Source organism: Oreochromis niloticus, linkage group LG11 (assembly GCF_001858045.2).
Source record: "Oreochromis niloticus isolate F11D_XX linkage group LG11, O_niloticus_UMD_NMBU, whole genome shotgun sequence".
Taxonomy (NCBI): Eukaryota; Metazoa; Chordata; class Actinopteri; order Cichliformes; family Cichlidae; genus Oreochromis; species Oreochromis niloticus.
In genome coordinates this window covers 28,832,712-28,976,890 of record NC_031976.2, presented here as the reverse complement: position 1 = coordinate 28,976,890, position 144,179 = coordinate 28,832,712, and the positions used below count along the sequence as shown (strand labels likewise).

General features: G+C 37.3%; 6 protein-coding genes, 1 long non-coding RNA gene and 1 other non-coding gene across 15 annotated transcripts; 6 read left to right on the top strand and 2 right to left on the bottom strand.

Annotated features, from left to right (window-relative positions):
• Window positions 1–18,201: 18,201 nt before the first annotated feature.
• Window positions 18,202–21,213, top strand: LOC102076220 (sialic acid-binding Ig-like lectin 5). Its single transcript, XR_003222076.1, has 6 exons — window positions 18,202–18,335; window positions 18,444–18,753; window positions 18,845–19,119; window positions 19,212–19,496; window positions 20,612–20,720; window positions 20,817–21,213. It is a non-coding gene; the product is annotated as a sialic acid-binding Ig-like lectin 5 (long non-coding RNA).
• Window positions 21,214–42,388: 21,175 nt separating this feature from the next.
• On the top strand, window positions 42,389–88,507 carry LOC102075939 (hemicentin-1). Its single transcript, XM_025911184.1, has 23 exons — window positions 42,389–42,558; window positions 48,366–48,613; window positions 50,201–50,303; window positions 50,615–50,704; window positions 62,355–62,768; window positions 72,824–73,144; window positions 73,249–73,530; window positions 73,854–74,129; window positions 74,670–74,951; window positions 75,524–75,805; window positions 78,550–78,825; window positions 79,366–79,647; window positions 80,220–80,501; window positions 81,305–81,580; window positions 82,122–82,403; window positions 83,207–83,482; window positions 84,023–84,304; window positions 85,111–85,392; window positions 85,955–86,236; window positions 86,330–86,611; window positions 86,745–86,850; window positions 86,931–87,000; window positions 87,875–88,507. Exons 4-23 carry the CDS (start codon window positions 50,644–50,646, stop codon window positions 87,968–87,970), a joined length of 4,992 nt encoding a protein of 1,663 aa, XP_025766969.1. The 5' UTR covers window positions 42,389–42,558; window positions 48,366–48,613; window positions 50,201–50,303; window positions 50,615–50,643; the 3' UTR covers window positions 87,971–88,507.
• Window positions 88,508–89,927: 1,420 nt separating this feature from the next.
• Window positions 89,928–94,691, top strand: LOC112848128 (sialic acid-binding Ig-like lectin 14). The gene is made up of 8 exons (XM_025911201.1): window positions 89,928–90,031; window positions 90,438–90,549; window positions 90,863–91,255; window positions 91,484–91,804; window positions 91,938–92,195; window positions 93,049–93,157; window positions 93,256–93,425; window positions 93,456–94,691. The coding sequence occupies exons 2-7, from the start codon at window positions 90,489–90,491 to the stop codon at window positions 93,362–93,364; spliced, it is 1,251 nt and encodes a 416-aa protein (XP_025766986.1). The 5' UTR covers window positions 89,928–90,031; window positions 90,438–90,488; the 3' UTR covers window positions 93,365–93,425; window positions 93,456–94,691.
• A 2,390-nt stretch (window positions 94,692–97,081) lies between these two features.
• Window positions 97,082–112,454, top strand: LOC102075787 (sialic acid-binding Ig-like lectin 10). 6 transcript variants are annotated; one of them, XM_025911194.1, is made up of 13 exons: window positions 97,082–97,486; window positions 97,603–97,728; window positions 98,099–98,196; window positions 98,501–98,890; window positions 99,150–99,470; window positions 99,604–99,861; window positions 108,451–108,708; window positions 109,313–109,597; window positions 109,691–109,972; window positions 110,082–110,187; window positions 110,275–110,344; window positions 110,455–110,498; window positions 111,173–111,302. In XM_025911194.1, exons 3-12 carry the CDS (start codon window positions 98,145–98,147, stop codon window positions 110,458–110,460), a joined length of 2,028 nt encoding a protein of 675 aa, XP_025766979.1. In that variant the 5' UTR covers window positions 97,082–97,486; window positions 97,603–97,728; window positions 98,099–98,144; the 3' UTR covers window positions 110,461–110,498; window positions 111,173–111,302. The 6 variants fall into 6 exon arrangements, with proteins under 6 accessions (XP_025766979.1, XP_019219898.1, XP_025766978.1 ...); XM_019364353.2 differs by lacking the exon at window positions 110,455–110,498 and having other exon boundaries at window positions 97,085–97,486; window positions 111,173–112,454; XM_025911193.1 differs by lacking the exon at window positions 110,455–110,498 and having other exon boundaries at window positions 97,086–97,486; window positions 99,604–99,682; window positions 108,530–108,708; window positions 111,173–112,454.
• A 955-nt stretch (window positions 112,455–113,409) lies between these two features.
• Window positions 113,410–114,648, bottom strand: LOC112848130 (uncharacterized). The gene is made up of 2 exons (XM_025911211.1): window positions 114,070–114,648; window positions 113,410–113,984 (listed from the first exon to the last, which is right to left on the bottom strand). The coding sequence occupies exons 1-2, from the start codon at window positions 114,438–114,440 to the stop codon at window positions 113,714–113,716; spliced, it is 642 nt and encodes a 213-aa protein (XP_025766996.1). The 5' UTR covers window positions 114,441–114,648; the 3' UTR covers window positions 113,410–113,713.
• Window positions 114,649–114,741: 93 nt separating this feature from the next.
• Window positions 114,742–121,273, top strand: LOC106098674 (uncharacterized). The gene is made up of 8 exons (XM_025911202.1): window positions 114,742–117,616; window positions 117,777–118,022; window positions 118,253–118,624; window positions 119,086–119,361; window positions 119,499–119,759; window positions 119,879–119,993; window positions 120,463–120,529; window positions 120,700–121,273. Exons 2-8 carry the CDS (start codon window positions 117,980–117,982, stop codon window positions 120,778–120,780), a joined length of 1,215 nt encoding a protein of 404 aa, XP_025766987.1. The 5' UTR covers window positions 114,742–117,616; window positions 117,777–117,979; the 3' UTR covers window positions 120,781–121,273.
• Window positions 121,274–124,133: 2,860 nt separating this feature from the next.
• Window positions 124,134–129,026, bottom strand: LOC102079343 (uncharacterized). Of its 2 annotated transcripts, none has more exons than XR_002063681.2 (8): window positions 128,966–129,026; window positions 128,551–128,645; window positions 127,857–128,229; window positions 127,044–127,343; window positions 126,560–126,871; window positions 126,199–126,313; window positions 124,891–124,948; window positions 124,134–124,792 (listed from the first exon to the last, which is right to left on the bottom strand). It is a non-coding gene; the product is annotated as an uncharacterized LOC102079343 (transcript). The 2 variants fall into 2 exon arrangements; XR_003222077.1 differs by having other exon boundaries at window positions 128,551–128,641; window positions 128,966–129,018.
• Window positions 129,027–132,334: 3,308 nt separating this feature from the next.
• LOC102075534 (sialic acid-binding Ig-like lectin 9) lies at window positions 132,335–138,152 on the top strand. 2 transcript variants are annotated; one of them, XM_005455890.4, is made up of 8 exons: window positions 132,335–132,418; window positions 132,739–132,833; window positions 133,154–133,525; window positions 134,039–134,344; window positions 134,666–134,977; window positions 135,084–135,207; window positions 135,708–135,777; window positions 135,972–138,152. In XM_005455890.4, the coding sequence occupies exons 2-8, from the start codon at window positions 132,791–132,793 to the stop codon at window positions 136,326–136,328; spliced, it is 1,584 nt and encodes a 527-aa protein (XP_005455947.2). In that variant the 5' UTR covers window positions 132,335–132,418; window positions 132,739–132,790; the 3' UTR covers window positions 136,329–138,152. The 2 variants fall into 2 exon arrangements, with proteins under 2 accessions (XP_005455947.2, XP_019219911.1); XM_019364366.2 differs by having other exon boundaries at window positions 132,361–132,418; window positions 132,743–132,833.
• The last annotated feature ends 6,027 nt before the right edge of the window (window positions 138,153–144,179 follow it).

Genomic DNA, 144,179 nt, shown 5'->3' with positions numbered 1-144,179 from the left:
CAGATAGCTGTGTGGTTGTAATGGCAGCCTGTTGTCAATACTGTGGTGATGTAATTAATTTAGTTTCATTGTCTTTATTAAAGCAGATACTCTGGTATTAGAAATTTTAATTTAAATTGTCTATTAAATTAAAGCTTAATATTTGTTAATTATTTTTTACATTGCATTGTAAATAAATGAGATTGTTTTTTTATGTAATAATTTACACTTTCTATTTCAATTTATACATAGAGTTTAATAAAATTGTTCACCTGTCTACAGCTGCAAATTGAGCTTCTTTTGTTCTTTTCTTTTATCTTTGTAAGTTCAGGAGGTTGTAGCTAACAAGGCTACAATTATTCTACCTTTTTATCGATCAGATCAATTCACTAGCTCTCTGGGGTCAGTCAGTTACAGCACAGTTTTTCTACTGTTCATCTTTGCCATTGTTGTAAAACGTGGCATGGTGGAATAATTGACAGAATCTCCCATGAAACACTGGGTTAGGAATATTTTCCTGTTCAATTATTGGATGCATTTGTTTTTGTTTTTGTTTGTGAAAGATATAAGCCACACACATGTGGGAGTGGAGATTTCAGTCTAGTCCAGCTGCCAGGTATTTGGAGTTGAGTACTGGGAATAGCTGACTGGTGTAGATTTTGGCCCATCTCTGTAAAAGGTAGAGAAAGGAGGAAGGAGAGAGGTTGTACGACACAGTTGCAGCTGGTTGCAGCAGCAGACTCCAGTGAGAGAAACTGATATTTTAAAGGAACATAGATTTAACATGGCCTGAATTATTTTGCTTTCATAATAATTACATTTTACCAGAAGGAGGATTTATTTTAATTAGGAGTTATGTGGATTTGTTTTCACAGGACTGAATAGGAACCTATTAGTTTGCTGCACCTGTGTATTATGGACAGCGATCGGAACAATGGCGTTACAAGTAACAGCGTTACTAACGGCGTTACTTTATCAAGATGATAAAGGATTAGCGTAAGAGAATGGATTGATGTGTGTAAGCTCTGCGTTTATGAACATACTGAAAAATAATACATAGCTGATTTAAATAAATCCATTAACTTGTTAAAATTTGATATCTAGGAAGTATTATTTATTTCTAATAAATATGATTCAGTCAAAACAGTCTGTCTCATCTTAAATCTTAGACTGCTGTTTCATCTTGTCAATATTTAGTGTTTCACAGACTGATATAATTAAATATTCAGATTACTGCTATGTATATTTTACTCTTTACGAATGACAAAGCAGGAATCAAATTCAGAAGAAAGTCAGTAAGCCAATCTTAATGTGAAAAAGACTGAAGAGATTTTTTTAATGACATATATAATGTTGGTGATCACAATCCTCTGGGTCCAGCTTTGTAGAGGCACACAAACAACAAACTGCTGCACTGATCTTTTTTTAAATGGTTAAAAATAATTTTCACAAATACAAGTGCAGAGCAGTGCATCGTTATAACAATGTTAAAATAAGATTGCTTAGCAATACTAAGAGCAGCAGAGATGGTGCAGAATATAAATAGATACATAAGAAGCTTAAATATGCAGAAGTGTTTGCAGAGAGGCAGCAAACACTTCTGCTTATTTGGGCATGAAATATGACTAAATATGCAGAAATGGGGAAAATGAGAAAGTAGGAGTTTATTTTAAATTCTTAAGCTATCAAAATCTATTTACATCAAAATCTCAAGATAACAGTAGGTTTTAAAAAAGGTACATTATTAAATAAACAATGGAGATTTTGTAATTATATATAGCATACAGATGAACTTGAATGTCAGTCTGTAAAGTTGAGTGGTTTACTGAGAAACTTCCTGAAATCTTGTTGCAAGAAAGAGGAGGAAAAAAAATAGAGAAGAGAGGTGAGGATGAAAAACCCCAGTTTAGAGTCAGCAGTCATCAGTGCCTCAGCCTGGGGTCAGCAACACTGTTACGACAAAGGATACTGTGTTACTCCGAGTTAGCGAGAACTGGTGTTACCAAAAGACATAAATTAAAGGTAGACATTCATACATATTCATCATTTACCATTTATATTAAGGATGCAAAGAATTAGCTATCTCTGCAAGTAGTAGCTCTGAAGATGTGTTAGCCTACTTTCCAACATTCGTTCCAGTTTGGTATGATTTAATATATATCTCATGTGTGAGCCATACAGAGTAGTTAGCATTGCCAGAGTCATTGTTTCAATGTAGCTGCTTCTCATTGTTCAATACATGTCTATATATCTAGTTAATCAGAATGTTCTTCAATTCAAATGCAACCAACAAGAATGAATAAATTCATAAACATAAAAACAATGCATTTATATTAAGCAAGCATTTTTATAGTTAGCAAATCCAATATGACTTAGCTAAAAGTCTTGATACACTGAGCAACTTTATACAACAAATCATAAACCAGTCTTTTTCTTCACATAGGAGCTCAAATCAAATCAAAGACAGAACATACATGTCACTGCAGAGAACAGCTGATTGAATAAATATCACTCTTTAACACGTTGACTCCCATCTCATCCAACACCTTCACACTTGAGTGATTACTAATCACAAGTAGCTCAAACTCATTTTCATGCCAGTTTAATTAGAATGGGAGAAAGAAATAAGTAAAGTAAACATTTCTAAAAGGACGCTTTTCATTTACAAATGAGAAAAATAAGTGTTAAGGTCAATGTATGACCCACTCCCACTGTAAATACATGTGTAAATGTGCGTAAATACATTTACATAAATGTTATGGAAATATTCTGTATGCAAGTTAGGTGTTGTTGCTCAAAGGTTAAAAGAGCCAGACAGTGGGGATATGAAATTATGTGTAGGCTGGTGGAAACAGGGAGAGCATGAGACAGATTGTTAAAATTAATATACCTTATATACCTCTATACTGTAGATATGTAATCATAATTACTCACATAAATGCTGTGTAATCATATGTGCTCATCTATACTGTGCACACTTACAATGATGTGTCTTATATAGTGGAGTTGCTGTGTTAAGCTTTTAACCTGCATGTTCAAATAACATGACCCATATATTTAGATCAAATTTATCTACCATTATAGTAATGAAAACGTTTGTGCCACTTGTATGACCACATGCTGATCAATAGTGTTTAAAAATGTAATAATAAGGAACAATAAGTGACCATTGATTGCATTATGGCCAAGAGTGACTAGTCCAACATAGGGTTAATTCAGCTTGGCACTGCTGAAGTATGCACATAGGACCCTTTCTCGGTGTTGATCTGTGTTTATTTGTGCTGTCCCACATTGTGTCCAGTCCCTTCAATGCCTATACTGTAAACAAACCTGGCCTCGCTGGGCTGCACCTGAGATTCTGGTTCTTTCCTCAGTCGCCTGAAGGCGAGAAAAACCCTTTCTTAGCATAGATAGCAGTTTACATCTGGCATGCGCACCCGACAAAACTGTCAAACTGATTAACTGTTAATTGCGTCTTGCAGACTTTTGGACTCAGTTTGGCCATAAAACTGACAAATGGACCCAATTCAATGATGGATGAAAGAGGGTTTTTAGAGAAGTTATGTGGTAGGGTCAGAAAGGATGTATCATAAGTGGAAGATGAAAAGAAAGAACAAAAGGATCATACTTTGAATCATACTCTCTGCGGCTGAGAGTTTGATGAGTGTGATCTCCAAATGCATATGCTTTGCTGAATAAAGAAAACCCTTGACCTTCTCTCAGTGGCTAAAGAAAATTATTTTACCTGGATATGATTGTCTCTGATGACCCTAAGATACAAAACATGCCGGTGAAGACGATAAAGTTTTTCTAGCTCCCTGAGAATAAAAAACGCACACAAAAACAGAGCGACATTTCTAGGTCCATTTTAAAGTTGTCGCGCTGTAGGGCTAGCGACCGGAAAAACGCGGAACTAAGTGTGGACTTGAGCAAAGGTTAGAAGACTGTCCAACTTCACAGCCACTCACTTCTGGCATACCTGACCTTTGAAGGACCTGCCCTACGTACACCGGGTAGGTCAGGTCCTTCAAAGCATGCTACCCCTGAATTTGGACACAGCCAGTGTTAGAGTTTTTGATTGTTTTACTCAAATGGATGAAAGATTGCCCCCCTCTATGTGGTGATTAATGGTATTGCGCTGCTATAGAGGCTGTCAGTTAAGTTTGCTGAAAGAAGTAGATGCATTTAATATCCATGTCCAATATTATAGACTTAGTATTCTGTACTAATTACTGGAAAATGTAGAGAAGGAAACCACTGGAATTGAAAAATAAATAAATAATGCAAGACAAAGTGTTAGTTGGTTAACTAAGATAAATAGTATGATTAAAGGAACTACAGTATTAAACAAATTTGAACGTAGTAACAGTCTTTAATAATGGCAGTAAGTAATCATGCTAATATTCATGCTGTCAAGGACAGTTCATCTTCATAAGAAGATGAACTGTCCTTGACAGTCCTTGAACTGTTCTGGTAGGTCAAACAAAAAGTAACAGACAGGAAACTCTCTATGACAAAATGATTTTTTCAGTGTTTTCACACTTGGTCTCTTTCAGCACTCACAACAAGCTTAGTCAGCAGTCTTCGGTCATTGATTAGTCTGCATTTTTTGTGCATATCTCAATGCTGCAAACAAACTTTGAGTTAAAGTGTTTAATAACATCAGATAGATAAGATTGCTGTATAAAAATAATTTGACAACATTTACTGATTTGCTGAATCTTGCAGGTTGTAATTAATTGAATATTATGATTCTTGACCAGAATAAAATAGTGCATTTCTGTAGTGCAGAAAATGTAAAATATGGGAAAAAAAACTTGAAGTAAGAGTCTGTCAAACATGAGCACAGTAAATGCTGCTTTTTTTAAGTTCAGTTGTTATGTTCATTATATCAGATCATTTATACCCAACCATCTGATTTTTACTACTGTATGTATCAGGGTCTCTGCATCTTTCTGTCTCTCTATTTGTTACTCTCTTTCTCTCTTCTATGTGTGTGTGTGTGTGTGTGTGTGCGTGTGTGTGTGTGCGCACTTGTAATTTTACTATCAGATGTTTTTCAGAGATGAGAGCTGGTTCACCCTGAACACATCTTGACAGACATAAAAGGGTCTAGAAAAGCCGTAAAGAATGTTATATTGTACCTGTAACATTTTTCAGCATCTCCGGTTTGGCAGTGAGTCAGTGATGGTTTGGGGACAAATACCCATGATCTGCATGGGTCCTTGGACCCATTGTCAGTCCTGGGTTCCTCCTGGTACGTGACAATGCCAGGTTTCATGCAGTGAGAGTATGCAGGAGGATGAAGGAACTGATTCTACTTACGCGCCCACAAGCTCTTCTAACCTAAATCCAACAGAACACAGTTGGGACATTATGTTTTGGTCCATCCAGTGCCACCAAGTTGCACCTGAGACTGTCCAGGAAATCAGAGATGCCCTGCTCCAGATTTAGCAGGACACCCCCCTGCGTCATCTCATTAGGAGCATGCCTTGACATGGTCAGGCAAGCATACAAACATGTGAAGTCCATTCAAACTACTAAGTACCATTTGAAGTTGCTTTAATGAAATTTTGTCAGAATGGATTAGCCTGTTGCATAATTTTTTCACTTTGATTTTCAGGTGTTTGTGAAATTAACTCTCCATAAATTGAAAATTTTCATTTCCATCAAATGATGTGACATCTTTTCATTCCTCACTTTCTAGAGGGCATCATTCTATCCCCCCTTATCAAAGACATCAGATCATTTGTTACTCTGACAGACTGCCTAGTCTTAAGGAATCTGTCTCAACTTACTGAACTGGCCATAACCAGGAATCAGTAAATCCAGGTCTGAGGTTATTTGAATCATGCTTATAACACAGATATGCTGAAGAATGTTTCGGTGCCAGAATGTTTTAGGTGTTAATGTCACCTTCAGACATGAGCATCTCTGTCTGATCTGTGGTAAATCAGTCAACCTTGTATAAATTTGTTTTTTGATAGTTCCATTCAGTTATTATTGTATCTGGTTTACGTCCCTGTTACCTTCCTGCAATTCTTCCCACACTGCCTTAGAAAACCGTGATCCCTTCTGGAATCTAAGGCCCAGAGTTGTACTAGCACATCAACAACATTCAGGTTTTGGGATTCTCTTTGGGGAAAAAAAAAAAAAAACTTATTGGAAACTCACCTGCCTGCCCATGTTTTTTTTATTCAGTTTTACCATGGTAATGCGGGACTGGATGTTAATATTATGCTAGATGTCTCATACACTACAGGGCCTCCTGTAGCCAAGAAAAAAAATCAGTTTTCTTAATCTATAACATTATTCTACATTATTTTCTTATATCGTTCTACTTATTGGACTCTATGTAGACCATTACAAATCTAAAAGTAGCTGAGTATTTAGTCAATTGAGATCAGACATGAGCATCGTATGGCCTGCAGGCCATCCTTTGGTTGTCCCTGACTGGCTGCATGAGGTTAATGGGAAATCACTGTCTTTTGCAATTTTTATGGAAAGTCAGAATACAGCATTGTTTTACAAACCTACATGTGTACGTGCATGTAGCTTACACACTGGCAGTGTTGGGAAGGTTACTTTTAAAATGTATTCCACTACAGATTACAGAATACATGCCCCAAAATGTATTTTGTAACGTATTCCATTACGTTACTCAATGAGAGTAACATATTCTGAAAACTGATTACTGAATACTGATTACTTAATATAGTGTCTGGGTCAGTAGCCTTACATTAGTTTATGTTAACTAACTAATAACAAAACAAATAACACTGTGGATAACATTGTGGAAAGTAAAGATTCTAAAACTAAAAGTTTAAGGAGGTCATCTTTATACTGTCCCTGGATCCAACAATGAGTTTTATCTTAAGAAACCAAGGATATAATGTCCACTTTCACTGTCTCTCTTTAGCAGTAATTGTAACTGAAGTGTAAATCTATGCAATATTAATTTCATGCATAAAGGGACACCATGAGTGTTAGCTGAGAATATGTAGTGTTTCAAATCCTTGGCATGTCTTCTTCAACAGTTAATTTTTTTGAAAGTACATTTTAAGCAATTGCAATAAATTAAGCTTCAGTTCTTTCATTCTTTCTTCTGGACTCATTACCCCCCTCATCTATTAGCCATTTTCAGGCACATAACGTAAAAATGCACAAAGGAAATGAAGACCAAATAAACACATAGAAACATCTTTCTTACATCACTATTAAAACTGAGAACCTGACAGACACTCATTGCCAAATGTTGCAACCATAATTATTAACTCTGCAAGTCTCCAGACAACAATCTGGCTGTTTAGTATTTGCTGGGACTGCTGAGTCAGAGACTAGAATTCAAAACTAAAAATTAGGTGTAGATACATAAAAATCTGAGCTTTCCAATGACTGAACAATGGATTTAGCCAGCCCACTAATAAAGCAGTAAAGTTTTTGGTAGGGCTTCCTCACCCACCCTGTTGAGCCATGGCTTATACAGCAGCAGCAAGGGCACATCCAGTTAACCTTATTCATTTCCATTTTCATGTGCAACCTAGCATAGCTAATATGGAGGCACATTTAGCAGCACTTAGCTGGGAACTGGCAGGATCGGCCCAAGGCTAGCCGGGGTTCTTGCTTCTCCAGCACTTCTGCGTAGCTGTCAACCATGACCCGCATCCATCGGTCCCTAGAGCACAGTCTTCTGGTGACCTCACATTGTTGGATGATGATTTGTAGTCCTGTGTCCTAAAACCATTCCATATCTGCAGACCCCTGGCCCAAACGTCAACACAAGTGACCACTTAAACCAGTGTGTCAGCAACAATGGCATGCTTTCTTTCCCAACATGTGATACCTTGAAATTGAACGTTCATCTCTTCCAGTCAGACGACACAAGCACTCACACAGCTCTTAAAATCTGTTTGTTCTACCTGAATATTGCTGTCCTTTCTCTTTGAATAGAATAGAGAATACAATAGAAAAATACAAGTGGCTGTATTAAGTTAGAAAATATGTAGAGAACAGATATAACAAAATCTGTAACATTTTTGTGGTTACTAATAATTGAGGTTATTGCACATTTCGTCGATGCTGAAGGATGTTTCAGAGCAACATGTGTCCAGCAGAGGGCAGTGTTTGACTAATGACATAAATGTTAACCTATTTATTTTCAGGTTAGATGGTATTATCGGCTGGTGTCCACAGATTTTGTCCTATAATTCCAATTGTAGTATTTTTGTGATTTCCTAAAGTGTGTGTAGTAACAGAGAGAAATGTCTCTTACTTCTAACTGGACAGTACTTTGTTTAGGCAGCACAACATCACTTTTAAGAGATGCTGGGGAACAGCATAATTCACTAACACTGGTCTTTGGGATTTTCCTCACTTATAATACAACATGCACTTCAGTCAGATGTGCATGTTGTGTGGCTTTTTACAGTTGTGAAGTGATTTCTCAACCATTCTGCTGTGCTGAAACTGATTCACAGCTTAACAAATTCATTTAATCTACTTAGTTTAAGTTTATTTCAGTTTCAAAGGTGTTGGATTTCCAGTGGCTCTTTCTGTGTCCTTTAAAACACATCCTGCATGTCTGAAATGAATGTATAAGCATAATAGAGTATAGCACTTTCATATTGAGTGTAGAAATTTCCCTTCACCTGGCTAATATTGCAAATAGTGAAAGCCAAAGCAAACATTAACCTGATGTTTGGAGTGAATAGTTTCTTTCAGTTTGAATCCAAATATTGCCTCTAAATCATAAATTAAGATGAACAGTGCACTGTGTACATTACAGTGTACAACAGTAGGGATCGTTGACATGCAAATACTTAACTCAGTGACTGGTTACAACATGTTTTGCTCTGTTGCATCATCAGTGAACATACAGGCTGCCAGTGATAGTCTGACCTCTACGTTAGAAGAGGAAGTACTTAACCGTTGGTAGAACCTCAAATTCCCATCCTTTCGTTGTCCTCGTGGCAAAAAACGGCCACGCCCCAAAAAGTGCGCTAAAAATGTTATATATCAATATTTTTTTCTACTTTAAATTAGTCAGTCTTTTAAAACTACTTCTGCTTAAAATATCCATATCAAGTTTTAATTATATTTTCATTGTTTTAACCCTTTAAATTCCAGTTTAAGTGCATGAGCGCCGTGTTTTTTAACAGAAAAAAAATTAAAAACTTAAATATTTTCCATAAAATACATTTGAAGTAATATTTGATTGTTATTATAATTAGGCCTTTAGATGGTCTAAACATCGGCACCAACATTCATTTTGATCCATTATTATTTTTTGTGCAAGAGCACATTTTAAAAAATCCATCCTTTCGTTGCCCTCGTGGCAAAAAACGGCCACGCCCCAAAAAGTGCTCTAAAAATGTTATATATCAATATTTTTTTGTACTTTAAATTAGTCAGTCTTTTAAAACTACTTATGCTTAAAATATCCATATCAAGTTTTAATTACATTTTCATTGTTTTAACCCTTTAAATCCCAGTTTAAGTGCATGAGCGCGCTGTTTTTTAACAGAAAAAAAATTAAAAACTTAAATATTTTCCATAAAATACATTTGAAGTAATATTTGATTGTTATTATAATTAGGCCTTTAGATGGTCTAAACATTGGCACCAACATTCATTTTGATCCATTATTATTTTTGCGCAAGAGCACATTTTAAAAAATCCATCCTTTCGTTGTCCTCGTGGCAAAAAACGGCCACGCCCCAAAAAGTGCTCTAAAAATGTTATATATCAATATTTTTTCTACTTTAAATTAGTCAGTCTTTTAAAACTACTTCTGCTTAAAATATCCATATCAAGTTTTAATTATATTTTCATTGTTTTAACCCTTTAAATCCCAGTTTAAATGCATGAGCGCGCTGTTTTTTAACAGAAAAAAATTGAAAACTTAAATATTTCCATAAAATACATTTGAAGTAATATTTGATTGTTATTATAATTAGGCCTTTAGATGGTCTAAACATTGGCACCAACATTCATTTTGATCCATTATTATTTTTTGCGCAAGAGCACATTTTAAAAATCCATCCTTTCGTTGTCCTCGTGGCAAAAAACGGCCACGCCCCAAAAAGTGCTCTAAAAATGTTATATATCAATATTTTTTTCTACTTTAAATTAGTCAGTCTTTTAAAACTACTTCTGCTTAAATATCCATATCAAGTTTTAATTATATTTTCATTGTTTTAACCCTTTAAATCCCAGTTTAAATGCATGAGCGCGCTGTTTTTTAACAGAAAAAAAATTAAAAACTTAAATATTTTCCATAAAATACATTTGAAGTAATATTTGATTGTTATTATAATTAGGCCTTTAGATGGTCTAAACATTGGCACCAACATTCATTTTGATCCATTATTATTTTTTGCGCAAGAGCACATTTTAAAAAATCCATCCTTTCGTTGTCCTCGTGGCAAAAAACGGCCACGCCCCAAAAAGTGCTCTAAAAATGTTATATATCAATATTTTTTTCTACTTTAAATTAGTCAGTCTTTTAAAACTACTTCTGCTTAAAATATCCATATCAAGTTTTAATTATATTTTCATTGTTTTAACCCTTTAAATCCCAGTTTAAATGCATGAGCGCGCTGTTTTTTAACAGAAAAAAAATTAAAAACTTAAATATTTTCCATAAAATACATTTGAAGTAATATTTGATTGTTATTATAATTAGGCCTTTAGATGGTCTAAACATTGGCACCAACATTCATTTTGATCCATTATTATTTTTTGTGCAGGAGCACACTAAATGTCATATAGTGCCATATCAGGAGCACCTACACCAAGTGCTTTTTACTGTTTTTGTTCTAAAATAAAATAAAAATTGTCTAAATAACAATACAAGATCACTTTGAACCAGAAAAACATTTTAGAACGATGAACATGAACATTTAGGTTACTGGGAATCGGAGAAAGTTGTGTGTCCGGGGGCCGTTGCGAACACGGCAGCACCCGTCCTTCCCCGGCTATACCACCCGTCCTTCCCCGGCTATAGCAACCGTCCCGCCGCTACAAAAATGACCATTCGCCGGTATGACGGTGGGATTGCGTTTGTGCCCTGGTCCGTTTCCCCACCACGACACTTCCGATACCATGTGAAAACAAACGTATAATGTTTGTCGTAGCCAAAGGAGTTTGCAAAACAAATCTTGCAAAACAAAGCTACTTTGCGCATACTCGCAAACCAGTGCAGTCTAATTTGGCACGACATAGCACATGAGAATAGTAAGATTCAAGATTCTTTTTTTGGCACATGCATAGTTACATTTGACTGCGTGTTTTTCTTGTGTATCAAAAAAAGTTGCTTATGCTTCCTCCCGGGGCGCTTCTCTGTTATGACCCCGTGTCCAGTAGCAGCCTGATCGGCGCTGCGCGCCGAGCCGAGCCGTAGGGACACGGTCCGGCAGCCGATCACGCTGGATCGGGTTTCACAAGTTAACATGCGCGACCTTATCACAAACGTTTAGAAGTGATCTACTGTAGTAGACAAAACTAGACGATTTTGGGACGTATAAAAGAGCAATACAAAAGTAAACGAATACATACGCTCACAGTAAACAAAGAAAAATGCGATTTGGACCAGAAGGGACGTCACGGCCATCGTAACATTTAAAAATATCATTTTCTGTTGTAACCTTCAAACTAAAATGGTAATATAACAACACTTACTTTGCACTTTCACGAAATCATCAGTATTTTTTTGTAAATCCGACTGCGAGCGGGGTCTTCATCCGAGAATTCGCCATTTGGCACAGCTCCGACCTTTGCGCGCTGACTAGGGTGCCCATCCCCGGGAATTGTCCGTCAGTTTTTCGAAATTCTACTGTGACTGTTCCTTTGGATCTCCTCTTCGCACAATTTGCAGATAGTTTTGTCGCTACCCGGCTGGTGAGCGTTGGATATAAAACGACCGCGTCCATCTTCCATGCGTATTGATTCAGGGTTTGTTTACAACGGCACGAAATGGCTTCCGTGGGCGGGTACTTCCGGGGTCATAGGTGAATTAATTTTTTGAAAATTGTATTTGAAGGGAAAAATAACCTAATGTGGTTTTCGTCCTTGCTTTTATTGAATTTGCTTATATTGCTGTGTGGCTGTCTGAGAGAGAAAATACTTTTGAAAGAAAAAGTGTGTTTGTGTGTCTTTTTTTTTCTTTTTTAGACAAAGGCCTTTATATTTTTTTTAAAAAGTACAGTTACTATTATCCAACATCATATTCAACACCGATAGTGAAACACAACACCATTTTATTTCACTTTTGGTTGCAGAACAATGCGGCCAAAATCTGCAATTGTGGATGAAGTTGGTCAATTCCCTGAAATATGGGAAAATGGCGCCACCTGGTGGACACATGAAAAAATTACAATTTTAATTCCTGGGCTACAAAATGAAACCAAGACTTCGAAAATCCCAGTAACCCTTATAAAAATAATCCCGCAATGAAAAATAGCGTTTATAATGGGTTTCAATGGGGCAGAAATCGGCCACGAGGTTCGATAGTGGATGGATTTCTGTAGCTCAGCCATTTAAGCTCATTTAAGAAACTCAGACTGAAATTTTAAAATAAAATGAAAAAAAACTACATTTTTGAAAATTTGGCTATATTCCATTAAACACAGTGAAAATGGCGTGGAATTAAAAAACGAAATGGCCGAAAATCGACCAGAGGTTCTACTTAATGAGCACAGTGATGTGATATGAGGTTATGTATATATGTGTGTATGTTTATATGTGTATGTATATATGTGTATGTATATACCGCCAAATCACAACAACAGTTTCCTCAAGGCAGTTTACATTGCAAGGTAAAACCCTACAGTATTACATAGAAAGCCCCAACAATCACATGACCCCCTGTGAGGAAGCACTTAGTGACAGTGGGAAGGAAAAAAATCCTGTTTAACACCAAGAAATTCTCAGAATCTTTTTATTGTCGTCAACATCATCATCACCTTTATTTCTAAAGCACTTTAAAACAACCAGCCAGGCCAGCACAGAGGTTTTATGCTCTCTTTTACAAGTTCCTGTTAGCAGTCGTGCAGCGGTATTTTGAACCAGCTGAAGATGTGAGAGCAGCAACTGACTGACCCCCACATAAAGTTACAGTAGTCCAGATGGGAACAAATAAAAGCATGGATCTCTGTTTCGAGGTGCTGCCTAGAAAGAAAAGATTTCACTCTTGCCAGTCGCCTTAAATGATAAAAACTGGACTGGAACCTGCTAGTCCTGGTTTGGATGGACCTGTAGCGTCTACCTGAGGCCACCAGGTCAAACAGGTGTGCTGCAGGATGGGTGGAGTCTCTTGTGATCACCTCAGCTCTGAGGCAGTAGGATGTATAGATGTGAAAGAGGGGAGGGGGCAGTCGATCTTCTACACTGTGTTGACCACTGTGGAGTCTCTTCTGCTGAGTCTGGGTACAGCGTGTGTGTGAACCATCCCTAAGTAAATTAATTAATGGTATTTATATACTTTATCAGCTCCCTTTTATCTCAGGGCACACTAAAGCAGATTGATCAACATATTTGGTGCAGCCTCCTCCATTTATATGAGCTCAGAACAAGGCTGTGCATGTGATCTGGGAAACTTTTGGATACAAAGAAGTATTAGTAAGTGTTCCTGAAAAGGGTTGGTATAAAATGTTTACATTTACATTTTTGAAGTATAAGCTTCTGAGCAAGGGTTGAGCAATGTGAGAAAACTACTTGAAACTGACCACAAAGATAGAGGAAGTACATTAGAGGTACTTAAGAAAGAGGAAGTGTTAGTTGAAAGCAGAGACACTCTATAACAAGACACAAGGATGCCCACACAAACACGCATCAACACGAGCACACTGAGAGGGAAGCAGAGGACAGAGACACAAGCGAACCTAATAAACAAGAAACTAAACAGGGAATAGAAGAAACTCAAAACCGACTAACTTTAAACTAATAAATAACCTAAAACATAAACCATACAAAATATCACTAAAACACATGAAACTCAAAAAGCTGGGTCAAAAGGATCCAGAACCATGACACATATCTCATCACCCATGAACTAACTTCACAGCTGGTCAGAGGTTTCTGTGCTGATATGCTTTTTGAGTCAGAATAAGTTGTTTGGCCTTGGTGGAGAAGATTTGGCAAGTTATTCATAGACGCAATCTATACACTCAACTCTGCTGCTTAGCCTACAAATGTGTGGGGAAATAAACAGGCTTTCTGACTATATAAGATTTACTGCCAAGAAGGATTGTTACAACAAAAAAGTAATTGACCAAACACAAATTTCCTCATTTTTTTGTGCAACGTACCCAAATTTATATGGCTGATAAACACAAATACACAGCTCATTTAACTGTTATCATAATAGCATAACCCAGTACCACCTGTAAAATCAGCTTCACTTGTGAAACAAATAAAGAAAAAATGTATGTGAACTGTGACTGCTTTTACTATTTAATATTTTTTTCTATCTTGATGAAAAAATTGGAAAGTTATGGAAGTTATGTGATTGGTCAGTTTGTCCCTTTTTTCTCTCATAGATATAAAGATCACTGACAGTATAAGTCTGAGGAAGGGTGAGACTCTGAATCTGACCTGCTCTGTTAAAAGTTGTCCTCCACCTCAGATTGTGTGGTCTAAACTTAGTTACAACACAAACCACATTATTTTTAAGAGATAATTCTTAAGGCTGAATCCTAATTTGTCTGCTATGATAAAGGCTTTCTTTTTCCATTAATGATTTTTCCTTTTATTAACAGAGATTTGTAACTCTGACCATAATGAAAAAGAGCATCTTGTTCCATTTATAGATATCAAGATCAGATTTTCATTTTTTTCATAGTTTTACAGGATTTTACAATCCTCTGCCTTAACCCCTCTCTGGGTCGTCAGCTGTGCTGGAAATGGTCCCTGCTTCTTACTGGTCCTCTTGAACCCTTCTCTCCTGGTCTCAGTCTGCACCTTATGGATGATCTCCTTCTGCCACTTCACCTGTAATTTAAAACATTAAAATTTCCCTGGAAAACCCTCTTTTGCCACATGGTCCTTCCCATGTATCAGTTCAACACAATCAGAGATGCACAAGAAAAGATGTTCATTGTCTCTTAAAAATTCCAAGGCTTCTCCCCTGGAGTAGCTCCGCCTCAGGCCTGTAAACCTGTATTTAAAAAAACAAAACAAACAAACATTAGCCAGTGGTGTGTCCTGCTGTAAATCATGTGATTAAATCACATGATTAACCATCTGCTGTGGAAAAAGTGATGTAGATGTTAGCACAGTCCATCTGTATGCACACTTTCTCATAGTGACCTTTGCATTGTAAGCAATACATGGTCACGAATAACACACTGCTGGTAAATACACACAGAAAGTGGCAACTAAAAGGTTAAGTCTGCATGGCCCACAAGCTTATGCAAACCCAGGATTTTGCTGTCATCTTTCTGCTCCTGTAAAAAACATATATACATCCACCCTTTTGTCACGTCTGGGTGCAATCTTGCGTATTGGTGTCAAGTCAGTGAAGCTTTTGTCAGTCTAGTCAGTCCCCCATGTTTATTGCTGATAGTGCAACATGAGAGGTTCTGCTAAGTTTCTACTGCCAGCAATATGACGTCATTTAAAAAAAAGGAAAAGGTCCCAAATAAGTGCCTTTCTCCAGAGCCCATTGTAATGTGGAGAAGCTCACTTTGCGATCGTTTCTGGCAAAAATGTTGTGTAGCGCTTCCAGTTCATCATGCAGGCCTGCTTAAATGAGAGAGACAAACAAAACTCTCAGTGCACTGTGAAAGTAAAAAATAAGAAGGCCTAGTTAAGTCATGTCTAAGCATGCTCTTCATCTTAGGAGGGTAAATCAAACCAAAACTAAATGGCATTTTTAAATGCATTTCTAAATGCATTTTCTTTTGTAACAAAAGAAAATGCATCAGCCAGATAAATCCCCAAAACATCCATCCATCAGCTACACACACCACACAACACTAATGTTCTATTAGATACTGTGTTTCTTTCCATTTAATCAGGTGTGTGCCTTGTTAAAACCTTCCCCACACATCAGAAACAGGAAACTCAATAATCTATTAGTTTCACTCATTCAAAACCTCTCTTCAGCATTCTGTTTACCGCTGCTATAATTCAATCATCTTTCCTAATATAATACTAGTCCACTAGTTTATATATCACTTCTCATCCCACTAAGTGAACCGAACAAGATGATATAACAGCTGGACCATCATATGCAAAACCAATAAACTGTACGCTTAAGATTTCTTCAAACACGTTCATAGCAAGGTGTTCTAACTGCAGAATGCAAGACATGCAAAATTTATGTACTCAGCCGTCACTCCTGCCTGCCACACCGTGACTGATATTGTCACGGTGTGGCAGGCAGGATGTGGACTGTTTTGGAAGTTTCCATTTAATAAAGCCTGCAGAAAAAAGTCACACTTCTGCTCTTGCACTTTAAAGCATTCAGTCTGTCTCAAGGAACTTTTTTTTTTTTTTTTTTTACACTGAGTACATAAAAAACACTTATATAGCAAAATAATGATGTTGTATCAGTTTTATGATGTTGAACTGATGTAAAGATAAGCTAAATGTGATATATAAGTTATGTTTTCACTTTAATATTGTGGGGTCTTTACCTGACAGTGTAAAGGACCTTAAGGCAAATGATGATGATTTGACACTATATGAATATATAAAAGTTATTGGAGCACCATTACTGGAATCTTAAAATCTCAAGATAACATTATTATTACTTAATCAACGATGGACATTTTATAATTATACATAGCATACAGAGGAACTTGAATGTCAGTCTGTAAAGTTGAGTGGTTAACTGAGAAACTTCCTGAAATCTTGTTGCAAGAAGGAGGAGGAAGAAAAAGAAAAGCGAGGCGAAAATGAAAAACCTCAGTTTAGAGAGTCAGCAGACATCAGTGAGAAGAGAAGCTTGAAGAATAAAGTAAAAGAGGTAAAAAACAAAATTTAATGTGTTTCAAAATATCTTTTTAAAATAGGAAATGCAAAGACTTTTTCACATCTGTAGCAGTGATGGTGAATAAGACCATTATTTATTAATAGAATAAGATGAATGACCTAATGCTGTACTCTTATTTAGCAGTTAATATACATTTATTTATTAGTAAAAATGATTATTATTGTATTGAATTAGTGTATTGGTGCTAATGCTGCACTGTGAGGATATTTTTTATTCATTAAATAATATCTAAGAAATAGATGTCACAAAGGTCTTTACCATAACAAATGCTGGAGTATTGGTATATTGGTGTCACAGTTGGTTAAGTACACATAACTATGACTCAAAGCTAAGCATGCGACATCTTTTATTGAGCTGTGTGATGTGAGCTGTTGACTTTTTCTTTGTTTTAATTTGTGTTTTGATTTCTGCATGTTTGCTTCATCTGCTTGATAAGTTATTCTGTGGAGGGAGAGACTGAACGTCTCGAGCATCGAACATGTTTGTTCTCATCTGGTCGGCTCTGTTTGTCTCTGTAAAAGGCGGCATTGCTGACACAGGTGTGTATCTTCTCCTTTACTGTAATTCTGCTATATTTGTATTTGTATTTTTAAAAATGTTTGTATTTGAAACTTTTTTTCTGAAATTCATTCATATAAGAATTTAATATCACTCAAATTTGTGCATTCACTATCATCTATTGACTTGTGTGCCATTTTAATTTAATCTTTTGTTAAACATGTCCCGAGATATTGTTAACCAATATCCAGGCAGAGTTCATAACCTGGATATAATAGGTTATGAAATGTGAACATTATAGTTGGTGTGTAGACTACAGCACAAACAAGCAGCCTGTGTAAAAAAAAAAAAAAAAAAGTTACTGTAATATCTTTAATTAGGTATAATAGTTATTGCTGCAAACTAAATATTCCTTTCACTAATTTTATCTTTCCCTTTGCATTAACAGGTGCCTCAGCCTGGGGACAACAACACTGTGTTGGAAGATACTGTGTTACTCTGAGTGAGCAAGAACTAACAGCAGAGGCTGGACTCTGTGTTGTATTCCTGTGTTCTTTCACTACTGCTGATGAGTTTACACCCAAACATACAATTTGGTACAAATGTGAAGCATCTCAAACAAAATGTAGTGATGGTGACATAATATTTTACAGCAACAAAAACACAGACAAAAAAGCTCAGTCTGGGTTTGAAGGACGAGTGTCACGTTTGGAGCCTGATGTGAGTCAGAAAAACTGCAGCATCATCATTAATGATCTGAAAGAGTCTGATTCTGGATCATGTCAGCTCAGAGTTACTGGTGTACGGAATGGACAACAAGATGCATTCACATTCATTCCAAGAGTAACTGTCTCTGTTAAAGGTATGAAAAGCTATTCCAAGAACAATCATGTAGAAAAAAAGATATTCAGTCATGTACAATAACATATTTAGTATTTTGATTTTCTTAATGAAGTATTCGTTCTTTTAGGAAATTGTTGACCTGATTCCCACACTGACAGAGGGACAGCAGGCCACACTGACCTGCACTGCTCCTGGTCTCGGCTCTGGATCTGTTCCTGAAATCACCTGGACATGGAGAGGAGCAGGAGGGACTGAATCTTACATTACAGGAAACAGCACTGCTTTCAAGACTGAGAATCTCACGGCTTTCACACAGAGACACATCTCAACTTTGACCTTTAAATCTTCAGCTGAGCAACACAACACCACTGTTACCTGTAAAATCCGCTTCACAGGTGAAACAACTACAGAAGAGGCTTCAACTTTGAAAGTAAACTGTGAGTTCTTTTACAGTCTCAATGTTTGTATTTTTAAATCTACTGATGTTTACAGCAAGAAATTGTGAAATTTATATTTTTTGTCTCACAGATGTGAAGGAAGTTAACATCACTGGGGTGACAAGTGTGAGGGAGGGAAATGTTCTGAATCTGACCTGCAGTGTTGAAAGTTTCCCTCCAGCTCATATTGTATGGAAAAAAAAGTTCCTTCCAACACAAACCTTCAGACCAGAAACACTGACCTGCACAATGATACAGTTACACTCGTCACCCTGAATGTGACAGCAGAAAATTCTGGGCAGTACATCTGTATGGCAAAACATCTGGACAAAACACTGACTTCATATGTCAATGTGACTCTGACATGTAAGTGGATGATATGAATATTGAATCTGAGTTCATATTTGCATTAAAATCCTACCTTACCTTGTTTTATGATTCTGGTTACATGTTTACAGGGCATACAAAGATACAGAATGGCTCTGGATGTGTGCTTCAGTCTGAGGGTTTGACCTGCATGTGCATCAGTGAAGGATTTCCTTTACCTACCATCAAATGGCCGCTCCTAGAAAACCACACTCAGTACACTCTCATTACTACTGTGTCAAACCACACAGTCAACAGCACTGTCAGTCTCACTGTAAAAAACCATGGCAACAGCACTGTTGAATGTGTAAGCAACAATGGAAATGGAGAAGAAAGAGAGATCCTGCTGGTCCAAGAAAACTTGTCTGAAAAACATGGTATGTGCTTTTCATCTAAACACTTTTTTAGTACTATCTTTAATACAACCTCTGTATAATTTAACTACATTTAATCAGAAACCACGGACATTAACTTTTGTCCTTTTCTTAATTTTTCCTTTCTACTTTATTTCTCTTGAGTTCAGAATAACCATCTAGTTTTATTTTAGGGCTCCTGAAAGTCTTCATTGCCTTTTTGACTGGGGAAATTTTTCAGTAATCGTGCGCTGTTTGGTCAAAAATTGCTACAGGTGCAGCATTAACTTTAATAATTATTATCAGGTTTTCTCCGTAGATACGTTTTAATATATATTTGTAAACATATTCTATAAAACTAACTACTTCTCCAGGGAAAAAAAAGAGCTCCAGAAATCCTGATGAGACTTTAGAGATGGATTTTATTTGTTTGTTTGCATTTCTTATTGACTTGGATGAATAATAACCACAATCTTTTTTTTTTTTTCAATAGATCCTGTAGTTTTTAAATATTGATCTCTACCAAATGGTTGAGAAATCTCTTAATGGTTTACTTATATGTTATGTAAATACAAGTACAGTAGATAATACAGTTGCAATAAATGAAATAAAATACCAAATAATAATGAAAGTAATAAAAAAAAAATTATCCAGAGTATTTATTTCTGGGTAGGATGTCACAGAATATTGTTGATTTTCATTCCAGCAAAGGAAAATATTATATCAAACAACAAAAAAGTGCATTTTGAAATTTTTTTTATCTTACATGCATCTGCATTGAACTGCAGCAACACAGATGCAACTAAGTATCAGTTGACGTGACAGAAAAATGCGCAGTATGTTGACAACTGTATACATGTAGAGCAGAGGTTGGCAGGCAGCAGCTCACTGGACACATGTGACTGTTTAGCCTCTCAGCCGTGGCTCCTGGAAACGTTAAAATAAAAAAAAATAAAAAAAAATAAAAAAGAAACTATTTGACAGTACATGGGGGAAAAATACAAAGCTAAGCTTATATCTGTCATCTGTCCCACAGCATTTTAGCCCCCCCCACCACCACCACCACCACCACCATGCGTGTGTCTGTGTGTATCCATATATAAAATATGCGCGTGCATGTGCTCTCTTCTGTCTTACAGCAGCTCGTGTGAAACATTGTGGTTCTTACAGTACAGTTCTTCCCTGGATTGTTGCTGGTGTATCTCTCACTTTGAATGCCTTCTGCATAACCTACATATGGTTCCTTTGGTATGTTTCTCCACATGTATTTTTATGTTTTTTTGACTCTTTGAATGCAGCCAAGAGTTTTAGACCATAATGGGCTTCTGTTTCTTCTCATCAAAGGAATTCAAGAAAAAAGTCGAACCTACATCAGGAGGACAGAACCTACATGTCACTGCAAAAAGCGGATGTGTCACCAGATTATGATGTTATTGCACAACGTATAAACTGAAAAGTCAGGTTTCAGATAGATGTGTGATTGTAATGGCAGCCTGTTGTCAATACTTTGGTGATGTAATTAATTTGTTTCATTGTCTTGATTAAAGCAGATACTCGTATATTTACCCCCTGCAGATACTCTGGTATTACAAATTTTAATTTAAATTATTCAATTAAAACTTACTATTTGTTAATTATTTTTTACATTGAATTGTAAACAATGAGATTATTTTAAATGTAATATATCACACTTTCTATTTCAATTTATACATAGAGTTTAATAAAATTGTTCACCTGTCTACAGCTGCAAATAGAGCTCTGTCCATACTCTTGTTTGTTCTTTTGTTTTTATAAGTTTAGCAAGTTGTAGCTAAAAAGCCTACGATTATTCTACCTTTTTATCTATCAGATCAAATCATTAGCTCTCTGGGGTCAGTCAGTTACAGCAGTTTATTCACTCTTCCTCTTTGCCATTGTTGTAAAATGTGGCATGGTGGAATAATTGACAGAATCTCCCATAGGCATATTTTCTTGCTCGAGAGTTGAATTCCCAGGATCTAGTGTGGAAACACACTCCCCACCAGAGATGGGCAGTAACGCATTACTTGTAACTTGTGTTACTTGTACTTTTTTCAAGTAACGAGTAAAGTAAGGGATTACTATTGCAAAAACGGTAATTAGATTACTGTTACTTTGCTGTAAGCACGCTGCGTTACTGCGTTACTAAAACCATGATTTTTTTTGCGAGAGTGTCTCATGAAAATGATGTAAGCGGGTGCGACGTTCGTGGCAACAGCTGTCTGCAGATCAACAATGTATAATATATCGAGTGCGGAGAGAGTATGAGCGTGCAGCGTTTAAAGCGTGGAAGTACTGACCTTACTTTGAGTTTGATTCCGTAAAAAGTGACAAAAACATTAGCGTCCGCTGTTCACTGCGTGGGAAGAAAACTTCTTTTTACAGCGAAAAAAACCCTAAAGTTCCGGACAAGCGCCAAGTACGCTACCACGGAATGAGAAATTCACAGACGAATTCGCGGATTCTTCCACTGACCAGGGCAAACATCCACCTGCTATACAGGTGAAAATAGAGCAACAGGGCCACTGAGTCTTTGATTTTATTTATTTTCTGCTGTGTTTCACTTGCATTTATTTGAAAGACTGAGTGTAAACACAAAAAATATTTTATTTTATGTGCTGGAATGTGCAGAAAATAGGTTTAAATGTTAAACAAATTTCTTCCAGTCAGAGAATGTTGCATATAATTTAATTTTTGCTTGATGCATAAAGTTAAAAGATTAAAACTAATAAAACAAGTTTTAAAAAGAGACTTTTCCATTTGATTACATTTTGTATGATGGATTATGCAGAAAAAGTAGAATTGGGCTGAAAGATCTATCGCTTTATCACCTATTCAGGTTGTAAATCGTGTTTATAAAAAGTAACTAAGTAACTAGGTAATTAATTACTTTTGAAAATAATTCATCAGTAAAGTAACGGGATTACTTTTTTGGGGAAGTAATCAGTAATTAGTCACTGATTACTTTTTTCAAGTAACTTGACCAACACTGCTCCCCACTAATGCAAGGCCTATTAAGGTGGGTGAAAATGTCATGTGAAGGCTGTGTGCAGGGAGGAGTGGTGGTAAGGAGGACCCGAAGTGCAGACACTTAGAGGCAAAATGTGAAATCAAAAACAGCTTTAATGCTGAACTAAAAAGTAACAAAACTGAAAATTACAAAATAAACTCACATAGGCAGACCGAACACACAGTACAAGATGAGGGTAAATCACAACACACACAAAAGAAAACACGGGACTAAAATACACAGAGGGAACAATCAGGGAATGGGAGACAGGAGGGAAACACAGCTGGGGCAAATCAGGGCTGACGAGACAAAGGAAGCAAAACCAGACACGCTTACATGAGACACGGACTTTCAAAGTAAAACAGGAAACACAGACTGAACTTACAGACAGACTCACAAGCAGACACTGCAACAGAGGGAAGGGAGACGTGGGACCAGGAAAGACACAGACACTGACTGGACACAGAACAGAGGGTCTATGGAAACCCAAACTTTAGAACTACAAAATCACAAAACAAGAAGAACCGGGAAAAATTGAAATGCAAAACAGAAACCAAAACGTTCACAGTAATACACCAAGATGAGAACACAAATAAAGGTACAAAACTGAAAACACTGGGTGAACGACCTAGGTACCCTAACAGAAAAGTCTTCCTCTGGAAGATGCAAGACTGATAAGTGATTGACTGCTTGTTCTTATGAGTGACCACCTGTTCCTGTTTACAACCAGGCTGATAATTCTGACCCTGGTGGCATTGGGCCTTGGATTGCAGGCCAGAACTACACCTTCATTCACTTGTCTGCTTTGAAAGAAAAATAAACCTTGTGTGCCCTATTAAGTGTGAGCATGGTGGTTTTCTATTGGTCACTGTTAGAACTTCTTCCTTTCTTGTACCGTGGCTGTTTTGTTCTGAGGCCCACTTCTTAACACCATACTTGCACTTTCAGCATGCAAGTTTATAGTACTCATGAGTAAAATGTTAACAAAACTATTGAGTTTTTCAGAAGGATTGTTACAAAGAAGAAATACTCAACTAAACAACTTTCCTCAGTTTTTTGCAACAAGTATCCAAACTTAAGTAGCTGATGGACACAGATACAAAGATCAGTTGGTGCTTCATCGGATCCACACTTCAGACGTCTGCCAGCATTTAGTCTCTGTACTGCAGGTCTGATCCAGACAGCAACAGATTTGAGATTTCTCACAGGTAATCACAGTATTATTGCTTTTTATTACGATTCAATTGCATTTAAGTGCCAATTTGACACCATTCAAGTGAAGCAGACTGCCTCTAACTTTAAATATCAAAATATCTAACACCAAACTAAAACTTACAATAAGTCTGTTACTTACAAAGTGAGAACAGGAAGTTATCTGCTGCCACATGTGGTCATGTTTGAGTTATGTAATTTCATGTGATATGTTTTTGGTATTACTTGATGGAGTATTGATCAATAAAAATGATGCTTTTTTTCCCTATTATTTACTTGGTTTAAATCCTCTTGAGAACTGTTACGTTCCCCTAAAAAGTTCCAGGGGATGAGGGAAAGTAACAAAAGGTGTCCAGGTTGAAAAACGGAGACAGGGAAGCAAAATGGTCAAATTAACAGGTATTAATGTTTCTATTAATAACTAAATACAGAGATGCACAAGCTGCTATCACCTTTTAATGAAAGAAAACTCAGGTGTTGGTCAGTAAACTGAAAAGTAAGTACAAAAGGATTAGTCACCAAACACACACACTCCTCTCCACAGAGCAGGAGTAACCAATCACCACACACGGCTCACTAGCTACAACCCAAAAAGGCTCTCTGTCACTAGAGCTCACCTTTCTCTTGCCTTAAGTACTTCTAATTGCTGATGGGAGTCAGCTGTACAAAACAGATGGGACCTTAGGCAGGAGAGATGTCAGGACACACCCACACAAGGGCAATTTCAGGAAGAGGTCCTGCTAAGGCCGTAACAGGAACAATAGAGGTCAATACAAAATGTTTTATCTTAGACTTAGATCTTAGAATTCTTTGAAGGCAGCCATCAAATTCAGAAGAAAGTCAGTAAGCCAATCTTAATGTGAACAAGACTGAAGAGATTTTTTTATGACATATATAATGTTGGCGATCACAATCCTCTGGATCCAGCTATGTAGACGCACACAAACAACAAACTGCTGCACTGATCTTTTTTTAAGTGGTTAAAAATAATTTTCACAAGTACACGTGCAGAGCAGTGCATTGTTATAACAATGTTAAAATAAGATTGCATAGCAATACTACGAGCAGCAGAGATGGTGCAGAATATAAATGGATACAAAATAAGATTAAATATGCAGAAGTGTTTGCAGAGAGGCAGCAAACACTTCAGCATATTTGGGCATGAAATATAACTAAATATGGAGAAATGGGGGGAATGAGAGAGGAGGAGTTTATTTTAAATTCTTAGGTTCTTTAATGCACTCAATCTGTCTGAAGGAACTTTATTTTTTTTTTAACTGAGTACATAAGAAAGCACTTATATAGCAATATAATGATGTTGTATTGCTTGTATGATGTTGAACTGATGTAAAGATAAGCTAAATGTCCTATACAAGTTATGTTTTCACTCTAATATTGTGGGATCTTTACCTCACAGTGTAAAGGGCCATGAGGTGAATGATGATGATTTGATGCTATATGAATATATAAAACTTGTTGGAGCGCCATTACTGCAATCTTAAAATCTCAAAATAACATTATGTTTTAAAAAGGTAAATTACTTAATCAACAATGAACATATTATAATTATATATAGCATTCAGAGGAACTTGAATGTCGGTCTGTAAAGTCAAGTGGTTTATTGAGAAACTTCCTGAAATCTTGTTGCAAGAAGGAGGAAGACAAAGAGAAGAGAGGTGAGGTGCGAATGAAATACTCTAGTTTAGAGAGTGAGCAGACATCAAGAGAAGAGAAGCTTGAAGAGTATAATAAAACAGGTAAAAATAAAGTTTAATGTGTTTCAAAATATCTTTTTAAAATAAGAAATGTAAAGACTTTTTCACATCTGTAGCAATGATGGTGAATACGACCATTATTTATAAATTAAATAATATGAATGACCTAATGCTGTCCTCTTATTTAGCAGTTAATATAGTTCTAATTAATATTACAAATGATTATTGTTGTAATGTATGATTGTATTCTTGCTATTGCTCCACTGTGAGGATTTTTTTTTATTCATTAACCTCCTAGGACCTGCCGTCCACATATGTGGACATCACATTTTGGGTTATTTAGACCAAAATGCTCAATTTTGCTCTACATGGGCCTGATATCCACTTATGAGGACATTATACTGCTACTGTTCTTTCAAAATTTTAAACGAATATCCTCATATGTGGCTCTTATTTTTCTTAAAAACAAAAATAAGGTAAAAAAAAAAAACTCTGGTAATTCTTTGTTTTTACATTCATCGGGTCCCAATATGCCCAAATATCAAAGTGAAATTAAAAGTGCATGCCGTGGAAGAGTTCGGGTCTTAGGAGGTTAAATAATATTTAAGAAACAGATGTCAGAAAGGTCTTTACCATGACAACTGTTAGATCATTGGTTTATTTGTGTCACAGCTGGTAAAGTACACATCACTATGACTCAAAGCTAAGCATGCAACATATTTTATTAAATTGTGTGATCTGAATTGTTGACTTTTTCTTTGTTTTAATTTCTGTTTTGATTTCTGTATGTTTGCTTCATCTGCTGGATAAGTTATTCTGTGGAGGGAGAGACTGAACGTCTCGAGCATCGAACATGTTTGTTCTCATCTGGTCGGCTCTGTTTGTCTCTGTAAAAGGCAGCATTGCTGACACAGGTTTGTATCTTCTCCTTTACTGTAATTCTGCTATATTTGTATTTTTAAAAATGTTTGTATTTGAAACTTTTTTTCTGAAATTCATCCAGATGATAAGGATTTATTATCAGTCAAATTTGTGCCTTTACTATCATCTGTTGGCTTGTGTGCCATTTTAATTTAATCTTTTGTTAAACATGTCCCGAGATATTGTTAATCAACATCCAGGCAGATTCCATAGCCTGGATATAATAGTGAACATTATAGTAGTTGTGTAGACTACAGCACAAACAAGCAGCCTGTGTAAAAGATAAAACTTACTGTAATATCTTTAATTAGATATCATTTATTATTGTTGTAAACTAAATATTCTTTATCATTATATTTATCTTTCCCTTTGCATTAACAGGTGCCTCAGCCTTGGCACAACAACACTGTGACACAGGATACTGTCTTAATTTCACTGAGCGAGAACTAACAGCAGAGGCTGGACTCTGTGTTGTGATCCCGTGTTCTTTCACTACTGCTGCTGACTTCACACCCAAACATGTAGTTTGGTACAAATGTGAACCATCTCAAAGATGTAGTGATGGTGGTGATTCTTACATAATATTTCACAGCAACAAAAACACTGAGAAAAAAGCTCAGTCTGGGTTTGAAGGACGAGTGTCATGTTTGGAGCCTGATGTGAGTCAGAAAAACTGCAGCATCATCATTAATGATCTGAAAGAGTCTGATTCTGGATCATATCAGCTCAGAGTTAATGGAGAACTGAATGGACAACAAGATGGATTCACATTCATTCCAAGAGTAACTGTCTCTGTTAAAGGTATGAAAAGGTATTCCAAGAACAATCATGTAGAAAAAAAGATATTCAGTGATGTACAATCACATATTTAGTATTTTTATGGCCTTAATGAAGTATTCATTCTTTTGGGGAATTGTTGATCTCTATGGTGATAGGAACTGCAGCAGTTCCTGATAAAACTGGTGCTTCCCATTAACCATTTTCATTAAATATCTTATTATTTGAACCCAGATTAACGATGTGCTAGATGAACTTTGGGTAGTTAATTTGGTTTCATTAGTGCAATTTATTTCCATTAGGTCTTAATCAGAAGCCCACAGTAATGATTCCCACACTGACAGAGGGACAGCAGGCCACACTGACCTGCACTGCTCCTGGTCTCTGCTCTGGATCTGTTCCTGAAATCACCTGGACATGGAGAGGAGCAGGAGGGACTGAATCTTACATTACAGGAAACAGCACTGATTTCAAGACTGAGAATCTGACTACTTTCAGACAGAGACACAGCTCAACTTTAACCTTTAAATCTTCAGCTGAGCAGCACAACACCACTGTTACCTGTAAAATCCGCTTCACAGGTGAAACAACTACAGAAGAGGCTTCAACTTTGAAAGTAAACTGTGAGTTCTTTTACAGTCTCAATGTTTTTATTTTTTAAATCTACTGACGTTTAAAGCTGCAAGTTTTTCAAGAAAGTCAGAAAGTTAAGGAAACTACATGATTGTGTACTTTATATTTTTTGTCTCACAGATGTGAAGGAAGTTAAAATCACCGGGGTGACAAGTGTGAGGGAGGGAAATGTTCTGAATCTGACCTGCAGTGTTGAAAGTTTCCCTCCAGCTCATATTGTGTGGAAAAAAGTTCCTTCCAACACAAACCTTCAGACCAGAAACACTGACCTGCACAATGATACTGGATCTGCTATACTTGTCAGCCTGAATGTGACAGCAGAAAATTCTGGGCAGTACATCTGTATGGCAAAACATCTGGACAAAACACTGACTTCATATGTCAATGTGACTGTGACATGTAAGTGGATGATATGAATCTGAGTTCATATTTGCATTAAAATCATACCTTACCTTGTTTTATGATTCTGGTTACATGTTTACAGGGCATACAAAGATACAGAATGGCTCTGGATGTGTGCTTCAGTCAGATGTTTTGACCTGTGTGTGTATCAGTGAAGGGTTTCCTTTACCTACCATCAAATGGCCGCTCCTAGAAAACCACACTCAGTACACTCTCATTACTACTGTGTCAAACCACACAGTCAACAGCACTGTCAGTCTCACTGTAAAAAACCATGGCAACAGCACTGTTGAATGTTTTAGCAACAATGGAAATGGAGAAGAAAGAGAGAACTTGCTGGTCCATAAAAAACATGGTGTGTGATTTTCATCCAAATACTTTGCACTTTAACATTTCCAGATTTTTACTACTGTATTTTTAACACAACCTATTTTTATAATTGTACTACATTTAATCAGAAACGACGGACATTAACTTTTGTCCTTTTCTTTATTTTTCCTTTCCACTTTATTTCTCTCGAGTGCAGAACAACCATCTAGTTTTGGGCTGGAATTCCTGAAAGTCATCATTGCGTTTTTGACTGGGGTACTTCTTTCAGTAATTGTGTGCTGTTTGGTCAAAAATTGCTACAGGTACATTTACTTTAGTAGTTATGATTAGATTTTCTCTGTACATAAATTTTAATATATATTTGTAAACATGTCCTATAAAATTAACAGTTTCTCCAGAAAAAAAAAGAAGAGCTCCAGAAATTCTGATAAGACTTTGGAGATGGAGACACGTCGAAATGATAAAATGGTATTTATGTTCTTTTGGCCTCTTTGATTGGCTCCTGGCTTTGGCTCCTGTTGAAACATGATTTTCTGCACAAATTTTTAGAATACTGAAGTGTCCACAATTATCTTTTGGAATTTTACTATAAATGAGCATATCCTGATCCAAGGTTCTGCAATGTTAAGGAAATGGGGACAGATTTATGTCACAATTAGTCGGTTCCTTTTATATGCCCATACCTCAGCTTTCCACTGACTTTAATCTAGTTCAGCATAATCCATAATGTTGCTAAAAGACATACAAACTAATTGCAAACTGATGTGTTAGAAGAGGAATAAGTGGTTATGATGTAATTAATTTTAAAAATGAAAGAAAATCTGCAATTCAGAGTTTCTGGTGTAAATGTGTATGACTGAATTAAGACTGGCCAGCAGCACTGCAAGTCACTGAAAGTATTATAGTATCCAAAGTCTTACTTGAATAACTACAACTTTTATATAGCTCAGTCAGTTTTCAATATATGCTATACTCAAGAATATTTTGGATATTGCACTGTTGTAGATATTGTTAGTAGCTCAAAACTCACTGCGATATCAAAAAACGAATATATTTGCTCACACAAAAGTTCTGCTCTCATGAGAGACTTTTCTTTGTCTCTGAGAAGCAATATCAATAACAATAACAAATATTCACAAAACACGCCCAATAATATGAAAAGAAAAACTGTCAGTTTGTTGCCAGAATTTGATGACCAGGTCATTGATGTTGAATATAGCAGCTAAGTTGGGCAAATCATGGAAGTCCAAATTCATGCAACATTAATTTCATGTATACAATGAGTTAAAGCTTAGATCAGGGGTGTCGAACTTCAGGCCTCGAGGGCCGGTGTCCTGCAGGTTTTAGATCTCACCCTGCGTCTACACACCTGAATCAAATCATTAGTTCATTACCAGGCCTTTGGAGAACTTCAAGACACGTTGAGGAGGTCATTTAGCCATTTAAATCAGCTGTGTTGGATCAAGGACACATCTAAAACCTGCAGGACACCGGCCCTCGAAGCCTGGAGTTCGACACCTGTGGCTTAGATCATGTAGCATCTTGTTTCTGTCTCACTCTGCACCATCTTTTCAAGTGCATTGTAAATGATAAAAGTAATTCAGGGTTCATTTTTTTCTTCAAGCTGATGCAAAAATAAGCAGAAACTAAAGAACTTTGTGTATGAAGCAGAATATAAATATACAAGAGGGGCATGAATAAGTCATATTATTTACTTTGTACTCAACAGGTATATGATGGTCCAGCATTTCAAGACAATCAGATGCTAAACTCAAACAGCGGGAGAAAAGAAGTGCAATATGCTACAATTAATTTTTCCCTGTTGAAAAGAAATGGAAGAAAGCAGGCGAGCACGAAGACAGAGTATGCTGAAATTAAGAAAGCAGTCAAAGAACAACGTGAAGATGCTGAAGAGGAAGATGAATTGTTAGAGGCCAAAGAAGATGAGATGGTGGTGGAGTTGGAGATGAAATACCGTGAACCAGAAAATGAGGAAGGTGGGGACGAAGCAGTGTACTCCATTGTGAATGACATAATCAATGAAATTTGAGAAACGTTTTACTGTGGAGTTAACTGGGATAAAAGTTCCTTGATCTCATCAGATGTATGAATAATGATCTTTTGAACAATTTCCACAATGCTGTGAATCTCTACATGCTGCAGCAGGGACCATGAAAATTCATTAAGTCAGCAAAGTGAGCAAATGAAGTTGGACAGAATTGAATTGTTCCACTGTTATTTTGTGCCAATATAGTAGCACAACATGCATGCATGCATGTGTATATATTAGTCTTAGTCTATTTTACTCATGCTGTTCTGTTGCATCCTTTGGCCATTCTTTATACTCATAGCTGGACTGGCCATCCTGCATACCGGGCATTTGCCTGGTGGGCCGATGTTGATTTTTTGTTTTTATGGGCCAATGATTTTTTTTTGTTTGTTTGTTTGTTAGTAACGGTATAAACAAAGAAAGATGGTGATTTGGCCAGATGTGTAAAAATAACTCAGTTGTTTGGTGGTGGCAATGGCGGAGCTTCCACAGAGGCCAGCAGGTGGATGAGGGAAAGGGGAGGCAGGAGGAGGAGAGACCCGAGTCGGCCGCCCGTCCGAGTGTCAGGTGAACTGAACTTCAGGTGAGGAGTTATGACCTGCAGTCTATCTGGGTCAGATATAAACCAAGTTTAGGTGTAGTTTATTTTCGTTATGCTGACTTTTTACAGTCAGTTACAATAACTCGTACTGCGTACTAGCTAGCATGACGGAGTTTCTATACAGCTGGGTGGGTGCTATGTTACTGATAGTGAACTTTATTTTATTCATAAGGTTAGTTAGTAGAGTTGCCAACCGCCCCTTAAAAAATGAAATGGTCCCTCATTCAGAGAAAATATTACGCGTTTCGTGTTGAGCTGAGAAGGAACGCAGTTTGTCCCGGACTTCAGCTACAATGGAAAAAGACACAAAGCTGGAGTTATTCTGTCTTTACGCTGCACAGCTGTTTCTTCTTCTCTCATTCTCTCTCCTCCCTCTCCTGTTGCTACTTCAATCATGAAACTGATCAATGATCAGCTGATCGGCTTTTCTCTCTTGTTTTTCGCCCACTTTGCGCCAGAAACAGGAAACCAGTGGATGTCGCGCTAAACAACAGCAGCACGTTTAAGCTTGATCAGCTGTTGTTAGAATTTATTTAATATTAATTTGTAGTATCAGCTGATGTTGGAGCCACAGCTGTAAAAGCTGCTGGTCATGATATCGGTTTGGATATGTGGTGAGAGGGAAACATGAAGATGAAACCAGGAGATGATCAGAGCTGAACAGGTGATGGAGAAACAGGTTTACCTTTTAGGTGACATGAATGAGTTGAAGGAAAGTTATGAACTGTTTCTGAGAGACAAATAACACCAGGATCCTTTTCTGTGTAGCTGACAGCTGGTAACTGTGCAGGGGCGGGTCTAGCAAAGTGTTGCCAGGGGGCCAGGTAGGGCATTAACAGGGAGAGGGGGGGACAAGGAAATACTTTTCTTTCTTATTCTCATTTAAAATGTCTAGTTTTTAATAATTATCTGAATCTTACAACCAAAGTTTTTATATGATGTAAAATGTATAGAAATCATAAATATACCAACAAGACAGTGTACATCACTGTCACAACAGCGTTCATTTTCATTCAAACGCTTTATGGCTTTCCCTATAATACCTGGTGGGCTGGTCTCTAGTCAAAATGCCCGGGCCGATTTTTTGTCCCAGTCCAGCCCTGTTTATACTCGCCTGTAGGGTGCAGAGTAAGCCATTTGTGTGAGTTTGCTGCTGCCATGCAGATGGATTTTTGCATGTTGTCTGATTATGCATGATGAATAAATAAAAATGAACATTTCATAAATATCTAATTCTGTTAGTCTGAATCGTGTAACACGAGCAGGTTTCCTCAGATATTAAACTGTTCCATATTTTATGGACCTATTTCATGTCAAACAAAGCATTTTCTGTATCTTTTTGTTTGGCTGAATAAATTCCTTCTGCAAACCTGCATCTTTGACATAAATATTTCTCTTTCATCTTTACTGCAGAAAAAAGATGGAGCAATGAGTACATTTCTTAATACAAAGACAAACATCTTTTTAAAGTAGTATTTTTCAAATAAAATATTATAATTGCATTTACAGCTTCAACTCATGGTTTATTTAGCACGTAAATCACGTAGAAGAAATGAGCTAGCAGGTGCAATAAGCTCAAAGAAACCTAATCTACAGCATTACTCAGTATGACCCAGTCAGATAAAGTGTGCAGTGTATTGAAGGAGTAGATTCGCCAGTTCATAAAAAAAACACCACCAGGGGGCATCGGTTAGCATACAGTTCTTTTAATGAAAGTAAGTGCAGATTGCCATTCTGGTCTTGTTTCTACTATTATGATGTAGTTCTATAACAAGGAATAAGTTACACAATAAAACAGATTATTTTGTGCTGTATAAACATGCAGTGTAACAGCAAGCCTTGACTTTACTTTTCATAAAGATATGAAAAGAGAGATTATATGATGGAGAGATTATATTGATTGATTGATTGATTGATTGATTATACTTTATTCATCCCGAGGGAAATTGGGTTAAGGCTGCCAGCCATGCCAGCGCCATCTTACCCTCCGACCATACATACATTACACAAACATCACATGGGGAAGATAGGTCAGAGGGGTATAACATGGAAAAGCACAACATGAGGAAAGATAAGGAGAAAAAAAATAACTCCCCCCAGACTGAGCTCCAACAGGGAGATCAGTTTGAGAACAGAAAAAAAGCCCTTTGGGCTTTCGGAGCATGTAGCAGAGCCTTGACCTGAATTTTAAAAATAATTGGAAAAAAGCACTATGCTCCTAAAAAATAAATAATAAATATTGGCAAAATATCTGCATAAATATTTGTTTTACCTGGTTAATGTGTATGGGGGGGACATGGCTTGCAGTGCCGCTGCAGGAGAGGTGGGCGCACCTGAGCGGCATTCGCAATCACGCCTCGCCACCTTAAAGTCTGTGCTCTCTCTGCTGTTGTGTTATGTGTCGGGCTGTGTGCTGGAAAGTTAGAGCCAGCTGCATGTGTGCACCAACCGTGTGTGAAAACTGGTCAATAAAGAGAAGCTGTAAAGCATGTTCATGCAAACATCGTCGGGTCTGCCGTGATATGTTTACAATGGGACTTCTGCTCCTTAACCTCTGCGCACAGCAACTGCAGACCGGGGCTGTACGAAGTCACTTTCATCTTTACGCAGGACTGTAACCTGTCGTCTGTGAGGTGTGAGCGGTTTTTGTTTTTATCATAGTTCATGGTTGGGAATAGCTGCTCAAATACGTATGCGGATCCGTAGATCGACAATCCACAAATTAGGCAAACTGGTAGGCCGCTCTCGTCAGAAGTAAATGCAAATAAATCTGCCCGAGCATCATTAAATGTTCTATATTCTTCAGATATTTTTTTCTTACATTTCTCCATACTTGGCCTACCTCGGGTTGAAAGTCTCGATAAATGCATGCCGTTTTGGCGGGTATACCGGCTTCCGCGAGTGTGACTCTTATTTTGAGAGACGAAAAATGATAAAATAATAAAATGCTAAATACTTCTACAATTTATTTTCCCAAACGATGGAGCCGCAGTACAAAGACTAAAGAGCCGCAGGTTGCCGACCCCTGGCCTATACGGTAAACAAACCTGGCCCCGCTGGGCTGCACCTGAGATTCTGGTTCTTGCCTCAGTCGCCTGAAGGCGAGAAAAACCCTTTCTTAGCATAGATAGCAGTTCACGTCTGGCATGCGCACCCCACAAAATTGTCAAACTGATTAACTGTTAACTGCCGTCTTGCAGACTTTCGGACTTGGTTTGCCTATAAAACTGACAAAGGGACCCAATTCAATGATGGATGAAAGAGTGGTGCTTGAGAAGTTATGGGGTAGGGTCAAAGTATGTATCATAATTGGAAGATGAAAAGAAAGAACCAAAGGATGAACTAAAAGTAGTTCTATTGAGAGGAAATGTTTCAGATCATACTATGAATCATACTCTGTGCGGCTGAGAGTTTGATGAGTGTGATCTCCATATGCATATGCTTTGCTGAATAAAGAGCTGAAGTTGGAATTCACGTCTCCGAGTGACTTCTTGCTATCAAAGAATCTGGTGAAGCTGGCGTGCTTCGATAATGTGTAACTAAGTATTTTCAAACTGAATTTCCACCTGCAGTACCTGATCTAGCTGATTACACACAATCAATATAGATTATTAATATAATATATATGAAAATGTGGTATTCTTGACAGGGGCAATAATGACTAGCAGTATTTAGAGTAATTTACCAGACAATGTTCACAAAGACAAAGGAAGCAAATAAGGAGGAAATGACATTTCAGTTTAAAGCAGAGACACTGGGATTGATCACTCATAATTATCTGACTCACTGAATAGTGAAAGTTAAATTTATTAAAAGCTACAGAACAGCTTGATTGTTACTTTCTTAATCTAGGCGTGCACTGAACGTAACAAGAAATTGGCCCCACTCACACACCACCCAAGAAAAAAGATTGCTGTATAAAAATAATTTGACAACATTTACTGATTTGCTGAATCTTGCAGGTTGTAATTAACTGAATATTATGATTCTTGCCCGGAATAAAATAGTGCATTTCTGTAGTGCAGAAAATGTAAAACATGGGGAAAAAACTTGAAGTAAGAGTCTGTCAAACATGAGCACAGTAAATGCTGCTTATTTTTGAGTTCATTGGTTAGGTTAGACTTGTAGTCAAGACCACCTAAACCAAGACCAAGACAATACCAAGGTCAAGGTCAAGGTCAAAATTGATTTATATAGCACATTTCAAACAGCCGATGCTGCACAAAGTGCTTAACAATATAAAAATGGCATTAAAAAGTAACAATGTAATACAATAATAACAATAAAAAACAATAATAGGACAATGAAAGAATTAAAACAATAACTAAAACTAATTCAAATAAGACCAAAATGCTTGGATCATAGTGTGTTAAAAGCCAGGGCATAAAAATGTGTCTTTAGTAATGATTTAAATTGCTCAAGTGTTTGTGCAGATCTAATATTTAAGGGGAGACTATTCCAAAGTCTGGGACCTGCCACAGAGAAGGATCTATCACCACGGGATTTGAGATTAGTCCGTGGGATGGACAGCATTAATTTTGAGCTAGACCTCATGGTTTTTCCTGGAGCATAGGCAGAGAGGAGCTCAGACAGGTAAGGAGGGGCTCGGGCATTAAGTGACTTAAAAACAAAAAGTAAAACTTTAAATTGGATCCTGTAGGAGACAGGAAGCCAGTGGAAAGAAGCTAAAACTGGGGTTATATGCTCTCTCCGTTTGGTACCAGTTAGCAGGCGAGCAGCTGCATTTTGAACCATCTGAAGACGATGGATGGTGGCCTGATCTAGACTATAATACAATGAATTGCAGTAGTCTAATCTGCAAGTAAGAAAAAGGTGAATAACACGCTCAAAGACGTTAGCCGGGAGGTATGGCTTTACCTTGGCTAGCTGTCTTAGCTGAAAAAAGCAGGACTGAACTACTGCACTCACCTGCTTATTCAATTTAAAAGAACCATCAATGTAGACACCGAGGTTTTTTACATGAGTTTTACAATACAAGGAAAGGGCGCCCAGAGTGCTGTCGATATGATTAAAGTTGCCAAAAATGACAACCTCAGTTTTATTTTCATTTAGCTTTAAAAAATTTAATGACAACCACTGTTTGACATCGTCAAGACAGCAGAGGGTATCGAGACCAAGACAAGACCAAGACCAAAACAGACCAAGTCAAGACCAAGACAAAGTCGAGACGAGACCAAGTCCGAGACCGAGACAAAAAAAGTCTTTAAACTGCAGCCAGATGCTGCTTCGTTTACGGGTGTCAGGCATTTTTATGTGTTTTTGCGATGCGCTCGCACAGCCCTCCTCACCGCTGTCTATTGTCTCACTCACTTACTGAGTGGACAGACGCACGCTCCACTTGACTGTCGCGTCTCTCACCCTCTCTGTTTTTCACATAATGATATTATCCTATATCCTCGCATGTGATTGGCCACAATATGAAGGGATTGAAGCATAGCTGAGCCACTGTGTGAGAGCTGAGCAGCAAAAGGAAATTAAGTGAGGAGCCGGCTCTCGCTCAATGGGAGTCGACTCTTCCGATTCACCACAAAGCACTCTCTAAGCACGGCTCTTAGAGCTGATGTGTTGGCGCATGACACATTATCGAACGTTATGTGTCATGGATACTGTTGACTCCAAATCTCCCGACCACTATGTTGATCTGAGACAGCAAGACTGAGACCAAGACAAGACCAAGACCAAAGTCCGTTGAGACCAAGACAAGACCGAGGGATCTGAGACCAAGACAAGACCTGATAGGTTTGTAGCTTGAACCTATTCGCTGGAACGTTGAAGGCAATGTAATCACACAACAAGCAAGACCCGAGTAGGCAACATTCTTTATGTTTCACGTGCACGGGAGAGAACTGGACAGGCGCCGTTCCTTCGCTTGACCCCAGTTGCTCTCGTCCGTTCCCCCGTAACACTGCTCTTTTATTGTGGTTACATGAATATGCATAGGTTCATTAACATATGACATCTTATAGGTATACATGTGAACAAAGAATACCTTGTGTGTGGGGGTCAAACTGTGACCCCAGGAAGACTCCCCAGAGCCGTCCATCTAAACAAAAGGCACTTAGACTAAAACAGACATAGATACGTTTATCCTACCATAAAACAATAAGACAAGGTACGACCTCTCCCATGCTCCTAAAATGTGGGTGTGAAAGTCAGAGAGCTCTGGAATGCACACAAAGCTTGCAGACTATTAAGGATCAAACCTCTACCAATCTACACCTAATTATAAAACTCTAAGAATATATAAGTAGATATTTCTAAGCATAAATGACAATCACAATACAAATCTAACAAGACCAAGACCAAAGTCCGTCGAGACCAAGACAAGACCTAGACCACGTAAAAGTGGTCTCGAGACATCCAACTCTAGGTTAGGTTCATTATGTCAGATTCATTTGTATATGAACAAAAGTCAGAAAGTCAAAACATAATTAGGTTCATACTTTTGAAGAAAGAGAAAATGGACGAACATAAGTCAGGGGAAGCGTAGTAGGGAGAAAGTGTTTTTTATCCCTTACAGTTAAGGTGAATCTACTCTTAGAATTCTTAATTTCGGTCATGCTTTCTTTATCTGTTTTGGAGGGCATTTTGGTCACTTGTGGTTGTTGTCTCATTCCTTGTGCCAGAGGTTTGATAGAGAAGGTGATTACAAGGACAGTGGACCCCGGAGCTGTGGCTCCGATGTCCATGATGCTATTGATGGACATGGAAGGAGGCATGTGGGTTGAGGAGTGACACAACAGCCAGTGTGGTGACCTCTGGATGTTATCCAGAAGTCATGAGAGGAATTGTAAGGAAGGAAGTATTATTTTTCTGTTATTTTTATTATTTCCATTTATTATTTCAGTTTTATTAATTCTATTTTTATTATTTTGTTATTACTGTTGCATCATAATCATATAACAAGCATTTGCATTGACGCATTTATTGAAGTATTGATATTGTATTCATAGGTTTAAACATATTGGCACCCAATTAATTAGTCTTTATTACAGGTCCAGTAAGAACCACTTTAAACTGTGGAGTTGAGTCTATAACCCGAAATGCTTTTGAATCTATAATCTTAAATGTTTATATGCAGACTGCATTGTGAAAGAAAGTATACTCTGTGGCAAAATAAGACAGGAAACTACATGTTTGCAGGGCATGCTTTCTGCAGAAGTGAAACCGAAACCGAGTCTGAGTGCAAGTTATTTTGAGCAGGTTATTTTGTATTATCTTTTATTCATTTATATCTTTTGATTAAGCTTTCAGTAGAGGTTCTTGATTAAAACATTTATTCAACATGTTACATTTATAGTTCCAGTTAGGTTATTACATGTAAGGATGAGCCTCTGTTCTGGTGAAAGGTCAGAAGTGCAACGGGTGAGATGAGAGAGCATTTAAGGACGAGACACACATACAGTTAGTGGGTTCATTTATAGGTAAGAGTTTAATCATGTTTTGCTTGCAACTGCAAAGTGTGCCTGCAAAAGTACCGTTTATTGCAGAACGTGGGCCTGATGTTCCAGAGAGATAAGCGAGCGTCCGGTGACAACAGGAAGACACCTGGGATGGACGAGGCGATGTTCTTTTAATTGTGTCACAAGTTGTCAAATAGAACATTTGTGGTTTTGAAACTGATGCATGTGACTGACGTTGAGAGGGCGTCAGTAAAAATATACCTTGACGGGATAAAACTAATGCTGTGTCGTTGTTGAGATGAGATTTTGATGCTGTCTGCGTACAGGGTCAGCTCATTCTCCCACGCTGCGTGTGTTTCATTAAAATCATTGTTTGACTCCACCTGACAGGGTCAGTGTGTTATTCCGATCTCCACCATCTCGCTCTCCTTAAAATGAACCTTAACACCAACCATATCTAGGAATCTGATTTTCACTATTGTTTGTATCAGGGTCTCCAGACCCCTCTATCTTTCTCTCTTCTATGTGTGTGTGTGTGCACACTTGTAATTTTACTGTCAGATGTTTTTCAGAGATGAGAGCTGGTTCACCCTGAACACATCTGACAGACATGAAAGGGTCTAGAAAAGCTGTAAAGAATGTTATATTGTACCTGTAACATTTTTCAGCATGTCCGGTTTGGCAGTGAGTCATTGATGGTTTGGGGACAAATACCCATGATCTGCATGGGTCCTTGGACCCATTGTCACTCCTGGGGTCCTCCTGGTACGTGACAATGCCAGGTTTCATGCAGTGAGAGTATGCAGGAGGATGAAGGAACTGATTCTACTTACATGCCCCCAAGCTCTTCTAACATAAATACAACAGAACACAGTTGGGACATTGTGTTTCCGTCCATCCAGTGCCACCAAGTTGCACCTCACACTGTCCAGGAAATCAGAGATGCCCTGCTCCAGATTTAGGATGACACCCCCCTGCGTCATCTCATTAGGAGCATGCCCTGACATGGTCAGGCAAGCATACAAACATGTAAAGTCCATTCAAACTACTAAGTACCATCTGAAGTTGCTCTAATGAAATTTTGTCAGAATGGATTAGCCTGTTGCATAATTTTTCACTTTGATTTTCAGGTGTCTATGAAATTAACTCTCCATAAATTGAAAATTTTCATTTCCATCAAATGATGTGACATCTTTTCATTCCTAGATTGAGGGAGCCTTGTTGCATTCTTTTAAGACAGTTCTCACTTTCTAGAGGGCGTCATTTTCTATCCCCCCTTATCAAAGACATCAGATCATTTGTTACTCTGACAGACTGCCTAGTCTTAAGGAATCTGTCTCAACTTACTGAACTGGCCATAACCAGGAATCAGTAAATCCAGGTCTGAGGTTATTTGAATCATGCTTATAACACAGATATGCTGAAGAATGTTTTGGTGCCAGAATGTTTTAGGTGTTAATGTCGCCCTCAGACATGAGCATCTCTGTCTGATCTGTGGTAAATCAGTCAACCTTGTATACATTTGTTTTTTGATAGTTCCATTCAGTTATTATTGTATCTGGTTTACTTCCCTGTTACCTTCCTGCAATTCTTCCCACACTGCCTTAGAAACCTGTGATCCCTTCTGGAATCTAAGGCCCAGAGTTGTACTAGCACATCAACAACATTCAGGTTTTGGGATTCTCTTTGGGGAAAAAAAAAATACTTATTGGAAACTCACCTGCCTGCCCATGTTTTTTTTATTCATTTTTACCATGGTAATGCGGGACTGGCTGTTAATATTATGCTAGATGTTTCATACACTACAAGGCCTCCTGTAGCCAAGAAAAAAAATCAGTTTTCTTAATCTATAACATTATTCTACATTATTTTCTTATATCGTTCTACTTATTGGACTCTATGTAGACCATTACAAATCTAAAAGTAGCTGAGTATTTAGTCAATTGAGATCAGACATAAGCATCGTATGGCCTCCAGGCCATCCTTTGGTTGTCCCTGACTGGCTGCATGAGGTTAATGGGAAATCACTGTCTTTTGCAATTTTTATGGAAAGTCAGAATACAGCATTGTTTTACAAACCTACATGTGTACGTGCATGTAGCTTACACACTGGCAGTGTTGGGAAGGTTACTTTTAAAATGTATTCCACTACAGATTACAGAATACATGCCCCAAAATGTATTTTGTAATGTATTCCGTTATGTTACTCAATGAGAGTAACGTATTCTGAATACTTTGGATTACTTAATATATTATCAATTTATCAATTTATTATCAATTTACCACTACATGAATGTACTATTGTTGTGTGATTTATTACTATTACTGAAAGATACTCGCCATACCAATACCAACTAGATTTTAAAATCTTAATATAAAATGAGTAACAGTCCGGTGGACATTAGGTAAGGCTGCACTTCTTGCAGCAATCTCAAAACTATTCCAAACCATAGTAAAGGGACCTCTGGCTAATACGTCGGGTTCGTGTCGGGCTCGTAACCGAAACTAGCTTTACTTTGTTGTCTGGGTCAGCTTTGGTAGCGAGAGACAGAGAGAGGCGTTGAAAGGCTGCTCCAACAGAACTTATTGTTTTGGAGGAAAACACAAACACATTAGGCTATACAGTCGAGTCTTAATAGCTTACTTACAACTAGGCTACACTGCCCATGAGGCTACATTCTTTAGGGCTATGCCTGTAACACTCTGGCTATAGACTTCATATTAAATAATTTTTTGAATAATAATTTAAAAAAGTATTTTGTCACGTCATTATGTGGGCTGCAAGTAGGGGTGACATGGACCGCGAGATTGAGACACAGGCAATAGGCAGAGTGTTACAGGCATAGCCCTAAAGAATGTAGCCTCAGCCTTTCAACGCCTTTCTGTTTCTCCCCAACACTGCACACTGGTTGGAACCAATGTTTATGAGACATTTGAGACATGAGCATTTAAGTATTTATTCACTGAAATAAGAGGTAAAGGACTACACACCCTAGACAATGTTGCAACTCAAGTAGACTGCAAACAAGAAGTTTCCATAGAAACAGAAGGTGTAACAGTGCCTTAGTAAGAATAGTACAGATACCACAGAATATAAATAGATAAAGAAAAAAATCTAAATATGCAGAAGTGTTGCAGAGAGGCTGCATGTGGCTGAAAAACGGCAATGCTATAAAAGTGTATTTTGAATCCTTTAAGTTGTTTAATGTCTTTAATGTGCCTCAAGAATCCTTTATAATGTGACTCTTTAATGGCTGCATGTATTAAAATTAACAAAGCTTGTTTATTGCTGTTCGTGTTGTACTATGTTGAAGTGACGTAAAAATGAGCAAAATGTCTCATGAAAACACTGAATTAAGTACTTCTGCTGGTGTGTTAAATTCTCAAGTTAAGACACGGGTTTTTACCAAAAATAAATAAATAAATAATAATAATGAACATATATAAGATATTTAGTGTAACAGAAGATGCTATATTTATGAAAGCCAGTTTTGAAAATCTTTTGAATCTGTACTGTCTGAGAAGAATTTAGTTGCAAAATGAGGAAGAAATGTAGATGAGGAAGTGAAACCTGAGATTAAAAAGTCAGCAGAGATCATTGTGGAGAGAAGACTGACAAACAGCAAAATCACTGAGATAAAAAAAAAATGTATAAAATATATTCAAAATATCTTAAAATTCTTAATTCTTTTAAAATTCTTAAAGTTTTCATGTCTTTCATTGCAAATAAAAGTAGGAGCCGATTCAGTGCTAGGAAATGAAGAAAAAAAGCCTGAATTTGATTTGATGATTAAAGATCATTGTGCATTCATTATGCACTGTGAAATAAGTGAGCATGGAACATCCTTTAGAGACATTTCTGGACATTTACTTCATATACTGCATGTTTGTCTGTGGAGGGAGAAACTAAATGTGCCAAGGATCAAATCAAAATGTTGGTTCTGATCTGGTCAGCTGCGCTTTTCTCTGTGACGGGCAGTGATGCTGACACAGGTTTGTATCTTCTTTACAATTTTATAATTCTGCAAATATTAAATAATCTTCTAACATTTGTATGTAACACTGTTTTTTGGACATGCATCCAGATTATAAATATTGCTTCTCATCTGCTGACTCGTGGTGTCATTTAAAAAAAAAATTGTAAACGCACAGTAAAGGGTAAAAAAATGTACAAAAAAAAAAGGTCAAATTGTCAATTTGATTACAAACAAAACATAAAAAACAGCAAAGGCAAATGCAGACTCAAGAAACAAACTCATTTTTTCTTGCCTGAAACTGAAGTCTGCTCAGGTGATTCAGAAATGAGAAATCCATACTTTGACAGAGAATACTGCGTCACTCCTAATGTGAGAAAACTGACAGCAGAGGCTGGACTCTGTGTTGTGATCCCGTGTTCTTTCAAGACTCCTGAAGGCTTTGAAACCCAACATATAGTGTGGTATAAATGTGAAGCATCAGAAGCAGGATGTGAGCGTCCTGTCATGATATTTCACACCAACAAAAGAATAAGAATAAGAATAATAACTTTATTTATCCCGAGGGAAATTCTTTTGTCATGCACATTCTCAAAGCAGCAGGAGACAGAGGAACAGATGGATAAGATATAAGATATACAATATATACAATAAGAATAGTAGTGTACAGTAATGCACTAAAAGCACTGATGTTCAACCTGGGTTTGAAGGACAAACCACTTATCACTTATCGAGCATGTTATTCAGAACAACTGCAGCATCATCATCAGTGATCTCAAAGAGTCTGATTCTGGATCATATCACCTCAGAGTTATTGGTGAACTGAATAGGAAGACAGATGCATTTACATTTAATCCTACGCCATTAGTACATGGTACAGTACTGGAATGTTTGCTTTATCAGACTATGTGTGGGGAAAAGAGTGTGATTTAAAGCTCTTAGTAACAAACAACAGAAATGACTGTTTAGATTTTTGTTTATATTATTTTAGTTTATTCTGATTTTGGGCTTTGGGAATGTGAGACAGAGATGTTAAGAAGTTTTTGCAACTTGTTGTGAACACATGAATGTGTTTAAATAAAGATCTGGCAGAAGCGAGAGAGGAAACACACTACCTGTCGTCCATATCATGATTTATCTGTTTTTTTCAGAATCAGACATAATCTGTCGGCCGCCCTCTTGCTTGGGGCGTGGTACATGAAGAAAATTAAAATCACTAAGGATACAAGTGTGAAGGAGGGTGAAGCTCTGAATCTGACCTGCAGTGTAGAAAGTTCAATTCAATTCAATTCAATTTTATTTATATAGCGCCAAATCACAACAAAAGTCGCCTCAAGGCGCTTCATAGGTACAGAGAAAAGCCCAACAATCATATGACCCCCTATGAGCAAGCACTTCCTTTTAACAGGAAGAAACCTCCGGCAGAACCAGGCTCAGGGAGGGGCGGCCATCTGCTGCGACCGGTTGGGGTGAGAGAAGGAAAACAGGATGAAAGACATGCTGTGAAAGAGAGACAGAGATTAATAACAGATATGATTCGATGCAGAGAGGTCTATTAACACATACTGAGTGAGAAAGATGACTGGAGAGGAAAAACTCAGTGCATCATGGGAATCCCCGGCAGCCTACGTCTATTGCAGCATAACTAAGGGAGGATTCAGGGTCACCTGGTCCAGCCCTAACTATATGCTTTAGCAAAAAGGAAAATTTTAAGCCTAATCTTGAAAGTAGAGATACTGTCTGTCTCCCGAATTCAAACTGGAAGCTGGTTCCACAGAAGAGGGGCCTGAAAACTGAAGACTCTCCCTCCCATTCTACTTTTGAATACTCTAGGAACAACAAGTAAGCCTGCAGAGCGAGAGCGAAGTGCTCTAATAGGGTGATATGGTACTACAAGGTCATTAAGATAAGATGGGGCCTGATTATTTAAGACCTTGTATGTGAGGAGCAGGATTTTGAATTCAATTCTGGATTTAACAGGAAGCCAATGAAGGGAAGCCAAAACAGGAGAAATATGCTCTCTCTTTCTAGTCCCTGTCAGTACTCTTGCTGCAGCATTTTGGATCAGCTGAAGGCTTTTCAGCGAGTTTTTAGGACAGCCTGATAATAAAGAATTACAGTAGTCCAGCCTGGAAGTAATGAATGCATGAACTAGTTTTTCAGCGTCACTAACCGACAGGATATTTCTAATTTTAGAGATGTTGCACAAATGGAAGAAAGCAGTCTTACATATTTGTTTAATATGTGCGTTGAAGGACATGTCCTGGTCAAAAATGACTCCAAGGTTCCTCACAGCATTACTGGAGGCCAAGGTAATGCCATCCAGAGTAAGAATCTGGTTAGATACCATATTTCTAAGATTTTCAGGGCCAAGTAAAATAACTTCAGTTTTATCTGAATTAAGAAGCAGAAAGTTAGCGGCCATCCAGGTCTTTATGTCTTTAAGACATTCCTGCAGTTTAACTAATTGGTGTGTGTTACCTGGCTTCATGGATAGACAGAGCTGCGTGTCATCTGCATAGCAGTGAAAATTTATGCTATGTCTTCTAATGATGCTGCCTAAGGGAAGCATGTATAATGTAAATAGAATTGGTCCTAGCACGGAACCCTGTGGAACACCATAATTGACCTTAGTGTGTGAAGAGGACTCTCCATTTACATGTACAAATTGGAGTCTATTAGATAGATATGATACAAACCACTGCAGTGCAGTACCTGTAATACCTACAGCATGTTCTAATCGCTCTAATAGAATATTATGGTCAGCTGTATCGAATGCTGCACTGAGGTCTAGCAGGACAAGCACAGAGATGAGTCCACTGTCAGAGGCCATAAGAAGATCATTTGTAACCTTCACTAAAGCTGTTTCTGTGCTGTGATGAGCTCTGAAACCTGACTGAAACTGTTTGACAACTACTCTTTCAAGGATTTTTGATATGAAAGGAAGGTTGGAGATTGGCCTATAATTAACTAAGACAGCCGGGTCTAGAGATGGCTTTTTGAGTAAAGGTTTAACTACAGCCAGCTTGAAGGCCTGTGGTACATAGCCGATTATTAGAGATAGGTTGATCATATGTAAGATTGAAGAATTAATTAATGGCAGGACTTCTTTGAGCAGTTTTGTAGGAATGGGGTCTAAAAGACACATTGATGGTTTGGAGGAAGTAATTATTGAAGTTAACTCAGAAAGATCAATTGGAGAAAAAGAGTGTAACGTAACATCAATGGTACTAAAAGTAGCTGTAGACGATATTACATCTGTGGGATGATTATTGGTAATTTTTTCTCTAATGATAAGAATTTTATTTGTGAAGAAGTTCATGAAGTCATTGCTAGTTAGCGTTAAAGGGATGGTTGGCTCAAAAGAGCTCTGACATTTTGTCAGCCTGGCTACAGTGCTGAAGAGAAACCTGGGGTTGTTCTTATATTCTTTAATCAGTGACGAATAGTAAGATGTTCTGGCTTTGTGGAGGGCTTTCTTATAAATCAGCAAACTATTTCTCCAGGCTAAATGATGATCCTCTAAATTTGTGACACGCCATTTCCTCTCCAGCTTACGAGTTATCTGCTTTAGGCTACGTGTTTGAGAATTATACCACGGACTCAGGTACTTCTGATTTGAGACCTTAGTTTTCACAGGAGCTACAGTATCCAGAGTCGTACGTAGTGAGGAGGTAAAATTATTAACAAGATAATCGACCTCTGTTGGGGTAGCGTTCAGATAGCTGCTCTGCTCTGTGTTGGTACAGGGCATTGAAGATGACAACAGTGGGTGGATTATATTCTTAAACTTAGTTACAGCACTTTCAGAAAGACATCTACTGTGATAAAGTCTACTCTCCGCTGCTGTGTAATCAATTATTGTAAATGTAAATGTTATCAGGAAATAATCAGACAGCAGAGGGTTTTCAGGAAATACTTTTAAATGTTCAGTTTCTATGCCATATGTTAAAACAAGATCTAGAGTGTGATTAAAGTGGTGGGTGGGTTCTTTTACATTTTGAGAGAAGCCAATTGAGTCTAATAACAGATTAAATGCAATGTTGCGGCTGTCATTGTTAGCATCTACATGGATGTTAAAATCACCCACAATAATTATTTTATCTGAGCTGAGCACTAAATCAGATAAAAAGTCTGAGAAATCAGAGAGAAACTCTGTGTAAGGCCCAGGTGGACGATAGATGATAACAAGTAAGACTGATTTCTGAGTTTTACAGCTGGGGTGGACAAGGTTAAGCATCAGGCTTTCAAATGAATTAAAAGTCTGTCTTGGTCTTTCGTTGATTAATAGACTGGTGTGAAAAATTGCTGCCACACCGCCCCCTCGGCCTGTGCTTCGAGGTTTCTGGTAGTTAGAATGACTCGGGGGTGTTGATTCATTTAAACTAACATACTCATCCGACTGCAACCAGGTTTCTGTAAGGCAGAGTAAATCGATTTGTTGATCAATTATTAAGTCATGTACTAACAGAGACTTGGATGAGAGAGACCTAATATTTAATAATCCACATTTCACTGTTTTACTCTTTGGTTCAGATGTGGATACTGTATTGTTCTTTCTTTGTGATTTTTTATATTTAAGTTGTTTATTGCTGGTTTTTAGTTTGTTTTTTGTCTGTTTGGGAGCTGACACAGTTTCAATGGAGATGGGTTTTTGGGGGGGTAGCAGGAGGAGAGAAGCTGCAGAGAGGCGTGTAAGACTGCAACTCTGCTTCCTGGTCCCAACTCTGGATAGTCATATTTTGGGGGGGTTTAATAAATTGGTCCATATTTCTAGAAATGAGAGCTGCTCCATCCAAAGTGGGATGGATGCCGTCTCTCCTAACAAGACCAGGTTTCCTCCAGAAGGTTTGCCAATTATCTATGAAGCCCACATCGTTTCTGGGACACGACTCAGACAGCCAGCAATTTAAGGAGAACATGCGGCTAAACATGTCACTCCTGGTCTGATTGGGGAGGGGACCAGAGAAAACTACAGAGTCCGACATTGTTTTGACAAAGTTACACACCGATTCATTATTGATTTTAGTGACCTCCGATTGGCGTAACCGGGTGTCATTACTGCCGACGTGAATTATGATTTTACTGAATTTACAGCTACCCTTAGCCAGCAGTTTTAAATTTCCTTCAATGTCGCCTGCTCTGGCCCCTGGAAGACAATTGACTATGGTTGCTGGTGTCTCTAGCTTCACATGTCTGAGAACAGAATCACCAATTACCAGAGTTTGACCCCCGGCGGGTGCGTCGCCGAGTGGGGAAAAACGGTTAGACACATGAACAGGTTGGTGGTGTACCTGGGGCTTCTGTTTAGGACTATGCTTCCTCCTCACCATCACCCAGCCGCCCTCTTTCTCCAGCTGCTTGGGGTCTGCCGGGGAACAGCTAACGGGGCCTATGCTATCTTCGGCTGCACCAGTTACAGGGGCCTGGCTAGCTACGGGTGAATGAAGGGTGCGAAGCTGAGTCTCCAATTCAGTAATCCTGGCCTCCAGAGCTGCAAATATGCTACATTTGTTACAGGTATCATTACTGCTAAAGGAGGCCGAGGAGTAACTAAACATCTGACACAATGAGCAGGAAAGTGCAGGAGGGACAGGTGAAGTAGCCATGGTGCTAACGAGTCGGCTATGAGCTAAGCTAAGCTAGCGAAACAGTACAGAGACAGTGAGTGAATACTTTGGCTATAAATTAGGTAGTGAGTAGACAGAAAGTGTGCTTCGGATGAAGCACGTGAAGATTATACTATGAAAAAAGAATGTATTTAAAAGTTTTTAATTAAATTGCTAAGCAGATAAGCTACTCAGAAACACCACTGTGTTTGAGCAGGAACAGGAAGTGATACTCTACCGCAGAGCGAGCGAACACCAAGTGGCAGCCAAGTGAAAGTTTTCCTCCATCTCTGATTATCTAGTCTAAACATAGTTCCAACACCAGCCTACACAGTGACACTGGATCAGCAACTCTCTCCATGCTGAATATGACAACGAAAGATTCTGGACAGTACATCTGTACAGCTAAATATATGAACAATATAGTCAACAATACAGACAACAAAGTCAATGTAACAGTCATATGTAAGTACAAACCTTTTTTTTAAAATTGATGTATTTACTGTAATTATTATTATTATTATTATTATTATTATTATTATTAATTCTATTATTATTAATGACAACTGAAAGATGAGTTTAGCATTAAAGCCCCAAGGATTCTAAACTACTTAGAACCACCAAGAAGTGTCATTTTGCTCCCTCCTGCAACAACAGCATTTGAAAAAGTTAAGTTTGTTCTTTTTCAATTTGACAAAATAAGAATTAAAAATAAGATCTGGCAAGCTCTGTTTCATGTTACAGCAGTTCTCATCAAAATGTGTGTAAACAGTCGTGTTGCTTGGCAAACCAAACTGGCATAGTTCGGCCCATAGTCCCACTTAGTAAATCATTTGAGTCCCACGCACCCAATCCTCAGTCTAATCAAAATATGAGTGAAAGTGAAGTATTTCCTTAAAATTTTTATTCAAAAAAACTTAAACAAAACATGCTATTGGCTATGAATTGCTAATGCTATCCAGCAAAGTGTTAAGTGTCACCCACCTGCCACTGAACTGTTTAGTATTCACTGGGACTGCTGAGTCAGAGACTAGAATTCAAAACTAAAAATTAGGTGTAAATACATAGGGCATAGGGCTTCCTCACCCACCCTGTTGGGCCATGACTTATACAGCAGCAGCAAGGGCACATCCAGGTAACCTCAAGGCTCGCAAAATTTCAAAATCTCTGGTAGCCCTTCTGGCAGGCACTCTTCAGTGTTTGGTAGCCCAAAATAAATTTAAGTAGCCCGAATAAAAAAGAGAGCAATTTTTTAATGTTTTGTTTCCTTTACAATATTATACATTAAAGTATAATAAGACAAGGAAGACACGGAGACAAAAACCTAAAGGCTAGAAAACCACCAAGGTCCAAATTAATAACTAAGACACATGAAACATGAAAGCTAAAACCATAACAAAGAATAAAAAAAAAACCTGATACACAAACAACAAACTGTTACACTGATCTTAATTTAAATGGTTAAAAATAATTTTCACAGATACAAAGTACCCAGCAATGCATTAATATAGCAATGCTAAAATAAGATTGCATTACCAAGAAAAGCAGAAATGCACAATATAAATGGAAACAAAAGAAGCTTAAACATGCAGAAGTGTTTGCAGAGAGGCTGCAAACACTTCTGCTCTTGCTCTTTAAAGCTGTCAATCTATCTCAAGGAACTTTATTTTTTTTTCACACTGAGTACATAAGAAAGCACTCATGTAGCAAAATAATTATCTTGTATCAGTTGTATGATGTTGAACTGATGTAAAGATAAGCTAAATGTTATATACAAGTTATGTTTTCACTCTAATATTGTGGGATCTTTACCTTACAGTGTAAAGGACCTTGAAGCAAATGATGATGATTTGATGCTATATGAATATATAAACTTATTGGGGCACCATTGCTGGAAAATCAAAATCTCAAGATAACATTTTGTTTTAAAAACATAAATTATTTAATAAACAATGAACATTTTATAATTATACATAGCGTACAGTGGAAGTTAAATGTCAGTCTGTAAATTTAAGTGGTTAACTGAGAAACTTCCTGAAATCTTGTTGCAAGAAGGAGGAGGAAGAAAAAGAACAGAGGCGAGGATGAAAAACTTCAGTTTAGAGAGTCAGCAGACATCAGTGAGAAGACAGTGTTGAAGAATAAAGTAAAACAGGTAAAAATAAAGTTTAATGTGTTTCAAAATATATTTTTAAAATAAGAAATGTAAAGACGTTTTCACATCTGTAGCAGTGATGGGGAATAAGACCAGTAATTATTAATTAAATATTATGAATGACCAAATGCTGTACTCTTATTTGGCAGCTAATATACTGGTAAAGAACACATCGCTATGAGCATCGCTCAAAGCTAAGCGTGCAACATTTTTCATTGAGCTGTGTGATGTGAGCTGTTGACTTTTTGTTTTCATTTTTGTTTTGATTTCTGCATGTTTGCTTCATCTGCTGGATAATTTATTCTGTGAAGGGAGAGACTGAACATCTCGAGCATCGAACATGTTTGTTCTCACCTGGTCGGCTCTGTTTGTCTCTGTAAAAGGCAGCATTGCTGACACAGGTTTGTATCTTCTCCTTTATTGTAACTCTGCTATATTTGTAGTTTTTTAAAAAAAATATTTGCATGTGAAAAAGATGATAAGAATGTATTATTATCGACAGTTCATCATAAATGTGTGCCTTTACTATTTACATCTTTACTATCATGTTGTGTGCCATTTTAAAATATTTTTTGTTAAAAATGTCCTGAGATATTGTTAATCAATATCCAGGCAGATTTCATAGTCTGGATTTAATAGGCTGTAAAATGTGAAAATTATAGTTTTTGTGTATAGCACAAACAAGCAACTTGTGTAAAACATAAAAGTTACTGTAATATCTTTAATTAGATATAATTGTTATTGCTACAAACTAAATATTCCTTTCACTATGTTTATCTTTCCCTTTGCATTAACAGGTGTCTCAGCCTGGGGACAACAACACTGTGTTGGAAGATACTGTGTTACTCTGAGTGAGCGAGAACTAACAGCAGAGGCTGGACTCTGTGTTGTGATCCCGTGTTCTTTCACTAATGCTGATGAGTTTAAACCCCAACATGTAGTTTGGTACAAATGTGAAGCAGCTAAACACAGTTGCAGCGAAACTGACATAATATTTCACAGCAACAAAAACACAGACAAAAAAGCTCAGGCTGCGTTTGAAGGACGAGTGTCACGTTTGGAGACTGATGTGAGTCAGAAAAACTGCAGCATCATCATTAATGATCTCAAAGAGTCTGATTCTGGATCTTATCAGCTCAGAGTTACTGGAGAACGGAATGAACAACAAGATGGATTCACATTCAGTCAGAGAGTAACTGTCTCTGTTAAAGGTATGAAAAGCTATTCCAAAAACAATCATGTAGAAAAAAATATTCATAACAATAACATATTTAGTATTTTTAAGGTCTTAATGAAGTATTCATTCTTTTGGGGAATTGTTGGCCTCTGTGGTAGCTGGTAGGAACTGCAGCAGTTCCTGGTAAAACTATGATTTTCACTAAATATGGTATTATTTGAAAGTCAGATTGATGTAGTAGATGAACTTCGGGTAGTTAATCTGGCTTCATAAATGCAATTTATTTCCATTAGGTATTAAACAGAAGCCCACAGTAATGATTCCCACACTGACAGAGGGACAGCAGGCCACACTGACCTGCACTGCTCCTGGTCTCTGCTCTGGATCTGTTCCTGAAATCACCTGGACATGGAGAGGAGCAGGAGGGACTGAATCTTACATTACAGGAAACAGCACAGATTTCAAGACTGAGAATCTGATGGGTTTCACACAGAGACACATCTCAACTTTGACCTTTAAATCTTCAGCTGAACAGCACAACACCACTGTTACCTGTAAAATCCGCTTCACAGGTGAAACAACTACAGAAGAGACTTCAACTTTGAAAGTAAACTGTGAGTTTTTTTACAGTCTCATTGTTTTTGTTTTTTTAATCTACTGAAGTTTACAGCGCCATTAAAGCTTTTCATGAAAGTCCAAAAGTTAAGGAAACTACATGATTGTTTAATTTATATTTTTTGTCTCACAGATGTGAAGGAAGTTAAAATCACTGGGGTGACAAGTGTGAGGGAGGGAAATGTTTTGAATCTGACCTGCAGTGTTGAAAGTTTCCCTCCAGCTCATATTGTGTGGAAAAAAGTTCCTTCCAACACAAACCTTCAGACCAGAAACACTGACCTGCACAATAATACTGGATCTGCTACACTTGTCACCCTGAATGTGACAGCAGAAAATTCTGGGCAGTACATCTGTATGGCAAAACATCTGGACAAAACACTGACTTCATATGTCAATGTGACTCTGACATGTAAGTGGATGATATGAATATTGAATCTGAGTTCATATTTGTATTAAAATCATACCTGACCTTGTTTTATGATTCTGGTTACGTGTTTACAGGGCATACAAAGATACAGAATGGCTCTGGATGTGTGCTTCAGTCAGATGCTTTGACCTGTGTGTGTATCAGTGAAGGTTTTCCCTTACCTACCATCAAATGGCCGCTCCTAGAAGACCACACTCAGTATACTCTCATTACTACTGTGTCAAACCACACAGTCAACAGCACTGTCAGTCTAACTGTAAAAAAACATGGCAACAGCACTGTTGAATGTGTCAGCAACAATGGAAATGGAGAAGAAAGAGAAAACCTGCTGGTCCAAAAAAAACATGGTGTGTGATTTTCATCTAAACACTTTGCACTTTAACATTTTCAGATTTTTAGTACTGTATTTTCAACACAACAACTGGTGTATAATTGTACTACATATAATTCAGAAACCACGAACATTAACTTTTGTCCTTTTCTTGCAGAAGAACCATCTAGTTTCAGGTTGGGATTCCTGAAAGTCATCATTGTCTTTTTGACTGGGGTACTTTTTTCAGTAATCATGCACTGTTTGGTCAAAAATTGCTACAGGTACAACATTTACTTTAGTAGTTATGATAAGGTTTTCTCTGTACATAAATTTTAATATATATTTGTAAACATGTCCTATAAAATTAACCTTTTTTCCAGAAAAAAAAAGAAGAGCTCCAGAAATTCTGATGAGACTTTGGAGATGGAGACACGTCGAAATGATAAAATGGTATTTATGTTCTTTTGGCTTCTTTGACATGCTCCTGGCTTTGGCTCCTATTGAAACATGATTTTCTGCACAAATGTTTAGAATACTGAAGTGTCCACATTTATCTTTTGGATGCATCTCTTACTTGAATAACTACAACATTTTATATAGCTCAGTCAGTTTTCAATATATGCTATACTCAAGAATATTTTGGATGTTGCACTGTTGTAGGTATGATAATGATGTTTTGTTTGTTTACCAATTCAGTTAGTAGCTGGAAACTCACTTCAATATCAAAAAATATATTATTTATATTATTATATATTTGCTCACACAAAAGTTCTGCTCTCATGAGAGACTTTTCCTTGATTCTGAGAAGCAATAACAATAATAACAACAAATATTCACAAAACACGCCCAATAATATGAAAAGAAGAACTGTCAGTTTGTTGCCAGAATTTGATGACCAGGTCACTGATATTGCATGTAGCAGCTAAGTTGGTCAAATCATCATGCAACATTAATTTCATATATACAAAGACTTAAAGCTTAGATCATGTAGCATCTTGTTTCTGTCACACTCTGCAGCATCTTTTCAAGTGCATTGTAAAGGATAAAAGTAATTCAGGGTTCATTTTTTTCTTCAAGCTGATGCAAAAATAAGCAGAAGCTAAAGAATTTTGTGTATGAAGCAGAATATAAATATACAAGAGGGGCATGAATAAGTCATATTATTTACTTTGTACTCAACAGATATATGACGGTCCAGTATTTCAAGGCAGTCAGATGCTAAACTCAAACAGCGGAAGAAAAGAAGTGCAATATGCTACAATTAATTTTTCCCTGTTGAAAAGAAATGGAAGAAAGCAGGCGAGCACGAAGACAGAGTATGGTGAAATTAATAAAGCAGTCAAAGAACAACGTGAAGATGCTGAAGAGGAAGATGAATTGTTAGATGCCAAAGAAGATGAGATGGTGGTGGAGTTGGAGATGAAATACCGTGAACCAGAAAATGAGGAAGGGGGGGACGAAGCAGTGTACTCCATTGTGAATGACATAATCAGTGAAATTTGAGGAACGTTTTACTGTGGAGTTAACTGGGATAAAAGTTCCTTGATCTCATCAGATGTATGAATAATGATCTTTTGAACTATTTCCACAATGCTGTGAATCTCTACATGCTGCAGCAGGGACCATGAAAATTCATTAAGTCAGCAAAGTGAGCAAATGAAGTTGGACAGAATTGAATTGTTCCACTGTTATTTTGTGCCAATATAGTAGCCCAACATGCAACCACCGCTGTTATTTTTGCTATGCTTCAATTCAAGTTTTATGTTAGATATTTTGTTCATAGTGGTCAGCGAGACAGAAAAAATGCTTTTTAAAGACCAATATGGTTCCTATGGGCGAACATTAATCAGCAGAATAATTCAGGTGTCTTAATGTCAATTTTTCTGACTGCATGGCATAATCCTAATATTTATTTCATTTAGAACATTTACTTGTCTATTTTACATTCAAAAATAATGTCAGTACAGTCACAAGACAAAGACAGTAGTCTTTGCTTATTTAACCTATGCTATTTGGTTGCATCCTTTGGCCATTCATTACACTCGCCTGTAGGGGGCAGAGTAAGCCATTTGTGCCACAAGTCAAATGGTTAAAATGGTCTGTTATGGAACTGTGAGTCTGCTGCTGCCTTGGAGATGGCTTTTTGCATGTTGTTTGATTATGCATGATGAATGAATAAAAATGAACATTTTTTAAACATCTAATTCTGTTAGCCTGAATCATGTAACACAAGCAGGTTTCCTCAGATATTAATAATAATAATAATAATAAATTTTATTTATGAGCGCCTTTCAAGTCACCCACGGACACTTTACAATAGGATAAAACACTTAGTAAAACAATGGCAGAATAAGAACAATAAAACAAAAGCACAAGCTAAAATTAACAAACAGTGGATTCACAGTGAATATGCAGATTTGAAGAGATGAGTTTTGAGTTGGGATTTAAACTGGGGGAGAGAACCAATGTTTCTTATTTCTGGGAGTAGAGAGTTCCACAGCCTGGGAGCAGAGCAGCTGAATGCTCTGCTTCCCATGGTGGTGGTATTAAACTGTTCCACACCTATTAAACTAGGAGCAGGTTTCTCCCTCTGGGGGCAAGAGTACCTGGACCTGGGGGATAGAGTAAGTTTGGGGAGTGTGATTGTGTGTACAGTGTCCATTTGTGTTTGTCTCCACGTTGGGTGAATTCTGAGTATTTGTATATGTGTGCATGAGGGTGGAAATGCACCTTTGTGTCTGTGTGTACCTGTTCATCTGTGTCTATATATGTCAGGTCGCGTCTTAGACTCCACCCCTCTGGGAACATCTCAGGCCCTCAAAGGTATGGAGGCCTGTCTCCTCACCACACTCCCTGCCGGTGGCTGATGCCCTCAGATGTCAGTGCGTTGGTGGTCCGTGGTGTCTGGGGTTGGGTGCTCAGGTATGTACCGACACACTCCCGGTGGCTGCTTGGTGGGACCTGGCGCCTGTGGCTCGGTGGGCCCCTTCTGGGGGTGGGGGACCCTCAGGCCTCTGGCCTCCGGCCTCCGGGCCTGTGGCTAGGTCCACTGTGGCGCAGCTGGCTGCTGACAGTGAAACTGTTGCCCCTCCGATGGTCATCCTTGGGCTCACACACTCTGGGAGCCTCTGGATGTCTGGAGCCTGGATCTCCTCCATGCATGCTTCATGTCCTGGGGTATGGGCTATGGCTCCCCACACCCCCTAGCAGATCATTACGAGGAGAACCCTTTTGAATAGAAGCGCGCTCATCCACACAGGTGTGCACACAGGTGTACACATGGGTGTACACAGACACAAACTACACCTTTCTTGGCTGCTGCCTCAAAGCACATTGTGTGCTGTCGGTCTTGTGTGCTGCACAATAACATTCAATATTTAGTATTTACTATTATTTACAATTAGCTAGATTATTGCGATGGTGATCTGTTTATTATGTTGCTCTCTTTTTTTGCTTGTTTTCTCTTCTTTTTTTCTCTAAAAAGTGATCCAGGTGATTTTTTAAGTGCCCTTTCTCTCTGTCCCTCTTCCCCTCTGTTTTTCTTTACTTCTGTCTCTTTATTTCTTACTTTCTCCCTTCCCTATTCCCCAGTCATGTCTGTCCCAGCTGTAACAACGGAAAATAAAATAAAATAAATAAATAAATAATAATAATAACAAATGTCAATCAAATGCACCAATACAGCAAGGCCGTGATGATGCACTTGGTAAAGTAAGTCCACTGGGCATCTTTCTTGGCCTTCAGACAATAATTTTGATGGCTAAAGAACCAAACAAAAAAAAAGAAACAAACAAAAACTGTTCCATATTTTATGGACCTATTTCAGGTCAAACAAAGCATTTTCTGTATCTTTTTGTTTGGCTGAAGAGATCCTTCTCCAAACCTGCATCTTAAACATAAATGTTTCTCTTTCATCTTTGCAGCAGTAAAAAGATGGAGGAACGAGTACATTTCTTAATACAAAGACAAACATCTTTTAGTTGTAGTATTTTTCAAATAAAATATTTTAATCGTATTTAGAACTGTGATTGTTCAGCTAATGGTTCATTTAGCAAACTCTTATATCAAGCGGAAGAAATGAGCTAGCAGGCGTAATACAGTGGCTTGCAAAAGTATTCGGCCCCTTTGAACTTTTCCACATTTTGTCACATTACAGCCACAAACATGAATCAATTTTATTGGAATTCCACGTGAAAGACCAATACAAAGTGGTGTACATGTGAGAAGTGGAACGAAAATCATACATGATTCCAAACATTTTTTACAAATAAATAACTGAAAAGTGGGGTGTGCGTAATTATTCAGCCCCCTGAGTCAATACTTTGTAGAACCACCTTTTGCTGCAATTACAGCTGCCAGTCTTTTAGGGTATGTCTCTACCAGCTTTGCACATCTAGAGACTGAAATCCTTGCCCATTCTTCTTTGCAAAACAGCTCCAGCTCAGTCAGATTAGATGGACAGCGTTTGTGAACAGCAGTTTTCAGATCTTGCCACAATCAGCACAATAATAATGCCTTCTTAATGGAGTTATGACCATTAGTTGTGTTGTGCAGAAGTCAGGTTGGTACACAACTGTTAGAATTCAAATTATGGCAAGAACCAATCAACGAAGTAAGGAGAAACAACAGTCCATCATTAATTTATGAACTGAAGGTCAGTCAGTCTGGAAAATTGCTAAAACTTTGACTGTGTCCCCAAGTGCAGTCGCAAAAACCATCAAGCGCTATTCAATTCAATTCAATTCAATTCAATTCAATTTTATTTATATAGCGCCAAATCACAACAAAAGTCGCCTCAAGGCGCTTTATATTGTACAGTAGATAGCACAATAATAAATACAGAGAAAAACCCAACAATCATATGTCCCCCTATGAGCAAGCACTTTGGCAACAGTGGGAAGGAAAAACTCCCTTTTAACAGGAAGAAACCTCCGGCAGAACCAGGCTCAGGGAGGGGCGGCCATCTGCTGCGACCGGTTGGGGTGAAAGAAGGAAAACAGGATGAAAGACATGCTGTGGAAGAGAGACAGAGATTAATAACAGATATGATTCGATGCAGAGAAGTCTATTAGCACATAGTGAGTGAGAAAGGTGACTAGAAGGGAAAAACTCAATGCATCATGGGAATCCCCGGCAGCCTACGTCTATTGCAGCATAACTAAGGGAGGATTCAGGGTCACCTGGTCCAGCCCTAACTATATGCTTTAGCAAAAAGGAAAGTTTTAAGCCTAATCTTGAAAGTAGAGATAGTGTCTGTCTCCCGAATCCAAACTGGAAGTTGGTTCCACAGAAGAGGGGCCTGAAAACTGAAGGCTCTGCCTCCCATTCTACTTTTAAATACTCTAGGAACAACAAGTAGGCCTGCAGTGCAAGAGCGAAGTGCTCTAATAGGGTGATATGGTACTACAAGGTCATTAAGATAAGATGGGGCCTGATTATTTAAGACCTTGTATGTGAGGAGCAGGATTTTGAATTCAATTCTGGATTTAACAGGAAGCCAATGAAGGGAAGCCAAAACAGGAGAAATATGCTCTCTCTTTCTAGTCCCTGTCAGTACTCTTGCTGCAGCATTTTGGATCAGCTGAAGGCTTTTCAGCGAGTTTTTAGGACATCCTGATAATAATGAATTACAGTAGTCCAGCCTGGAAGTAATGAATGCATGAACTAGTTTTTCAGCATCACTCTGAGACAGGATATTTCTAATTTTAGAGATGTTGCGCAAATGGAAGAAAGCAGTCTTACATATTTGTTTAATATGTGCGTTGAAGGACATGTCCTGGTCAAAAATGACTCCAAGGTTTCTCACAGTGTTACTGGAGGCCAAGGTAATGCCATCCAGAGTAAGAATCTGCTTAGATACCATATTTCTAAGATTTTCAGGGCCGAGTACAATAACCTCAGTTTTATCTGAATTAAGAAGCAGAAAGTTAGCGGCCATCCAGGTCTTTATGTCTTTAAGACATTCCTGCAGTTTAACTAATTGGTCTGTGTTACCTGGCTTCATGGATAGACAGAGCTGCGTGTCATCTGCATAGCAGTGAAAATTTATGCTATGTCTTCTAATGATGCTGCCTAAGGGAAGCATGTATAATGTAAATAGAATTGGTCCTAGCACTGAACCCTGTGGAACACCATAATTGACCTTAGTGTCTGAAGAGGACTCTCCATTTACATGTACAAATTGGAGTCTATTAGATAGATATGATACAAACCACTGCAGCACAGTACCTGTAATACCTACAGCATGTTCTAATCGCTCTAATAGGATATTATGGTCAACAGTATCGAATGCAGCACTGAGGTCTAGCAGGACAAGCACAGAGATGAGTCCACTGTCAGAGGCCATAAGAAGATCATTTGTAACCTTCACTAAAGCTGTTTCTGTGCTGTGCTGAGCTCTGAAACCTGACTGAAACGCTTCAAATAAGCCATTCCTCTGCAGATGATCAGTTAGCTGTTTGACAACTACTCTTTCAAGGATTTTTGATATGAAAGGAAGGTTGGAGATTGGCCTATAATTAGCTAAGACAGCTGGGTCTAGAGATGGCTTTTTAAGTAAAGGTTTAACTACAGCCACCTTGAAGGCCTGTGGTACATAGCCGATTATTAGAGATAGGTTGATCATATTTAAGATTGAAGCATTAATTAATGGCAGGACTTCTTTGAGCAGTTTTGTAGGCGCTACAATGAAACTGGCTCACATGAGGACCACTGCAGGAAGGAAGACCAAAAATCACCTTTGCTGGTGAGGATAAATTCATCCGAGTCACCAGCCGCAGCAATTGCAAGTTTATAGCACCTCAGATTAGAGTGCAGATAAATGCCACACAGAGTTCCAGTAGCATCATTGTGGAGCAAAGATATTTACAGATTACATGTTATGGATTCTGTCAGTTGTAGATATTGTTGAAGCTTTTCCAAGACCATTGCATTGACATGATAATAAGAATAAGCAGTTCATCTACGTATATTAATTTTATTCATCCATATAGTATCATTTGGAGATTATTCCACACTTTAATCTCATTATCCCAACTCATAACTTCACATCAAGAATGAAATACAAATCCCTGAGTAGGTTTTTTAAGTAACAATGTTACTTAAATTTTATAGGAAGGGAAACTTGCATGTGTGTCTTGCCAAAGCATTGAAGCACAGTTGGACAAAATATGTGACTTACACTCATTTTGCCAACATGAAAGCCAGTGGCAAGCTGTTTCTCTGAGCTACTTTGGTGGTTCAAAGAAACAGCTAAACACACACAACTGCCTGTTAGGCTATTCAACACTTTTTCTCGTTCAGCTTAAAAGAGGATGTGAAAACACCCTTTGTCTTGACCATTAAATTTACTGTACATGTTACTACTTTTAGTTATTTTTGGCTTACTGAATATTGATATTAAAATAAAACAATAACAGACATTCTGAGATTTCCCTTTAAATACTACTTATTTTGATTCACGTAAAAATATTACTTAATATGAACTCTGCAATATGAAAGCGTGTATGAAACTTTGAAATCTGCTAAATCCCCAAAAATGTCAAAGTATGCAATGTGCCAGGCAGGATGAAGAACCCAAAAGCAGGACTCATACACAAAGGTATAAACTCAAAACGGCAGCTTTATTGCTGTAGAAAAACTTGAAAATAAAATACAAGAAAACTAAACTAGAAACTCAAAATGAGTAGCTCAAACTAGAGAACCAGGAAACAGAGAACCAGAACATTACCAGGAGCATGGAAGAAAAACACAGCGCTGTGAGGGGACGACACAACAAAGAGCAAAGGAAGACACAGGGCTTAAATACACAAGGGATTAATGAGGGAAAGAGAAACAGGAGGGAAACATGTTTCTTGAATTTACACACCACTGTTGCTTGTGAAGCTTTCACTCACATGTGCTGTACCAGTGTGCCAGTAATGTGATTTCAGATCATTTGTGGCCTACAGTCGGGTAGTTGCCTTTGGATTTGTTGCTACTTATGTTTTTAATGTATACATACAGTGAGACATTAAATGCAAGTGACAGCAAAAGATCAGCAAAGTATATGAAAAAGAAACTTTATGCCACAGCCAAAACTTGCGGCCACGACTGTGCATGTATCACACACTGTCAGTTACATGAGGTTTCTTCACCAGTTCCAATTCCTTAATCTTTACCAGCTTCAAGTTATCGAGAGAGAGAAAAAATACTCTTCCTGCAGAGATTCAGCAGTAGAGTCTTTTTAAGCAAATAAAACAGCTGTATTTCTCAGTGCTTATGTAGTGAGAAATACATTTACACAGTTTGATATAAGATGGTGCTTTTACAGAAGCCAGTCTTGCTCAGTAAAATTTAAATGTGTGCTGAGAAACTTCCTGAAATCTTGGTGCAAAAACAAGGAAGAAACAGAAAATAGAGACGACGAGGGCAGTCAACTGAGATCACTGTGGAGAGAAGAGTGAACGAGAAAGACAGGAAAAAGGTAAAAAATAAATACAATTCTACCTTTTCTTCTATATGGTACTGTTGATAAAAGTTAATTGTGCTGGACAAAACAACTGGTCTGACTGGTGGACTGTTGTTTTGTTTCTGTTGTTACATTAGTGAAATGATACAGCTATGTTTTAAGACAGAGTTTATACATACAACTGCAAACAAATTATGTGACATCCTTTAAGATATATGATGTAAAATGTGGACAATCCCTTGTTCTAATTCTGCATGTTTACATTATCTGCATTAAAGTTTATCTGTGGAGGGAGAGACTGACCAATGTCAAGCATCAAACATCGAACATGTTTGTTCTCATCTGGGCAATTCTGCTTTTCTCTGTGAGCAGCAATGCTAAAAAAAACTTTTGACTCTTCTCTTCTGTAATCTTGTAATTAGGTTAGAAAATCTGGTGGAAGAAAGCAGTCTCAAGAATACTGTGTTATTCTTAGTGAAATAAAACTAACAGCAGAGGCTGCTCATCTGCTGGATAAGTTATTCTGTGGAGGGAGAGACTGAACGTCTCGGGCATCGAACATGTTTGTTCTCATCTGGTCGGCTCTGTTTGTCTCTGTAAAAGGCAACATTGCTGACACAGGTTTGTATCTTCTCCTTTATTGTAATTCTGCTATATTTGTAGTTTAAAAAAAAATATTTACATGTTTAAAAAAAAAAAGATGATAAGAATTTATTATTATCTACAGTTGATCATAAATATGTGCCTTTAGTATTTACATCTCTACTATTATCATGTGTACCATTTTAATTTATTTTTTTCTTAAACATGTCCAGAGATATTGTTAATCAATATCCAGGCAAATTTCATAGCCTGTATATATAATAGGCTATTTAATGTGAAAATTATAGTTGTTGTGTAATACATAAAAGTTATTGTAATATCTTTAATTGTGTGGATGCTGTAGGCAATTGAGTTCCTGTTTCTCTTTATTATTTATCCTTTATTATTCTTCTAGTTACATATAATTGTTATTGCTGCAAACTAAATATTACATTCACTGTTTATCTTTCCCTTTGCATTAACAGGCGCCTCAGCCTTGGCGCAACAACACTGTGACAGAGGATACTGTCTTAACCTCACTGAGCGAGAACTAACAGCACAGGCTGGACTCTGTGTTGTGATCCCGTGTTCTTTCACTACTGCTGATGAGTTTACACCCAAACATGTAGTTTGGTACAAATGTGAAGCATCTAAAAAATTTTGCACTGATGCTGACATAATATTTCACAGCAACAAAAACACAGACACAAAAGCTCAGCCTGCGTTTGAAGGACGAGTGTCACGTTTGGAGCCTGATGTGAGTCAGAAAAACTGCAGCATCATCATTAATGATCTGAAAAAGTCTGATTCTGGATCATATCAGCTCAGAGTTACTGGTGAACTGAATGGACAACAAAATGGATTCACATTCATTCAGAGAGTAACTGTCTCTGTTAAAGGTATGAAAAGCTATTCCAAGAACAATCATGTGGAAAAAAAATATTCAGTCATGTACAATAACATATTTAGTATTTTTATGGCCTTAATGAAGTATTCATTCTTTGGGAGAATTATTGACCTCTATGGTAGCTGGTAGGAACTGCAGCAGTTCCTGTTAAAACTGTTTGCCTTGACAATATCTTACTATTTGAAAAACAGAATGATGTTCTAGACGAACTTCAGGTAGTTAATCTGTTTTTACAAATGCAATGTATTTACATTAGGTCTTAATCAGAAAACCAGAGTTAAGATTCCCACACTGACAGAGGGACAGCAGGCCACACTGACCTGCACTGCTCCTGGTCTCTGCTCTGGATCTGTTCCTGAAATCACCTGGACATGGAGAGGAGCAGGAGGGACTGAATCTTACATTACAGGAAACAGCACTGATTTCAAGACTGAGAATCTGACTGCTTTCACACAGAGACACATCTCAACTTTGACCTTTAAATCTTCAGCTGAACAGCACAACACCACTGTTACCTGTAAAATCCGCTTCACAGGTGGAAAAAGTACACAGAAGACTTTCACTCTAAATGTGAACCGTGAGTTCTTTGCAACCCTTTTTTTTTAATATTAATTTTTTAAATCTATTGAATGATCAGTAGAGTCTTAAAAGGAAATCACACTATTGTAAAATGTATATTTTTATCTCACAGATAAGAAAGAAATTACAATCAGTGGTGTTACAACTGTTGAGGAGGGAGATGTTCTGAATCTGACCTGTAGTGTTGAAAGTCTTCCTCCATCCATGATTGAGTGGTCTAAACTTGATTCTGACACAAACTTGCACAATGACACTGGATCAGCTACACTTGTCATCCCTAATGCAACAGCAGAACATTCTGGACAGTACATTTGTGCAGCTACATATATGAACAATACCCTGAAGAAGGATATCAGTGTCACAGTGATATGTAAGTACACAACTTTGTGCTTTTAAGCTAAACATTTTTAGCAGTGGTCATATTCGTTTCATCTGGTACCTGAAATGGTGAGTTTAGACTAGTGTAATTCTTTTGAATAACTCTTACAGCCACACCTCATTAAATATGTGATATCATCAACATTTGTGTGTATTTGCTTTGAAATGTTTAGATCAGGGGTCCCCAATCCCAGTCCACGAGGGCCGGTGTCCCTGCAGGTTTTAGATGTGTCTGTGATCCATCACAGCTGATTTAAATGGAAAAATTACCTCCTCAACATATCTTGGAGTTTTCCAGAGGCCTGGTAATGAACTAATCATGTGATTCAGGTGTGTTGACCCAGGGTGAGATCTAAAACCTGCAGGGACACCGGCCCTCGTGGACTGGGATTGGGGACCCCTGGTTACCAGTGACTACTTGTATTTTTTTTTTTTTTAAATGTCAAAATTGTCACTTAAAATAATTTTGAAAAGTTGAAGATGATGTACAAATATGTTTTTTTATTTATAGATGTAGAGTAAAACTTTATTCAGAAAGAGGAACACTGTCGACTGCACTATACAGGGGAACTAAGAGGAAATGTATTAGGAGCCTTTTGAAACCTCTGATGTTGTACAGTGACCAATTGTAATTAGCATTTTAATGACATTTGTGGCATTTTACACTTTGCATTAATTAAACTCACGTATTTATTATTCTTATCCTTCAGGGGTTTTTTGTGTTGAATGATTACATGTCAGTGTAACTTGCACTCTCCTTAAATATACCACTGAAATCACTGAAATGTATTTTACAGATAACAGGGCTGCTCAGATCATTGGGAATAAGACTGTTAAGGAGGGAGATGTTCTGAATCTGACCTGCAGTGTTGAAAGCTTTCCTCCATCTGTGATTGAGTGGGCTAAACTTGGTTCTGACACAAACCTTCACAATGACACTGGATCAGCTACACTTGTCGTCCATAATGTGACATCAGAACATTCAGGGCAGTACATCTGTAAAGTTAAATATATGAATAATACCCTAAAGAATAACGTCACCATAACAATAATATGTAAGTACCACACATTGTCACATTACTGGTTAACATAAAAAGTGATGTCATCAACAGCCTTACCATCTTGCAGGTTAATTTTGCAGTTTAAGCTGTGAAGAATGATTACATGCCAGTGTTGTTTCTGAACTCCTTAAATAAACCACTGAAATATCATCCACAGATAACAGGGCTGCTCAGATCATTGGGAATACAACTGTTAAGAAGGGAGATGTTCTGAATCTGACCTGCAGTGTTGAAAGTTTCCCTCCATCTCTGATTGTGTGGTCTAAACTTGGTTCTGACACAAACCTTCACAATGACACTAGGTCAGCTACACTTGTCGTCCATAATGTGACATCAGAACATTCAGGGCAGTACATCTGTACAGTAAAACATCTGGACACAACTCTGGCTTCATATGTTGATGTAACTGTGACTTGTAAGTAGATGGCATTTTAACCTGAAATTCATTAACATTATAGCTTGCAGCGTCCCCTGTTTTATGATTCTGGTTACATGTTTACAGGGCATACAAAGATACAGAATGGCTCAGGATGTGTGCTTCAGTCTGGGGGTTTGACCTGTGTGTGCATCAGTGAAGGGTTTCCTTTACCTACCATCAAATGGCCTCTGTTGAATCACCACACTGAGTACTCTGTCATTACCAGTGTATTAAACCACACAGTCAACAGCACTGTCAGTGTAACTGTGAAAAACCATGGCAACAGCACTGTCGAATGTGTCAGCAACAATGGAAATGGAGAAGAAAGAGAAAACCTGCTGATCAACAACAACTTGTCCAAAACAGATGGTAAGTTTTGTTTGGTTGTTGTTGTTGTTGTTGTTTTAAATTAAAACCCTTTCTTTAACACTTTTAACCACTTGACATTTTTACTACCATTTTTTTTAACCCATGTAATCTATGACCTATGTAATTAAGACAATCATTAGACCAGCAATTAGGTGTACTATATATAATTCAATATGTGAGTTAACAGGTTTTTCATGTTGTTTCCTTCGAATGCAGAGCCATCATCGGGTCTTAGGTGGCAATTTCTGGAAATTATCATTGCATTTTTGATTGGTGCAGTTCTTTCATCAGGTGTTTGCTTTTTGGCCAAAAAGTGCTACAGGTACAGAATTTACTTTTGTAGTTATTATTAAGGTTTCTCTGTAGATGCAATTTAACATTCATTTCAACGTTTTTTCTGTAAATATGCCCTTTTCTACAGGAAAGAAATGAAGAGTTCTGGACATTTGAATGACACTTTTGTGATGCTGACACGTCCAGATGATCCACTGGTATTTATGTTAATTCGTCTTTTTTGATATAGCTTAAAATAGTTCAAATGGGTTTCTGCACAAATATCTCGCATACATTTGGAGGAAGTCTCACTGCTGCTGGTAATCCACACCCAGTCCTATACAGCTAAAGAGAGGGGAGAAACAAAATTAAAAATCATTAAAATAATCATTAGCTGGATTCAGTGGATTAACAGCAGCTGGTAATTGCACATAACCAGATAAAACTCATCTTTTCAAGGCATCAAAATAAAAATCTTTCACATCTCTGTGCTACTTAAAGGCAGATGTATATGCATAGTAGGTAGATAGGAATCTCTCTCTCACACACACACACGCTCACACACACACACACACACACACACACACTGAACCATCTCTTATTATAAAACAAACCACCCCACCAAAAGAACCACTCACTGCACAGCGCTATCACGTGAAACAATAATAAGTCAGCTCAGTCTGCCAGTTCAACACTAAACAACAACACACAAGACAGCTTCAAGCAAGACAGTGTCAGAAAAGATGATTGTTTCCCAGAAATGAAAAGCCAATCCTTTAATGGACACTACACATTATACAACTTTAGACAGGTGCATCATTGAAAACCTGGGCTGACAACTCAGGCATAGCTGTGATGGTAGGCAGAGGCTTCAGGATAAATTGACGCAATTTACAGGTGCACCCCCTACACCAGCACAATGCAGGAAGGGACAGATGGAGAGAGAAACCAAAACAAATAGGATAGCTTGACTTAGAATATGGTGCAGAACTCACACCCCTTGGAAGCATGAAAGAATATACACGAGATACATAGATAGTACTCACAATGTTGGGGTGCCTGTAGCTGATAAATGACTCAAACTATTTACTTTGTAACAGATATATGATGGTCAAGCATTACAAAACAACCAGACCCTGAACCCAAACAGTGGGACAAACGAAGTGGAATATGCCACCATTGATTTTTCCCTGTTAAAAACGAAGGCAGCAAGGAGGCGAGAAAGCACAAAGACGGAGTACGCTGAAATCAAGAGGATAATAAAAAAAGAACAAGTAGATGATGGTGGAGACGACGGTAAAATGTTGGAGGGGGAGATGAAACACTGTGAACCAGAAAAGAAGGAAGAGGAAGATGACGCAGTGTACTCCACTGTGAATGACATAATAGATGATAATTGAGGAATTCGTTTGTATAGTTGCTAAGGATAAATATTGATCTCATCAGATGTAATGGATGGATTGATGGATAGATGGATTTCTATTTTGTGTTTGAATGAAAACCTTTTGAACAATCTTCTCTATGTTGTAAACTTCACAAATATTAACAAATCAAATCTTACAGGGATGAAAATGTTACCTCTGAATATAGTGCTCTGCAATAGTTTAATGACTACAAATATTAGAAAAATGTTTTGGTTAAGCAATTTTTAGATATCTATACTTCTTTACTATAAAATCTTGTCCAATGACATTTAGCTGTAGTAGTAAATATAGTGGCTTATCTTTTTCTTGACTTTATTCTTGATGTATTTTGGAGATTTTTAACAGTTTAAGTTTCCAGGTGGCAGATGGCCAACACTGACCTTGTCTGGTCAAATAAATTTGAAAGTGTGCAGCCAAAGTGTGCCAAATTACCTTTGGAGTTTCCTTTAAGTGCTTTCACAAAATGCCCTTTTAAATCATGTTTTGTGCTTTGTATTCTTGCTGAAAAATGTATGTCTTTTTGCTTAGTAAATGTATTTTTTCCCTGTCTTGCAGTCTTGTCTTTTTCAGTTTTTATCCGACACGTTCATCAAGTCAGAATGTTTATTTTGACCAAATCATTTGTTCTATACCACACAATGCATTTCAAGCTAATGATATAACTAGCTTCAGTGGTTCTAATGCTAATGTCAAAAGTCCCCAAACACTTCTTAAGTACACAATAACAATGCACGGGTAAGGGTTCCTAAAAACAACATAAAAAGTCAGCTTAAAATTACAAGCATGCTCACTTTCAGCAAGCACACTACAGTTCACATATTATTTGGGGCTGTTTTTGAGTTGCTTGCTCAGGCAACAGTTTTCTCATTCCAGCAGTCAAAATCAGGTTATGACAGTAACGATGAAATTTCCTTTTTTCAGTATGATAATGTATTTCCCTACAAAACAAAGCGTGCAAAGATTTTCTTCAGGAAAGGCATATCAGCTCTAAGACATGGCCAACAAGTGCTTAAAGTGCAAAGAATATAAACAATTTTTGATTTTATGGCTACAAAATATCAACACTGTTTATATATTCATATACTATTTATTTTCATTTACTTGCCTCTAAAAAGGTTTTGCATTCATTCTGAGCAGTATGCGCCATCTAGTGGCATCTTTGAGTAACATAAGTCAAGTCCAACTGAACCCAGCATCTGCACTTAAAGACGCAACAAAATTTAAAAAAAGTCATCCCGCTTTTAACTTAATGATCTTGTACAAAATTATCTGTGATTTTTACATGATCATAACCATACCTTTTTTTTTAGCTATGTTTTTAATGTATCCGTCTTGTACACACATTTTTCAACCCTTAACACACTCCGTATGCATGTTTTTAACCCTTAGCATTATATTCCTGGTGTGTCATGCCTCTTTTATACTTTGCAGATAAGGGGACCACCTCTGCATCCTCACCAAGGCTGGCTCTTTTATGCTTGTTTCAGTGTTCAGGTCCTGAAGTTGCTGCTTAATCTTTGCTTATAGCTCCTTCTGCAAAGGTCCTCATTCCCATCTCCTTCAGATGTATTTTAGGAACTGGGAATTCCTTTAAGGTGACACACTGAGACAAATTTCCAAATTACAGGCAGAAGGATGGAGAGCAAAGAAATGGAAGCATAAAATGTGAGAGAAATGAGAAAAGCCCACACTCTCAGTAACATCCATCTCCAGAGTTAAATGTCATGAAAATGTTATTCATGCTTTTGTTTTCTCTAAGCTACTGTAGATTACTTCAGCTCTGTTCAGCAGCACATTTTCTCATTGGTATTAGCAAATAGACCTACATACTGCAATCCTGGCTACTGACTTGGAATTGTCATTCTTTTTAAAGCATGTGGTGTCTTGGCTCCAAGTCAAAAGCAGCACACATGTTAACCCTATAGCAATCTTACATTCTCCCCTCAAGCGTTGTTTTTAGGGCTATTCCAAAATAAAGGCCTAAACAATGTTTTTGCCGTTAGGGCTCCTAACTTTGGAATAACCTGGACATAACATTGTGTCGCTACCCCAGTTTTCCCCTTATTAGTCCTTCTGTTTAGTTTTATTCTTTTTTTATTGTTTTATTTCTGTTTTACTTATCTTATTTTAATTGTACTTGTCAGTCAAAGCACTTTGACTAACAAGTAGCAATAACAATCTTCTGCATCAAACAAATATGACCCAGTTTCTGTAAAGTAGCTAACATTTATGAAAATTTACACTGCACACATCACTTTAAAAACAACAACAACATGTTGATTAATTTCCAAGTAGCAGTAGCACAACGCTGACATTTTTGTGCCCAAGCTAATAATATGCTGTTCCAGTAATTTTGTATTTTCTTCTTGTTCCTTTCTTACTTTCAGTTGTTAACATGATAACTGTGTATCATAAAGAGAATGCCTACTTTGTCAGTTTGAACTGCAGGTTATCATCGGACAAATACTGTCATTGTCTTGACCTACGACAGATGCAGGAAGACAGATACAAAAACTGTGCTATCTGTCCTGAACTGAATATAATCTTCATAATCTCCATTGTGTTTCTTTGGTGAGATATTACATCTTCATTTATTATTTTAAAGGCTCTTTTTCATGCAAGTGATATCATCCACTTTTCTACTTTCTTATACAAGAACTCAAGAAAAAAGTTAAACTCAATCAAGGAAAGGAAGGAAACGCTGGCCTTTCTGTTCCAGAAGGAGAGTTCATTTAAACCCTGAGTCAGTCACTGGGGTACTTTAGATCATCTGAAATTGTCCAATGATTCACATAAATTTCATCTGAGATTTTAGATGCTGCCTTCTGGAAAGAAGTACCAGAGCCCTCACTACGAGACTATGGACAAGTTTCTTCCCCCAAGCCGTCAGACTCCTGAACACTCAGGGACTGGAATGACATACACACACACACACACACACCTTCATACAAGTCACTACCAAGCACTTATTTGCAGAATCTCACACACACACACACACACACTCAAATTGTTACATTATTCTTACAATGTTGCACCTCAGGCTTAACAAGAGGTTTCCATAGATACAGCGAGCACATCAGTGCCTTATATGGTGTTAAAATACACAGTACAGCAGTTACAATACAAATACATTAAAAACAATCCAAAAATTGCTGAAGTATTTGCAGAGATGTTGTACGCAGCTGAAATGGGGAAATGCTGAGTGGTATTCTTTATTTTATTTTGGGCATTTTAGTCCATTTAATCTGACTCGGGGATTTTAATATGACCATTTTAATACATGCAGATGTTCGTTTTTGACAAAGCCCATCAATGACAATATAGTTGTTCTATTTGTGGGTTACTCTGTTGAAGTCATGTAAAAAAAAAAAATTAATTAATTAAAAAAAAAAAAAATCTCAATGATATGGTTTTACTGGTATTTAAATTCCTCAAAGAATATTTTTCCTACTCAACACTAATTATTCAATCAATGAAATGAAACATATGTATATCATACAGAGTGTGATATAATAATAACTTTGTGAAAGCCAGTCTGTAAAGTTCAGAGTTATGCTGATAAACATGTGGAAATCCTGTTGCAAAACGTAGGAAGAAATAGAAAAAAGTGAGGAACAGAAACTTTGAATTAAAACGCCAGCACAGATCAGTTCGGACAGAAGAGAACAAGACAAAAAGAGGTAAAGATGGGTTTCAAGTACATACTTTAAAACTGAAGATGAACCATACTTTGTTATATTATTTAACCTGTTTTTATCTTATTTATTTTATACTAAAATATTATAGATCTCACTGCTGTAATAACTATGAGTTAACTGTGTATAATACATTGATACAGATAACATAAAACTGTCCTGTTAAGTGCTTAACTATATAAAGATTAAGTCTTTGGAGCAGCTGTAGTCCTCCGTAAAGGATGTACACATCATAATTACAACATAAATAAGCATGTGACATGAGATGTGACTTTCATGAGATGTGTGACTGTAGCTGGAGTCTTTCCTTTGATGTAATTTCTGAATGTTTATTTTTAGCATTAATACAAGTTTGTCCAGTGGAGGAAGAGACTCAACGTGTCGAGCATCGAATATCAAGCATGTCTGTTTTCATCTGGGCAGCTCTGCTTTCCTCTGTGACATGTAGCAGTGCTGACATAAGTTTGTATCTTCTTCTAAGTAACCTCCTAATTCAGCTGATATTCAATAATCTTTTAACATTTGCATATAAAACTGTTTCATAACATGTATCCAGATTATAAATTATCTATTATCACCCAGAATTTATCATAATTTATTATTACTACTGTCTCAAGTAGTAATTTATCAAGGATCAGACACGATCTTTTACTGTTTGAAACTAAAAACTGTCTATTTTTTATATTTCCCTTGCATTAATAGGTGCCTCAGCCTGGGGACGACAACACTGTGTCAGTGGATACTGTGTCACTCTCAATGAGGGAGAAGTAACAGTAGAGGCTGGACTCTGTGTTGTGATCCCATGTTCTTTTAGGACTGGTGATGGCTTTACACCTAAACATTTAGCTTGGTATAAATGTGAAGTATCTGAACCAAGATGTGGTAATCCTATCATGATATTTCACACCAACAACCGCATTAAAGTTCAGTCTGGGTTTAAAGGGCGAGTGTCCTTTTTGGAGCCTGATCTGAGCCAAAACAACTGCAGCATCTTCATTAATAAGCTAAAACAGTCTGATTCTGGATCATATCACCTCAGAGTTATTGGTGAACTGAATGGAAAACCTGATGGATTTTCATTCTCTCCCAGAGTGACTGTTTATGTAAAAGGTATGAAAATGTAGACTAAAACACAAACATACTTGAAGTCTTAAACACCCAAAATGTTTAACCAAAAATGTCAAAGGAGTTTGCAAAGAAAAGCGTCTGGACTTCTTTGAGTTGCTTGAAGACGTTTCACCTCTCATCCGAGAAGCTTCTTCAGTTCTAAGGTCAAATGGCCGAGAGTCCCAGATTTAAACCCAGTGGGAGTATCCCCCCAAAGAGGGACAAAGGACCCCCTGGTGATCCTCTAATCACATGAGCCAAGGTGTGAAAGCGGGTGTGGTACCTAATCAGCCAGGGTTTCAGGTGAGCTCATTGTGAAACCTGGCCCCATCTTGTCATGTGAATTCCTGAGGTCAGATGGCCCAGGATGTGAGTGGGCGTTAAGGCGTCTGGGGAGGGAACTCAAAACTGGATTATAGATGGCAGACAGTTGGTGTCGTAAACCACCGCCTCTGTTCAAAGATGGTCGCTCACAGTGGACATAGATGGCCTCTTTCACTCCTCTTTCAAACCATCTGTCCTCTCTGTCCAAAATGTGAACATTGGCATCCTCGAAAGAGTGTCTCGGCCATTTGACCTTAGAACTGAAGAAGCTTCTCGGATGAGAGGTGAAACGTCTTCAAGCAACTCAAAGAAGTCCAGACGCTTTTCTTTGCAAATTCCTTTGACTACGATGACCTGGATGACTGAGAACCTTCACAGACATTTAACCAAAAATCAAAAATGTATTGTTTTCCCATTAGGTCTTAAGCTGAAGCCCACAGTAATGATTCCCACACTGACAGAGGGACAGCAGGCCACACTGACCTGCACTGCTCCTGGTCTCTGCTCTGGATCTGTTCCTCAAATCACCTGGACATGGAGAGGAGCAGGAGGGACTGAATCTTACATTACAGGAAACAGCACTGATTTCAAGACTGAGAATCTGACTGCTTTCACACAGAGACACATCTCAACTTTGACCTTTAACCCATCAGCTAAACACCACAACACGAACGTCACCTGTATGATCAGTTTTACAGGTGAAACAATTACAGAAGAGACTTCAACCTTAAATGTGAACTGTGAGTACTTTGCTATAAACACAAAATATTGTGAACCTTGTTGACTTGTACAACTTTGGGGGGAAATGTAAGGAAGTTATTTTTTGGTTTTTTTTGACTCATAGACTTGAAGGAAGTTAAAATAAGTGGTGTTACAAGGGTGAAGGAGCATGAATCACTGAATCTGACCTGCAGTGTTGAAAGTTTCCCTCCAGCTTTTATTGTTTGGAAATCATTGACTACCAATATAAATCCTGACAATGGAACTAACACTGATCTGTACAATGACACTGGATCAGCTACACTTGTTATCCAGAATGTGGCAGCAGAACATTCTGGACAATATGTCTGTGAAGCAAAACATCTGGATACATTTCTAACTGTAAATGTCAACGTAACTGTGACTTGTAAGTAGACGGTAATAATCTTCTCAAATCTGCAGTTCACTAATGCACATAAGTGTATAAACCTGACAGGTAGTCAGCTTCAGTATTGTTTCTGAGAGATGAAAGACCATTCTTCCAAAACATATTACCTCTTTTTGGTGTTTCAGTGACTATAGTGGAGAGCACTATTACAGAAAAATAAAGCCAAAACATAACAAACAGAAAAATTCCCATAGTGTGAAAAATATTGGATCCCATCACTGTATGGATCAAAGATTTTTTTTTTTATGTTGTTTTAGTAATACATTCATTGTTTCATCCCACTTTACTTGTGTGCCCCACAGATAAAAGGAAACTTCAGATCACTGGCAATACAACTGTAGAAGAAGAACATGTTCTGAATCTAACCTGCAGTGTTGAAAGTTTCCCTCCAGCTCTTATTGTGTGGAAAAAATTGAGTACAAACCCAAACCTTCATAGTGGAACTTACCTGTATAATGACACTGGATCAGCTACACTCACCATTCCAAATGTGACAGCACAGCATTCTGGACAGTACATCTGTACAGCAAAACATCTGAATACCACCGTGACTTCTTATGTCAGTGTAACTGTGACTTGTAAGTAGACAGTACTAATCTTCTAGTAAAGTTTAGAATTGCACACAATTGTATAAATATGATAGGAAGCCACAAACCTTGATCTGTATTGTTACAGTAAACCTTTTTTAAATGTCATGACATAAAGATAAAGGTGGGTAAGAAAATAGAAATACATTTTCAAAAATAAAATAATAGTTATCAGGCCACAGTGCACTGCCAGAGCAGCTACTGTACAATTTGCCATTGTTTCTCTGGAAAACTACTGGACCAATGGAACAGGTTTTTAAAAGACATTCCCTCTTTTTGTGTTTTGATGATGATGGTGGGAAAAAAACTTAAACCATACCAACAAAATGGAGCCCAAAGTATAACAAGGAGACTGGTGTCCCTCACTGCATCAACAAGGCAATAATAAACCCGAAACATCCATCCATCCATATTGTATAAAATCACTGTCTGGGTCAAAGGTTTTGTCATGCGTTAGAATATTAAAATATTTTTGTTTTAGCCATTTCATCCTTCCTTATCTTAAATAAATTACAAAAATCTGTTCCACAGATTTAAGGCAACCTCTGATCATTGGGAATACAACTGTTAAAGAGGGAGATGTTCTGAATTTGACCTGCAGTGTGGACAGTATCCCTCCAGCTCTTATTGTGTGGAAAAAACCTAGCTCCAACACAAACCTTCATATTGGAACTGACACTGATCTGCACAATGACACTGGATCAGCTGCACTTGTCATCCAGAATGTGACAGCAGAACATTCTGGACGGTACATCTGTGCTGCAAAACATCTGGACACAACTCTGACTTCTTACGTCAGTGTGACTGTGACTTGTAAGTAGACAATACTAATCTTCTGCTATAATGATATATATTTAGTTCAGCTGTGTTCTCCCCGGTTTCCATTCATCGTCAGTATCCAGTGTATTTAAGCCCTCAGTTTCCCTCAGTTTCTTGTCTCGTCGTTGCCTTTTCATTATGTGTGTTTTCAGTTCAGTCCACTTAATCAGTTTAGTTCAACCTTTCATGTTCTGTTCATCCCGTCTTTATAATAAACACCATGCTCATAGTCAGTCAGTATGTGCGTCCTGCATTTGGGTACTCTCTTTCCATTCCCAAACACCTGACCGTCAAAAAAGCGTTCCATAGCACAGAGTGTGATTTGCCTTCAATGTTTGAATTGGGAAAAGAGAAATACAAGTGAACTGAAGGAAAATCTAATTATGGATGAGATACCAATATTTCTTCTATTCCCAAGGATATTCCCTCCTTTAGTGTTTGGATGTGAATCACAGAGAGCAGTATGAGGAACGAGGAAACTTAGTCTTTCATGATTCTTTAAAGGTTATCTTGAATAAATCTTTTTTTGCCCTACATATTATAAATTGCTGAATTCTGTTCCACAGATAAAAGGAGACCACTGATAGCTGGGAATACAACTCTTAATGAGGGAAATGTTCTGAATTTGACCTGCAGTGTTGAAAGTATCCCTCCAGCTCTTATTGTGTGGAAAAAACCTAGCTCCAACACAAACCTTCATATTGGAACTGACACTGATCTGCACAATGACACTGGATCAGCTACACTTGTCATCCAGAATGTGACAGCAGAACATTCTGGACGGTACATCTGTGCAGCAAAACATCTGGACACAACTCTGACTTCTTACGTCAATGTGACTGTGACTTGTAAGTAGACAGCACTAATATTTCACTATAATATATTGGAAAAGTAGCCATAATTTTGTTTAAAGGTATAATAAAGTGTTCCAAAATTTAGAGTGTGATTTCCCTTCAACTTTTGAATTGTTAAAAGAGAAATAGAGGTGAATTGGTAAATTGAAAGAGAGATAACATAGATTATCTTATTATGACCCTTCATCAATACAAAATGTCATATTATCAAAAGTCCACATTAATTAAAACACTTCCTAAAATCTTTAGACCAAATTATGACTACCTTACCAGTATATAAGTACTAAACACTACCCCAAGGAAACTTGTTATTGATTGATTTGCCACTGTATTAAAAAATGGATTTCAGTTGCATTAATGTTATTAATGCCAATACTAACTATTATTCCCAAGGATATTCCCTCTTTTAGTGTTTTGATGTGAATGATACTGAGCAGTATGAGGAACAAGGAAACTTAAACCATGCCAACAAAAACGTGCTCCATATTATACTTGAGAATGGTCAGACATCATCTTATCAAAAGATATTCCCACTTTCTGTGTTTAAGTTATCTTGAATAATTATTTTGTTTCCCTCCATACTGTAAATAACGGGGACACTGGTGTCCCTCACTGCATCATCAAGGCAAAAATAAACCCGAAACATGCTAGCCAAAATGCCCCCTACATGGAAAAAGTATTGTACAAAATCACTGTCTGGGTCAAAGGTTTTGTCATGCGTTAGAATATTAAAATATTTTTGTTTTAGCCATTTCATCCTTCCTTATCTTAAATAAATTACTAAAATGTGTTCCACAGATTTAAGGCAACCTCTGATAGCTGGGAATACAACTGTTAAAGAGGGAGATGTTCTGAATTTGACCTGCAGTGTGGACAGTATCCCTCCAGCTCTTATTGTGTGGAAAAAACCTAGCTCCAACACAAACCTTCATATTGGAACTGACACTGATCTGCACAATGACACTGGATCAGCTGCACTTGTCATCCAGAATGTGACAGCAGAACATTCTGGACGGTACATCTGTGCTGCAAAACATCTGGACGCAACTGTGACCTTATATGTTGATGTGACTGTGACTTGTAAGTAGACAATACTAATCTTCTGCTATAATGATATATATTTAGTTCAGCTGTGTTCTCCCCGGTTTCCATTCATCGTCAGTATCCAGTATATTTAAGCCCTCAGTTTCCCTCAGTTTCTTGTCTCGTCATTGCCTTTTCATTATGTGTGTTTTCAGTTCAGTCCACTTAATCAGTTTAGTTCAACCTCTCATGTTCTGTTCATCCCGTCTTTATAATAAACACCATGCTCATAGTCAGTCAGTATGTGCCTCCTGCATTTGGGTACTCTCTTTCCATTCCCAAACACCTGACCGTCAAAAAAGTGTTCCATAGCACAGAGTGTGATTTGCCTTCAATGTTTGAATTGGGAAAAGAGAAATACAAGTGAACTGAAGGAAAATCTAATTATGGATGAGATACCAATATTACTTCTATTCCCAAGGATATTCCCTCCTTTAGTGTTTGGATGTGAATCACGGGAGCAGTATAAGGAACGAGGAAACTTAGTCTTTCATGATTCTTTAAAGGTTATCTTGAATAATTCTTTTTTCGCCCTCCATATTATAAATTGCTGAATTCTGTTCCACAGATAAAAGGAGACCTCTGATCATTGGGAATAAAACTCTTAATGAGGGAAATGTTCTGAATTTGACCTGCAGTGTGGACAGTATCCCTCCAGCTCTTATTGTGTGGAAAAAACCTAGCTCCAACACAAACCTTCATATTGGAACTGACACTGATCTGCACAATGACACTGGATCAGCTACACTTGTCATCCAGAATGTGACAGCAGAACATTCTGGACGGTACATCTGTGCTGCAAAACATCTGGACACAACTCTGACTTCTTACGTCAGTGTGACTGTGACTTGTAAGTAGACAGCACTAATATTCCACTATAATATATTGGAAAAGTAGCCATAATTTTGTTTAAAGGTATAATAAAGTGTTCCAAAATTTAGAGTGTGATTTCCCTTCAACCTTTGAATTGTTAAAAGAGAAATAGAGGTGAATTGGTAAATTGAAAGAGAGATAACATAGATTATCTTATTATGACCCTTCATCAATACAAAATGTCATATTATCAAAAGTCCACATTAATTAAAACACTTCCTAAAATCTTTAGACCAAATTATGACTACCTTACCAGCATATGTAAGTATTAATCACTACCCCAAGGAAACTTGTTATTGATTGATTTGCCACTGTATTAAAAAATGGATTTCAGTTGCATTAATGTTATTAATGCCAATACTAACTATTATTCCCAAGGATATTCCCTCTTTTAGTGTTTTGATGTGAATGATACTGAGCAGTATGAGGAACAAGGAAACTTAAACCATGCCAACAAAAACGTGCTCCATATTATACTTGAGAATGGTCAGACATCATCTTATCAAAAGATATTCCCACTTTCTGTGTTTAAGTTATCTTGAATAATTATTTTGTTTCCCTCCATACTGTAAATAACGGGGACACTGGTGTCCCTCACTGCATCATCAAGGCAAAAATAAACCCGAAACATGCTAGCCAAAATGCCCCCTTCATGCAAAAAGTATTGTACAAAATCACTGTCTGGGTCAAAGGTTTTGTCATCCGTTACAATATCAAAATATTTTTTTTCAGCTATTTCATCCTTCCTTATCTTGAATAAATTACTAAAATCTATTCCATAGATTCAAGGAAACCTCTGATCATTGGGAATACAACAGTTAAAGAGGGAGATGTTCTGAATCTGACCTGCATTGTTGAAAGTTTCCCTCCAGCTCTTATTGTGTGGAAAAAATTGAGTACAAACCCAAACCTTCATAGTGGAACTTACCTGTATAATGACACTGGATCAGCTACACTCACCATTCCAAATGTGACAGCACAGCATTCTGGACAGTACATCTGTACAGCAAAACATCTGAATACCACCGTGACTTCTTATGTCAGTGTAACTGTGACTTGTAAGTAGACAGTACTAATCTTCTAGTAAAGTTTAGAATTGCACACAATTGTATAAATATGATAGGAAGCCACAAACCTTGATCTGTATTGTTACAGTAAACCTTTTTTAAATGTCATGACATAAAGATAAAGGTGGGTAAGAAAATAGAAATACATTTTCAAAAATAAAATAATAGTTATCAGTCCACAGTGCACTGCCAGAGCAGCTACTGTACAATTTGCCATTGTTTCTCTGGAAAACTACTGGATCAATGGAACAGGTTTTTAAAAGACATTCCCTCTTTTTGTGTTTTGATGATGATGGTGGGAAAAAAACTTAAACCATACCAACAAAATGGAGCCCAAAGTATAACAAGGAGACTGGTGTCCCTCACTGCATCATCAAGGCAATAATAAACCCGAAACATCCATCCATCCATATTGTATAAAATCACTGTCTGGGTCAAAGGTTTTGTCATGCGTTAGAATATTAAAATATTTTTGTTTTAGCCATTTCATCCTTCCTTATCTTAAATAAATTACAAAAATCTGTTCCACAGATTTAAGGCAACCTCTGATCATTGGGAATACAACTGTTAAAGAGGGAGATGTTCTGAATTTGACCTGCAGTGTGGACAGTATCCCTCCAGCTCTTATTGTGTGGAAAAAACCTAGCTCCAACACAAACCTTCATATTGGAACTGACACTGATCTGCACAATGACACTGGATCAGCTGCACTTGTCATCCAGAATGTGACAGCAGAACATTCTGGACGGTACATCTGTGCTGCAAAACATCTGGACACAACTCTAACTTCTTACGTCAGTGTGACTGTGACTTGTAAGTAGACAATACTAATCTTCTGCTATAATGATATATATTTAGTTCAGCTGTGTTCTCCCCGGTTTCCATTCATCGTCAGTATCCAGTGTATTTAAGCCCTCAGTTTCCCTCAGTTTCTTGTCTCGTCATTGCCTTTTCATTATGTGTGTTTTCAGTTCAGTCCACTTAATCAGTTTAGTTCAACCTTTCATGTTCTGTTCATCCCGTCTTTATAATAAACACCATGCGCATAGTCAGTCAGTATGTGCCTCCTGCATTTGGGTACTCTCTTTCCATTCCCAAACACCTGACCGTCAAAAAAGCGTTCCATAGCACAGAGTGTGATTTGCCTTCAATGTTTGAATTGGGAAAAGAGAAATACAAGTGAACTGAAGGAAAATCTAATTATGGATGAGATACCAATATTTCTTCTATTCCCAAGGATATTCCCTCCTTTAGTGTTTGGATGTGAATCACAGAGAGCAGTATGAGGAATGAGGAAACTTAGTCTTTCATGATTCTTTAAAGGTTATCTTGAATAAATCTTTTTTTGCCCTCCATATTATAAATTGCTGAATTCTGTTCCACAGATAAAAGGAGACCACTGATAATTGGGAATACAACTCTTAATGAGGGAAATGTTCTGAATTTGACCTGCAGTGTTGAAAGTATCCCTCCAGCTCTTATTGTGTGGAAAAAACCTAGCTCCAACACAAACCTTCATATTGGAACTGACACTGATCTGCACAATGACACTGGATCAGCTACACTTGTCATCCAGAATGTGACAGCAGAACATTCTGGACGGTACATCTGTGCAGCAAAACATCTGGACACAACTCTGACTTCTTACGTCAGTGTGACTGTGACTTGTAAGTAGACAGCACTAATATTTCACTATAATATATTGGAAAAGTAGCCATAATTTTGTTTAAAGGTATAAAAAAGTGTTCCAAAATTTAGAGTGTGATTTCCCTTCAACTTTTGAATTGTTAAAAGAGAAATAGAGGTGAATTGGTAAATTGAAAGAGAGACAACATAGATTATCTTATTATGACCCTTCATCAATACAAAATGTCATATTATCAAAAGTCCACATTAATTAAAACACTTCCTAAAATCTTTAGACCAAATTATGACTACCTTACCAGTATATAAGTACTAAACACTACCCCAAGGAAACTTGTTATTGATTGATTTGCCACTGTATTAAAAAATGGATTTCAGTTGCATTAATGTTATTAATGCCAATACTAACTATTATTCCCAAGGATATTCCCTCTTTTAGTGTTTTGATGTGAATGATACTGAGCAGTATGAGGAACAAGGAAACTTAAACCATGCCAACAAAAACGTGCTCCATATTATACTTGAGAATGGTCAGACATCATCTTATCAAAAGATATTCCCACTTTCTGTGTTTAAGTTATCTTGAATAATTATTTTGTTTCCCTCCATACTGTAAATAACGGGGACACTGGTGTCCCTCACTGCATCATCAAGGCAAAAATAAACCCGAAACATGCTAGCCAAAATGCCCCCTACATGGAAAAAGTATTGTACAAAATCACTGTCTGGGTCAAAGGTTTTGTCATCCGTTACAATATCAAAATATTTTTTTTCAGCTATTTCATCCTTCCTTATCTTGAATAAATTACTAAAATCTGTTCCACAGATTCAAGGAAACCTCTGATCATTGGGAATACAACTGTTAAAGAGGGAGATGTTCTGAATCTAACCTGCAGTGTTGAAAGTTTCCCTCCAGCTCTTATTGTGTGGAAAAAATTGAGTACAAACCCAAACCTTCATAGTGGAACTTACCTGTATAATGACACTGGATCAGCTACACTCACCATTCCAAATGTGACAGCACAGCATTCTGGACAGTACATCTGTACAGCAAAACATCTGAATACCACCGTGACTTCTTATGTCAGTGTAACTGTGACTTGTAAGTAGACAGTACTAATCTTCTAGTAAAGTTTAGAATTGCACACAATTGTATAAATATGATAGGAAGCCACAAACCTTGATCTGTATTGTTACAGTAAACCTTTTTTAAATGTCATGACATAAAGATAATGGTGGGTAAGAAAATAGAAATACATTTTCAAAAATAAAATAATAGTTATCAGGCCACAGTGCACTGCCAGAGCAGCTACTGTACAATTTGGCATTGTTTCTCTGGAAAACTACTGGACCAATGGAACAGATTTTTGAAAGATATTCCCTCTTTTTGTGTTTTGATGATGATGGTGGGAAAAAAAACTTAAACCATACCAACAAAATGGAGCCCAAAGTATAACAAGGACACTAGTGTCCCTCACTGCATCATCAAGGCAATAATAAACCCGAAACATCCATCCATCCATATTGTACAAAATCACTGTCTGGGTCAAAGGTTTTGTCATGCGTTAGAATATTAAAATATTTTTGTTTTAGCCATTTCATCCTTCCTTATCTTGAATAAATTAGTAAAATCTGTTCCACAGATTTAAGGCAACCTCTGATCATTGGGAATACAACTGTTAAAGAGGGAGATGTTCTGAATTTGACCTGCAGTGTGGACAGTATCCCTCCAGCTCTTATTGTGTGGAAAAAACCTAGCTCCAACACAAACCTTCATATTGGAACTGACACTGATCTGCACAATGACACTGGATCAGCTGCACTTGTCATCCAGAATGTGACAGCAGAACATTCTGGACGGTACATCTGTGCTGCAAAACATCTGGACACAACTCTGACTTCTTACGTCAGTGTGACTGTGACTTGTAAGTAGACAGCACTAATATTCCACTATAATATATTGGAAAAGTAGCCATAATTTTGTTTAAAGGTATAATAAAGTGTTCCAAAATTTAGAGTGTGATTTCCCTTCAACTTTTGAATTGTTAAAAGAGAAATAGAGGTGAATTGGTAAATTGAAAGAGAGACAACATAGATTATCTTATTATGACCCTTCATCAATACAAAATGTCATATTATCAAAAGTCCACATTAATTAAAACACTTCCTAAAATCTTTAGACCAAATTATGACTACCTTACCAGTATATAAGTACTAAACACTACCCCAAGGAAACTTGTTATTGATTGATTTGCCACTGTATTAAAAAATGGATTTCAGTTGCATTAATGTTATTAATGCCAATACTAACTATTATTCCCAAGGATATTCCCTCTTTTAGTGTTTTGATGTGAATGATACTGAGCAGTATGAGGAACAAGGAAACTTAAACCATGCCAACAAAAACGTGCTCCCTATTATACTTGAGAATGGTCAGACATCATCTTATCAAAAGATATTCCCACTTTCTGTGTTTAAGTTATCTTGAATAATTATTTTGTTTCCCTCCATACTGTAAATAACGGGGACACTGGTGTCCCTCACTGCATCATCAAGGCAAAAATAAACCCGAAACATGCTAGCCAAAATGCCCCCTACATGGAAAAAGTATTGTACAAAATCACTGTCTGGGTCAAAGGTTTTGTCATCCGTTACAATATCAAAATATTTTTTTTCAGCTATTTCATCCTTCCTTATCTTGAATAAATTACTAAAATCTGTTCCACAGATTCAAGGAAACCTCTGATCATTGGGAATACAACTGTTAAAGAGGGAGATGTTCTGAATCTAACCTGCAGTGTTGAAAGTTTCCCTCCAGCTCTTATTGTGTGGAAAAAATTGAGTACAAACCCAAACCTTCATAGTGGAACTTACCTGTATAATGACACTGGATCAGCTACACTCACCATTCCAAATGTGACAGCACAGCATTCTGGACAGTACATCTGTACAGCAAAACATCTGAATACCACCGTGACTTCTTATGTCAGTGTAACTGTGACTTGTAAGTAGACAGTACTAATCTTCTAGTAAAGTTTAGAATTGCACACAATTGTATAAATATGATAGGTAGCCACAAACCTTTATCTGTATTGTTACAGTAAACCTTTTTTAAATGTCATGACATAAAGATAATGGTGGGTAAGAAAATAGAAATACATTTTCAAAAATAAAATAATAGTTATCAGTCCACAGTGCACTGCCAGAGCAGCTACTGTACAATTTGGCATTGTTTCTCTGGAAAACTACTGGACCAATGGAACAGATTTTTGAAAGATATTCCCTCTTTTTGTGTTTTGATGATGATGGTGGGAAAAAAACTTAAACCATACCAACAAAATGGAGCCCAAAGTATAACAAGGACACTAGTGTCCCTCACTGCATCATCAAGGCAATAATAAACCCGAAACATCCATCCATCCATATTGTACAAAATCACTGTCTGGGTCAAAGGTTTTGTCATGAGTTAGAATATTAAAATATTTTTGTTTTAGCCATTTCATCCTTCCTTATCTTGAATAAATTAGTAAAATCTGTTCCACAGATTTAAGGCAACCTCTGATCATTGGGAATACAACTGTTAAAGAGGGAGATGTTCTGAATTTGACCTGCAGTGTGGACAGTATCCCTCCAGCTCTTATTGTGTGGAAAAAACCTAGCTCCAACACAAACCTTCATATTGGAACTGACACTGATCTGCACAATGACACTGGATCAGCTGCACTTGTCATCCAGAATGTGACACCAGAACATTCTGGACGGTACATCTGTGCTGCAAAACATCTGGACACAACTCTGACTTCTTACGTCAGTGTGACTGTGACTTGTAAGTAGACAGCACTAATATTTCACTATAATATATTGGAAAAGTAGCCATAATTTTGTTTAAAGGTATAATAAAGTGTTCCAAAATTTAGAGTGTGATTTCCCTTCAACTTTTGAATTGTTAAAAGAGAAATAGAGGTGAATTGGTAAATTGAAAGAGAGATAACATAGATTATCTTATTATGACCCTTCATCAATACAAAATGTCATATTATCAAAAGTCCACATTAATTAAAACACTTCCGAAAATCTTTAGACCAAATTATGACTACCTTACCAGCATATGTAAGTACTAAACACTACCCCAAGGAAACTTGTTATTGATTGATTTGCCACTGTATTAAAAAATGGATTTCAGTTGCATTAATGTTATTAATGCCATTACTAACTATTATTCCCAAGGATATTCCCTCTTTTAGTGTTTTGATGTGAATGATACTGAGCAGTATGAGGAACAAGGAAACTTAAACCATGCCAACAAAAACGTGCTCCATATTATACTTGAGAATGGTCAGACATCATCTTATCAAAAGATATTCCCACTTTCTGTGTTTAAGTTATCTTGAATAATTATTTTGTTTCCCTCCATACTGTAAATAACGGGGACACTGGTGTCCCTCACTGCATCATCAAGGCAAAAATAAACCCGAAACATGCTAGCCAAAATGCCCCCTACATGGAAAAAGTATTGTACAAAATCACTGTCTGGGTCAAAGGTTTTGTCATGCGTTAGAATATTAAAATATTTTTGTTTTAGCCATTTCATTCTTCCTTATCTTGAATAAATTACTAAAATGTGTTCCACAGATTTAAGGCAACCTCTGATCATTGGGAATACAACTGTTAAAGAGGGAGATGTTCTGAATTTGACCTGCAGTGTGGACAGTATCCCTCCAGCTCTTATTGTGTGGAAAAAACCTAGCTCCAACACAAACCTTCATATTGGAACTGACACTGATCTGCACAATGACACTGGATCAGCTACACTTGTCATCCAGAATGTGACAGCAGAACATTCTGGACGGTACATCTGTGCTGCAAAACATCTGGACGCAACTCTGACCTTATATGTTGATGTGACTGTGACTTGTAAGTAGACAATACTAATCTTCTGCTATAATGATATATATTTAGTTCAACTGTGTTCTCCCCGGTTTCCATTCATCGTCAGTATCCAGTGTATGTAAGCCCTCAGTTTCTTGTCTCGTCATTGCCTTTTCATTATGTGTGTTTTCAGTTCAGTCCACTTAATCAGTTTAGTTCAACCTTTCATGTTCTGTTCATCCCGTCTCTATAATAAACACCATGCTCATAGTCAGTCAGTATGTGCGTCCTGCATTTGGGTACTCTCTTTCCATTCCCAAACACCTGACTGTCAAAAAAGCGTTCCATAGCACAGAGTGTGATTTGCCTTCAATGTTTGAATTGGGAAAAGAGAATTACAGGTGAATTGAAGAAAAATCTAATTATGGATGAGATACAAATATTTCTTCTATTCCCAAGGATATTCCCCCTTTTAGTGTTTGGATGTGAATCACAGAGAGCAGTATGAGGAACGAGGAAACTTAGTCTTTTATGATTCTTTAAAGGTTATCTTGAATAAATCTTTTTTTGCCCTCCATATTATAAATTCCTGAATTCTGTTCCACAGATAAAAGGAGACCACTGATAGCTGGGAATACAACTCTTAATGAGGGAAATGTTCTGAATTTGACCTGCAGTGTTGAAAGTATCCCTCCAGCTCTTATTGTGTGGAAGAAAGTTAGTGACAACACAAATCTTCAGAGTGAAATTCACACTGATTTGCACAATGACACTGGATCAGCAACACTTTTCCTCTCAAATGTGACAGCAAAAGATTCTGGACAGTACATCTGTGCTGCAAAACATCTGGACACAATTGTGACCATAAATGTCAGTGTGACTGTGACTTGTGAGTAGACAGCACTAATCTTGAATCTGAAATTCATTTTCATACCAAACTCACAGTTTACTTTGTTTTATGATCTGGCATTTCTTTTTACAGGGCTATCAAATATTCAAAATGGTTCAGGATGTGTGCTTCAGTCACAGATCTTGACCTGTGTGTGTATCATTGAAGGGTTTCCTTTACCTACCATCCAGTGGTTGCCCCTCAAGAACAACACTGAGTACTCTGTCATTACTGCTGTGTCAAATGACACAGTCAACAGCACTGTCAGCCTAAATGTAGAAAACCATGGCAACATCACTTTTGAATGTGTCAGCAACAATGGAAATGAAGAAGCTAAAGAAAAATTCACAATCCACAACAACTCTAAAAAATATGGTATATGTTTTCAAATAAACACTTTTTGACCACTACAATTAGTTTTTTAGTAACACATAAGAAAACATTTAACTTGTGCAAAATATAATAAAGTAAAAATATGCTTTTTTCCATGTTGTTCCTTTGAGTGCAGAGCAACCATTAGATTTAAGCAAGGGATACCTAAAAGTCATCATTGCCTTTTTGATTGGGACACTTCTTACAGCAGTTGTTTGCTTTTTGGCCAAAAAGTATTACAGGTACAGCATTTACTTTTCTAATTATTATTAGGTTTTCTCTGTAAATAAGGTTTTTGGTTCTGAAAAAATATAATTCTCAGAAAAAAACAGAAGAGCTCTGGAAACCTTCATGAGACTTTGGAGATGGACAGACGTCAAGATGATCCACAGGTAGTAATGTCCATCTGGCATTTTTTTTTTTATATATATAACTGGTAAAATATGAGTTTTTGCTCACATGTCTAGAATGCTGAAGTGGCCATATTTACACTTTATTAATTAATATTTCGTAATGGTTTTTTGTACTACTAAAAGTCTGCAAAGTTGCAAAGATCCAAAGCTTTTGAAATTAAAAAGATTAAAACCAACTATTTTTAAGCATTGAAAGAAGTTTCATTTAAACTGTAAAACAGGTTCTACAGTTTGAATGAAAATGGGTCATTTTCATTCCACAATTAACTGATTTCTTTTACATACCCACCATTTGTCTGTCCGCCAAGTTTAGTTCAAATTGAGAAAGTTGTGCATAATTTCACTAACAGATAAACTGAAAACATATGTGTTAGAAGAGAACCAGCTGCTCATAATGCCAGTTATTTTGCAAGTGTTAAACCCTGCAAACATTTTTATGAATTGTGTTGGGATTCAGTTTGAAATGTGTATGGTCAAACTATAACGTTTTGTTACCCATACTCATAGAGTCATGACTACAGATACAGTACAATCAAGATTGTGTGCCAACCAAACAAATTCACTAATCATAGCAGACTGGACTTGCAGACTGAGCAGGAAAAGAGATGCTTTATAGCATTGAAACCTGCAGACTTATTCTGGTGAACCAAAATCTAATCATGAACCTATAAATGAGCAAACATGCATCTTTAACAGCCATGATCAAAAACAACAAATACAAAAACTGCAAAGCATGACAGTAATTCAAGGCGATTGTCAGGCCAAAAAAAAGTCACAACAATTTAATAACAAAAGAATGTAAAGATTCCAGATAGAAATGAACAACTAATATTATTTATTTTCTATCTAACAGGTATATGATAGTTCCCTATTAGAAGAAAATCAGACTCTCAACCTAAACCGTGGACCAAAAGAAGTGGAGTATGCTGACGCTAATTTATCCTTTTGAAAAGAAATAGTGCCAGGGAAGCATCAAGGAGGAAAGCAATAAATGATGCTCAAATTAAGAAAGTAGTACAAGAAGAAGGGGGAGATGATGGTGGAGAAGAAGGTGAAAGAGGAGGAGGTGGTGGTACTGGAGATAAAAGACTGTTTTCCAGAAAAGGAGGACGGACATAAGGATAAGTATTTGTTTTAAATGTCCATCTGATCAGAAAAAAGTGCTTGTGGCCAATATGGTTCTCAGTTTCAGAAAATATTAAATAATCAAATGTTCCAGTGTCAGCTTGTCTCTCAAATTATCTGAAAAAGCATGATATTTTAGAAAAATGTCACGGTTGATACAAATTTTAGATATATCTTTATTATATTAAAATCTCCAATTTAATCTTAGTCTTAAGTCTATGTGTTGTGGAATGATTTTTTCCTGTTTTATTGTTGAGATGGCAAATGCCCACCCTGAGACTGTCTTGTCAGAAACATTGAAAAGATGTAATTAAAAGTGTGTAAATTTAGTTACCAATAAAAGTTGGTCTTTTTTACCATACAGCTACTTAATAGTTTGTTCTCAGTATTTTGTTCTCAGTAATGTTTTTTTCCCAGTTACCAAAATTCACATCTATGTTAATGTATTTTCTTTTCTCTGAAAACCTCCAGCTTGTAAGAAATTTCCTTATGTTATGTTGGCATGGGTATCCACCATATTGTTCCAGTGGCATTTAAAATTGAATGGCATAAATTTAATTTAATTTATATAGAGCCAAATCACAGTTGCATCAAGGCACTTAATATTGTAGGGTAAAAAACCTAACATATAAAACTGAAGAAAAAAAAACAACCAACATTCAGATGCCCACTGTCAGATTTTACTGAAATTGACACTTTTGTTTAGGGAGTTTTTTTTCTCCTCTACCCTTTACACATTTCACCAATAGGGGGCAGTGTAAACCAGCAGCGGCACATGACAACTGTGGAGTTGTGATCCTGCTGCTGCTGCACCATGTATGATGATTTAATCAAAGTCAGAACACCTATTAATGCTGTAGCAGTCTGAATTGTGTAACACAAGCAAATACAGAGTGGAGAGGAGGACCCAAATGTAATCTCACAGATAGACTGAGTGAAACAAACAAGCCGTTTATTTAGGCTGATGACCAAAATACAAAAAAGGTGAAACACAAAATAGAAAAAGGGAACTGAAAACCTGTACTTACAGAAATTTGAGAATAAACACTATGGAAAGAGAGCACTAGAGCTGGAGAAAGTGAACTGACAAAGGACAAAGCGAAAGATAGCAGACTTACCAAAATAAAACAGGAAGTGAGATAAGTGAAGGGGGAAAACAGTCACATGAAAAGACTAAGTACACGGGGCTTGAGACAAAGGGAGGAATGAAACTAAGGCAGCTGCTAAGAGGATGACTACATTGATTAAGAGGGACAAATACAAGAGTCAACATAAACACTAGGCAAGCCAGGAATCTATAATACTTAAATAAACTAAACTGGAAAACAGACGCAGGACCATGTCATTGCAGTCAGTTTCTGATTTTATGCTTGTTTGCACTGCACACTGTTTCAACATGCAGGTCTAAAAATCGGGGGGAGAATAAAATAATTTAGCAGAAAGCAGGGACATGCAAACTGACTCTGACTGAAACCTAAAACTATATTTTAAAAAAAAAGACAAATAATTTCCAGAGAAATAATGAAACTCTGAACCGCTTCCTAAGGATTCAAAACCACACACCCATAGAGACATAACCAAACACAGAATATTTAATAATAAACATGAATTCAAAGTTGAAAAACTGTTTCAGTCATGGATGATATTTCTGTTGTTTTTAAAAAGAAAATAAAAGTTGGGGGTTTTTTTGTAATTATGAGTTGATGATGACTATTTTATTATATAATATAGAGCATATAAGATAACTTCATAAAAGTGAATGTGTCATACACTTCCTGAAATCTTGCTGTAAAAATACGGAAGAAAGGAAAAAGAGAAGCTTGAAGATTAAAAGTCAGCAGAGATCACTGTGGATAGAAGAGTGAAGAAGAAATAGGCAAAAGAGGTAAAAAAACAAAAACAAAAACCATTCATTTAATGTTTTTTTCACAATATCTTTAAAACACTAAATGAAAAACAATATTGTATAAAAGTGTTGACTGTGCTGGTCAAAAATGTGTTAGTTTGAGAATCCACTGGTCACAGTTCTCCAATTCATTAAATCATACAGATGATCTAAAGTTAGATAGTGACAGTTTTTTATTGTATTAGTGCTCTTGTTGAGCTGTAAAAAATATTTTTGCTTTAGTCATTTATCTTTTGAGAGCAGATCTTTGTTTACGAGAAAAACTTTAGGGTAATGATGTAGGCATACATAACTACGGAATAACCAAGCATGCGACATCCTGTATTGCCATGTGTGATGTAAAATGTTGAATTCCCTTAATCTCTCTTTACTTCATTTGCTCCAGTAAAGCTTCTCTCTGGAGGGAGAGACTGAACGTGCCGAGAATTAAATCAGGATGTTTGTTCTGATATGGGCAACTTTCCTTTTGTGTGTGAGAGTCAGCAATGCTGAAACAGGTTTGATTCTTCTTCTTTATAATCTTGAAATTCTGCTTTATCATTGCTTTGTTTTATACGGTTATGTGTGTGTGTGTGTGTGTGTGTGTGTGTGTGTGTGTGTGTGTGTGTGTGCGTGTGTGTGCGTGTGTGTGTGTGTGTGTGTGTGTGCGTGTGTGTGCGTGTGTGTGTGCGTGCATACTGAAAGTGTTTTTTGAAATGCATTCAGATTATAAGTATTCATTCTTGAAGTAGAATTCATCATAAATTAATTCAACTATTCAGATGAACCAAATATTCTTTTCCTCTTTTTTTACCTCCTTTGTATTAACAGGCAGATCACAACAATGTAGTGGAGAATACTGCATCACACTTAGTGAGAGACTAACAGCAGAGGCTGGACTCTGTGTTGTGATCCCGTGTTCTTTCACTACTGGTTCTGGATTTACACCCAAACATATAGTTTGGTACAAATGTAGACCATATTCAAGATGTGAATATGATGATGAAATAATATTTCACAGCAAAAACAATATCCACATTCAGAATGGCTTTGAAGGACGTGTGTCACTCTTAGAGCCTGATATAAGACAGAAGAACTGCAGCATCATCATTAATGATCTCAAAGAGTCGGATTCTGGATCGTATCGGATCAGAGTTAATGGTGAACGGAATTGGAGAGAAGATGGATTTGCATCCATTCAAAGGACAACTGTCTCAGTTGAAGGTGTTTTTTTTTTTTTTTTTTGCTACTTCATTTAATTAATTTTTGTCTCAAGTATGAAATGATTTTGCACATTTATTTACCCCTGTGTGCTGTTAGAACAAAATACAAAGCTTTATGTTCCACATCTACCTGTTTAACATAATTTCCTATTATTTAAGCCAAAATATAAGTAGTTGATGAACTTCAGGCAGTTAACCAGATTATGCTAATGTTCTGTGTTTCCACTAGGTCTTAGTCAGAAACCCAGAGTTAAGATTCCCACACTGACAGAGGGACAGCAGGCCACACTGACCTGTGTTGCTCCTGGTCTCTGCTCTGGATCTGTTCCTGAAATAACCTGGACATGGAGAGGAGCAGGAGGGACTGAATCTTACATTACAGGAAACAGCACTGATTTCAGGACTAAAAGTCTAACTGCTTTCACACAAAGACACATTTCAACTCTGACTTTCAACTCCTCTGCTGAACACCACAACACCAATGTCACCTGTAAAATCCGCTTCACTGGGGAAAAAACTACGGAGGGGGATTCGACTTTAAAAGTACACTGTGAGTATTTTTACTATTTAATGTTGCATGATGAAATCCTTTGAAAGCAGTGTGCACTCTTAGTCAGATGGTCTTACAGGAAAGTGAAAAAGAGAAGTTTTATTAATATGTTATTTGTATTTTTGTGTAACAGATGTGAAGGAAGTTAATGTCACTGGGGACACAAATGTGAAGGAGGGTGAAACTCTGAATCTGACCTGCAGTGTTGAAAGTTTTCCTCCATCTCCTATTATGTGGTCTAAACCTGGTTCTGATATAACCCTGCACAATGACACTGGATCAGCCACACTCTCCATAATTAATGCTACAACTGAACATTCTGGACAGTACGTCTGTACAGCAAAACATATGAACAATACCCTGCAGGAAAACATCAATATAACAGTAATATGTAAGTAAACAAATTTGTGCTTTTTTCAGTCAGGTAAGCAGCAACGCTGACATCCGCTAATGGTGGATGGTTTTGTCCATCCTAACACTTAACTGATCTTGCACATTAATAAAGTACAAATAATTAGTAAAACTGGCTAATATTTCTGAAGCCAACTAGCAAGGGCAACATTCATTTATAGAGTTGACAAATAGACATTTGTAACCTAGCTAAGCGTCTGTGTACCTACCTCTCAGATGTTTGGTTAACATGGAGCCAAACATTCTGATCAACTTACTGCATGTGTCAGGCTTTCAGGTTTTATTTTAATTTCACACCAGGCTGTTTTCTTTTTTTTCTTTTCTTTTCTTTGTATATATATATACACTAAGTATTTGAGATATTTTTCCTTCTTAATAAACCGAATGTGTGTCACAGATAAAAGGAAACTTTAGATCACTGGGAATATAAGTGTTAATGAGGGCAAAACAGTATCTCAGCTACACTTGTGATCCAGAATGTGACAGTAGATAGTACCAATGTTGAATGTGAAGTTAATACTTTCACTAAAATTATATCTTACCTTGTTTATGATGTTGTTTATATTTCTGATCATGTGTTTTCAGAGTTTTCAAAGATCCAAACTGTGCAAATCAAAGGAAACATTTGCATTAAACAAAATATCTCAACAACATTCTGCACACTACGCATCAGTCAGCGTGACAGAGATATCTACAGTAGCTACACAACAGTATAAATTTAGAGCATAGGTTGGCAACCTGCAGGGAGATGTTTAGCCTCTCAGCTGTGGCTCCAGGAAACATATTTTTATTATATATATCTGTGTGTGCGTGTGCTCTCTTCTGTCTTACAGCTGCTTGTGTGAAACATTGTGGTTCTTGCAGTACAGTTCTTCCCTGGATTGTTGCTGGTGTATCTCTCACTTTGAATACCTTCTGCATAATCTACATATGGTTCCTTTGGTATGTTTCTCCACATGTATTTTTATGGGGTTTTTTGACTCTTTGAATGCAGTCAAGACTTTTAGACAATAATGAGCTTCTGTTTCTTCTTATCAAAGGAATGCAAGAAAAAAGGTGAACCTACCTCAGGAGGACAGAACCTACATGTCACTGCAAAAAGCGGATGCATCTCCAGATTATGATGTTATTGCACAACATATAAACTGAAAAGTCAGGCATCAGATTTCCAGTCACAAGTTTCAGAAAGCTGTGCTGTTGTAATGGCAGTCTGTTATTATTTTGTTAATTATTTTTTACACTGCATTGTAGGGAATGTTTTATATGTAATAAACTACACTTTTTGTTTCAATTTATACATAAAGTCCATTAAAATTGTTCACAACGGAGTCTGAAAGGCAGAAAAACAGAAGACCACTAAGATTCATAGCACACAAAATGGATGCTGATTGGCTCAGAGAAGGCCGGCATGATAACGCAATGATTTCAGCACTGAGTTTGACAGCATGGCAAAGTAGCAATTATGAAGAGAAAAGACTAGCAGCCAAACATCCAGGATGTCAGGCAGAGGAATAATTACAGAGATGAATATATCACCTAGAAAATGACACAAAAAAGTTTACTACTCTACCTTAAACTTTTCCTAAGAAATCATCCACAGGTACAAATTAGAGGCAACAATCTTTTTAAATCAGGGGTCTCAAACTTGAGCTGTGGGCCACTGCTGGCACTCATTGGATGGCCACTTTAGTGTTCAAGTAATACAAAAAAAACCCCAAACAAACAAGAAAACACCCGCCAAGCTTTTCGAAAATGTGGTGTTTTATTTGCTTTTCTAAATTTTTTTAATAGTTTTATTTAAAAAGCAAAAATAGTTTTTTGCTTTTTAAATAACTTATTTTAACATTGCACTCAACAACCAACAAATCCTTCCCCCAAAAAATGTAACTTCATGGGCCAAATTGCATCATATTTCTTCAGGCCAAGTAAAGGTGATGTGGGCCACAAGTGGCCCCCGCTCCGCACGTTTGAGACCCCTGGTTTACATGGACTAATCACAGAGCATGCCTGTTTTATGATTATGCTATGCTGCATACACAGTTTGTTATTAATATCAAGGGAAAACAGTCATTACACATTAAATAAATCTCTTTGGACTATGTGGCCAGTATGTTAAAGTGGAGCTAAAAGCAGACTCAGAGGAGAGAATAATAAAGATTTTAGTGAAGGTAGCTGGGTGAGCATCTGGCTGAATAGCAGGGTGTGTAAAGGAAAGGTTCCGACCTTATATTTCCAGTGATCCAGAGGAGAGCAGGGGCATAGGCATGTGAGAGCGGTGAGTTTGCGGGCTGACTTGGTGAGTTTTGACAGCAGCGACCAGCATCTTGGTGATTGTACTGCAGGTGAGTTGAATCAGAGTCTTTGGCAAGAGAACTGAGGCACAAAGAGACGAAGGTAAGCACGAGGCAAAAAACATGAACAACAAGTAGCATGAAAGCCTGGTTACCACCGTGAGGTAGCTGACAAACTGGGAGAGTGAAGGCTGAGCTTGTCTTAAATGTCATTCTGCTGATTGCCATTGATGGATCACTGGCTGCAGAAGACCACTGAGAAAGGCTGCAGCAACTGCTGCGACCCCACTCCAGTTCTGCCGGAGGTTTCTTCCTGTTAAAAGGAAGTTTTTCCTTCCCACTGTTGCCAAAGTGCTTGCTCATAGGGGGTCAGATGATTGTTTGTTTTTTTTCTCTGTATGTATTATTGTAGGGGCTACTATACAATATAAAGCGCCTTGAGGCGACTGTTGTTGGGATTTGGCGCTGTATAAATAAAATTGAATTGAACTGAATTGAATTGGTGGGAGAAGCAGGTGAGAAAATAGGGCTACACCCTCATAGGTGGGCACAGGAAAACACAGTGCCCAAGTCAAAAAGACACCAGACACTCAGTTTTCTCTTGTTCCTTCCTTACCATTGCTAACTAACATATTAAATGTATTGCCAAGCAAACACTTGCAAATTAATGTCAGAGTTTCACCTCTGATACTGCTGGATAAACAGAAACTCACTCAGGAACGAGGTCACACAGAGCTCTGGTTTACACTCGCCGCGAGGGAAGCAGTTGTCTCCAGCCCACTTCAACTTGCTTCCCCCTGCAGGTTGCTGTTATTGTTTAAACACAGGAATATTCATAAAGCTTGTTGCTGTGTTAGCTAAGACAAATTACTATATATGTTTACAAAGTGTGCTGTGCAAGCGTGGTTATACGATGTGAGTGGTTATACGATGTGAGTGCAACCCCCCAGGATGTTGTTGTTATCTTGTCCTGCCAGGTGGTCGTGCACATACTCATATGCGTGGGTTACATAGGGAGCAAACAAAAGCATTCTAGCTTTTTAAATGGCAACCTACAACACATTAACCCTAACATTTATAGTCTTCTATTCTTACTACAGCTTATCATTTGTCAGTGCTTCTCTTTACATTTCTGTCCTCATAATTGTGCTTATTTTTATTTATGTTGTGTTTGTCTCGGAAGTTTGTATGTTTATTACATATAACTGATGTGTAATTTCTTTTTAACACCCTTTAAATTGAAAAGCTAGATTAAAAATGAGCACATAGAAAGTATATTGTTACAGCTGTTTTTATGTTTAATGGGGTTTTTGCACATTTGTCGACCTCTGTGGGCAGCTAGAAAAATTGCATTTCTTTACAATGTTGTGAAACCTGTTGAACTTTACAGCTTTTTTGGACAAGTGTCAGGCAGTTATGTGCTATTCCTTAAGATATGTGCAAAAACAGACTCGCAGACTCTCACATTTAGAAGGGGTTTCTTCAGGGGGCGTATGTGATGTTTGATTTGGCAGATTTTTACACCAGATACCCTTTCTGACACAACCCTAAAGGGATTTGTGTTTTCTCTTTCAAAGCAAACACTGCTCCTGAACAACATGCTTGTAGTACGGGCTATTCTTTGTAAAAAAAAAAAAAAAAAAAATCTGTGTTATTCAAACACATCAAAACCATCAGATTCATGTGGTCACAGAGCAAGGTCATGATAAAAAAAAATAATGCTGATGGAAAATCAGAAATGGAAACAGTAAACAGGGACTAGATTACAGTTGCAGTATTTTCATGTTGTCCTACAATAAAGTGTTTTTATATATGTGACAATCACCATGTTATGCATGTAACCTATTGTATAAGATAAGATTGTGCCACTTGCTGTGTAAGATACAATAATTAGGATTAATGTGCGATGTTTGACCGTGTCATGACCTATTGTGATAAGAAAAAGCCAAAGGGTCCTGACTGGCCTCTGGCCAGGACCTTGGCTGCTACCTGACCCTGCAGCTGTGTTTGGCTGGAGGACGGGTGGGAAAGTTACCCAGCAGCAGGGGGCGGGGATACTGGTACCTATATATAAGGACACCCTTTCTTCCTGCTGCTTCTTTCTGTCCATCTCTGTGTTGCTCTGCTGTCTGTGCTTAAGGCTGTACACCCCAGGGTTTTGCTTTGCTTGCTTTCTGCTATGTAATTCTCTTGCTAAATGTCTGTATGTATTTTTCCTGCTGTTCATGTGATTCAATGTATTAAACTCTGTTTCTTGAATTCTACTTTTTTCCAGATCATCTTTTTGAGTGCTTGATTTTAATTGGATCTAAAAAAAAGTTGGATCTCCACATCGTTGGTGGGATAAGGTTATCAGGATAGCTTCAAAATTTGCGACCACAGCTTTTCTGATTAGGTAGAGGATCAATAGGGTGCCCATAAAACAGGGGGACACTCCCATAGGATTTAAAATCTTGGACTCTCCACCATTTGGTCTTAGAGCTGAAAAAGCTTCTCGGATGAGAGGTGAAACGTCTTCAGAAACCTAAAGAAGTCCAGACGCCTTTCTTTCCAAACTCCTTAGAGAATGCCCTGGATGACTGAGAGCCTTCACAGACAAAATAAACAGAAGGCAAATCAAAAGAAAACATAAACCCAAAACCATTAAAATAGTTATTGTTATATAAGTATTGAAGACATAAACAATCGCACTGGCAACCAAACCAACGAAACCAAAATCTAAGGAACATAACCAAACTGAGAGTATTTCATGAATTTAACATTCAAAAATACTTCTGTCATGGTCTCCGAGACTCTCACATATCCTGCCTTTTTCTCTCTCTTGTTTTTTTCAGTTTTTCTCTTGCACCTGTTTTTGTGGGCATTGTGTTTGTATTCATTGTATCTAACAAACCTGAAAATAAACCTACTTAACTTTTCCCAGTGATCAGCAACAACTTATCTTTATAAAGTTTCAGTCATTTTTGTTGTTTTTACAAAGGTTTGTTTTTTTTCAGTACTTGATGAGTATTTTATTTGAGCATATATAGTGTGATATAAAATAATAACTTCATAAAAATGGGTCTGCCCTAATTCAGTTTGAACATGTACTCACAGTTCCTGAAATCCTGTTGTAAAAAGAAGGAAGAAAGAAAAAAGAGAAGTGAGGAAGAGAAACTTTAAGGATAAAGGTCAGCTGAGACCATGGTGGAGAGAAGAGTGGTGAAAGACCACACAAAAGAGGTAAAAAAACAAACATTTAATGCTTTTTGTGGAAAATATATTTTAAAACACTAAATGAACAGCAGGATTATATAAACGTGTGAACTGTGTGAACTGGTCAAAAAACTTGATAGATGGAAGCCACTTTTTGAATTCATTAAATGATACAGATGACCTAAAGTTACATGGAATATGACAGAGAATATGTAGTAGTAACAGTTTGTGTGTGTTTACCATAAAAACTTTAGGGTAATGGTGTTGGCACAGTCGGTAAAATGAGTACATAACTATGGAATAACCAAGCACGCAACATCCTGTATTGCGATGTGTGATGTAAAATGTTGCATTTCCTTTGTTCTAATCTCTCTTTACTTCATTTGCTGCAATAAAGTTTGTCTCTGGAGGGAGAGACTGAACGTGCTGATAATCAAGTCAGGATGTTTGTTCTGATCTGGGCAACTTTCCTTTTGTGTGTGTGTGCTGAAACAGGTTTGATTCTTCTTCTTTATATTCTTCTAATTCTGCTTTATTAATGTTTTGTTTTATGCGGTTATGTGTGCGTGTGTGTTTGTGTGTGTGTGTGTGTGTGTGTGTGTGTGTGTGTGTGTGTGTGTGGATTAAAAGTGTTTTTTTGACATGCAATCAGATTATAAGTATAAATTCATGTAACAGAATTTAGAGAGCACATAAATTAATAAGATCACTGTCACCTGTTGACTTGTGCATTATACAACTATTCAGATGAACCAAATATTCTTTGCCTCTTTTTTTATCTCCTCCTTTGTATTAACAGGCACATCACAACAATGTGTTGGACAATACTGCATCACACTTAGTGAGAGACTAACAGCAGAGGCTGGACTCTGTGTTGTGATCCCGTGTTCTTTCACTACTGGTTTTGGATTTACACCCAAACATATAGTTTGGTACAAATGTATATATTCAAGATGTGACTATGATGATGAAATAATATTTCACAGCAAAAACAATATCCACGTTCGGTATGGCTTTGAAGGACGTGTGTCACTCTTAGAGCCTGATATAAGACAGAACAACTGCAGCATCATCATTAATGATCTCAAAGAGTCGGATTCTGGATCGTATCGGATCAGAGTTAATGGTGAACTGAATTGGAGAGAAAATGGATTTGCATCTATTCAAAGGACAACTGTCTTAGTTGAAGGTACAAAAAACTGCATCAAAAAAGGATGTTGAGAATAAATCTTGGTTTTTGTGTTACTTTATTTATTATTTTTTTGTCTCAAGTATGAAGTTATTTTGCACATTTATTTACCCCTGTGTGCTGTTAGAACGAAATACAAAGCTTTATGTTCCACATGCACATGTTTAACATAATTTCCTATAATTTAAGCCAAAATATAAGTAGTTGATGAACTTCAGGCAGTTAACCAGATTATGCTAATGTTCTGTGTTTCCACTAGGTCTTAGTCAGAAACCCAGAGTTAAGATTCCCACACTGACAGAGGGACAGCAGGCCACACTGACCTGTGTTGCTCCTGGTCTCTGCTCTGGATCTGTTCCTGAAATCACCTGGACATGGAGAGGAGCAGGAGGGACTGAATCTTACATTACAGGAAACAGCACTGATTTCAGGACTAAAAATCTAACTGCTTTCACACAAAGACACATTTCAACTCTGACTTTCAACTCCTCTGCTGAACACCACAACACCAATGTCACCTGTAAAATCCGCTTCACTGGGAAAAAAACTACAGAGGGGGATTCAACTTTAAAAGTAAACTGTGAGTATTTTTACTATTTAATGTTGCATGCTGAAATCTTTTGAAAGCAGTGTGCTCTCTTAGTCAACTGGTCTTGCAGGAAAGAGAAAAAGAGAAGCTTCATTATTGTGTAATTTGTATTTTTGTGTAACAGATGTGAAGGAAGTTAACGTCACTGGGGGCACAAATGTGAAGGAGGGTGAAACTCTGAATCTGACCTGCAGTGTTGAAAGTTTTCCTCCATCTCCTATTATGTGGTCTAAACCTGGTTCTGATATAACCCTGCACAATGACACTGGATCAGCCACACTCTCCATAATTAATGCTACAACTGAACATTCTGGACAGTACGTCTGTACAGCAAAACATATGAACAATACCCTGCAGGAAAACATCAATATAACAGTAATATGTAAGTAAACAAATTTGTGCTTTTTTCAGTCAGGTAAGCAGCAACGCTGACATCCGCTAATGGTGGATGGTTTTGTCCATCCTAACACTTAACTGATCTTGCACATTAATAAAGTACAAATAATTAGTAAAACTGGCTAATATTTCTGAAGCCAACTAGCAAGGGCAACATTCATTTATAGAGTTGACAAATAGACATTTGTAACCTAGCTAAGCGTCTGTGTACCTACCTCTCAGATGTTTGGTTAACATGGAGCCAAACATTCTGATCAACTTACTGCATGTGTCAGGCTTTCAGGTTTTATTTTAATTTCACACCAGGCTGTTTTCTTTTTTTTCTTTTCTTTTCTTTGTATATATATACACTAAGTATTTGAGATATTTTTCCTTCTTAATAAACCGAATGTGTGTCACAGATAAAAGGAAACTTTAGATCACTGGGAATATAAGTGTTAATGAGGGCAAAACAGTATCTCAGCTACACTTGTGATCCAGAATGTGACAGTAGATAGTACCAATGTTGAATGTGAAGTTAATACTTTCACTAAAATTATATCTTACCTTGTTTATGATGTTGTTTATATTTCTGATCATGTGTTTTCAGAGTTTTCAAAGATCCAAACTGTGCAAATCAAAGGAAACATTTGCATTAAACAAAATATCTCAACAACATTCTGCACACTACGCATCAGTCAGCGTGACAGAGATATCTACAGTAGCTACACAACAGTATAAATTTAGAGCATAGGTTGGCAACCTGCAGGGAGATGTTTAGCCTCTCAGCTGTGGCTCCAGGAAACATATTTTTATTATATATATCTGTGTGTGCGTGTGCTCTCTTCTGTCTTACAGCTGCTTGTGTGAAACATTGTGGTTCTTGCAGTACAGTTCTTCCCTGGATTGTTGCTGGTGTATCTCTCACTTTGAATACCTTCTGCATAATCTACATATGGTTCCTTTGGTATGTTTCTCCACATGTATTTTTATGGGGTTTTTTGACTCTTTGAATGCAGTCAAGACTTTTAGACAATAATGAGCTTCTGTTTCTTCTCATCAAAGGAATTCAAGAAAAAAGGTGAACCTACATCAGGAGGAGAGAACCTACATGTCACTGCAAAAAGCGGATGCATCTCCAGATTATGATGTTATTGCACAACATATAAACTGAAAAGTCAGGCATCAGATTTCCAGTCACAAGTTTCAGAAAGCTGTGCTGTTGTAATGGCAGTCTGTTATTATTTTGTTAATTATTTTTTACGTTGCATTGTAGGGAATGTTTTATATGTAATAAACTACACTTTTTATTTCAATTTATACATAGAGTCCATTCAAATTGTTCACAAAGGAGTCTGAAAGGCAGAACAACAGAAGACCACTAAGATTCATAGCACACAAAATGGATGCTGATTGGCTCAGAGAAGTCCGGCATGATAATGCAATGATTTCAGCACTGAGTTTGACAGCATGGCAAGGTAGCAATTATGAAGAGAAAAGACTAGCAGCCAAACATCCAGGATGTCAGGCAGAGGAATAATTACAGAGATGAATATATCACCTAGAAAATGACACAAAAAAGTTTATTACTCTACCTTAAACTTTTCCTAAGAAATCATCCACAGGTACAAATTAGAGGCAACAATCTTTTTAACTCAGGGGTCTCAAACTTGAGCTGTGGGCCACTGCTGGCACTCATTGGATGGCCACTTTAGTGTTCAAGTAATACAAAAAAAAACCCAAACAAACAAACAAACAAGAAAACACCCGCCAAACTTTTCGAAAATGTGGTGTTTTATTTGCTTTTCTAAATTTTTTTAATAGTTTTATTTAAAAAGCAAAAATAGTTTTTTGCTTTTTAAATAACTTATTTTAACATTGCACTCAACAACCAACAAATCCTTCCCCCAAAAAATGTAACTTCATGGGCCAAATTGCATCATATTTCTTCAGGCCAAGTAAAGGTGATGTGGGCCACAAGTGGCCCCCACTCCGCACGTTTGAGACCCCTGGTTTACATGGACTAATCACAGAGCATGCCTGTTTTATGATTATGCTATGCTGCATACACAGTTTGTTATTAATATCAAGGGAAAACAGTCATTACACAATAAATAAATCTCTTTGGACTATGTGGCCAGTATGTTAAAGTGGAGCTAAAAGCAGACTCAGAGGAGAGAATAATAAAGATTTTAGTGAAGGTAGCTGGGTGAGCATCTGGCTGAATAGCAGGGTGTGTAAAGGAAAGGTTCCGACCTTATATTTCCAGTGATCCAGAGGAGAGCAGGGGCATAGGCATGTGAGAGCGGTGAGTTTGCGGGCTGACTTGGTGAGTTTTGACAGCAGCGACCAGCATCTTGGTGATTGTACTGCAGGTGAGTTGAATCAGAGTCTTTGGCAAGAGAACTGAGGCACAAAGAGACGAAGGTAAGCACGAGGCAAAAAACATGAACAACAAGTAGCATGAAAGCCTGGTTACCACCGTGAGGTAGCTGACAAACTGGGAGAGTGAAGGGCTGAGCTTGTCTTAAATGTCATTCTGCTGATTGCCATTGATGGATCACTGGCTGCAGAAGACCACTGAGAAAGGCTGCAGCAACTGCTGCGACCCCACTCCAGTTCTGCCGGAGGTTTCTTCCTGTTAAAAGGAAGTTTTTCCTTCCCACTGTTGCCAAAGTGCTTGCTCATAGGGGGTCAGATGATTGTTTGTTTTTTTTTCTCTGTATGTATTATTGTAGGGGCTACTATACAATATAAAGCGCCTTGAGGCGACTGTTGTTGGGATTTGGCGCTGTATAAATAAAACTGAATTGAACTGAATTGAATTGGTGGGAGAAGCAGGTGAGAAAATAGGGCTACACCCTCATAGGTGGGCACAGGAAAACACAGTGCCCAAGTCAAAAAACACCAGACACTCAGTTTTCTCTTGTTCCTTCCTTACCATTGCTAACTAACATATTAAATGTATTGCCAAGCAAACACTTGCAAATTAATGTCAGAGTTTCACCTCTGATACTGCTGGATAAACAGAAACTCACTCAGGAACGAGGTCACACAGAGCTCTGGTTTACACTCGCCGCGAGGGAAGCAGTTGTCTCCAGCCCACTTCAACTTGCTTCCCCCTGCAGGTTGCTGTTATTGTTTAAACACAGGAATATTCATAAAGCTTGTTGCTGTGTTAGCTAAGACAAATTACTATATATGTTTACAAAGTGTGCTGTGCAAGCGTGGTTATACGATGTGAGTGGTTATACGATGTGAGTGCAACCCCCCCAGGATGTTGTTGTTATCTTGTCCTGCCAGGTGGTCGTGCACATACTCATATGCGTGGGTTACATAGGGAGCAAACAAAAGCATTCTAGCTTTTTAAATGGCAACCTACAACACATTAACCCTAACATTTATAGTCTTCTATTCTTACTACAGCTTATCATTTGTCAGTGCTTCTCTTTACATTTCTGTCCTCATAATTGTGCTTATTTTTATTTATGTTGTGTTTGTCTCGGAAGTTTGTATGTTTATTACATATAACTGATGTGTAATTTCTTTTTAACACCCTTTAAATTGAAAAGCTAGATTAAAAATGAGCACATAGAAAGTATATTGTTACAGCTGTTTTTATGTTTAATGGGGTTTTTGCACATTTGTCGACCTCTGTGGGCAGCTAGAAAAATTGCATTTCTTTACAATGTTGTGAAACCTGTTGAACTTTACAGCTTTTTTGGACAAGTGTCAGGCAGTTATGTGCTATTCCTTAAGATATGTGCAAAAACAGACTCGCAGACTCTCACATTTAGAAGGGGTTTCTTCAGGGGGCGTATGTGATGTTTGATTTGGCAGATTTTTACACCAGATACCCTTTCTGACACAACCCTAAAGGGATTTGTGTTTTCTCTTTCAAAGCAAACACTGCTCCTGAACAACATGCTTGTAGTACGGGCTATTCTTTTGTAAAAAAAAAAAAAAATCTGTGTTATTCAAACACATCAAAACCATCAGATTCATGTGGTCACAGAGCAAGGTCATGATAAAAAAAAATAATGCTGATGGAAAATCAGAAATGGAAACAGTAAACAGGGACTAGATTACAGTTGCAGTATTTTCATGTTGTCCTACAATAAAGTGTTTTTATATATGTGACAATCACCATGTTATGCATGTAACCTATTGTATAAGATAAGATTGTGCCACTTGCTGTGTAAGATACAATAATTAGGATTAATGTGCGATGTTTGACCGTGTCATGACCTATTGTGATAAGAAAAAGCCAAAGGGTCCTGACTGGCCTCTGGCCAGGACCTTGGCTGCTACCTGACCCTGCAGCTGTGTTTGGCTGGAGGACGGGTGGGAAAGTTACCCAGCAGCAGGGGCGGGGATACTGGTACCTATATATAAGGACACCCTTTCTTCCTGCTGCTTCTTTCTGTCCATCTCTGTGTTGCTCTGCTGTCTGTGCTTAAGGCTGTACACCCCAGGGTTTTGCTTTGCTTGCTTTCTGCTATGTAATTCTCTTGCTAAATGTCTGTATGTATTTTTCCTGCTGTTCATGTGATTCAATGTATTAAACTCTGTTTCTTGAATTCTACTTTTTTCCAGATCATCTTTTTGAGTGCTTGATTTTAATTGGATCTAAAAAAAAGTTGGATCTCCACATCGTTGGTGAGATAAGGTTATCAGGATAGCTTCAAAATTTGCGACCACAGCTTTTCTGATTAGGTAGAGGATCAATAGGGTGCCCATAAAACAGGGGGACACTCCCATAGGATTTAAAATCTTGGACTCTCCACCATTTGGTCTTAGAGCTGAAAAAGCTTCTCGGATGAGAGGTGAAACGTCTTCAGAAACCTAAAGAAGTCCAGACGCCTTTCTTTCCAAACTCCTTAGAGAATGCCCTGGATGACTGAGAGCCTTCACAGACAAAATAAACAGAAGGCAAATCAAAAGAAAACATAAACCCAAAACCATTAAAATAGTTATTGTTATATAAGTATTGAAGACATAAACAATCGCACTGGCAACCAAACCAACGAAACCAAAATCTAAGGAACATAACCAAACTGAGAGTATTTCATGAATTTAACATTCAAAAATACTTCTGTCATGGTCTCCGAGACTCTCACATATCCTGCCTTTTTCTCTCTCTTGTTTTTTTCAGTTTTTCTCTTGCACCTGTTTTTGTGGGCATTGTGTTTGTATTCATTGTATCTAACAAACCTGAAAATAAACCTACTTAACTTTTCCCAGTGATCAGCAACAACTTATCTTTATAAAGTTTCAGTCATTTTTGTTGTTTTTACAAAGGTTTGTTTTTTTTCAGTACTTGATGAGTATTTTATTTGAGCATATATAGTGTGATATAAAATAATAACTTCATAAAAATGGGTCTGCCCTAATTCAGTTTGAACATGTACTCACAGTTCCTGAAATCCTGTTGTAAAAAGAAGGAAGAAAGAAAAAAGAGAAGTGAGGAAGAGAAACTTTAAGGATAAAGGTCAGCTGAGACCATGGTGGAGAGAAGAGTGGTGAAAGACCACACAAAAGAGGTAAAAAAACAAACATTTAATGCTTTTTGTGGAAAATATATTTTAAAACACTAAATGAACAGCAGGATTATATAAACGTGTGAACTGTGTGAACTGGTCAAAAAACTTGATAGATGGAAGCCACTTTTTGAATTCATTAAATGATACAGATGACCTAAAGTTACATGGAATATGACAGAGAATATGTAGTAGTAACAGTTTGTGTGTGTTTACCATAAAAACTTTAGGGTAATGGTGTTGGCACAGTCGGTAAAATGAGTACATAACTATGGAATAACCAAGCACGCAACATCCTGTATTGCGATGTGTGATGTAAAATGTTGCATTTCCTTTGTTCTAATCTCTCTTTACTTCATTTGCTGCAATAAAGTTTGTCTCTGGAGGGAGAGACTGAACGTGCTGATAATCAAGTCAGGATGTTTGTTCTGATCTGGGCAACTTTCCTTTTGTGTGTGTGTGCTGAAACAGGTTTGATTCTTCTTCTTTATATTCTTCTAATTCTGCTTTATTAATGTTTTGTTTTATGCGGTTATGTGTGCGTGTGTGTTTGTGTGTGTGTGTGTGTGTGTGTGTGTGTGTGTGTGTGTGTGTGGATTAAAAGTGTTTTTTTGACATGCAATCAGATTATAAGTATAAATTCATGTAACAGAATTTAGAGATCACATAAATTAATAAGATCACTGTCACCTGTTGACTTGTGCATTATACAACTATTCAGATGAACCAAATATTCTTTGCCTCTTTTTTTATCTCCTCCTTTGTATTAACAGGCACATCACAACAATGTGTTGGACAATACTGCATCACACTTAGTGAGAGACTAACAGCAGAGGCTGGACTCTGTGTTGTGATCCCGTGTTCTTTCACTACTGGTTTTGGATTTACACCCAAACATATAGTTTGGTACAAATGTATATATTCAAGATGTGACTATGATGATGAAATAATATTTCACAGCAAAAACAATATCCACGTTCAGAATGGCTTTGAAGGACGTGTGTCACTCTTAGAGCCTGATATAAGACAGAACAACTGCAGCATCATCATTAATGATCTCAAAGAGTCGGATTCTGGATCGTATCGGATCAGAGTTAATGGTGAACGGAATTGGAGAGAAAATGGATTTGCATCTATTCAAAGGACAACTGTCTTAGTTGAAGGTACAAAAAACTGCATCAAAAAAGGATGTTGAGAATAAATCTTGGTTTTTGTGTTACTTTATTTATTATTTTTTTGTCTCAAGTATGAAGTTATTTTGCACATTTATTTACCCCTGTGTGCTGTTAGAACGAAATACAAAGCTTTATGTTCCACATGCACATGTTTAACATAATTTCCTATAATTTAAGCCAAAATATAAGTAGTTGATGAACTTCAGGCAGTTAACCAGATTATGCTAATGTTCTGTGTTTCCACTAGGTCTTAGTCAGAAACCCAGAGTTAAGATTCCCACACTGACAGAGGGACAGCAGGCCACACTGACCTGTGTTGCTCCTGGTCTCTGCTCTGGATCTGTTCCTGAAATCACCTGGACATGGAGAGGAGCAGGAGGGACTGAATCTTACATTACAGGAAACAGCACTGCTTTCAGGACTAAAAATCTAACTGCTTTCACACAAAGACACATTTCAACTCTGACTTTCAACTCCTCTGCTGAACACCACAACACCAATGTCACCTGTAAAATCCGCTTCACTGGGAAAAAAACTACAGAGGGGGATTCAACTTTAAAAGTAAACTGTGAGTATTTTTACTATTTAATGTTGCATGCTGAAATCTTTTGAAAGCAGTGTGCTCTCTTAGTCAACTGGTCTTGCAGGAAAGAGAAAAAGAGAAGCTTCATTATTGTGTAATTTGTATTTTTGTGTAACAGATGTGAAGGAAGTTAACGTCAGTGGGGGCACAAATGTGAAGGAGGGTGAAACTCTGACTCTGACCTGCAGTGTTGAAAGTTTTCCTCCATCTCTGATTATGTGGTCTAAACTTGGTTCTGATATAACCCTGCACAATGACACTGGATCAGCCACACTCTCCATAATTAATGCTACAACTGGACATTCTGGACAGTACATCTGTACAGCAAAACATATGAACAATACCCTGCAGGAAAATATCAATATAACAGTAATATGTAAGTAAACAACTTTGTGCTTTTAAACAGAGCTTTTTTTTCACTCAGGTATCTGAAAATATGAGTTCAGAGAAATTAAACAACTGTATTCAGACACTTTTAAATATGAAGCTGCCTCACATCTATGTATTAAAGAGCCATTGGAAACCATTTCTTATATTTTAAAATAACAGGCACATTGTGCTTTGGATATAATGCTTGGCATTGTTGTCATGAGCTTCCAGCATCTATCTTAATGTCTTTCTTCATTGCTCATAACTTCCTGTCACAGACAGCAACACTGACATCTGCTAATGGTGGATAGTTTTGTCTGTCCTAACACTTAACTGACCGTGCACATTAATAGAGTACAAATAATTAGTAAAACTGGCTAATATTTCTGAAGCCAACTAGCAAGGGCAACAACATTTATTATAGAGTCGACAAACAGAGATTTGTCACCTCGCCAACCGTCTGTGTACCTACATCCCAGATGTTTGGTTGGAGCCAAATGTTCCGATCAACTCATTGTATGTGTCAGGGTTTCAGGTTTTCTTTTCTTTTTTTAAAAAAAAACCTATGATAATTTTTACCTCCTTAATAAACCAAATCTGTGCCACAGAAAAAAGGAAACTCGAGATCACTGAGAATATAACTGTTAATGAGGGAATCACAGACCTTTACAATGAAAATTACACTGACCTGCACAACACTGCATCAGCTACACTTGTCATCCAGAATGTGATAAGAATATTGTGGACTGTACATTTGTACATCTGAATAGCAAAACATTTGAAGACAAATTTGTATTTACCTGTTTGAATGGTTTTATGATGGTGGTTAGGATTACCATGGGGAACAACTAAACTATGTATTACTTTTTCCCTATTTATTTCAATTTGTTTCTTCCTTCTAAAAAAAACTACTGTAATGTGCCCCACAGATATAAGGACACCTCAAATCATTGGGAATACAATCATAAAGGAGGGAGATGTTCTGAATCTGACCTGCAGTGTTGAAAGTTTCCCTCCATCTCTGATTATGTGGTCTAAACTTGGTTCTGATATAACCCTGCACAATGACACTGGATCAGCCACACTCTCCATAATTAATGCTACAACTGGACATTCTGGACAGTACATCTGTACGGCAAAACATATGAACAATACCCTGCAAGAAAACATCAACATAACAGTGATGTGTGAGTAAGCAATTTTATCCTTTAGACAGAGCTTTTATCCAGTCAGGTAAATAAAAATATCAGTTTAAAGAAATTAAACAACTGTATTCAGACACTTTTAAATATGCCAAGCTGCCTCAACATCTATGTATTAAATAGCCGTTGGAAACCATTTCTTATTACTTAAAGAATAGTTGAAAGTAGTTGAAAGTAAAGAATACTGAAAGTTGTGGCACATTGTGCTTTGGATATAATGCTTAGCATTGCTGTCATCAGCATCTGCCATCTCCTGTCAAAGACAGCAACGCTGACATTTGCTAATGGTGGATGGCTTTGTCAGTCCTAACACTTAACTGACAGCACAGACCTTTACAATGAAACTGACCTGCACAATGACGCTGGATCAGCTACACTTGTCATCCCAAATATGATAAGAATATACTGGACAGTACATCTATACATCTGTACAGCAAAACATCTGGAGAAAAATTTGACTTTACCTGTTTGAATTGTTTTATGATGGTGGTTACCACGGGGAACAACTAAGCTGTGTATTATTTTTTCCCATTTTATTTCAATTATTTTCTTCATTCTGAAAAAAAAACTACTGTAATGTGCTCCACAGATATAAGGACACCTCAAATCACTGGGAACACAATCATAAAGGAGGGAGATGTTCTGAATCTGACCTGCAGTGTTGAAAGTTTTCCTCCAGCCCTTATCATGTGGAGAGATCTTAGCTCTAAAGCAAACAACAAACATAGTGGAGCTTACACTAACCTGCATAATGACACTGGCTCAGCTACACTTGTCATCCAGAATGTGACAGCAGAAGATTCTGGACAGTACATCTGCACAGCAACACATCCGGACACAACTGTAACATCATCTGTCAGTGTGATTGTGTCTTGTAAGTAGATAGCACTAGTGTTTAATGTGAAGTTCATATTTACACTTAAAATCATACCTTACATTGTTTATCTTTCTGATCATGTGTTTTCAGGGTTTTCAAAGATACAGAATGGCTCTGGATGTGTGCTTCAGGCAGAGGTTTTGACCTGTGTGTGTATCAGTGAAGGGTTTCCTTTACCTACCATCAAATGGCCGCTCCTAAAGAACCACAAAGAGTACTCTATCAAAACGACTGTGTCAAACCACACAGTCAACAGCACTGTCAGTCTAAATGTAAAAAACTATGGTAACAGCACTGTTGAATGTGTGAGCAACAATGAAAAGGGAGAGGCAAAAAAAAATCTCATGATTCAAAGTGTGTCCAATACAGTGGGTATGTATTTTCATTTTCATAAGTGAGACCTTTGCATTTCTAAAATCATTAGAAAATTGACTGTATATAATTGAAAGCATCTGTTTCATGTTGTTCCATTTGAGTACAGCTCACTCACCAGTTTTGATCCTGGGATATCTGGAAATCATCATTGCCTTTTTGATTGGAGTAGTTCTTTCTGCAGTTGTTTGCTGTTTGATTAAAAAATGTTCAAGGTACGACACTTATTTTTTTATATTTTCAGTTTTTTTAAATAGATGTATTTACACTTGACTTTAATAATGTAAAACCCTTTTATTCAGAAAAAAAACAAAGAATTCTGGAAATTTGGATGAGACTTTGGAGATGGTAACAAGTCAGGACGATCCACAGGTATTTATGTTCATTTGGCTTTTTTAAAACATAATCATAAAGTATTTAATTGTGCACAAATTTCCTCAATACTGAAATATACATATTTAGTCTTTTGGTTTTCTATATAGTTTTAACGTACTAAAAGAGCTGCAAGGATAAACAAGTACTGGAGGTAGGTTACTGTGTATTCATGATGCCTTTGAACTACAGTCCAACCTCTATCAGTCTGTTTCATCAGCATTTGCTTAAGGAAAATATATCCAATAAAAGAGGACAGAGAAAAAGAAAACTCATCTTGCTTCAAAGTTTTGCAATTTTAAAGAAACAGGGAGAGGTCAGTCCCAAAATTTAATTGGTTCTTTTCATAAGCCCACCCTTCATTTCTCCACCAAGTTTCATGATACCCAAAAGGGTAAGTTTTGCATAATCCTCCTAAATCACTGAAAACAGATAAATCAACATAATCCCAGTTATTCTGATTAAGATTATTTCATGAAAACACTGTGGACTATAACATAGGAATGGTGAACCACATATAGGTCCATAATTTGTTGGATAAAGACAGAATTTCTGTAGTTTTGCCTCTGTACACAGCCACATCGGATTGCTGCTATTTCAAACACCACGACTTAAACTTAATGGAAAAATGTAAGGAATGTGTAAGCATTGTGAAAAAGTAATTTAAGTTTGAATCCACCTGATTTTCAACCCACAGAAAAAAGAACTGCATGATTGCATGATTTTGACATAGCAGTATTGCAGATTTCCCAGATAGACACAATCTAATGTGCAATACTGGGTTTTTGGAGGCTGGTAACTGACTTGTATCATTTACGTTGTACCTAGCACATATATGATGGTCAAGAAACACAAGACAATCAGTCCGACCCACAAGAAGAAGTTGAAGATCAAGGTGTGGCAGCAGAGAAAGACGTGCCTGAACTCAGCAGTGCTCCGCAAGAAGTGGAGTATGCAGACATTGATTTTTCCCTGTTGAAAAGAAACAGCAAGTCAGAGAGAAAGCAAGAAAGCACAAAGACGGAGTATGCTGAAATTAAGAAAGCAATAAAAGGCAAATGGGAAGATGAAATGGTGACGGGCGAGGAGGAGGAGATGATGACAGAGATGGACTTGAAACAGTCTGAACCAGAAAAGGAGAAAGAGGAAGACGAGCCAGTGTACTCCACTGTGAATGATATAATCGAAAAAATTTGAGCAATGTTTCATTGTGGGTTTCCCTCGGATGAATGTTCTTTGATCTGATGGTTTTGTGTATGAATAATTCCACTTTGAACCATTTTCATCACACTGTGATCACCACACCTCTACATCTTAAAGTAGGGGCTATGCAAAATAAGGACTGGAGCTGGGACATCATTTTCTTAATCCCTCTGCTATTTTGCTGCCATGTTTTTGGTTTAATAACCTTTTCAGGTAACATTTTAAATGTTTTATAATGCAAGGGTAAGTGTGCCTCTTTGAACTGAACACATTTGCCTAACATGTAAAAGGTCCCCAGTCAGGACCAAGAGAAGATAGCAGGCACAAACCAAGCCTCTGGGCATCACAAGCTAGTGTACTCCTAGTTTACATCCCAATCCCCATTAAATAGGAGTGTTATGCCTTAAAAATCATCAGGCATAAAATCTGAGCCAAATCATATCAGGTGTGGCAATACTAACTTACCTAGATTGTATAAGGATAAATACTTGCTTTAAACCTCCATCAGGTGAGCACTTTTTAATGGCCAATATTTTTCTCATTCTGGGAAAATGTTACTCAACAAATTCTTCCCGGGATGCATTTCTCTCTGGATATTCTGTCATAGCTTAATGAGATTAATAATTTTGAGTATGAAACATGTCTACTGTAGGTTAAATGCAAATTTTAGATGTTTGATGTTGGAACAAATTTGTGTTTTCAACAGCGCCCTCACAGAATACTCATTGATAGTTTCAGCATGTAGACCTTGCTTTTTACTTTCTTTGATAGCAAAGTTTCTCCAGGGGAATTTAAGAGTGGTCAGAAGAATATTAGTTAACTTCATAAACTATAAATCAAAAAAGCAGCATTATTCTATGCATGCACACAGGTATGGCACCAATACGTTTTAAACAGTATCTGCTTATTTTTCTGTTTGTTTATATCGCTTTTTTCCCCCCTCTGCACATTTGCTACACTCACCAGCAGAGGGCAGAGTTAACCCTTACAGTTTTTTCTGATTGCTTAAGCACATTTTTTGTAACTATTGGCTATTTTTGCAAAACTCTACACACAAATAAGAAAACCTGTCACCCAATTATCAAAACATTGTAGTTCTCTTGCAAAAGCGAACACAGCTAGATTAACTCTTCACACCTTCGTAAAAATGGTGTTTTCGTATCAAACAGTACACACAAGCCATCATCTACTAAGCACACAATGCGCCACCTGCACACTGATGGTATGAATACAAAACACATCTGGCTTTTGCTTTCTCTGTGTACAGATGTCAATTTGAGGTCACACTTTTGTCATAGTGTCATGTAAACATACAAGGATCCAAACTTCAAGTATTGGTGTTTATTCACACTCATCAAAACCAAGACAAAGTCAGAACACAAAATAGGAATTTCACAAAAAAAGGGAAAAAAAGACAATCAGCCTACATCGTGTCGTCTTTCTGGGTCCGGCCACAAAATTTCGTCCACATCGCATGCGATATCCTCCAGTCCAAGGCACCGGGGAAAATATCTCCTTGAATGCCGTATCCAGGACTGACATGATGCCTGGTCAATATCTCCACATGCCTCCTCCATTGCCTGTAAAAGGGCTACCTGTTGATGAGGATGACGGTTGTACACTTTCCAGCGCCAGGCAGAGAAGAACTCCTCGATGGGTTTTAAGAATGGAGAGTATGGAGGGAGGTTGAGTGCCATGAAGGATGGGTGGTCTGTAAACCAGTTGCGGACCAAAGCAGCCCTATGGAAACTAACATTGTCCCATATGATGATATATCGGGTCTGCTCTGGTCTCTGAACAGTGAGCATGTCATGCAAGGTGTCCAGGAATGCAATATGTGTGCAGTGTTGTATGGGCCTATAGTTGCATGATGGTGAACAACACCATTTTGGCTTATAGCTGCACACATGGTTATGTAACCACCACGTTGTCCTGGGACACTGATGATGGCACGGTGTCCAATAATGTTCCTGCCACGTCTCCTGGTTTTACTGAGGTTAAAACTGGCCTCATCCACAAAAAGTAGCTCATGTCCCATTGTATCTGCTTCTAGTTCCATCACTCTCTGGACAAGACAAAACAAATGCAACACATCAGGCCCATGCACAGCACTACAGTATGCACTTCCAAATTCAGAACCAATGACACTAGCTTACCTGCACATAGTCATATCACAGTTGCTTTACACGTTCTGTTTCTCTCGAAAGGAACTCTGTAAATTTGCTTCATTCTTATTCTGTGGCACGCAAGTACACGACTTAGTGCAGAAATGCTTGCACTGTGTATATTTTCAAAGATGGTGTCATTATCAATTATGCGCTGCTGTATTTCGCGCAGTCTTATTGCATTATTGGCAATCACCATGTTCACTATATGGGTCTCTTGCTCTGGAGTGAACATTCTGCCTCTGCCCCCAACAGCTGGACGTCTAGCAATTCTGTGAAGTAACAATTTCAGTATTTTTGCATGCATGGTACTGTTGTGTTTCTCATTAGAGTATGGCAGTACTACAAAGTACTTACCGATTCTCATTTCGAAATGTCCTAATGATGCCTGCCACAGTGTAGTGGCTCAGTTTAGGCTGAACCCATTGGCCAGCTTCCCTCAGGGTCATCCCATGGTTGGTGACATGGTCCACTATTGTAGCTCTGATGTCATCAGTTATTCTGTTTCTTACTCTTCTTACTCTTCTTACCCTTCCTCTTTCCCCTCCTCGTCCTCTTCTTGCTCCTCCACGTCCTCTTCCTCCAACTTCTTCACCTCCACGTCCTCTCCCTCGGCCTCCTCTGATTCTCACTCTTCTCACTCTTGCTGCTTCTTCCATTGTACTCCACATAGACAGCTTACCTGTGGCCTGTTTATAGTGCTTAGGCTGATTGCAAAGTGGACTCATTATCTAAGACAGTTTTCACATGTGAAAGTGTGCCAGACAGTTGGCAAAATAGTGTTAATGATAGCCATACATGTGTATAATTTTGCTAGGAGTGTGTTGGAAATTTGGTAATTGAGTGTAAGCAGTGAGTTGTGTCTACAGTTTTGCAAAGTGTGTGTTACAAAATGGCAAACTGAGTGCAAAGCAGTGTTTGTGCTTTTAGTTTTGCAAACTCAGTGAGTGGTATTGCTATAAGTATTAATAGTTTTAGAAATTGTGCTATGGAAATCACAGTTAGGGTTTAAGCATTCAGAAAAAACTGTAAGTCAAAGTGTACCTTGTGGTCGTGAGACTGTGAACCTGGTGCTTCTGCACTGACAGCTTGTATATTTTGCCTGGTCCTGCTTGGTGAGGTAAAAAAAAAAAAAAAAAAGGTTAGATTTTCTACACCTCTGTTTCTCTATTTAAATTGTGTAAAACAAGCACATTTTAAACTGTTAAAACTCGGCCATATTTTACTCACCTGTTTTATATCATTTGTATTTTTTTCTGTGTGTCATTGTGTGGTGTAAATGTCTTGAACTTTTTTAATTTAAATAATTAATATCTAATTTAATTAGTAAATAATTAGTAAGCATGCACAAATCACACTTTGTATTTGTTTGATTCCTTATGTTGAGTTATGCTGGACTAATTCCTGACAGTGTCTGCAGAACACTCCACCAAGGTCCAACTGTCCAACTGTCACTGTGATCCACTGATCTAAGCAAAGACACAAATACCACTGCAAATTCTAATACTACAAATTATTGCAATCATATTGCCTGCTGACTGTGGGTTAGTGGTAGTGATGGGCAAAGCGAGGCTTTGTGGAACACTGAATCATTTGAAGCATTTAAGCAGGATTTGTATTGAGGATTAAAGATAATCTGACACCCATCTCCACAGTGACACACCTTCACCCACTCTTTTGCTAATCATCACATTTTGGTAAAAGCTATCTGTGGCACAGACAAGCACTGCGCACACACACACACACAACGGTGCATACTCATTATTACCACATGTTTGGGTGGATGGATTTTTTTCCATTCTGTTCCATTCATTCACAGTAGCAATACTCCGGCACATGGGAGTCAGAGCTGAAAATTTGTGCCTGTTTAAGTTTTCTCCTTGAAAGCAGAGGCAGTTTCTCTTGAGATAATTTAATACATTTTCAGCACAATGCATTACTCTCTCTTTCTGTGCTTGTGGAAGTCATTGGAGTCAGCGGGGGAGCTGGTCCTAGGTAGGGACTACTTGCATGTCCCCACCCCAGGGAAAAGGGTAACATCTCCTGGGTCTAGGAGCCGATTGTCCCTCTGGGGGCGAGGGTACCTGGACCTGGGGTATAGAGTATGTTTGGGGAGTAGAGTGTGTGTAAGGTGTCCATTTCTGTTTGTCTCCACATTGGGTGAGTGCTGAGTATTTGCGTATGTGTTCATTAGGGTGGGAATGCATGTTTGTGTCTGTGTGTGCCTGTTTGTCTGTGTCTATATCTATGTCTAAATCCTGTGGTAAATCATGTTGCTTCATTTTTTTTATTTTTATTTTTTTGTGGAAATCAGGTCCTGTTTGATTATGGAATGATATGAGGCCTGAGTGAGGCAGGAAGATATTTTACTCAGAATTATGGAAGTTGAGTCATACTTAGAGCTGTCAGCAAATGACCACCAGATATTAGAGCAAGAAGATGAAAGTTCAGGCAAAGGACAAAGCAGGTTTTGAGGAGCCTGAGAAGTCCATTATGGATAAAAGGAATTATGTAAGCTAGCGCTCTGAAGTTATGGGATTTGGTTTGTAAAGCTCATACAGGACACCGGCCTGTGAAGGGAATCTTTCCATGGCAGCTTTGTTGAAATCTATTTAAGAGAGCTCTCACTTTCCAGAGGGCTTTATTATTTCCCCCCTTATCAGAGACATCAAGGTCATTTGTTACTTTGACAGGCTGCCAAATGCTGAAGAATCTGTCTCAACTTATTGACCTGCTACAACCAGGAACCATTAAATTTTAATCTACTGATGAATGTTTCAGTTCTACAATGTTTTCAGTTTTAATGTTGCTTTCAGAAATGAGCATCTCCCTCTTGTTTGTGTGCTCATTAGTTTTTTTTCTAAAACCTTGTTGCTTGTTTTATGTTTGAGATCAGAGGTCCACTTATTTGGTGGCTGTGGGCTGCATTTCCTGTTTTCATGTTTTATAAAATGAATAAATAAATAAATAAAATTTCAGGCCATTTGAAGAGTGGCATTAATGCTACTTTCCCCTCAGAAATGAGCACCACCCTCCGGTTTGTGTGCTCTGATATTCTTTTTCTAAAACCTGCTTGCCTGTTTTCTGTGTGGTGTAATCAGACGACTACATGTTTGGTGGTTGTGGTTGTGGGCAGCGTTGTCCTCTTTTCATTTTTCAACTAAAACAAATCAATAAAAACTCAACCCGATTTCAGTATGTTGAAATTGAATTCATAAAGACAGGACAAGCAGAATTTAACGTACTTTAGCATAGATATTTTGTGTGTGTGTGCATGTGTGTAAACTCAACTGAAAATTTGTGTGTTTCTTCTAAATATTGTAATGCCTAAAAATTTCAGCGCCTATAAAACAACAACGTGAAGTATGGACCCTGTGAACATGTGAGGAAAAGTCCCACTTTTCACTACAACAGATGCTGAGTAAATGTTTTGTTTTGGAAGAGGTAAAATAACTGTACATTTATGAGATCCCACTAAATGAAAATTAAGACTCTTTTTGAAAAGAAAGCCCACGTGCTCTGGTACAAATGTGACCTCAATAGAAAAAGAAATGGTGGTTGACGTAGCGTTCTCAGACTCATGTCTCTGACAGAGAGGAAAAATGTATTGCTTGTTATTAAGAGGAAATAGGGCGACGTTAATAAAGTTATTGATACTCCAACAACTCGAATTAAAGTTTCACATAATGACATAATGTGACAAGAAGTTTTAGCTCTGCATCTAGTACCAAACCAAGAAAAAATAATCTCCAACAGAGTACAAAAAAAACTTCCTGGGAACATGTTGAAGTGCAAAGAGAGGTAACAAAGGAGGAGGAGGAAGAGAAGAAGAGTCAGTTCAAAGCAGACACGCTGCAGAGATCAGTGTGTGGACACAAGAGCTGGAGATTCACACAGAATGAGGGTAAAACACTTTTATCCCATTTTAAATTTCATTTCTTCTTAGTATTCTCTCTTCAGTACTATCATAAAAAAGTATTTCAGAATGAGCGGTGGATACTTAACTTAAGAAGTCCAGAGCTGGCAGCTTTTATTTAGTTATTTTTAACCTCTCCACACTCCAGATATGAAGAAGTGCTTTAAATTTTGATATTTCAAGATCCCAGTCAAGGTTATTGATTATATGTAACTACAGAAATAATACATATATCATTGTAATAACTTGGATTTATTTTATCATCCAGTGAACTTTCTGTGTGTTTGTGCTTTGGAAAGAGAGACTGTATCCTGTGGAGAGAAGCCGTGCTGTCTAAAGTGGCAAATCAGAATGTTAACTCTCATCTGGGTGATTCTGCTGTTCGCTGATAAAGGTATAGAAGGAAATTTTATTTAAATCTGAATTTACAAAGTGTAAAAAAAAAAAGGAAAGTAATGGTAATATGTCTTTTAACTTCTTTTTCATTGCATTGCTTATCTAAATAATACTGGCCATATATTACTCCAAATATCATTAACAATGGCAGCGAACTGCAGGCATTTGATTTTTCACAAACTCAGCAGACTCTCTCCTTGTTCGTCTCTTTTATTTTTGCATTTTCAGGTTTGACTAGGAGCACTCCTCCAGTCTGTACAAAGAGCAAAGACAATGTCACGTTAAGTCAAATAAATATAACAGCAGAGGCTGGACTATATGCAGTGTTACCATGTTCTTTTACTACAGACGATGGGTTTGATGCCAAAAGTATAACTTTGTACAAACATGGTAAAACAATATTTGACTCCAGTGATGATCAAAAAAACAACTCTGAGTTTCAAAGGCGAGTCTCACTACTGGAGTCTGACCTGAAGATGAAGAACTGCAGCGTCATCATTAATGACCTCACCGAGACAGACTCTGGATCATATCAAGTCAGAGTGTCTGATAACAAGACGGAGCATGGCTGCACATTGAAGTTCACAGTCACCGTTACAGGTATCAAATCTTACAGCAAATACCTTTAAATTCCTAATAGCGATAGCTTCACTAAATTATAGAAAGGTTTATTAACCACATCTGTGTCACGTCATGAGGACATTTTTGTTTTATATTAGATGCTTCTATATTTAAATATGAAACTGAAACGGTTCTTAAATCATTACCACACAAAAAATATTTTTTGTGAAAAAGATGCAGATTAAACAAATCTCACATAAATGATAGCTGTTGAATCTGCTTTTGTCAGGTATGAACTGATGTCTTAGTATACCTCAGTGGGGAGAGAGCTTATATTTGTCACAGAAAATCTTGTACTTAATACAACCACTTTTATTCCAAATCCCAGGGGCCTCTTACATGCTGTGCTAGAATCCCATCTAGGAACCCTACATCAGATTCTGACTTGTTTAAGTCATCATTCATTTGTTTCTTCATTTTTCTGGCACATTTTTTCTTAGATCTTCAGGAACTAAAGATCAGTGGAAGTACAGTTGTGAAGAAGGGTGCTACCCTTAATCTAACTTGCAATGCTGACAGTTTCATTGCATCTTCTATCAACTGGATTAAATCTGACTCCAACAAAAACTTGAACAGAAAAAATGAAAATAAAACCACAAAAGGCAATGGGTCAGCCTCGCTTACCATTTTTAATATGACACCAGAACTTTCTGGACAGTACAAGTGTATAGCAACACACAAGAACAAAAACATTACGAAAACCATTGATGTAAAATGTGAGTACATTTTTTCATATTTATTAATAATAAATAAAATCCTGTCCTACGCCATCAAGCTGAAGCCACATATGGAGGACATTTCTGTTCATGTGAGTTTACTGTGGATTTGACCTAATGTTGAGATTCTTTTTCAGTATTTGCAGCTGGTCCAAGAATTTTGAATAGCTCTGGGTGTGAGGTTCAGTCTGAGGTCCTGAGCTGTATGTGCATCAGTGAGGAGTTTCCTCCACCCACCATAAAATGGCCACATTTAAAGAGCCACACTGAGTACTCTGTAACAACCAACGTGTCAAACGCCAGAGTCACCAGCACCATCACTGTGTTTCTAAAACACTATCACTACACCACTATTGAGTGTGTCACCAGTAAAGATAATGAGCATATAAAGAATGAAGGTAAGCAGTTAGAACTAAAGCAAACCACTTTTAAGACATTTCACTCCCTTTTTTAGGTTTTAGGCAATGTCTTGAACAAGAAACATAAGTGAGCACATGTTTCACTCTTTTGATTTCAGATGTATTCAAACAAAGAAATGAAGAACCAAAAGTTAAGACTGCAGCACTGAGGGGGTTTCTGATTGGGGTCATTGTTTTAGCAATCATTGGTTTTTTGGTAACACGATGCTACAGGTACAATAACATTTTTAAATATACGTTTTTTATACTCTAACACTTTTTTGGTGTTAATCAGTGGATTTCTTTTTGTTTGTTTTTCAAGGATTCATGCTAATTCTAACATTAATCAATTAACCTGAACTTTTGTACATATCTTGTAATATATCCCAGTATCCAGTTTTGACTTCACTATTATTAGCACCATTGTTACAAGCTCATCTTTACTTGCTCAATTTTTTCATAAAGTTTTAACTCATGTAAAAGCTCATAAAGGCAAGTTAATAATTGTCAATAAATTGCGATTCTTAACTAATCAGGACAATATACAAAAATAAAGCATTTTTAAAAATTACATGTAGGAATCAATATATTTTTTGTCTTTGAGGAACCAAAGTTATCACAGAAAACACTCAAATTATGTGAACTTCTTGGCTTTGGTGGGGTCTTCAGTAATTTTCATTTCTATTAATTAATTTCACTCCAGAAAAAATCAGAGTTCTGAAAACCTGTCTGAAGACCTGGACGTGGTGACCACTGACGCTGTTCCACTGGTAATGTAAATTCTTAGTCTGACATTATGTGAATATTACACTAGTATTGTATTAATTAAATGTTCGGTAAAATATAAAGCTATACTCTTTCTGTCATCTAATTACATTTTACAGTTCTCTGGTTTTTACTAGCTAACAAAGGGCCTGTGATTTCTGCAATTGTCTGACAGATGGATGCTGATAAAGCAGCAACAAATAATAGGATCCATGAACCAGGCAAAGTTAAAAGAGAAGCTGAGTCTACTGCATAATCAGTGTCCGATGGTGATGTGGGACCAAAAGAGGTTGAGTACTCTGACACTGACTTCTCTGTGATAAAGAGGCATAGAAGATACAGGATACCAGAGAAATGGAGTATGCTAAAATTAAGACAAAGAAGAGAAAATGATGGGGTGTCTGCCTTTTTGTTTGATTATAGTTTTCTCTTGTTTTTCTTCGTTACCAACTCCTTTTTAGTGTCAAATAACTCAACGAACTAACGCATTAATGTTGTGGTTTGGCCACCCCTAGATGGGCCATAACAGGTGGACAGTGCCAGAAGGCTGATTGGTGTGATCAGTCCTCATATTTCAGTTGCCAGCTGGGACCAGAGAAAGGAAAGCTGCGCTAGGAACAAGTCAGCTGAACAGCTGCACAGTGCAATTTAAAAAAGTTGCAGATGAAACGTAACCAGCCCTTTAACAGCCTGTACATGTGGGTCCTTTGTGTCACAGATTATTATTATTTTATTTTGGTTTTGCTTTGCTGCTGGTAAATTGCTTTAATAAAATATTCTGTTTAAGTTGTGGACATTCTCTTTTTAACCGTTTGTGAAACATTAAAGGTAAAATCCTGAGTATTAATCCATTCTAGTGTGAATAGCTCTTACAGGTTACTTTAGCCCTTTAGAAATAACAGACTCTTGAGACCCTCTGTCCAGGCCCCTAAATTTAACCCAGTTAATTACCAGCTAAGTACACCGATCTAGAAGAGACCTGCCATTAACGGATGTGGCTGACGGCGGTTGGGCCTACAAGGCTATTCCTGTCCCTGGTTTTTAGAGACAAGCGGGGTAGAAAGTCTGATGATTTTGAGGCAGTTAGAACTGGGCGAATCGCCTCATCCACATTCGTTCTATCTAAGATCTGTATCGACCGTTGGGTAACACTCATAGGTCAGACTGTAGGACTCTTTTAGCAGAGAGACAATTCAGGCTTCCTGTATTGGGTGCTGGTCCCACCAGATCGACGTCACCTCTTATGTTTCACTATATCTGTACTATGTCTGTAAAGTCTCATTGTTTGGTTTTGCATTTTTAAAAATACACTCACAATATACTCAGGAACAGAACTTTCTTTGTCAGCCAAGTCTTTTAGATAGCATTTGAGAGTGGGCAGAAGTCGTATCAGGTAACCTCATAAAGCTATAAAGCAGGAAAAGCAGCCTTATTCTATACATGCGCACAGGGATGAAATCTTTACTACTGATGAAGACAAACTGTATTTAGATTGAAACAAATGTGACCTTAAAATAATACAGTGTAAACAGGAACTTAGAGTGACTAAAATGATACTATATGGGGCAACACAGTAATCTTAATAATTGTCCAGAAACTTTTGAGAACACAGTGTAAATCCCCAAAGTTTTGCAACCCAGCAACCTTAAAATCCCTCCCTAGCAAAGACAGAAGTTCTTTCAAATATGTGTGGCAGTTTCTCTTTTCATATTAATAAAATTCATAATTAAATATGTGGCTATTATTTTCTTTATTTAAGTGGCACCAAAAACAGAGCATTCACATAGATGCATGTATCACAGTGATATTAGATGATTGGGTCTAACTGAATCTGCAGAACTCCCAGAATCTTCCAAATATTTCAAAGCTTCACACTTGATACTAAAAATAATCCCTGACTTCATTGCTGTTAAAATGTCACATTAATGGTGGTTTTAGCTCTAAGTGTGGTGGCAGTGTAAGAGGAAATAGTGGCGGGCAGAGTATAGAACAACTTCCTGGAAACATGTTAAAGATGCAAAGAGAAGTAAATTAAATAAATAACAGCAAAGGCTGGACTGCGTTGCTTTGTCACGTTCTATTATTACAGAAGATGGTTCTGATGTCATTTGACACAAACATCATGGGAGCTCTAAGAAAGACCAACTCTGGATCATATCGAGTTATTATTGTTAGTAAGATGAAGAATGTCTGCATGTTGATTTCTGATGCAAACGTCACAGTTACAGAAATCAAAAACTTACTGCAATACTCCCAAAAAGTTGATTCTGAGAATCGTTTCATCGCCCATCCAAGTGACTTCTTTAGTCTCAGCTGACTGCAGTGTGGACCGCTGGTCATGACAATTTGCATATTAATGATCAAGAAACTGACCTCATATTTAGCAATGAGACGCTAAATGTTTTCTCTTATGTCTGTGTCATTCTGACTCACTCTCTTCACGCCCAGATGATTTCAGGAGAATATCCAGAGCAGTGACCAGGAGCAGTTGAGGTATTGTTTCAAACTGTTTAAATATCTGTAGATTTAAAGACAAAGCTTCTACATAAATGCAGTTTCATGTTTGATCTGTATATTGTGGTATGAATTAGTATAATCTGCAGTTACTGTTCTCATGAGAACTAAAGTATATATTTATGTACTTCCTAAATAGACATCAGTATAGTTTCAGTCTGGCCAAACGTGTTCTCAGAGTTTACCACAGTAAGACACTATAACAGTCATCTGTAAATTCACACAATTTTTCTGTAGGTTGCAAAAGAAAACTTAAAGAAACTAAAACTACTGCAAGCACCTCTCCAGTGTTCTGTTTTTGTGGAGATGAGAAATAGCCTGAAGGCCTGAGCTGGACTTTTGCAATAGCAGGATTTCCAGGTGTCCAGCAGAACACTGGCATCCCTCAACAGAGAGGCACCAAATCTAGAAATAGCTGAAATTTTCTGTGGCCTCAAAGTACACAGCATGTTTACTAGGGTGGACAGAACACGGAGAAAGGAAACAGTGTTAAGAGGTGAACAACACTCAACATATGGACCAAGTCCTGAGCCTTGACCTTGACAGCTTCTGAAACTTGAAAACAAAAACAGTGAAGGTGTTCTCGCCCACTGTGGCACAATCAGAGGTGGCAAAAGTACAGAAATTCTTTAATTAGTAATATTACAGAATATAATATTAGTAAATGAGAAAATAAATGAATCTAAATTCTAATTAAAATTCTAATAAATGTACTCAGAATTAATCTGTTAGTAAAATATACATTTTCTGTTGCCTACATGTTGTTGGGTGACTTTGCCTCCACACCAAAAAACAGAAAAAAACAGTCAGGGGTTAAAGTGAAATTTGGCAAGTGGGGCAACAGTAAGATCTGTCGTAGTGGCTCAGTGTGGGTAAAATACTCACAACTCACAATAATTTCTAATGTGAGCTCCAGTAGATTTTCTAAATGTCCTGTTCTCACAGTTTACCACAGTAACAGACTATAGCAGTCATCTGTGAATTCACAAGATTTTAAGCAGTAAAAGAAAACTGAAGAATAGCTATTACAAGTATAATAATTATCACATTTACTTTGAACTTAGGATTTTATTGAAGTGATAAAACAAAAACTGTTACATGAAGCTACTGATTTTGCCTGATACAGTATACAGACATGTGTGAAATGTACAGATGCTTTTTTTGCATACAAGAACGTCTCCACAAAGATTCACACTGTTTCACTTTGGTTATGCTTTTGTTGAAGTTGGAGTTAATATGTAGATTTGTTACATTTATTACACAGTATAGTTGACACCTCAAAGTTTCCTTGTATTAAATGAAGTGGAGTAGCATAGTATTACATTAAGATTGCATGTCTTGATATCTTTAGCTAATCCCCACTAAGAACTGTCACTTACAAGGAGCCATCACACGAGAGTGTGTTTTATGAAAACCTCTTTGCCAGGATCTACATCTATATTAGAAACCCTGTTATTGTTTTATTTAGACTGCATTAAACAGCACAGCCTAATATCTGAATGATTTTCCTTTTTTGTAAGTGCTGCAACAACACATGATCATCATTGTCCCTTTTTTCTGTCTTTATTTCAGCATATTCTGTTTCTTCTCTCCTTCCTGGTTTTTACTGCAAGACGTCATTGTCAACGTTCTCCACCTCTTTGGTGCCATGTCATCATCGGCACCAGCGATGCGTTCTCACATGACTATGTTTCTCCTTCAGCTGCCTCTCGCTCATGGATCCCATCTTATACTGTTGTTTGATCAGCATCCAGCTATCAGACACATTACAGGATAATTTGTCAGCTAATAAAAGTCAAACATCTGTATAATTAAGCTACATGACAGAAGGCTAACTAATGATATGCATTACCATTGGTACTGCTTCAGTGGTCACAGTCTCCAGGTTTTCAGACCTCCTCCAGTTTTTTCTGAGAACAAATCAATTAATATGAATCCTTCTTGCAGAAGGTCCCACAGCAGCTCACAGCAACAGCAGGGCATTCACATAAACTGAATGTTTTCTGCAATCACTCTGTTTTTATTTTTGTTTTTTTCATTTTTCGGGGGAACAAATTATATCTTGTATCATAAATTCCAATTTATCCTTATATGTAATAATGATATGTGCATTACTTATGTATACTGGTGCCATTAGGTAGGAATTACAAGGTATTGGAAATGACAGATTGCCAAACTAACTATACATGATTAGCCCAAACATTATGACCAAATGAAGCATATAAACATTATGCTAACAATGGTGAAATCAAAAATCGGCATATATTAGAAAATGTGTGATTGACAGATGTCGTCCATAACTGGTGGAACATGGTGTGATATTTTAAAACCTGTTTCTTGTGGCTGCAAGCAAAGAACAGCATATAAAGCACACACACACACACACACACACGCACACAGACATATACACATGCAGATATACACTCATCCCCCCTCCCCCTCCAAACGCCTTCGACGCTTATTCCCTTCCGATGCTGACGGTGGATCATGGAGACCAGCGCATAGGCTGCAGGCCCGGATGTACTGTCTACATTGGCTGTCTCTCACCCTTTACCCACCCCTGTTGCTTGTCATGTGTTTCTTTGGTGTATTAAGAGTTTTTTTTCATCAAAAATCCATGTGCAGAGGTGTTTTTTTCTGTTCTCAAACTGATCTCCCTGTTGGAGCTCAGTCTGGGGGGAGTTATTTTTTTCTCCTTATCTTTCCTCATGTTGTGCTTTTCCATGTATACCTCTCTGACCTATCTTCCCCATGTGATGTTTGTGTAATGTATGTATGGTCGGATGGTAAGATGGCACCGCCATTGCGTGCAATAGGTCGGCAGCCTTAACATGAAATTTCCCCTTGTGGGACTAATAAAGGTATATCAAATCAATCAAATCAAATCAAAAAGCAGCAACTGTCAAAATGTTTTGGCTCATCAGTTTTGTTATTATATTGTATTAAAATAAACCAATGTGTGGATGTTTATCGCTAAAAAAACTGCATTGTGATACAATGAAAGTGATCATTTGCATCAAATATATAGGAACATTTCTTTTTTCTAATATAATAGGATTGATGTTAGAACTAGATTAAATTCTTAGATTAAAATAATCTATATATATTTAAAAAATTAAAAAATAATCTTTGCATTCCAAAATTAAACTTTGAAATGTACCTGTTGGATTTTGTTACCAAAAAAGCAACGACTGCTGAAAGAATGATCCCAATAAGACAAATCAGAAAGCCCCTCAATGTTGCAGCGATAACTTTCGGGTCTTGTTTGTAAAGATCTGAAATCACAAGGTTAAAAAATGTTTTTTGCTTATGTTATATAAAACATGTAAAAACAGAAGTGAATGTCTTACATTTTTTGATAGCTCTAGGATAGCAGATTTATAAATACTTACTAACTCCGTTTAACTTCTTTACTGTAATGCTGTGATTTAATTGTCCAATACTGTTACCGCTGACACATTCAATAGTGGAGTTGTCTTAAATTTGAGTATAGGGGAGATATTTCACTCGTAGATACTTACTGTTATTTTTTTCTTCAGATGATGATGAATTAACATTGCACTCCTTTATTATAAGGCTGACATTTGATGAGGTATTTCTAATACTATTACTGCTGACACATTCAATAGTGGTGTTCTGACAGTGATCGTGGGACACAGTGATGGTGCTGGTGACTCTGGTGTTTGACACATTGGTTGTTACACAGTACTCAGTGTGGCTCTCCAAGTGTGGCCATTTGATGGTGGGTGAAGGAAACCCCTCACTGATACACACACAGGTCAAAACCTTTGACTGAGCACTACAATTAGAGTCATTCAAGATTCTTGGTGCATCTGCAAAAACAGAAGAAGAAGGTCAGCATCAAAATTACAGTAAACTCATAGGAACATAAATAGTCTTAACACATCGCTTCAATATGAGAATATGTGATACTGAAGACACAACAATGCAATTAATATTACATTTACTTTCCAGATTTTAATGAAAACTAAGAGTAATACTCACACTTGACATTAAGAGTTTTTGTCTCATTTGTTGTGACACTTTTGAAGGTGACCTTACAGGTGACCTGCCCACCGTTGTGTTTAGCCGAAGCGTTAAAGGTCAGAGTTGACTTGAAACCAGTCTGATTCTTAGACTTGAATTCAGTGTTGTTTTCTTTGATTTCATAGACGCTTTGTCCTGATCCACTCCATATCCAGGTGATTGTGGATCCATTGCAGAGACCAGGAGCGCTGCAGGTCAGTGTAGTCTGCTGTCCCTCTGTTATTTCAGGAATCTCCAGTGTGGGCCTTTCACTCAGCTCTAATAAGAGAGTATATGAAACAAGAAATTACAATCAGCATACAGAGCACTGCTGATTTAAAGTAGACATATGATACTTTGTTAGGTGTCTTAAATTGTAAAAAGTACAAGATAAGGCTGAAAAGTTCCAAGACAGATGCAAGCTCTGTCCCCAGAGAGGTATACCCAAACATCAGTTTCTGTCTGACCAAAGGAAAAGACTAAAGGACATTCAGCAGTTTCTGTTTTTGTTTTTCACTTTAGCTGACAAATCTGATGAATGGAAGACACAGGACCTTCATTACAAGAATATGTTGTGCCTTTGTGTTAATCTGAGCATCATGTTTATTCACAAAAATCTTTGGAGTGGTAATGATTTAATAACACTTAAACTCATGTTAAACAAACATGTACTAGTGCCATAATGCAGCTGTAGTTAATACATCTCATTGTAATTTAGTCAAACTAACTCATTTAAATCAAACATGATAACATAGTGACTGTGCATGGAGTATCAGTGGTAGGTTTGGGTACCTGTAACTGTGACTGTGACGTTTGCATCAGAAATCAATGTGCAGGGAGTCTCTGTCTTAAAAACAACTTGATATGATCCAGAGTCCGACTTGGTGAGATCATTGATGATGATGCTGCAGTTCTTATTTTTCAGGTCAGACTCAAACAGTGACACCCTCCCTTTAAACTCAGAGTCAGCTTTCGTATTGTTACTGGAGTCAAATATTGTTTTATTTACGTTTCCATCATGTTTATACCAAGTTATACTTTCAAAATCACCATCGTCTGTAGTAAAAGGACATGGTAAAACAACACACAATCCAGCCTGTGCTGATACATTTCTTTTTACTTAGTGTGATACTGCTGTTGCTGTTTGAACACTGAGTCCCAGAACCTGAACATGCAAAAAGAAAAGAGACGAAACCAGAAGAGAAGATGCTGAGTTCATGAAAATAAAAAAAAACAATGGTAACCAACACCATCAGTTTACATCATTTACAATGTTTGTATTTAAAGATGCCTCTTTTACTTTACTTCTGCTGTTAACTGATATGACTTAGATAAGCGATGCAGTACACAGCTGTTGCTTCCCATTTTTAATTTAGTAAATGACATTTTCAAACACCACTGTCTTTGAAACTGCAGTTTTCCTTCTTTTTGTAGTTTCCTTAAATCCATATATTGTTAAAAATTTAAATAAAATTTCCTTCTATACCTTTGTCAGCGAGGAGCAGAATCACCCAGATGAGAGTTAACATTCTGATTTGACAATTTAGACAGCAAGGCTTCTCTCCACAGGATAAACACTTTCTTTTCAAAGCACAAACACACAAAAGATGCAGTAAAAATGTAGAAGGCTCAGTGGCTGATAGAATCACATACAGGATATTACACTTACATATTTACTGTTTTAATATATTTTATGTGACCAATAAATTTGGCTGGGATCTTGAAATATCACAGTTTAAAGCATTTCTTGATATCTGTGCCATCGAGAGGCTAAAAATTATGAATGGAAATCTCCCAGCCTCAGACTTCTTCAGTTAAGTATACACCAATCATTTACAATCATTTTTATGAAATTACTGAAGCAAGAATACTACAGAGAAAAATGGATGAAAGTGTTTTACCCTCACTCTGTGTGAATCTCCAGCTCTTGTTTCCACACGCTGATCTCTGCAGACTGTCTGCTTTCAACTGACTCTTCTTCCTCCTCCTCCTCCTCCTTTGTTACTTCTCTTTGCACTTCAGCAAGTTTACAGGAAGTTTTGCTTTACTCTGCTGGCCATTATTAGACTGCCACCACACTTACAGCTAAAACCTCCCATCACATTATGATGTTAATATAAAACTTTAACAGCAGTAAAATCAGAGACAATCTTGAACCTGAGGTGCTAAGCTTTCAAATATTTGGAAGATTCAGGAGTACTGCAGTACTCGGTTTAAAAACAATCATCTGACAATCATGTATTATAATACATTCTATTATATGGATTCCTTAATACTCTGTGTTATGGTACCACTTAAATGATGACATTATGAGTCATTCATTTAAACAGTTGTTTTTTAACACGTGAAAAAATAGAAACTCCCACAGATCTTTGAAATAAGTTCTGTATTTGCACAAAGATTTGCTGTTTTGCAAAATACTTGTGTTAAACAAGGCATTTAGATGAGTGATGAAGTGTTTCTCCTACTGAAAACTGAAGTAGAAGCTGAACAGAATAAACTATTGGGATTTACACCGTGCTCTCAAAAGCTGCTGGATTATTATTAACATTATTAATGTTGCCCCATATAGTATCACTTTATTCTCTCTAAGTTCCTGTTTACACTGTAGTATTTTAAGGTTACAATAATTCTGTGTAAATGCAATTTGTCCTGATCAGTTACTGACAGCACGAACTAATGAAACCTTTACACAGTGCTAACTGTGACAGAGATAAGAAAGACATTGTAACTAATGTGCCCCTTAAACCTGCTTTCTGTTTAGAGTGACATATTGCCCACTGTGATACTGTAAGTCAAGAATATTCATACAGTACATTTCTAAAAGAGGCTGTCTGAGGCTGTGTAGGGCTTGCAGCAGGCTCTGGATGCTGGGATGTAGACAGAGCGGGGCTCACAAGGGGGCCCTAGCCACCCTCAAAACTGGAACGAATGCAGGGGAATGCAGGGTCTGAACCGCCCTGGGAGCATGAGCAGGAAGAGAGACATGTTCTCGGGTGATCACAAGAGGAGAAAAACTATCATTTTCAGGAACATAAAAGTCCTTGATGAGAACCTCAGAGTACGGAACAATTGTTATGGAAGCAGGCTGATAATGAACATTCTTCCTATAGTCCAGCATGGGTTCACAATAAACAGTATTAGTTTTTTTCTGGGCTGTGAACAACAGTCTTTGCGTTCCACGGAGACGGTGGAAGCATGCATTGAACAATACAACTCTTATTTAAATTTGTTTAATGATCTGAATCATTTAAGTGTGACAAAAATACAGATAAAATTGGAAACCAGGAAAGCAGCAAACACTTTTTCACACCACTGTACTTGAACGTTCACCTGAACGATGGACTGGAGGAGCAACAATGATGCTATAAGCAGGGGATGAGCAGATTCTACTTTCTAATGAAGCCCAGATGCTTTAATGTGCCCAGAGAGTTGTTGGAGCTCTTCCATACCATCTTCCTCTGCTTGTCCACCACTACCATGTCTCATTGGTTGATGTCATCCATGCAGAGGAGGTGGTTGATGATTGCTCGATTCCGTTATTGCTGTGAAATGTGCTTCCTTTCCATTCCTGTTATAAACAGCTTTATGTTTTCCACAATTTACATACAGTATACTCATTAATTGTGCACAATATTTGACTTTTTTGTCAAATGGCATTTAAGAGTGGTCAGAAGCCATATTAGTTAACCACAAAGTGAAAAAGCTGCAACAGCTTTTTTGTTCAATACATTCGCACAGGTATAGCACCTATGTTTTTAAAATGGTATCTTCTTTATTTTCCTGTATATTACTCTTTGTTTATATTACTTATTAGCTGCTATTTTGTTTCCTATGTAAATTCTTCCACTCACCTGTAGAGGGCAGAGTAAACTATCTACAGCACAGTAGTCATAGAGCCTGGAGCCTCTGCACAGACAGGTTGTATACTATTATACAACCTTATGTAATACTATTACAAAAGTAAATACTATGCATAAATGAACCCATGCACCCATATTGGCAATGAGTGAGAAAAATTATACTTGTGTGTTAAAATAGACAATTTATCGTTGTCAAAATGTTCGCCTAATTTTCATATCAGAGGCTGACAAATTCTACCCAATTAAACGTGATGACACCAGCTCATATATTACATTAAGCTATTCACACATTTACTAGCGGTTGCAAAACTTCACCACTGCATAGGTCAAAGGTAGCTGCTTGCACGAATGATCTGTGGGGTTATTTTTTCGGTGCAGGCTTGTACAACCTGCCAAAGCTAATACATGAGCTGGAGAAGCTGAGGGACTATGTTTTTCAAAGTTAGGCTTTCTGTCTTCCTATTTTTTTCTTTATTACAGAGGAAAGATGAGACGATATGCAAATTTAATGATGAAAAAAAAAAACACTTCAGATATAATAGTTTATAGTATTTAGTGATATTTCTTTTGCATATTAAATGTTTTAGGTTGAGTTTCCCTTTATGATTCTGTTGAAGTTGTTCTATATGTCAGGGGTTACTTCCCCTTTTAGAAATGTACTGCATGAATACTCTTGACTTACAGTATCGCAGTGAGCAATATGTCACCCTTTGAAACAGAAAGCATGTTTGAAGGATATGTTAGTTACAACATCTTTCTTACCTCTGTCACACTGTGGGACTGTCTGAAGGTTTCATTAGTTCGTGCTGTCAGTAACTGACAAGGACAAATTGTATTTATACAGAAATTATTGTAATCTTAAAGCAGTAAAGTCTAAACAGGAACTTAGAGAGAATAAAGTGATCATTATTAACATTATTAATAATGTTAATAAGAATGCATAAATCCCCAAGAGTTTATTCTGTTCAGCTTCTCCTTCAGTTTTCAGTAAGAGAAACATTTCATCACTCATCTAAATGACTTCTTTAGTACAAACATTTTGAAAAACAGCAAATCTTCCTCTTGCAAATACAGAAGTTATTTCAAAGATCAAAGTGGCCCCAAAGAGCGGAGCATTAACATGCATCTATGTATTACAATGCATTACAATGTATGATTGTCAGCCAATTGTTTTTAAAACAATTGAACTGTTTTGAACATCCAAATATTTGAAAGCTTAGCACCTAGGGTTCAAGATTATCTCTGATTTCACTGCTGTTAAAGTTTCACATTAACATCATAATGTGATAGGAGGTTTTAGCTGTAAGTGTGGTGGCAGTCTAAGAGGAAATAATGGCCAACAGAGTAAAGCAAAACTTCCTGTAAACTTGCTGAAGTGCAAAGAGAAGTAACAAAGGAGGAGGAGGAGGAGGAAGAAGAGTCAGTTGAACGCAGACAGTCTGCAGAGATCAGCGTGTGGAAACAAGAGCTGGAGATTCACACAGAGTGAGGGTAAAACACTTTCATCCATTTTTCTCTGTAGTATTCTTGCTTCAGTAATTTCATAAAAATGATTGTAAATGATTGGTGTATACTTAACTGAAGAAGTCTGAGGCTGGGAGATTTCCATTCATAATTTTTAGCCTCTCGATGGCACAGATATCAAGAAATGCTTTAAACTGTGATATTTCAAGATCCCAGCCAAATTTATTGGTCACATAAAATATATTAAAACAGTAAATATGTAAGTGTAATATCCTGTATGTGATTCTATCAGCCACTGAGCCTTCTACATTTTTACTGCATCTTTTGTGTGTTTGTGCTTTGAAAAGAAAGTGTTTATCCTGTGGAGAGAAGCCGTGCTGTCTAAATTGTCAAATCAGAATGTTAACTCTCATCTGGGTGATTCTGCTCCTCGCTGACAAAGGTATAGAAGGAAATTTTATTTAAATTTTTAACAATATATGGATTTAAGGAAACTACAAAAAGAAGGAAAACTGCAGTTTCAAAGACAGTGGTGTTTGAAAATGTCATTTACTAAATTAAAAATGGGAAGCAACAGCTGTGTACTGCATCGCTTATCTAAGTCATATCAGTTAACAGCAGAAGTAAAGTAAAAGAGGCATCTTTAAATACAAACATTGTAAATGATGTAAACTGATGGTGTTGGTTACCATTGTTTTTTTTATTTTCATGAACTCAGCATCTTCTCTTCTGGTTTCGTCTCTTTTCTTTTTGCATGTTCAGGTTCTGGGACTCAGTGTTCAAACAGCAACAGCAGTATCACACTAAGTAAAAGAAATGTATCAGCACAGGTTGGACTGTGTGTTGTTTTACCATGTCCTTTTACTACAGACGATGGTGATTTTGAAAGTATAACTTGGTATAAACATGATGGAAACGTAAATAAAACAATATTTGACTCCAGTAACAATACGAAAGCTGACTCTGAGTTTAAAGGGAGGGTGTCACTGTTTGAGTCTGACCTGAAAAATAAGAACTGCAGCATCATCATCAATGATCTCACCAAGTCGGACTCTGGATCATATCAAGTTGTTTTTAAGACAGAGACTCCCTGCACATTGATTTCTGATGCAAACGTCACAGTCACAGTTACAGGTACCCAAACCTACCACTGATACTCCATGCACAGTCACTATGTTATCATGTTTGATTTAAATGAGTTAGTTTGACTAAATTACAATGAGATGTATTAACTACAGCTGCATTATGGCACTAGTACATGTTTGTTTAACATGAGTTTAAGTGTTATTAAATCATTACCACTCCAAAGATTTTTGTGAATAAACATGATGCTCAGATTAACACAAAGGCACAACATATTCTTGTAATGAAGGTCCTGTGTCTTCCATTCATCAGATTTGTCAGGTAAAGTAAAAAACAAAAACAGAAACTGCTGAATGTCCTTTAGTCTTTTCCTTTGGTCAGACATAAAGTGATGTTTGGGTATACCTCTCTGGGGACAGAGCTTGCATCTGTCTTGGAACTTTTCAGCCTTATCTTGTACTTTTTACAATTTAAGACACCTAACAAAGTATCATATGTCTACTTTAAATTAGCAGTGCTCTGTATGCTGATTGTAATTTCTTGTTTCATATACTCTCTTATTAGAGCTGAGTGAAAGGCCCACACTGGAGATTCCTGAAATAACAGAGGGACAGCTGACTACACTGAACTGCACCGCTCCTCTTCTTTGCCCTGGATCCACTCCTAATATAACCTGGATATGGAGTGGATCAGGACAAAACCTCTCTGAAATCAAAGAAAACAACACTGAATTCAAGTCTAAGAATCAGACTTATTTCAACTCAACTCTGACCTTTAACGCTTCGGCTAAACACAACGGTGGTCAGGTCACCTGTAAGGTCACCTTCAAAAGTGTCACAACAAATGAGACAAAAACTCTTAATGTCAAGTGTGAGTATTACTCTTAGCAAAAATATATTTTATCATTATTACAGTATTAGTAGTAGTAGCAGTAATTATAGTAATATTGTTGTTATTACTGTAAGTATAAAACTTTCATAACTGACATTATATTTTATCCTCTCTTATTATTTGCATTTTTTACTTAAAAGAAAAACAGTTTTCATTAAAATGTGGAAAGTAAATGTAATATTAATTGCATTGTTGTGTCTCCAGTATCAGATATTCTCATATTGAAGCGATGTGTTAAGACTATTTATGTTCCTATGAGTTTACTGTAAGTTTGATGCTGACCTTCTTCTGTTTTTGCAGATGCACCAAGAATCTTGAATGACTCTAATTGTAGCGCTCAGTCAAAGGTTTTGACCTGTGTGTGTATCAGTGAGGGGTTTCCTTCACCCACCATCAAATGGCCACACTTGGAGAGCCACACTGAGTACTGTGTAACAACCAATGTGTCAAACACCAGAGTCACCAGCACCATCACTGTGTCCCACGATCACTGTCAGAACACCACTATTGAATGTGTCAGCAGTAATAGTATTAGAAATACCTCATCAAATGTCAGCCTTAAAATAAAGGAGTGCAATGTTAATTCATCATCACCTGAAGAAAAAAATAACAGTAAGTATCTACGAGTGAAATATCTCCCCTATACTCAAATTTAAGACATTTCAATACCTGTTTTCAGCTTTAGGTAATCAGCGCGGTTTATCTCCTTTGATTTCAGACATATTCAAACAGTTTTTAATGATTATTCAAGAGCTGAAAGTCATCATTGCAGTGTTGACGGGGTTTGTGATTGGGATAATCCTTTCAACAATCATTGCTTGTTTGGTAACAAAATCTCGCAGGTAATATTACATCTATATGTTATTTTCTATTTTTAACATCGGTGTTTTTGTATATTTTATTTTATAAAAAGGAATATTATATTTTCTGAAATTTTCATATTAATGCTCACCATTTTCCTGATTTCTGTATGCATACATGTAAATTTCTATTAGCTCATTTTTATATTAAGTTTATTATATACTGTTAGAGGTTCTAAATGGTGACTTAAGTTTTTATACCAGAACTTTCCACACATAAATCCCATTATATATGGGAAAGAACTGAAACACATATTGTAAAATATCAAAATTTTCAGATATTGTATTGTCACCATTATCATGCTGCAATCATTATTTACTTTTTGTGAGTTGTCATAAAGTTTTGGCTTATCTTACGTCATCAGCTTCTGAAAATTAAAACTGAGACACATGCCATTATATTTATATGTAAAGATAAAGTGCATTTTTTGATTCAAGACATTCTGGGGGCTTTTAACCTGAGAAAAACAATTTCTTCCCAGAAAAAAGTGGAAGAGGTCGGAAAATCCTTCTGAAAACCTGGAGATGGGGACTTCTGAAGCTGGTCCAATGGTAACTTAAATAACTAGTTAGCCTTTGGTAACATATCTGAATATCATATTTGTTTTATGATATTAGTTTGATTTTAATTATATTTTTGCTAAAATATTAAGCTCATTTGTTTTCAGTCATGTAACTACATTATTAAATTTTCAGTTTTTTATAAGCTGTTAAATTACCTGTAATTGCTGCCTTGTGCTTGGTAGATGGATGCTGATCAAGCAGCAACATATGATGGGATCCGTGAGCCAGAGGACGCTGAAGGAGAAGCTGAGTCTGTTGCGCAATTACCATCCAATGGAAACTGCAGAACAGAGGTGGAGTACTCCGACATTAACTTCTCTGCACTAAGACCCAAGAATCCTGAAGAGGCAGAAAACACGCAGGATGCCAGAGACACCGAGTATGCTGAAATTAAAAGAGAAGGACTGAGACAAGAAGACGCCCAAGAGGACAGTGAAATGTTGGAGGGCAATGAAGAGAATGAGTTGATGAGTAAAAAGGACAATGAGGAAGGTGAGGATGTGGCGCTGTATTCCAGTGTGGAGGAATTAATGGGTTAATTATGAGAGGTGTGAGATCTATGAGATTTGGAGAGATTAACTGTGAAGCATCACACAACCATTACAAACAGAAGATACATGCATGCTGCAATCAACGTATGCATTGAGAATTGTGTGTGCTTTGTTAGATGAGATGGAATTTCTGGGATTTTTCAATTGCGTTTCCACAGGACTTACAAAACTGGTAAAAATATCAGGCTATGGTGTTTAATGTGGTCTAAACAGAATGATAGTGGGTCGACTAATCAGATCCAGGTGCTGACAAAAAGGTTTTCATGAAATATCCTCTCATGTGATAACTTCTATCTTTGGTATGTAAGTGGCAGTCGTTAGCGGGGACCTATGGTGGCTATGCTACTCCACTTATTTAATACAATGAAACCTTCAGGTGTCAGCCATACTATGTAAATATTGTAATAAATCTTCATATTTACTTCACCTGTTCCACAAAAACATAACAAGGTGAAACTGTTTAAATCATGGGTGTCAAACTCCAGTCCTCAAGGGCCGGCGTCCTGAAACGTTTCCATGCGTCCCTGCTGCAACACACCTGGATAACATTAGTAGGTCATTTGCGAGACTCTGTAGTGCTTGACTGCATGCTGAGATGGCAACCCCTAACCCAAGTCAAGTAAATGTAAATAAATGAAGTGAAAAATGTACGTCTAAAAGTTCTTTTATTGCACTGTGTTCATTCACTTATGAGCTGCTGTAACATGAATCAAATAGCTGAATTCCCACCTCAGCATGCTAATGACCTACTAATGTTATTCAGGTGTGTTGCAGCAGGAACACATAGAAAAGTTTCAGGACGCCGGCCCTCGAGGACTGGAGTTTGACACCTGTGGTTTAAATCATGAATATAAATCTTAAATCTTTGTGAAAAAGTTTTTGTATGCAAACAATATTCTTTACATTTTGCATATCTCTGTATGATACAATTAACAGCTTCATGTAACAGTCAAACATTTCATCACGTTAATAAAATTCAGTCATAAATAAGGTGAATGCAACTGAAATCACATTCAAGCTCAGAGTGAGAATTTATTCAGTTACATTATGAAGTTTGCCACAGTGGAGGAGGGGAGAGATCACCTTTGCTTTGTTTTAAACCATAAAAAGCTAAAGGAAAGCTCACCCTGGTAAAGCTTTTGTACAAATTCAGACCACGCATGGCATTTTCTAGTTTGACGCCTCTCAGTCTAAGGTTGTCTGTGTTCTGCTTAACTGCTGTAAATACTGCAATTGCAAAAGTCCAGCTCCACCCTTCAGGCTACTTCTCTACTCCACAAACACTGGACTAAGGGGGTCATAATATTTAGATTTCAGGTTTCTTTTACAGCTTAAAATTGTGTGACTTGACAATTGACTGTTATAGTCTCTTACAGTGTCAAAATGTGAGAACAGGAAGATTAGACCCAGTGAAAATAGAGTGATGCCTAATAAGGAAGGATATAAATGTATTCGCCTGTAACTGTTGTGAGAACAATAACTAGTTCATGAGTACTGTACATAGGTGACAGATGTAAGTAGATGAATGCGCAATCTTTGTGTTTGAATCTGCTGGTATTTAAAGCATGTGTTAAATAATATTGTTTTAATCATATATTTTTTAATATGGTTTTTATATATCAATAATCTCACACCATCGTACATTAAACAGTATGCACTGTGTTGCACAAAGTAAAAAAAACAAGCCAGCTATTTCACAGTTTTAAAGTGCTGATGCAAAGTGAAGATACGGTTGTTGTTGGTTGGTTGGTTTCTCCGCATGACAACAATTTGTTTCTTCTGTTTTTAGCAACTGTTGTGTACTTCCCTTTTTTTTAAAAAAAAAAAAAAGGTTTATGTCACTTATAGTCAGTGCTACAACAAAAATGCTTACTTTTTTAGTGCTCTTTGTTACATTTCTTTTTGGCATACTGTGATACCCTGAGATTGAGGAATTACTGTAATGTGAGGAGAGGAGCAGTTATACTCTGCAGTAAATGTGTGTGCAGGTTTTGTTTTGTAAGTTTTTTCAAACCTGCCGTTAAACATTTTTTGGGGGGGGTGGGGGTCCAAAATTGATTCCCATGAGGACCGCAGTAGTCAAATACTGTCACATCAGTATGGAAAATATGAATTTGTAACATCCTGTAGCGACATCTGTGTTAGGCCTGTTTCCTGTGCAGTTTGCTTCCTGTACATTTCTTGAGCATTCTTCTGTTAATAAAACTACTGAATTTTGAAAGGACAAAAAAAAAAACTGCCCTCTTGTCTCTCCTGAGAACATTTCTCAACATTATTTCTCTTTCAGTACAATTTTGACCTCATCAGCACTGTTTTCAGAAATATGTAACACACTAAAATTACTTAAAAATTGCAGGGGTTATTTTCTTTTTTCTTGTTTTTGCTATTGACTATAGCACTTTAATTAACTGCTATTTAGTACAGCGGTTAATTAAAGTGCAACACTTTGCTCTTATATTCATATGTAAGAATGACATACTTCTTATTGCTGCAAATAGCATTTCCTCTTTCAGGGGTTAGGTAGAATTTCAGAAGCCTTGCCATCTTACATTTGAAGAAGTCTGTCAATAGTAAATACATTTCATGATATATTAACAACATTTTCAAGTCTTCTGTCCCTAATGTATCCTTCTTCTTGAACATTTGCCTTTTTGTTGAGATTTGGTGTTGAGTTCAGTGCATGGCTTCTCTGGAGGCAGCAGTGTGCAGTGTTGTTGAACTGCATTATATTATTACTGGACACTTCATGAAGTACACGTTGCTTTTGGATCAATCTTTTGATTTTGAAGTGTTGTACATTCAGAGATGTTCTTCTGCATACCTGGGTGTAATGAGCAGTTATTTGAGCTACTGTTGCCTTTTTATTAGCTCAAAAAAGTGTGATTGCTGAGCTCTGACATCAGGCGAGGATGTTTTTAGCCACTTTCTGGATATTTTCTCTTTTTGAGACCATTTTTATATATCTTTCTTTACACATTAAAGACTATAAATAGTGTTATTCAATCAGGAGTATCCTTAAAAATGCTGAATAAATAAATTATAAAGATAGATAACTTTGTAGGGGTGTAGGGTGGGGTTATGTTAACCATAAATTAAAATTTGTCTTCAACATGGATGAAGAAAACTATGATTCTTATAACTGTCTTAATGCTGTCTTTATATTTATATTTACGAGGAGTAAAAGCCAAACTCGTGTCTTGTGGAGGAAACCTGTCAGCGAGCAGGTTTAGTTCAGAGTGCGCCACCCCAATAACTGACTCAGACGTTTGCTCTATTTCTGCATCAGAAAACCCACAGTTTCCCTTATTTCACAGTTAACAAACTCAGGTTTGACTTAAACGTGCTTTCTGGAACAACAGGTCTGACTTTTAACGGCTTTGACACAGCACAAATGGCACTCAAGCAGCTACACAGTGTGACAGCAAAAGTAGTCTGGACAGTGCATCTGCAAGCAAAACAATATTTTTTATCATGTAGCCTTAGCGCCGCATTTAAATATACAAGTTACTTTTACTTTAAATAAGTAATATTGTGGTCACCTATTCTGCTCCATTACAACTACACATATTTATTCTTGCAGTCTATTAGCATGAATCATACTATAACATAATCACTGTTTGTCATATAATGAGCTTTGATGCAGTGTTTAGAGCAAAAATTTTCAGCTCCTTTCCCTTTAAGACTACCTGCCATTTACCGTAACCTTTTCTTTTCATCAACAACAGCTTTTAATAGTACGTCAGGACTCTTAGCAACAGAGCTGTGTGCAAGGCACACAGCTCTGTTGCATTCACATCATTATATATGATCAAGACTAGAGAAAAAAATGTGTGAATGTGTGTTTAGAGAAGTGTAAAGCCTGACATTGTGGCTCACAAGGATTGCTTGCACATAAGCTGACCTCATTATTTAATATTGATCATGTCTGATATCTATTTTGAACATTCACCATTGTGAGTCATTCTATATGACCAAAAACAAGGAAAAGCATCACAGGTCTGCTTTTGAGGTTTTATTTCCTTCTTCGGTTTCAAGCTGAATTTAACATTTTAATCTCATCTGTTACAAGCCCACTGAAAGTAGCCGGGGTGTTTACGTAACAATATATAAAGTCACATTTTTAGAGATGTGCAGTAAGAGTAAAGACTATGAATACAGATGATTTCAAATGGAGATAAAACTGACTAGAAGAATGAAACCTGAGCAGTCACTCTAATAATGACTTGCACAACATACGTAGCTCTGAAGCAATATATCACAACCCAAATCTATGCATGTAAATGTCTCTTGAAAGGAGACTTATGGCTACCTCCGCCTTTGATGTTGTGATTCAGCGTGTTTGCACTGCAACCAAAGATTCTGCAAAGGCCTGACCTTTTTCTTCAAAATGCCACTATTGAGGAACTACACTAAATCTGCTGTCATTTCTGTCCTTCTTGAACCACGAGGTCAACAACACCGTCATCCTTACTGTAAAAGATTAAAGCAGAACTTCTGCTGCATGTGTGAGTAGAAATGAAAAAGGGAGAAATAAAAGGGAACCTCACCACAAAAAAGTAGAAGAAGGCGGTCCCTCATCATCATTTCTAAATATATCTTCTTCTTTTTTTTTACCACCACTGTTTCTTGACATTAGTTTGACAGTTTTTAAAATCTATATCTTTAAAGAGAAACAAACCTATTGTATGTAAAAGGAGAAGCACTTCAAACGAAGAGGAAGAAGGTGATTAAAAAAGGATTCCATAAGTCTATTCAAGTGTGACAATAATTAAGAAATGTTACTATGTTGTACTTTGACAGTTGTTGCTATAGTGTAGCTATATAAAGGAATACATTGCAAAGACAGAAATAAACAAACAACAAACTGATGACTTATGTCAAGAAGATTGCAGCAAAATGTGTTCCGTGTTATTAAAAGGCTGCTGTGGTATTTTACTCTATGTTGACATCTAGTGGTTTTATTAGGAAACTGTTGTAAACAGCGGTGCAGGAGCCTATGTGAGGGGTTTTAAATGTAGCAGGTGATGAACGGCTCACTATTTGTCACCTCTATTTGTCCGGTGAATATGGCTGATTCAACTGAGAGGTGAATGAACAAATCACTTGCGGACTTCTCAAAAACTGATATCTCCTTGTTGATAAGCAAAGCAAGATACAGGAAAAAGACAATGGGCCAAAGAGAAGGACAATGGTGAAATTTAGAAAGGAGGTGCAAAGGAAAGACCAGAAGGAGATGGTGAAGAGGAGATCACAGGCGAGGATGAGGAAGTATTTTAACGCTATGGAGCAGTAAAGTGAGGTGAGGACAAAGTTAGTCACCTCAATTCAAATGACTGGGGTAGTTATAAAGCTTTCAATTTCAAATCTCATTTTGTTTAAGCCTACACAGTTTACACAGGATTGTCGCACTGTATCGGGGTCTATGCTGGACCTGAATATTAAAAAAAAATACACAAAGTCAATGTTAAATATCTTAAACCTGAATTATTTCAAATGGGCAGCAGGGGCCAATTTGTGTGGTTGCAAAAAAGAAAAAATGTCCAGTTATTTAGAAGTCTATTTTCAGCAAAATTTTTATTTAAATGGAAAAGACATCAGTCCGCAATCCATCTTCTTCTACTTCCACACCTATGACCAATTTAGAACCACCAATTAACCTAAAGCCTTGCATGACCTTACACTATAGGAGGAAGGGGAACATGCAGAACATGCAAACGCCACACAGAAAGGCCCCAGGCTGGTTTCAAACCTTGGATTTTTAGCTGGGAGACAACAGTGCTACTGAGAGCAGCACCGTGCTACCCTGTATGTCCTTTTTGTTAAGTACAAAGACACAGTAAAAAACTGTGGATTTATAATATAGAATTTCATTTCCTGCATATTTGCAGTTCTGTATTAAGATGGACTAGTGCACACTGTACAGGTCTGCATGAGCTGGCATATCATATCAAGACATAAGTACCATGCAAGATCATACTGTGGTTTTAACCCTTTCACGCATAGTGGTCACTGCAGCTGACAGCTATTCAAAGGCTGTTTTTTTTGTAATTGCGTCAGTGTTGATACTTGGACATAAACCACTACATTGGACACTGATGTGTCACTCCATATCTTGCCACCCAGTCAAAACACATGTTGTCCACCTAAGAGGACATGTAAATAACTCTTTGAAAAGTACGTTTAAAAAAAATGAAGTTCAAAAATCTTGTTTGCATGCCTAAAGATGAATAAAAATACTTAAGAAAAAAAATCCTGATTGAGGTTGTCTTAATGCATGCATGAAAGCGTTAAAAAGACTTTAACCTCCTAGGACCTGGCGTCCACATATGTGGACATCACATTTTGGGTTATTTAGACCAAAATACTCAATTTTGCTCTACAAAGGCCTGGTATCCACTTACGAGGACATTATACTGCTACTGATCTATCAAAATTTTAAATGAATATCCTCATATGTGGCTCTGATTTTTCATAAAAACAAAAATAAGGAAAAAATAATAATCTGGTAATTCTTTGTTTTTACATTCATTGGGCCCCAATATGCCCAAATATCAAAGAGAAATTAAAAATGCATGCCGTGGAAGAGTTCGGGTCTTAGGAGGTTAAGCTTGACTAAGAAATGTATGTTTGATTAAAGTGAAGATCAAAGTTCATGTTCATGCACTATTTGTGCAGGGGGCTATTTTGAGAAATTTGCTTTTAATAGATAAGATCAATACCACAGACACAGGCTCACGGCTTACGTGTGGTATTGCAGAGACAAAAGCTACCACTCTCTGTCTGTCTGCCCAAAGTTCAGGACTATAGCCACACATTTTGTTTTTTTTAATCCACACAGAAACAGAAATGTAAAAAACAAACAAGAAACAACAAAAAAAAACCGTAACACATTAACTACATCTTGCCCAAAGGTTTCCTAGCAACCTGGCTGTAATGTCAAGGTGTCACTGCACCCAGCCGTGACAGTAAGTTATGGTTGAGAAAGTCTGGTGTAGAAATAAAACAATTGTCCCCTGCTGTCAAATAGATGAGGAGTAACTCACAGATGAAACCTAAAATAACATCTGACGCTTAGCAGGTGTTAGTTATTTTGCATACAGGGTTCCTCTAAAAATAAGAAGGGGGAAACTCTGTAGCATTTTTCATGACTTTTGAACACGTAGCGCTGCATAGCTGTAACAGTTTTAATGGTTGTTCCTCTTTATTAGTAACGCCAAAAAAGAATTTAATAAATGAAAGAAAAATGAAACTGTCATGTTGCTCTTTCACTGTGTCAGCACTGATAAAGAAAGAAGCAGAGGTACAGAAACAGATGCTGAACTGTAGCATTACCATGAGGGCATCCCCATATCATTCAGGTGTTGTTCTATATACACTAAATGAATCTGCTGGTTTAGGGCTTAACCTCAGGTTTAATTTCCAGTCAGATCTCATAATCTGTATTAAAGACCACTATAGGGGAATATTCATAATCTTTATTATTAGTTTCTTAAGTGTAGGTTCAAACTGTGTTTTGCATAATGATGGTTTACTTTAGTCAAGGTCATGAACACAGTCATGTTACAGTGCAAAAGATTCAATCCCAATTCAAATATAGTTTATCGTTTTAAAATTTATGGCAATCAGTGGACTTTTGGTAGTATAACGTCGTCCTATTTTTTGCCTGACATAGGATTATAGCTGCGCAACAGTCCTGGGTCTTCTTTGACATATTTCTTTCAGAATATGATGCACAACTGCGCAACATGTTTGCAGCTGGTGAAACATCTGGACTGTTAGCAGGCCGGTTTTGCACCCAGAGTCTTTAGCAGTTTAGCATCGTCTTGCTAAAATATGCAA

Coding starts and splice junctions, on each gene's coding strand:
- LOC112848130 (XM_025911211.1), bottom strand. CDS start 114,440: ATGAGTCCACTTTGCAATCAGCCTAAGCACTATAAACAGGCCACAGGT. Junction 113,985..114,069: donor ACATTTCGAAATGAGAATCG/GTAAGTACTTTG, acceptor GTTACTTCACAG/AATTGCTAGACGTCCAGCTG.
- LOC102075939 (XM_025911184.1), top strand. CDS start 50,644: ATGTTTGTTCTCACCTGGTCGGCTCTGTTTGTCTCTGTAAAAGGCAGC. Junction 84,305..85,110: donor CGTCAGTGTGACTGTGACTT/GTAAGTAGACAG, acceptor TGTGTTCCACAG/ATTTAAGGCAACCTCTGATC. Junction 86,851..86,930: donor TTGGCCAAAAAGTATTACAG/GTACAGCATTTA, acceptor TATAATTCTCAG/AAAAAAACAGAAGAGCTCTG.
- LOC102075534 (XM_005455890.4), top strand. CDS start 132,791: ATGTTAACTCTCATCTGGGTGATTCTGCTCCTCGCTGACAAAG. Junction 132,834..133,153: donor TCTGCTCCTCGCTGACAAAG/GTATAGAAGGAA, acceptor TTGCATGTTCAG/GTTCTGGGACTCAGTGTTCA. Junction 134,345..134,665: donor AAAAACTCTTAATGTCAAGT/GTGAGTATTACT, acceptor CTGTTTTTGCAG/ATGCACCAAGAATCTTGAAT.
- LOC106098674 (XM_025911202.1), top strand. CDS start 117,980: ATGTTAACTCTCATCTGGGTGATTCTGCTGTTCGCTGATAAAG. Junction 119,362..119,498: donor GAAAACCATTGATGTAAAAT/GTGAGTACATTT, acceptor ATTCTTTTTCAG/TATTTGCAGCTGGTCCAAGA. Junction 120,530..120,699: donor CCACTGACGCTGTTCCACTG/GTAATGTAAATT, acceptor ATTGTCTGACAG/ATGGATGCTGATAAAGCAGC.
- LOC102075787 (XM_019364353.2), top strand. CDS start 98,145: ATGTTTGTTCTGATCTGGGCAACTTTCCTTTTGTGTGTGTGTGCTGAA. Junction 99,471..99,603: donor TTCAACTTTAAAAGTAAACT/GTGAGTATTTTT, acceptor TTTGTGTAACAG/ATGTGAAGGAAGTTAACGTC. Junction 108,709..109,312: donor CATCAACATAACAGTGATGT/GTGAGTAAGCAA, acceptor TGTGCTCCACAG/ATATAAGGACACCTCAAATC.
- LOC112848128 (XM_025911201.1), top strand. CDS start 90,489: ATGTTTGTTCTGATATGGGCAACTTTCCTTTTGTGTGTGAGAGTCAGC. Junction 90,550..90,862: donor AGTCAGCAATGCTGAAACAG/GTTTGATTCTTC, acceptor TTGTATTAACAG/GCAGATCACAACAATGTAGT. Junction 93,158..93,255: donor ATCTACATATGGTTCCTTTG/GTATGTTTCTCC, acceptor TTCTTATCAAAG/GAATGCAAGAAAAAAGGTGA.